General features: G+C 44.7%; 1 protein-coding gene across 2 annotated transcripts; it reads left to right on the top strand.

Annotated features, from left to right (window-relative positions):
• Positions 1–84,666: 84,666 nt before the first annotated feature.
• Positions 84,667–142,404, top strand: SLC45A3 (solute carrier family 45 member 3). Of its 2 annotated transcripts, none has more exons than XM_077295130.1 (5): positions 84,667–84,771; positions 130,856–131,288; positions 133,665–134,483; positions 134,576–134,841; positions 138,735–142,404. In XM_077295130.1, exons 2-5 carry the CDS (start codon positions 131,105–131,107, stop codon positions 139,128–139,130), a joined length of 1,665 nt encoding a protein of 554 aa, XP_077151245.1. In that variant the 5' UTR covers positions 84,667–84,771; positions 130,856–131,104; the 3' UTR covers positions 139,131–142,404. The 2 variants fall into 2 exon arrangements, with proteins under 2 accessions (XP_077151245.1, XP_077151246.1); XM_077295131.1 differs by lacking the exon at positions 84,667–84,771 and adding an exon at positions 102,149–102,214.
• Positions 142,405–144,179: the final 1,775 nt, after the last annotated feature.

Below are 144,179 nucleotides of genomic sequence, written 5' to 3'. Positions count from 1 at the left end.
CCCCAATTTCTTTGTATGTATTGTTCCTGAGAAGAGCACGCTTCCTCTTTTATGTAGCTGTGTGGACAGGTGTGTTGGTGAAAGAGTTCATTGAGCTAACGTAAGAAGTTTGCAAGCTGTATACCATGAGTTCCTTTGTGCAAGACATGGCTGCTCTGCAATATATTAACAATGTACAATGCACTCATTTGTAAGAGTCACGGGAAACGTATGTCAAATTATTATTAAAAACAGTAACACAAAAAACTGCATTATACATTATATGAACTGAGGAGAAGGCCTTATTCACACATCAGCGTTTGGAGTCGCAATTTCATCATTATTTCAGAGCCAACACAAGGAATGTCCCCAAAACACAGAATAAGAGAAACTTTCCATTATAGATCTTCTATCTATAGGTTTTACTCCTGAAGTTGGCTTACAAATACTGAGGTAAAATGCTGATAAAATACTGGCATGTGAATAAGGCCTAAAGCACCAATTTATCTCTGTAAGACCACATTCGCACATTAGTATTTGGTCAGTATTTTACATCAGTATTTGTAGGCCAAAACCAGGAGTCAAATAGTAGAAAATATATAATAGAAACACGTCACCACTTCTGTATTTTACACCCACTCCTGGCTTTGGCTTACAAATATTGTTGTGAAATACTGGCTAAATACTGAACATGTGAACATGGCCTAAAGGTCCGCCACACATCAGTTTGTCTGTTAGGGTACTGTCACACAATGGCACTTTGATCGCTACGACGGTACGATCTGTGACGTTCCAGCGATATCCATACGATATCGCTGTGTCTGACACGCAGCAGCGATCAGGGACCCTGCTGAGAATCGTACGTCGTAGCAGATCGTTTGGAACTTTCTTTCGTCGCTGGATCTCCCGCTGTCATCGCTGGATCGTTGTGTGTGACAGCGATCCAGCGATGCGTTCTCTTGTAACCAGGGTAAACATCGGGTTACTAAGCGCAGGGCCGCGCTTAGTAACCCGATGTTTACCGTGGTTACCAGCGTAAAAGTAAAAAAAAAAAAACAGTACATACTCACATTCCGGTGTCTGTCCCCCGGCGTTCTGCTTCTCTGCACTGTGAGCGCCGGCCAGCCGGAAAGCGAGCACAGCGGTGACGTCACCGCTGTGCTTTCCGGCTGGCACAGACACAGTGGAGAGAAGCAGAACGCCGGGGGACAGACACCGGAATGTGAGTATGTACTGTTTTGTTTTTTTTACTTTTACGCTGGTAACCACGGTAAACATCGGGTTACTAAGCGCGGCCCTGCGCTTAGTAACCCGATGTTTACCCTGGTTACCCGGGGCCTTCGGCATCGTTGGTCGCTGGAGAGCGGTCTGTGTGACAGCTCCCCAGCGACCACACAACCACTTACCAACGATCACGGCCAGGTCGTATCGCTGGTCGTGATCGTTGGTAAATCGTTTTGTGTGACAGTACCCTTACAAGAGCCATCTGTGATTTTCCACAGATAGCACTCATACCTATGATAGTCTATATGGTACTTCACATATCCAATCTTTTTCCTCGGGCTGAGTGGTCCACACAGAAGCACTGGGACTTGTTTGATATGGATCTGAGTGTCAAATCAAACTCTTCATTGTAAATCTACAGGTCCATGAAAAAACTGAACAGCTATTCATGTGCTGTCCATCTGTTACAGACTGTTTGATAGGAGAAGTTTGAAAAACTTCCAAAAGCTTTTTTTTCTTTTGAGAAAAACTGATTAACCCCTTAAGCCCCGAGGGTGGTTTGCACGTTAATGACCGGGCCAATTTTTACAATTCTGACCAGAGTGGGAGAGTCCCTTTATGAGGTTATAACTCTGGAACGCTTCAACAGATCTTAGCGATTCTGACATCGTTTTCTCGTGACATATTGTACTTCATGATAGTGGTAAAATTTCTTCGATATAACTTGCGTTTATTTGTGAAAAAAACAGAAATTTGGCAAAAATTTTGAAAATTTCGCAATTTTCCAACTTTGAATTTTTATGCCCTTAAATCACAGAGATATGTCACGCAAAATACTTAATAAGTAACATTTCCCATATGTCTTCTTTACATCAGCACAATTTTGGAACCATAATTTTTTTTGTTAGGGAGTTATAAGGGTTAAAAGTTGACCAGAAATGTCTCATTTTTAAAACACCATTTTTTTTTAGGGACCATATCTCATTTGAAGTCATTTTGAGGGGTCTATATGATAGCAAATACCCAAGTGTGACACCATTCTAAAAACTGCACCCCTCAAGGTGCTCAAAACCACATTCAAGAAGTTTATTAACCCTTCAGGTGTTTCACAGGAATTTTTGGAATGTTTAAATAAAAATGAACATTTAACTTTTTTCACACAAAATTTATTTCAGCTCTAATTTGTTTTATTTCACCAAGGGTAACAGGAGAAAATGGACCCCAAAAGTTATTGTACAATTTGTCCTGAGTACGCTGATGCCCCATATGTGGGGGTAAACCACTGTTTGGGCGCATGGCAGAGCTTGGAAGGAAAGGAGCGCCATTTTACTTTTCAATGCAAAATTGACTGGAATTGAGATGGGACGCCATGTTGCGTTTGGAGAGCCCCTGATGTGCGTAAACATTGAAACCCCCCACAAGTGACACCTTTTTGGAAAGTAGACCCCTAAGGAACTTATCTAGATGTGTGGTGAGCACTTTGACCCACCAAGTGCTTCACAGAAGTTTATAATGCAGAGCCGTAAAAATAAAAAATCATATTTTTTCACAAAAATGATCTTTTTGCCCCCAATTTTTTATTTTCCCAAGGGTAAGAGAAGAAATTGGACCCCAAAAATTGTTTTGCAATTTGTCCTGAGTATGCTGATACCCTACATGTGGGTGTAAAGCACTGTTTGGGCACATGGCAGAGCTCGGAAGGGAAGGAGCGCCATTTGACTTTTCAATGCAAAATTCACTGGAATTGAGATGGGACGCCATGTTGCGTTTGGAGAGCCCCTGATGTGCATAAACATTGAAACCCCCCACAAGTGACATCATTTTGGAAAGTAGACCCCTTAAGGAACTTATCTAGATGTGTGGTGAGCACTTTGACCCAACAAGTGCTTCACAGAAGTTTATAATGCAGAGCCGTAAAAATAAAAAAATCATATTTTTTCACAAAAATGATTTTTTCACCCCCAATTTTTTATTTTACCAAGGGTAAGAGAAGAAATTAGACCACAAAAGTTGTTGTGCAATTTGTCCTGAGTACGACGATACCCCATAGGTGGGGGTAAACCACTGTTTGGGCGCATAGCAGAGCCCGGAAGGGAAAAAACGCCATTTTACTTTTCAATGCAAAATTGACTGGAATTAAGATGGGACACCATGTTGCATTTGGAGAGCCCCTGATGTGCGTAAACATTGAAACCCCCCACAAGTGACACCATTTTGGAAAGTAGACCCCTTAAGGAACTTATATAGATGTGTGGTGAGCACTTTGACCCAACAAGTGCTTCACAGAAGTTTATAATGCAGAGCCGTAAAAATAAAAAATCATATTTTTTCACAAAAATTATCTTTTCGCCCCCAATTTTTTATTTTCCCAAGGGTAAGAGAAGAAATTGGACCCCAAAAATTGTTGTACAATTTGTCCTGAGTATGCTGATACCCCATATGTGGGGGTAAACGACTGTTTGGGCGCATGGCAGAGCTCGGAAGGGAAAGAGCACCGATTGACTTTTCAATGTAAAATTGACTGGAATTGAGATGGGACACCATGTCGCGTTTGGAGAGCCCCTGATGTGCCTAAACATTAAAACCCCCCACAAGTGACACCATTTTGGAAAGTAGACCCCCTAAGGAACTTATCTAGATGTGTTTTGAGAGCTTTGAACCCCCAAGTGTTTCACTACAGTTTATAACGCAGAGCCGTGAAAATAAAAATTCTTTTTTTTTCCACAAAAATGATTTTTTAGCCCCCAGTTTTGTATTTTCCCAAGGGTAACAGGAGAAATTGGACCCCAAAAGTTGTTGTCCAATTTGTACTGAGTACTCTGATACCCCATATGTGGGGGGAACCACTGTTTGGGCGCATGGCAGAGCTCGGAAGGGAAGGAGCGCCATTTGGAATGCAGACTTAGATGGATTGGTCTGCAGGCGTCACGTTGCATTTGCAGAGCCCCTGATGTACCCAAACAGTAGAAACCCCCCACAAGTGACCCCATATTGGAAACTAGACCTCCCAAGGAACTTATCTAGATGTGTTGTGAGAACTTTGAACCCCCAAGTATTTCACTACAGTTTACAACGCAGAGCCGTGAAAATAAAAAATCCTTTTTTTTCCCACAAAATGATTTTTAGCCCCCCAAATTTTTATTTTCCCAAGGATAACAAGAGAACTTGGACCCCATTGTTGTTGTCCAATTTGTCCCGAGTACGCTGATACCCCATATGTTGGGGTAAACCCCAGTTTGGGCGCACAGGAGAGCTCGGAAGGGAAGGAGCACTGTTTTACTTTTTCAATGCAGAATTGGCTGGAATTGAGATCGGACGCCATGTCGCGTTTGGAGAGCCCCTGATGTGCCTGAACAGTGGAAACTTCCCAATTCTACCTGAAACCCTAATCCAAACACACCCCTAACCCTAATCCCAACAGTAACCCTAACCACACCCCTAACCCTGACACACCCCTAACTCTAATCCCAATCCTAATCCCAACCACAAATGTAATCCAAACCCTAACCCTAACTTTAGCCCCAACCCTAACCCTAACTTTAGCCCCAACCCTAACCCTAACTTTAGCTCCAACCCTAGCCCCAACCCTAACCCTAGCCCTAACCCTAGCCCTAACCCTAACCCTAGCCTTAACCCTAACCCTAGCCCTAACCCTAGCCCTAACCCTAGCCCTAACCCTAATGGGAAAATGGAAATAAATACATTTTTTTAATTTTTTTATTTTTCGCTAACTAAGGGGGTGATGAAGGGGGGTTTGATTTACTCTTATAGCGGGTTTTTTAGCGGATTTGTATGATTGCCAGCCATCACACACTGAAAGACGCTTTTTATTGCAAAAAATATTTTTTGCGCTACCACATTTTAAGAGCTATAATTTTTCCATATTTTGGTCCACAGAGTCATGTGAGGTCTTGTTTTTTGAAGGACAAGTTGATGTTTTTATTTGTAACATTTTCAGGCACGTAACATTTTTTGATCGCTTTTTATTCCAATTTTTGTGAGGCAGAATGACAAAAAACAGCTATTCATGAATTTCTTTTGGGGGAGGCGTTTATACCGTTCCGCGTTTGGTAAAATGGATAAAGCAGTTTTATTCTTCGGGTCAGTACGATTACAGCGATACCTCATTTATATCATTTTTTTATGTTTTGGTGCTTTTATACGATAAAAACTATTTTATAGAAAAAATAATTATTTTTGCATCGCTTTATTCTGAGGACTATAACTTTTTTCTTTTTTCTTTGATGATGCTGTATGGTGGCTCGTTTTTTGCGGGACAAGATGACGTTTTCAGCGGTACCATGGTTATTTATATCCGTCTTTTTGATCGCGTGTTATCCCACTTGTTATTTGGCGGTATGATAATAAAGCTTTGTTTTTTGCCTCGGTTTTTTTTTTTTTACGGTGTTCACTGAAGGGGTTAACTAGTGGGACAGTTCTATAGGTCGGGTCGCTACGGATGCGGCGATACTAAATATGTGTACTTTTATTGTTTTTTTTATATTTACACAAAGAAATATATTTATAGGAACAATATTTTTTTTTTTTTTTCATTTTTTTGGAAAAAATTTTTTTTACACATGTGATTTTTTTTTTTTACACTATAACATTGCCCCGGGGGGAGGGGGGGGGGCATGATGTTATAGTGTAAGATCGCCGATCTGACGCTTTGCTGTGCACTGTGTCAGATCGGCGATCTGACGTGCACAGCTCCTGAAGACTTCCCGGCGCCTGGCGGTAAGAGACCCTCGGAGCAACGCGGTTACATCGCGTTGCTCCGGGGGTCTCAGGGAAGCCCGCAGGGAGCCCCCTCCCTGCGCAATGCTTCCCTATACCGCCGGAACACTGCGATCATGTTTGATCAAAAGTATATTACCTATATTGCTGGATTAGTGTAAACAACGTCTCACCAAAAAAACTAATACCATAAAAATAATTTTTATTAAACTGCTTTTTTAAAAAATGTAACCAATGACCTAAAAACAAACCACACCAAGCAATAATTAATCAACTATACTAGACAACACTCGCAGGTGGGCATGGGGGATGGGTATCCCTGTTATACCCTAATAATCCCTATCTGTACCCTACCTGTCTGCGGAGGTTGGCACCCTCTTGGACGCAATGTGGCGCCCCCGCTCCTCGGCGGCTTGCCCTTATCTCCCTAGCAAATCCCTTGTATATACACCAATAGGGGATTCACGAAAAATGCCACCACACAGGGATACAGCACACAATGACTTTTCTTGATTATAACCAAAAAAAGGGGAGTAGGACAGCAATATACAAAACCAACCAAAAAAAGTGCAGTGAATAAAACCAATCTGATATTCTGGGAGCATAAATATAGATATAAGGATATCTTGCCTACCAGGTCCCTAGAGTAATCCCTGCCTGTCAGCGGAGGTTGGCACCCTCTTGGACGCAAAATGGCGCCCCCGCTCCTCGGCGGCTCTCCCTCGTGTCCCTAAGAGTGTCCTGGGTTATAGATAATAAAAAATATACACCAGAAACTGGGCACTCATTAAGCCATCAATCTTCTACATTAAAAGTTAGAGACAACTCTCAGGGATCTCCAGCTCAAAAGTATGAAAACACAGTGAAAAAGGATATTTAAGGCTGCATAAAAAAACCACACTCATCAATACGTCACTGAAGTCCCAATTATATAGTATGCCCAGTGACTTTAACACTGAGTTTAAACCATTTGCAGCCCTACCCTGAAACCAATTGAAAATAGCATGCTTATTTCCAGTGTTATCTAAGCATGCTTTTTTTTCAGTATAATAAGTATGGGGTACTTTAATATATTCAGTAATAATACCATTTATCCTCTATATTCCTTCTCCAAAGGCATCATAACTCATCTGTTATTAGTTTTTGTATACAAAAAGTTTTATTTCGGATGTGATAAAGCGTCTTCAATGCCCCAACAACTACATCATACCCATTCCTATTAGTGGTTCAGGGTTTAATATATGTATATGCAGTACAAGCACCTATTGCATCGTGCCCTGGACACAAAGTCCGCACCGATTGCACTGTGCCCCAAACAGTTACTCAAAAACCAGCAAGACAATTTATGCCAATCATTGTTGGTCCACCTTATCTATATGCAGGTTTCACCTTCAGGTTTTTAACAGATGTATATACAAGAAAAAACACCTATTGCACTGGCCCCAGAAAAATCAATAGCCGACACAATGAAAATATCAATTCATGTCAGTCTAACTTATCTGTACTCAGGCTTCGCATCATGTTTGATCGCAGTGTGCCGGGGGTTAATGTGTCGGGGGCGGTCCGTGACCACTCCTGGCACATAGTGCCGGATGTCAGCTGCGATAGTCAGCTGACACCCGGCCGCGATTGGCCACGCTTCCCCAGTGAGCGCGGCCGATCGCATAAGACATACTATCCCGTCACTGGGAATTAAGTCCCAGGTCACCTTGACGGGATAGTACGTCATATGGGATTAAGGGGTTAAACTCTGACTAAATGCTGATGGTAAAACTATTGCAAGGCAAAAAATAAGAAAAAAAGCATTGTCGTGGGCACTGTCACTATGAAGACAAGGATAAGAAGGTGTAGAAAGCCACAAACATTTATTAAAAGACTGCACTAAGTTTCAAAATAGATCGGATTTCTTCCTTAGGCTATCATACAAAGATGTATATAAAACAGCTTATTGCCATACTTCAGGGTTCGATCTGGCAGCCTTGTGTTTGTCTGCTGGCCTCTCCAACTGCTGAGCCACTAGAGATCCAGTCCCTGTCCTGGTGTTGATTATTTGCCTTTTCGGCCTCTCTTTCTTACAGCAGGTGTTTTCCATTTGCTATTTGGGCTATCCAATTACTCTGCAGAGGCTTCTATTAAAACCTCACTGTTACCTCTTTCCCTGCCGGTGATAGCTTACATCTGCCCCGTTTAGTGGTGAAGGAGTAGTCCTTTTTTTGTGGCAGTCTGTTAGTGTCTTCTCTAGGAGTTATCTACATAGTTTGGTAGTGTGTGTATTTCAGTTTCCTCTCCCATTTGTTTGGTCGCTCCTACTGTTCCCTTGTTTTCCACTTTATTTCATTTGCATTTTTGTATGATTGCAGTTTCCTTTCATCCCAGTCTGCTAACCCTATACACTGTGTGCAGAATTATTAGGCAAGTTGTATTTTGATGACATGATACTTTTTATACATGTTGTCCTACTCCAAGCTGTTCAGGCTTGAGAGCCAACTACCAATTAAGTAAATCAGGTGATGTGCATCTCTGTAATGAGGAGGGGTGTTGTCTAATGACATCAAAACCCTAAATAAGGTGTGCTTAATTATTAGGCAACTTCCTTTCCTTTGGCAAAACAGGTTAGAAGAGAGATTTGACGGGCTCTGAAAAGTCCAAAATTGTGAGATGTCTTGCAGAGGGATGCATCAGTCTTGAAATTGCCAAACTTTTGAAGCGTGATCACCGAACAATCAAGTGCAGCGCCCCAGAGTCCTGGTCGTTGCAGTACTGTGGCTCCGCCACTAAGGGGAGCTATGGTACGTCTGATGGCACTGAAGGAGTTCACCTGACCAGGTATCACAGACACCAATACATTTCACAGCCGGGCCTCCAGGGGGAGCTAAGGGTTCTATTCATTAGGCCACTCCTCACATACTGGTAAAACTGGGGGTCAGGCAGGAAGTTAGAACAGAAAGCTGACTGGGTTGGAACCAGGCAACACCTTGTGGCAGAGGGTGTTGTGGGAGAAGATTCGGTAGGGTCCCTGTCAGGGGTGGGATCCTGACAGAGGCCTGGCAACTTGAGCGAACGTAACGGGACCGTGCCTGCTCAGCATAGCGGCGGTGCCCAAGGAGGGATTGGAAGCGAGATAGATTGTGCTGAGTGAGAAACGAGATCAAAGCAAGAAGGAGAATACCAGTAGGAGTCGTGCTGTGAGACCGAGGCAACATCCTACTGAGGCGCACAACCGGCGGCCGGAACGCCGAGGAAGTATTACTATATTCAGCTTCAGGCAATACTTCAAACCAACGGCAGGACAGTCAGTCATAGGCGGGCTGTCTCACCTAAATCACCTACGAAGACATAGGGGGCAACTTGTGGAGAGGGGCGACTCTAGGGTCCCGGAAGAGCTCCGAGCCTACCCATCATACGGGTGCCGTCCTAACCGTAACATCAGGGAGGGACGGAGGATTAGCAGAACATCATCTAATCGAGTTGTGAGGGAACTTAAGAAACAGACACAACAGTTGTGGGGACTTTCCGTAAGCACAGCAGGGAAGGACCGCAACACATAGCGCTAGCAGGAAGGCACAGATTTCCACCTGCAAGGAGAACTCTGGAGGTGTCATTGGACCGGCCGGACTTGCGCAGCCTGGTTAACCGTATTCCGGATTGAGGACCCAGAGATCTTCAGTAAAGAGGTAAAGAGACTGCAACCTGGTGTCCTCGTTATTTACTGCACCGCACCACCACCACCATCCACATCTATCATTCACTGTACGCCCCTCAGCAGGGTCACGGTCCGGGCCTAGCCACCTTGACAACCCCAGAGCAGAGACTCAGAGGCCTGGTACCGGGTACCCCTCGGCCCTGCGGCAGTGGGGGCGCTACAACTTGGCATCACGAACAGGATCTACTTAAGCCTGAAGAATCAGGTCATGTGTGCCTTGGAACTGTGATTTATTGTGCTTGGACTGTACTTTATTGCAAAGACTGTGCTGTGCCACTTGCCGCCAAAATCCGCTGCCATTACAGCGCTGAGGAGAGCGCAGGAGAAGAAGAGGGGCGTGGAGTAGGTGTGGACAAGCTGGAGAGCGCGAACGACAATGGCCGCCCAGTCTAAATATTTCTGCACTGTGAGGACGTGTCCGTCAGCAGCGGAGATCCACCTCCTGATCCTCAATGGAGGGCGGAGACCGAGAAAACGACACCGCCCACGAAGGAGAGAGCGGGAAAAAGACCAGGAAGCGACCCACGTGGAGGACGCCATGGCCAGCAGCTCTGAACCCGAAAGTGAGGTTGAAGCGGAAGTCTTCCCCAACTACCCGGATGAGCACAGCAGCCCGTTCTCCGTGGACAGCACCAAATTCCTGCAGGTCGAGATGGAGAGCTTGCTCGACCAGCTCCTTCAGCTGAATGTGAAGGCCCAGGCCCCGCACCAGGTGGCGCCGGACCGCAGTCTCCAAGCATCAGATCCGATACTGCTGCCGGGGTCCTCGCTGACATCGCCAGAGGAACCCGCCGCGGGGAAGGAGCCCGCATCGGCTGGTGAGTCCGCCGACCCTGTCCCGCCGGCCGAGGGCTCACTAGTAGGCCCCGTTGCGGCACCCCCTCCCCCTGGGACCCATAGACTTCAGCGCCTGTTGCCATGGGAGGAGCCCACGGGTATGGAACACCGCCTGAAAGCCCCACTTCGACCCACTGCTCTGCTGTGTGAAGTCCGTGCAGAGCGCACAGTGTGCCGCTGGGAGAACCCAGGGTCCAACCTTATGGGGTTCCCCGGGGTGAAGACCCAGGAGGGAGAGATGGTACAGGCCCTAAGCTGGGAGGAATACCAGGTACAGCTAGAGCAGCAATGGCAGGAGAAACAGAAAGAATATCAGGCCGGGCTAGAGGCCTACCACCAGAAAGATTTGGCAGTTAAGGATCGGGCCCGCAAGGACCCCACCGCTCACCAGGCCCCACGCAGGCAGGGTGCCGTCGTCACCTTCAGGCTCCGCGGAGGTTGGGGCTTCATCAAGGAGCCGGGCCTGTATGCAGAAGTGTTTGTTAATCGGAGGGATGTTGAATCTCACCTGAGGGATGGTCACCCGGACCGGGACCTCCACCCAGGGGATGAAGTCACCTACACCCGGCACTTTGGGGAGAAGGGATGGTTCGCGTTAAATGTCCACAAGAAGAAGCTGGTGGAACCCTCGACTAAGGTGCCGGAGAAGATCTCTCCCGTAGCCAAGGTGCCCCCTTGTGGTCGACCCACGATCACCACTGAGACCACCATGGTCACCCCAACGGGCACGATCGTGAAGACTACGACTTGCCGCGTTATAACCTCCACCGCTGTTGTGGCCGCGCAGGTGCCTCCTCAGGTGACCCGCGTGTCTACTGCCCCGGAACTGAAGACTGTGGGCACGCAGACCCCCAGCTGGGATAGCAGACCCCCTTATGCAGTACCGGGCGGTTCGCAATACCCAAAGGGGTTGCCTCCGCCGGTGCTGCCTCCTGAATGGTTCGAATAAATGTCTTAGTATTCTGAATATGTACATAGTTCTTTAAACCGTTTGTTTTCTGATTTTGCTGCTAAACCCGTTTAGGGTTAACTCTTAAAGGGATCCCTTCGTTGACCCGGGATCCCTATTGCTTTTTGGTTATTTTTCTATTTTCTTCTTTGTTATCAAGAACTGCCGCAATCATGAACAGTGCATGATACAAACTGCTTGTAAATAGTTTGCACCTTCTTAAAGGTGCTCCCTACTGGTTTTACTTAAAGAAGGACTCTTTGTGAAGATACCGCACCGGAGTCTTTGCTGAGTATGGACTGGTAGCTTGAGAAGATGTGCTACCTCATAAAGACTTGGTCCCCTCTTAAAGGGGATGTTCACTTGTTGCACTTAAAGAATGGTATTGCTTTAAGACTGATAGATAGCAATAATGTCTTGACAAAAAGAAAGTGATGATGATGCTTACATGAAAAAGTTATATGTATCCAACCAGTTGATTGTAAGAAATGATTGATAATGTTGATAGAAAAATGAGGACAGAGAGTGAACCCGTACGGGGTTAGTCAGCGAGTCCTCTTTGGAGCCATATAGGGATGGCTCAGTGATTTCAAACTGAAAGTAAATGTTATGTTCTATACTGTGTATAGTAGTTGAAAAGGCAGAAGGCCCGGGCTGAAAGGGGCGGTCCTGTAAAGAAAGGAGAGGCAGTAGGCCTGGAGCAGTTAGGACAGGCGGTCCTGCAGATTTAATGAAGGAGAATGAAAGAGAAAGAGTTAATTAATATTCCAATGTTTTATAGGTAAAGCCTTTAGTGGATAGGGAGTATGCGTCCTTAAAGGCAATGTTGACTTCTTATTCAAAAGTTTGCACTAAGTAGAATACCCGGTTGGGTAACAGGAGTTATTTATAGCCTGTCATTTATAATGTTTAACCATGTTTGTAACGTTCAAGTGTCCTCACCTCCCATAAAGGGAAGCTCTGTTCAAGCTTACTTATTGTTATTGCATTTTCAAAACTGTATGTCTTTTTGCTAACCTGTATTGTTGTTTTCTTCCCAGTCCAGGAGTACTGGATTTAGCCGGGGGGGAGTGCAGCGCCCCAGAGTCCTGGTCGTTGCAGTACTGTGGCTCCGCCACTAAGGGGAGCTATGGTACGTCTGATGGCACTGAAGGAGTTCACCTGACCAGGTATCACAGACACCAATACATTTCACAGCCGGGCCTCCAGGGGGAGCTAAGGGTTCTATTCATTAGGCCACTCCTCACATACTGGTAAAACTGGGGGTCAGGCAGGAAGTTAGAACAGAAAGCTGACTGGGTTGGAACCAGGCAACACCTTGTGGCAGAGGGTGTTGTGGGAGAAGATTCGGTAGGGTCCCTGTCAGGGGTGGGATCCTGAGAGAGGCCTGGCAACTTGAGCGAACGTAACGGGACCGTGCCTGCTCAGCATAGCGGCGGTGCCCAAGGAGGGATTGGAAGCGAGATAGATTGTGCTGAGTGAGAAACGAGATCAAAGCAAGAAGGAGAATACCAGTAGGAGTTGTGCTGTGAGACCGAGACAACATCCTACTGAGGCGCACAACCGGCGGCCGGAACGCCGAGGAAGTATTACTATATTCAGCATCAGGCAATACTTCAAACCAACGGCAGGACAGTCAGTCATAGGCGGGCTGTCTCACCTAAATCACCTACGAAGACATAGGGGGCAACTTGTGGAGAGGGGCGACTCTAGGGTCCCGGAAGAGCTCCGAGCCTACCCATCATACGGGTGCCGTCCTAACCGTAACATCAGGGAGGGACGGAGGATTAGCAGAACATCATCTAATCGAGTTGTGAGGGAACTTAAGAAACAGACACAACAGTTGTGGGGACTTTCCGTAAGCACAGCAGGGAAGGACCGCAACACATAGCGCTAGCAGGAAGGCACAGATTTCCACCTGCAAGGAGAACTCTGGAGGTGTCATTGGACCGGCCGGACTTGCGCAGCCTGGTTAACCGTATTCCGGATTGAGGACCCAGAGATCTTCAGTAAAGAGGTAAAGAGACTGCAACCTGGTGTCCTCGTTATTTACTGCACCGCACCACCACCACCATCCACATCTATCATTCACTGTACGCCCCTCAGCAGGGTCACGGTCCGGGCCTAGCCACAGTGGCAACCCCAGAGCAGAGACTCAGAGGCCCGGTACCGGGTACCCCTCGGCCCTGCGGCAGTGGGGGCGCTACACAAGCATTTCATGGCAAATAACCAACAGGATCGCAAGAAGCGTGTTGGGCAAAAAAGGCGCAAAATAACTGCCCATGAATTGAGGAAAATCAAGCGTGAAGCTGCCAAGATGCCATTTGCCACCAGTTTTGCCATATTTCAGAGCTGCAACGTTACTGGAGTAACAAAAAGCACAAGGTGTGCGATACTCAGGGACATGGCCAAGGTAAGGAAGGCTGAAAAACAACCACCTTTGAACAAGAAACATAAGATAAAACATCAAGACTGGGCCAAGAAATATCTTAAGACTGACTTTTCAAAGGTTTCATGGACTGATGAAATGAGAGTGACTCTTGAAGGGCGAGATGGATGGGCCAGAGGCTGGATCAGTAAAGGGCAGAGAGCTCCACTCCGACTCAGACACCAGCAAGGTGGAGGTGGGGTACTGGTATGGGCTGGAATCATCAAAGGTGAACTTGTGGGACCTTTTCGGGTTGAGGATGGAGTGAAGCTCAACTTCCAGACCCACTGCCAGTTTCTGGAAGACAACTTCTTCAAGCAGTGATACAGGAAGAAGTCAGTATCGTTCATTAAAAACATGATTTTCATGCAGGACAATGCTCCATCATATGCCTCCAACTACTCCACAGCGTGGCTGGCCAGTAAAGGTCTCAAAGAAGAAAAAATAATGACATGGCCCCCTTGTTCACCTGATCTGAACCCCATAGAGAACCTGTGGTCCCTCATAAAATGTGATGTGATACAGGGAGAGAAAACAGTACACCTCTCGGAACAGTGTCTGGGAGGCTGTGGTGGCTGCTGCACGCAATGTTGATCGTAAACAGATCAAGAAACTGACAGAATCTATGGATGGAAGGCTGCTGAGTGTCATCATAAAGAAAGGTGGCTATATTGGTCACTAATTTTTGGGGGGTTTGTTTTTGCATGTCAGGAATGTTTATTTCTAAATTTTGTGCAGTTATATTGGTTTACCTGGTGAAAATAAACAAGTGAGATGGGAATATATTTGGTTCTTATTAAGTTGCCTAATAATTCTGCACAGTAATAGTTACCTGCACAAACAGATATCCTCCTAAGATAGCCAAATCTAAAAAAAAACACTCCAACTTCCAAAAATATTAAGCTTTGATATTTGAGTCTTTTGGGTTGATTGAGAACATAGATGTTGATCAATAATAAAAAGAATCCTCTAAAATACAACTTGCCTAATAATTCTGCACACAGTGTATGTCCAGATTGCGCTATCTGTTTCACGTCGGTCCCATACCTCCCTGGATGGGGGAGGGAATAGTCTCCATGTGCATTCAGGATCATAGTAAGGTCGGAGACCCATGCCTCTCTACCTTCAGGAGTACCCCTTGGACAGGGATAGTGAGGGTCCCAGCTCCACGGACAGTTGCAGGCGCCATCTCCCTTACTTCAGATTTTCACATCGTAACACTTATAAAGGAAGCTGTGATTCAAGGAAATTACACATCCCACCTACTGGTGAGTATCAAAACCTGGACACACAATGGAGCAATATATAAATTGTTTATAATACTTACATTGTTAATACATTTTATTACAATGTTGTGGCATCAAAAAAAACATAATTATGGCGTTTCGATCTTTTCTTGTTGCGTCTTTTACTGATCGGATTAATTTACTTTATATTTTGATAGATCAGACATTTCGGAACTTAGCCATACCAAACATGTATTTTTATTGTTTTATTTTGAATGTGGCAAAAGGTGTTTTTTTTTTTACTTTTTTTTAAATTTTAAAACTTTTTTTATACTTGATTCAATAGAACCCTTAGAAGACTTGAAGCTGTGTTCTTCCGATCGCCTGTGCTCCACATAGCAGGGCTTCAGCCCTGCTACGTGTAGCATAAATGCTGATTGCCTATGAATGCTGGCCACTGGCTGGAGTTCATAGGAGGGTCTCAATGACAGGCATGAGGGTCTTCTGCAGAACCCCGGCTGTCACAACAAATCATCGGCGCCCCGCGATCACATGACAGGGGCGCCGATGGGCTTTTCTTGTGAAGCACATCTGGTTTGTGAGACTTAAATGCCAGATTAAAATTGACAGCAGCATTTAACACGTTAACAGCCACGGGTGGATCGCGATTCCACCAGCAGATGTTAGAGGCGCATTGCGGGGAGCCGGCTTACAGGTCTGGACTTATGATGGGTAAGCACTTTATGTAATGTAGCGCTTAATATTGGGGCAACACATAGGTGTAGTTACCATCTAGCAATATACACGTGTCACTGGGTATTACAATGTGAATGTCAGTCTGCACCTGAGTGTGATTGCCTCCGCTTCCCCATGTCATACTTTTGACCTGCTGCCTCTCCTCAGTGTACTGGCTATGTTTCCTCCTCACTGCATCCTTGATTGACTTTTTATTTAAGGTCATATATGTTTGTTTGTATGATGATTTAATAAAGGAATTTTCTTTTATTTTTGGTGGTGTTTTTCGTTTACTCCTTCCTTTTGTGTTTATAAATTGGAGCATTATACTTTGATTATTCTTTATTTTTTGGGGAGAGTTACAAACCATAATATGCTCTCGGGCCCATAAAAATATAACGTGCTGTAAGATTTTTATATAAATTTTCAAACTTTGTATTTTCATGCCCTTAAATCAGAGAGCTATGTCACACAAAACAGTTACTAAATAGCATTTTCCACATGTCTACATTACATCAGCAAAATTTTTGAAACATAATTTTTTTTGTAAGGGTTATAAGTTGACCAACAACTTCTCATTTTTTTCAACAACATTTTTAGGGACCACATTACATTTGAAGTGACTTTGAGGGGTCTATATGAGAGAAAATACCCAAAAAGTGACATCATTCTAAAAACTGCACCCCTCAAGGTGCTCAAAACCACATTCAAGTAGTTTATTAACCCTTGAGGTGCTTCACAGGAATTTTTAGAATATGGAAGAAAAAAATGAACATTTTTTCTTACAAAATTGTTACTTTAGACACAAGTTGTTTTATTTTCACAAGGGTAACAGGAGAAATTGCATTATACAGTTTGTTGAGCAATTTCTCAAGGAGTACGCAGATACCCAATATGTGGAGGAAAACTAATGTTTGGGCGCAGAGTCGGGCTTGAAAAAGAAGGAGCGTCATTTGTCTTTTTGAATGCAAAATATGCTGTAATAATTAGCGGACACCATGTCACGTTTGGAGTGCCTCTGATATGCCTAAACAGTGCAACACCTCACCTCACAAATGACATTATTTTGGAAACTAGATCCCTCAGGGAAATTATCAAGATGTGTGGTGAGCACTTTGAATCCCCAGGTGCTTCACCAACATTTATAACATTAATCCGTGAAAATAATAAAATCATATTTTTCTCCCACAAATATGTTTTTCAACCCCAATTTTTTCATTTTCATAAGGGTAACAGGAAAAAATTGCACCATATGTGGGGAAAAACTACTGTTTGCATGCAGGACAGAGCTCAGAAAGGAAAGAGTGATGTTTTGGAATGCAGATTTTGATGGAGTGGTCTGCAGGTGTCATGTCATGTTAGGAGAGCCCCTGATGTGTCTAAACAGTGGAATCCCCCCAAGTGACCCCATTTTGGAAACTAGACCCCTCAAAGAATGTATCTAGGTGTGTGGTACATCACCGAAGCTTATAACGTACAGCTGTGAAAATAAAATAAATCACACTTTTTCCACTTAAATCTTATTTTGGCCCCAAGTTTTTTTATTTTTTACAAGGCTAACAGGAGAAAATGGAACCCAAAATTTGTTGTGCAGTTTCCCCTGCACACCAATACCCAAATATGGTTGAAAACTATTTTTGTGGCACAGTGCAAAGTTCGGAAGGGAAGAAGCACCATACTGGAGTTCAGATTTTGCTGGATTGGTTTGAGGGTGCCATGTCACATTGGCAGAGCCCCTGAGGTGCCAGAACAGCAAAAAAAAAATATGAGACCCCATTTTGCAAACTACACCTCTCAATTAATTAATCCAGGGGTACAGTGGTCATATTGACACCACAGGTTGGTCATAAAATGTTATACCATTGGGCAGTGAAGAAAAAAATAGTTACATTTTTACCACCAAAAATTTGATTAGCCCCATATTTAACATTTTCACACTAGCAAAAGTGGCACCAAAATCTATCCCACAATTTCTGCAGAAGGTAGAAATACCCCATATATGGCTGTACAGTACTGCGTAAACACATGGCGAGACTCGGGAGGGATGGAGTGCAGGTTGCCTTCTGGAACACAGAATTTCCTAGAACAGTTTGCAAACTCCATATACAGAGCCCCTAAGTGCTATAAGAGCAGAATCCTTCTCAAGTGCCCCCATTTTGGAAATTATACCCCTTTGGGAATTTATTTACAGGTGTAGTGACGATTTGGATGCCATGGGTGTTTTCCACAAACAAGCAGCAGTGGATGTTACTGAGTGGAAATTGCAAACTGCCATTGTAGTGACCAGTATGTCATGCCCAGCTCATGCTTCTGGATACACGTACTCGTATGCAGGAGGGCTCTCATTGCTACAGAAATGCTAAACATGTGGACTCTAAATGTTGTTTAGGCACACTGTGGGGCCTCCTGGAATTTGGATTCGGCAGTGCAGAATTTGCAGAATTCATTTGGGGGGGGGCCAGGTGCCATGGATTGAGTTGAAGCTTTTATTGGGAATATTTGACATAACCCTAGTGCAAACACTCAGCGCAGAGCGCGGGATAAATGTGAGCTGAGCCTTACTGCGATCTCAACAGCAGGTGAAGAATTTGTTTTATTTATTTTTTACGCTGTTCCTCGTGCGATATAAATGATTAGGTAATGTTATTCTTTGGGTTGGTACGATTACAGCGATACCAGATTTACATCAGGTTTTTATGCTTTTGCATTGCCATATTTTGAGAGCTATAATTTTTCCATATTTTGGCAGGCAGAGTTATGCGATGGCTTGTTTTTTGTGGGACAAGTTGATGTTTTTATTGGTACCCTTTTCGGGCACATGACATTTTTTGGTCACTGTCTATTCCGATTTTTGCGAAGCAACATGAGCAAAAAACAGCATTTTTTTATGTTGTTCCGCGTGTGGTAAAATTGATAAGACAGTTTTATTTGTCGGGTCAGTACGATTACATCGATACCACATTTAGATTTTTTTTATATTTTGGCACTTTTACATAAAAACTATTTTATAGGAAAAATAATTACCGTATATACTCGAGTATAAGCCGACCTGAGTATAAGCCGACCCCCTTATTTTGCCACAAAAAAACTTAATGACTCGAGTATAAGCCTAGGGTGGAAAATGCAGCAGCTACCGGTAAATGTCAAAAGTAAAAATAGATACCAATAAAAGTAAAATTAATTGAGACATCAGTAGTTTAAGTGTTTTTGAATATCCATATTGAATCAGGAGCCCCATATAATGCTCCATATAGTTTATGATGGGCTCCATAAGATGCTCCATTTTAAAATATGCCCCATATAATGCTGCACAAATGTTGATTATGACCCCATAAGATGCTCCATACAGACATTTGCCCCGTATAATGCTCCACAAATGTGGTTATGGCCCCATAAGATGCTCCATACAGATAATTGCCCCATATAATGCTGCACATGGCCCCATAAGATGCTCCATAAAGATATTTGCCCCATATAATGCTGCACATGGCCCCATAAGATGCCCCATACAGATATTTGCCCCCATATCATGCTGCACATGGCCCCATATAATGCTGCACATGGCCCCATACAGATGCCCCATACAGATATTTGCCCCATATCATGCTGCACATGGCCACATAAGATGCGCCATACAGATATTTGCCCCCATATAATGCTGCACATGGCCCCATAAGATGCCCCATACAGATATTTGCCCCCATATCATGCTGCACATGGCCACATAAGATGCCCCATACAGATATTTTCCCCCATATCATGTTGCACATGGCCACATAAGATGCCCCATACAGATATTTTCCCCCCATATAATGCTGCACATGGCCACGTAAGATGCCCCATACAGATATTTGCCCACATATCATGCTGCACATGGCCACATAAGATGCCCCATACAGATATTTGCCCACATATCATGCTGCACATGGCCACATAAGATGCTCCATACAGATATTTGCCCCATATAATGCTGCACATCTAATATATAATTGCCTAGAATACTACTTCCTGCAATTTGTGCCAACTTCCGTGGCTTTGTCCGGAGCTAATGTCCGGAGATAATGTCCGGAGCTAATGTCCGGAGATAATGTCCGGAGCTAATGTCCAGAGATAATGTCCGGAGCTAATGTCCGGAGCTAATGTCCGGAGATAAGTGACGTCACCAGTGTCCTACACCCAGGCAGAGCACAGGGGCCCCAGGCAGCATATGGGGCCCCAGGCAGAGCACAGTGGCCCCAGGCAGAGCACAGGGGCCCCAGGCAGCATATGGGGCCCCAGGCAGAGCACAGGGGCCCCAGGTAGCATATGGGGCCCCAGGCAGAGCACAGTGGCCCCAGGCAGAGCACAGGGGCCCCAGGCAGAACATGGGGCCCCAGGCAGAGCACAGGGGCCCCAGGCAGAGCACAGGGGCCCCAGGCAGCATATGGGGCCCCAGGCAGAGCACAGGGGCCCCAGGCAGAGCACAGTGGCCCCAGGCAGAGCACAGGGGCCCCAGGCAGAACATGGGGCCCCAGGCAGAGCACAGGGGCCCCAGGCAGAGCACAGGGGCCCCAGGCAGCATATGGGGCCCCAGGCAGAGCACAGTGGCCCCAGGCAGAGCACAAGGGCCCCAGGCAGCATATGGGGCCCCAGGCAGAGCACAGTGGTCCCAGGCAGAGCACAGGGGCCCCAGGCAGCTTATGGGGCCCCAGGCAGAGCACAGTGGCCCCAGGCAGAACATGGGGCCCCAGGCAGAGCACAGTGGCCCCAGGCAGAGCACAGGGGCCCCAGGCAGAACATGGGGCCCCAGGCAGAGCACAGGGGCCCCAGGCAGCATATGGGGCCCCAGGCAGAGCACAGGGGCCCCAGGCAGCATATGGGGCCCCAGGCAGAGCACAGTCGCCCCAGGCAGAGCACAGGGGCCCCAGGCAGCATATGGGGCCCCAGGCAGAGCACAGTGGCCCCAGGCAGAACATGGGGCCCCAGGCAGAGCACAGGGGCCCCAGGCAGAGCACAGGGGCCCCAGGCAGCATATGGGGCCCCAGGCAGAGCACAGTGGTCCCAGGTAGAGCACAGGGGCCCCAGGCAGCCTATGGGGCCCCAGGCAGAGCACAGGGGCCCCAGGCAAATATGGGGCCCCAGGCAGAGCACAGGGGCCCCAGGCAGCATATGGGGCCCCAGGCAGAGCACAGTGGCCCCAGGCAGAGCACAGGGGCCCCAGGCAGACCATGGGGCCCCAGGCAGAGCACAGGGGCCCCAGGCAGCATATGGGGCCCCAGGCAGAGCACAGGGGCCCCAAGCAGCATATGGGGCCCCAGGCAGAGCACAGCGATATTTTGGACCACTGTGCGGTGTTTCAGACCCCCTGTGTGATGTCTGGGGCCCTGTTCTTAAGTATATTAAAGATTAAAGTAACGTATATTAAAGTATATTATAGATCAAATTTGACACGTTTATGAGCACCATTGAGTGATATACTCAAGAATGACATAATTTTTCAACATTTTATGGTTTCAAACTGTAAACACTCAGAGTTTTTTTTACTTCAACCAGAAAACCTTAACGGTTCATAAAAAACTTGACTGTTCAGGATATGATAAAAGTCATAGTATTCTGAATCTTTAACTTATAAAGATACCTTTACATGGGGTGATTATTGGTTCCAGAGAGGCTTTCGGCCGATAATCGTACACATGGCTGGTGACAGGACAATACAATATAAACGTTCAAAGGTAAACACTGATAACATTAAAATCTAATATATAATTGCCTAGAATACTACTTCCGGCAATTTGTGCCAACTTCCGTGGCTTTGTCCGGAGATAATGTCCGGAGATAAGTGACGTCACCAGCGTCCTACACCCACTCAGGGTGGACAAAGATATATGCCTTCGTGGTGCGCGGCACTTTTCTGATTGGTTGCCGCCTGCCGCGAGCGACCAATCAGAAATGTGCCGTACTGTCAAGAATTGTCAAGAGCTGGTGAGTGCAGCCATTTTTTGTTCTTTCTTACTATTATTTATTAATTGTATTATTCTTACATTTGAATAAATAAAGTATATATGGATTCTAGACTCCCGATTCTTTAGAATCGGGCTGCCATCTAGTGGCCCCATAAGATGCTCCATACAGATATTTGCCCCATATGCTGTTGCTGCGATTAAAAAAATAAAAAAATTACATACTCACCTCTCCGGCCCCCGACACTTGCTATAGTCACCTGCTCCCCGTTCCAACGCTGACCGCCGCTGTGTCTTCCCATCCTCTGCACCGACGTTCAGGAAGAGGGCGGCGCGCACTAATCGTGTCACCGCGCCCTCTGACCTGAGCGTCATTGCGGAAGACACAGCGGCGCTGACGGTGGAACGAGGAGCGGGTGAATATCGCGCACTGCCCTGTCATACTTACCTGCTCCTGGCGCCCTCGCTGCACGTCTGTTTCCCGGTGCCGCATTTTCTTCCTGTAGTGAGCGGTCACCGTTACTGCTCATTACAGTAATTAATATGCGGCTCCACCCCTATGGGAGGTGGAGCCGCAAATTCATTACTGTAATGAGCGGTAACGGTGACCGCTCACTACAGAAAGAAGCTGCAGCGCCGGGGAAGCCAGGGACCTGCAGGGACCGTGCCAGGAGCAGGTGAGTATCATTAGACAGCCCCCTGCTCTCCCTCCCCTGCCAACCCCTGGGTATGACTCGAGTATAAGCCGAGAGGGGGACTTTCAGCCCAAAAAAGTGGGCTGAAAATCTCGGCTTATACTCGAGTATATACGGTATGTTTGCTTCGCTTTATTCTGAGAGCTATAACTTTTTTATTTTTCCGCTGGTGGAGCTGTGTGGAGACTTGTTTTATGCAGACAAGATTACATTTTCAGCGATACCATTTTTATGTACATTCATCTTTTTTATCGCATTTTGTTCGGCGGTATGATGATAAAGCATCGTTTTTTTGCCTCATTTTTTTTGCAGGGAAAGGGCCAACTGCTTTAGTATTCCATCTTGTTGGTGGTCCTGAGCTGTAGCGTTGTAGGCTTGATCACCAACATGTACTTCTCTTTGGGGTATGCCTCAATTCACACTGCCCGCATTCTCCACTATATATAAGGCAGTGGCTTTCACGTTTTCACGTCCATGCGGTGATGAGACAGTGACCCAAGAAAGTTCAACTTAAATGTCTTTATTTGCCAGGGCAAACACCTCCCCCGACTATTTAACCCCCTAAATGACGAGATCATCACGAGGGCCCAATGGTGGTCATGGCAACCCCAACACTATTAACTATCTAATGCCCTTTATAGTGCAAGCTATGTTCCTATACCTGGTGGACAGACCTTCCCCATTCCCAGGGACGGCCTTCAGGCAAAGCCTAAAGGAGAACCGAACACAACACCGGCCATAGGAATATAATCAAGCCTTTTATCACATACAAGAACATGTTAAAACAGTAAGCCACATCTTACAACCTCTAGCTGCTACGACGTATTCATTGACCTTCCACCTCCCTACTCTCTCAGAAAATAGAGATGCAAAAACAGTTCTTTCTTTCTATGAATTAGTTTTTATTGTGCAAAACACAAAAAAATTATATAGATGTGGTATCGCTGTAATCGTACTGACCCAAAAGATAAAGCTGCCTTATTACTTTTACCATATGATGAGCAACATTAAAAAAAAACAATTCCTGAATTACTGTTTTTTGTTTATTGTGCCTCCCAAAAATCAGAATAGAAAGCAACCAAAAAATGTTGTACCTGAAAATGGAAATAGTACCAAAAAATGTCAACTTATCCCACAAAAAACAAGCTCTTACATGACTCATGAAATATAGAAAAATTATAACTTTCATAATATGGTGATGCAAAAACTTCTTTCTGCAAAAATAGGGTCTTTGACAATGTTAGGCCTCGTGTGGCTGAAGTGTGTCAGTAGTTGCTTCATGATGAAGGCATTGATGCTATGGACTGGCCAGCCAGTTTCCCAGGCCTGAATCCAATCGAGCACATTTGGGACATTATGTTTTGTTGCACCACAGCCTGTCCAGGAGCTGACTGATGCTTTAATACAGGTCTGGGAGGAGATCCCTGAGGAGAACATCCGCCACATCATCAGGAGCATGCCCAGGTGTTTTAGGGAGGACATACAGGCACGTGGAAGCCACACACACTACTAAGCATCATTTCCTTGTTTTGAGGCATTTCCATCGAAGTTGGATCGACCTGTAATTTGATTTTCCACTTTGATTTTGAGTATCATCCCAAATCCAGACCTCCATGGGATATTAATTTTGATTTACATTGACCATTTTGATATTTTATTGTTCTCAACGTATTCCACTATGTAATAAATAAAGATTTGCAAATGGAATATTTTATTCAGGGATATCTAGGATGTGGTATTTTAGTCTTCCATTTATTTTTTTGAAGTGTATGTAGGATAATTGTAGAGGTAGGCCTCATACACATCCTAAAAAAATTATGAAGGAGGGCATCATACACACCTTGGAAAAATTAAGAGCGAGGACAGCATGATGACCCTCTAATAATTTAGAGGGAATACCGCATGATCACTGAAGTTGACAGGATCAAGCCTTGCCGTCAGAAGATCCGAGTGATGCTGGAAAGGCTACATTAAAGATTACACCGGTTTTGTGATTGGAAATAATTGGTGGTTATCTGTTTGCTGGACATCTTGCCATCATCTGAGCCCAAGATGCCCACGGAATCAACTTAAGGGGGGAGGGAGGGATCAGTGACTGCAGCCTGCGAGACTCAGATTTGGCTCAAGTCTGTGAACCATAAAAATAAAACTGCCATTATAGAATGGATGAAAGGCCCAAATGTATCTCTTGAGTCGGAAGCCAGAAGATCCTTGTTGTGCCAGTTGTACCCTGAGTGGCCTCGAATCCAGAACTCCTTGTTGCTAGGCACAGATGGTCCAAAGTTTGTTTTGACCTTTTGTGAGAGGATGTGGCAAAAACAATGATAATCCTCAGCACTGTGCGGTATTTGTGCATGAGTTCTGACATCTATTGTCCAAATGGGACCCTGCGGAACTGACCGGAAGAGAGAGAGTTTCAGGAGGGAAAGGTTTTGATAAAGCACCGGGTCCGGTGACCTTGATAAAGCAGTTCCCTGGTATAAAAATGTTAGCATGCCAAAACGGGAGGAAATTTGGTACCAAGACAAGGGATGGTTAGGACATGTGTTGAGGATGACACTGAGGCTGGTGTGATTGGCCGCAATAGTAAGACAGAACAAGAAGGTTGGGGTGAGCCTGGAAGGAGAATCCAAGTGGCACCAGACATGTTCCAAAATCCAGACACCACCGATCAAGACCCAAAGACTAGGTCTACACTGGTCAAGATCCGGAGCCCAAACTACGGCAGTCAAGAGCCAAGGCCCAGCCCTCATTCTACCGGGGTACGAGAGACACCTGTGGTCGGTCAAACACCGAAGATCCATGGGAAATCCACACTTGAGGGTGAACATATCATTGGTGCAACCCGCACGGCCGCACAGGGGCCCAAGAGGTTAAGGGGCCCATTTCTACTTCCAAAGTAAAGCATACACACTATGTGCAAGGGCAGCCAAAAATTAGAAGGAGGTACTGCAATACACTATAGAAGAGACATAGAGGAGAGCCTCAGAACACAATTTTTCACCATTTGGAAAGAGTGGGACTCCTAGACTGTTAAAGCCAATGCACTATATGCAAGGGCTGAAAAACATTTAACCCTGTGTGGTATGCACATATATGTAAGAGGAAGTTTGAGATAGGCGTTTAAAAATTATACAGTAGGGATATCATACACACTGTCACAATTTTACCACGACAGAGAGGGGCCAGAAGACAGTGGTGTCTTATTTCATATACTTATGCGCTAATTAGAAGTACTTTACCATCATATTAAACAGTGCAGGTTTCTGCTAGCAGTGCAGGGGTTTATCTGTTCAGCTGAGAGCTCCTGGAGCTTTCCTGCTTTGATGGTTTTAACTGTTCAGTTTTGGCCACTCCCCTCTGCTATATATTCATCTCTGGTAATCAAGGATTGCCAGTGTTAGTTTCATATTGCCTCGTTCTGTAGTTGGATGATTGGTTGTTTGAGGAGGCGTTTGGAGTGTTCTTCAGAAGACTGTTGCTTGGAGATTTGTTTGTGTGCTTATCCTCATTCCCTCCTATTTGTTTTTTCCTTCTTTTACTTCCCAGTGTGCCACTCTGTTATTTGTGAGTGCATATTTGTATGGTTGGTATTTTCATTTACAGTGGGTACGGAAAGTATTCAGACCCCTTTAAATTTTTCACTCTTTGTTTCATTGCAGCCATTTGGTAAATTAAAAAAGATCATTTTTTTCTCATTAATGTACACTCTGCACCCCATCTTGACTGAAAAAAAACAAAAATGTTGTAATTTGTGCTAATTTATTACAAAAGAAAAACTGAAATATCACATGGTCATAAATATTCAGACCCTTTGCTCAGTACTGAGTAGAAGCAACCTTTTGAGCTAGTACAGCCATCTTCTTGGGAATTATGCAAGTTTTTCCACACCTGGATTTGGGGATCCTCTGCCATTCTTCCTTGCAGATCCTCTCCAGTTCTGTCAGGTTGGATGGTGAATGTTGGTGGACAGCAATTTTTAGGTCTCTCCAGAGATGCTCAATTGAGTTTAGGTCAGGGCTCTGGCTGGGCTAGTCAAGAATGGTGACAGAATTGTTCTGAAGCCACTCCTTTATTATTTTAGCTGTGTGCTTAGGATCATTGTCTTGTTGGAAGGTGAACCTGCGGCCAAGTCTGAGGTCTAGAGCACTCTGGAAGAGGTTTTCATCCAGGATATCTCTGTACTTGGCCGCATTAATGTTTCCTTCAATGACAACCAGTTGTCCTGTCCCTGCAGCTGAGAAACACCGCCATAGCATGATGCTGCCACTTCTATGTTTCACTGTTGGGATTGTATTGGGCAGGTGATGAGCAGTGCCTGGTTTTCTCCACACATACCGCTTAGAATTATCACCAAAAAGGTCTATCTTTGTCTCATTAGACCAGAGAATCTTATTTCTCATAGTCTGGGAGTTCTACATGTGTTTTTTTAGCAAACTCTATGTGGGCTTTCATATGTCTTGCACTGAGGAGAGGCTTCTGTTGGGCCACTCTGTCATAAAGGCCCGACTGGGCTACAGTGATAGTTGACTTTGTGGAACTTTCTCCCATCTCACTACTGCATCTTTGGAGCTCAGTGATCTTGGGGTTCTTCTTTACCTCTCTCACCAAGGCTCTTCTGCCATGATTGCTCAGTTTGGCTGAACAGCCAGGTTTAGGAAGACTTCTGGTGGTCCCAAACTTCTTCCATTTAAGAATTATGGAGGCCACTGTGCTTTTAGGAACCTTGAGTACTGCAGAAATTCTGTTGTAACCTTGGCCTGATCTGTGCCTTGCCACAATTCTGTCTCTGAGCTCCTTGGCCAGTTCCTTTGACCTCATGATTCTCATGTGGTCTGACATGCACTGTGAGCTGTGAGGTTTTATATAGACAGGTGTGTGCCTTTCCAAATCAAGTCTTATCAGTTTAATTAAACACATCTGGACTCCAATGAAGGAGTAGAACCATCTGAAGGAGGATCACAAGGAAATGGACAGCATGTGACTTAAATATGAGTGTCTGAGCAAAGGGTCTGAACACTTATGACCATGTGATATTTCAGTTTTTCTTTTTTTATTAAATTTGCAAACATTTCTACATTTCTGTTTTTCTTTTTCAGTCAAGATGGAGTGCAGAGTGTACATTAAAGTGAAAAAAATTACCTTTTTTGAATTTAACAAAAGACTGCAATGAAACAAAGAGTGAAAACTTTAAAAGGGTGTGAATACTTTCAGTATCCACTGTAAATGAAAATACCAACCATACAAATATGCACTCACAAATAACAGAGTGGCACACTGGGAAGTAAAAGAAGGAAAAACCAAATAGGAGAGAATCCATACAGAATAATACACTCCCCATATTCCTCCATATAGTATAATACACTCCTCAGTCCTCCATCTATATATTTATAAAGCTGAGTGTATGTGTGTGTATGTATCAAGCCACACCCACTCCACATAGCCCTATCAGTGCGTGGTAGGCAGAGGCCACATCTAGCTCCGTCGTGTCTAGAATGGAGTTGCTCCTGTGAGGCATGACATCAAGGGAAAGGGAGGAGCCTCATTGATTACACCGCTGTGCTCATAACAGGAAGTTGCTGTGCACATGTGAGGGGAAGAGAGGAGTGAGGTGAAAATAAATGGAGTGAGGTGAAAATTAGAGAAGTGAGGTGAAAATGACAGGTATGAGGGGGAAAATGAGAGGAGTGAGGGGGAAAATGAGAGGTGTGAGGTGAAAATGACAGGTATGAGGGGGAAAATGACAGGTGAGAGGGAGAAAATTACAGGTGTGAGGGGGAAAATGAGAGGTGTGAGGTGTGGCTGCAGTGTGAGGCTGTGTATAGAGAAGAGTGAGGTGCTGCAGGTGGAGGCTGTGTATAAGGCCACATTCACACATTCAGTATTTGGTCAGTATTTTGCCTCAGTATTTATAAGCCAAAACCATGAGTGGGAGACAAATACAGAAGTGATGACGTGTTTCTAATATACTTTTCCTCTGATTGTTTTACTCCAAGTTTTAGCTTACAAACACTGAGGCAAAAATACTGACCAAATAATGTGTGAACAAGGTCTAAAGGAGAAAATTGTGGTGCTGGCGAAGAAGTAGGCTGTGTATACGATACGCTTTATTGCAATTAGTGCAATTTGTCTCGGGATCAAGTGTTTCCAATTGTATATGGAAGAGGAGTGTGAGATGCTGCCAGAGGAGGCGACTATAAAGGAGAAAATCTGTGCTGCAGAAAAACGCTGTGCATAAACGAGGACCGTGAGAGGCAGGAGGAGGCTGTGTAAAAAGAAGGAGCATGAGGTGCAGGAGGAATAAGGCGCCTTAACTGCTGCCGTTAAAATTCGTATCGGCAGTTGTTAAGGGGTTAATATTGTGTTAAAAATAACCTTTTGCCTCAACAAAATGTCACCAGCTGTGTTCCGTGTACCAATGCGGGAGCGTTGCTATGTTCAACAGCAACATGTTCAAGAGTTCATCTTGAAAGTCTGTTCATCTTTGCACTGGAAGGAAAAACCAAAAATGTTGTTTAAAGGTTCTTGAATGAGTTGAAAATAAAATACTATCAATACTTGCGTAATCATTTAGTTAATTTGTGTTGCAAATCTGTAGTGTTGAATATGTGATGTGAAATGCTTTATGTGCAATATAATCATTATAATTTGTTATAACTAACCACAGTTAGTTACTATGCCCGGGAAACGCCGGGCTATTCAGCTAGTCATCATTCCTCCATATAGTATAATATACTCCTCATAGTCCTTCATATAGTATAATACACTCCTTATAGTCTTCCATATATTAAAATACTCTTCAGTCCTCCATATAGTATAATACACTGCATAATAATCCATATAGTATAATACACTCCTAGACATAGTCCTCCATATATTAAAATATACTCTTCAGTCCTCCATATAGTATAATACACTCCTCAGTCCTCCATATAGTATAATACACTCCTCATGGTCCTCCGTATAGTATAATGCACCCCATAGTCATCTATGTAGTACAATTCACTTCCCATAGTATAATGCACCTCATAATTCTTCATATAGTATAATGTATTCCCAATAGTCCTCGATACAGTATACTGTAGCCCCCATATAGTATAATGCAGCCACTCCATAGAGTAAAATGTAGCCACCCCACAGAATATAATATAGCCCTCTCACAGAGTATAATGCAGTCCCCTCATATAATATAATGTAGCTTCCTCACAGAGTATAATGCAGTAAATGCACATATGGGCATTGGTGTGCTCAGGAGAAATTGCACAACAACTTTTGATGTCCATTTTCTTCTGTTACTCTTGTGAAAGTAGTTTTTTACTTCTAAAGGAATATTTTGGTGAAAAAAAGGTTAAATGTTTATTTTTTCCTTCCACATTCCATTAATTACTGTGAAGCACCTGAAGGGTTGATAAGCTTCTTGAGTTTGGTTTTGAGCGAGCACCTTGAGGGGTGCAGTTTTTAAAGGAGTGTCTTTTGGGGGTATTTTCTGTCATATAGGTCCCTCAAAATCACTTTAAATGTGATGTGGTCAGTAAAAAAATGATTTTGTAAATTTTCAGGATTCAGGGTGAAAGGGTTCAAGAAAAACTAACAGGTTTGTGAGATCCAGAATTCTTGCTGGTTTCTAGGTGATCATATACTTATTTCATACAATACATACGTACATACAATTTTATTATGTAAAAATCATACAATATGATTTTCTGTTTTTTTTTTGTTTGTTTTTTAGATTTTGTCTCTCATAGTTGAAGTGTACCTATTAGTGTTGAGCGATACTTTCCGATATCGGAAAGTATCGGTATCGGAAAGTATCGGCCGATACCGTCAAAATATCGGATCTAATCCGATACCGATACCCGATCCCAATGCAAGTCAATGGGACGAAAATATCGGAATTAAAATAAACCCTTTATAAACTTGTAGGTTCATTCTACATGAAGGAAAACAACTAAGAATAATGTAGGATGTATTGGGGGACGTGGCGGAGACATTAAAGGCACAGAGGTTTAGCCCAATGTAATAGAATAGCAGTTTTTTTTTTTTTTTATGACGTTCGGCGGTAGAAAGATTTTGACTATGTTAATTTTTTTTTATTTAGTCAGATATTGATGTTTCACTACTTCCACGCCCTTCACCTTCTTTTTTACTTCTCCCACACTTTCTTCTTCATTATCCTCATCATCAGCTTCTTTGACATCAACTTCTTCACCTTATTCATCTTCTTCTTCATCTTCTACCTATTATTTTTTTTCTTACATTGTTCATATTCTTTTTATTTTACTATTATCTTCATCATATTCTACTTCTTCATCATATTCTTATTTGTGACAGGCATTCCCGTAGTTGTTATCTATAAAAGTTTGAAGATTACACCTTCCGTTCTGCCTGTCACAAAAGAGTTACATTTGTCCGCGTTCAGTTTGGCCTGCAGCATCAGGCTTTATCCAGGGGCACCACGAGGAGGAACGGACTCACCCCCATACACTGCTTAGTCTTCTTCTGCTTATAATTTAGATAATATTTTTTGCTCTGATATTTAGTGTTATGCTTAATGTTCTTCTGCTCTTTGTTCTGCAGCCTCTTGTTCTTCTGCTTCTCGGTCTTCCAGGTCGTCGTCGTCTCCAGGGTCGTCGTCTCCGGGGTCGTCGTCATCGGGGTGGTCTTCAGGGTCGTCGTCTCCGGGGTCGTCGTCATCGGGGTGGTCTTCGGGGTCATCGTCTCCAGGGTCGTCGTCATCACGGTGGTTGTCGTCTCTGGTGTCGTCGTCATCTTAGGGGTGGTCTTCCGGGTCATCGTGTTTAGTCTCTTGAACTTGGAAATGTAGCAGAAGGTACAAGAAGGCTGAGAAAATGCCGAGAACCAGCTGATGGAACTGGAACTCGGATGGCTACCCGAAGGTCCAAGAGCCAATGGAACTACCGAGGACCAGCTGACGTTACTGGAACCCGGTTACTAAGCAGGAGGTACCCGTGCCTGAAAGCACTACCAAGGACCACCTGACGTTGGTGGAACTCGGATACCCAGAGGGAGGCACCTAAGCCAAAGGCTCTGCCCGGAACCAGCTGACGGTACTGGAACCAGGATGGGGAGCAGAAGGTACAAGAGCAAAAGACACTGCCGAGAACCAGCTGACGGTGCTGGAACCCGGATGGGTAGCCGAAGGTCCAAGAGCCAATGGAACTACCGAAGACCAGCTGACGTTACTGGAACCCGGTTACTAAGCAGGAGGTACCCGTGCCTGAAAGCACTACCAAGGACCACCTGACGTTGGTGGAACTCGGATACCCAGAGGGAGGCACCTAAGCCAAAGGCTCTGCCCGGAACCAGCTGACGGTACTGGAACCAGGATGGGGAGCAGAAGGTACAAGAGCAAGTGTCTGCGTGGCTTTTGCAGGACACGATGCCGGCTGCACAGCAGGGGAACAGCTGGCGGTGCTGAACCCCACTGACACATTGGCTGGTGTTTTTCTCTGTGCAGCTAGCAGTACCGGGCCCCAACTGGCGGTGTTAGAGCCCGGGGTCAGCAGGAGGAGGAGATGGAGCAGAGTGTAGGCCGAAGCCTGCACTGGCGGCAGCTTTGGGTCTGTTGTGCCTGCGTGGCTGTTGCAGGACACGTTGCCGGCTGCACAGCAGGGGAACAGCTGGCGGTGCTGAACCCCACTGACACATTGGCTGGTGTTTGGCTCTGTGCAGCTAGCAGTACCGGGCCCCAACTGGCGGTGTTGGAGCCCGGGCTCTGCAGGGGGAGCAGAGTGTAGGCCGAAGCCTACTTGAACCAATTTCAAAGGTAACCTTTAACCCCCCCTCAGGGGTTACAAAGTAGAAGAGCCACAGCTTATGCAGCAGTAGTGCTGCACAAGTCAAAGGTTGCTCTTTTAATTTTGCTCCTTGCACACGCTGAATGAAACACGTATAACATTTAGCCCTTTATACAGTCAAACTGTGTTGGAGGCGCGAGTTCCCTTTGTAATGAGACGCAGCACAGATGTCAAGAATCCCACCTTGGTGCTGGGTGCAGCCTCCTGAGCGTTGTTATTTGCTGTACAGGAGTCTGCGCTGTCGTGTTATCCCCTGGCCTAGCGCTGTTAGCGCTGCCCATCTTCTGACCTCATTTAATGTCGGCCGCTGCGGTTCGCGATGACCATGAATCCCAGCCCCGCGGTGTCTTAACATTGTTAAAACACTGCGGGGCTGGGATTCATGGCCTGGCGCAGCACATATGTTCGCCTCTCGCACTCGGGTCCTTACACCCGCTGCAGACTGTGCGGCGTCAGCTGATCCCTTATCGCATGCCACGGCCATGAAGCCGCACAGTCTGAAGAAGGCGGAAGGAGATGAGGGACAGGCGAACTGATGCAGTGCTCATGCCCATCAATCACACCCTCGCAGTCCCAAGAAATAAGACACCGAGGGGCGTTGTGTGGGTTAGGGCGGCCGCAGAGGCGCAGGCAGCCAAACAATGATGCCAGAAGACGGGCAGCGCTACCAAGGGGGTTGCAGCGTGTCATTACAAAGGAAAGTCACACCCCCGGGACGGTTAAATGGTCACACAGAGGACACATTTCAGACGTGTTTTCAGTTCCACATGTGCGAGGAGAATACGTTTATGAGCCACCTTGCACACATGCAGCATTACCGCTGTACAAGGTGGCCTTAAAAACGTACAAACGCCTGGGGGAGGGGGGACAGGTTCCCTTCAATTTCAGTTCTTGTGTCTGCGTGGCTTTTGCAGGACACGATGCCGGCTGCACAGCAGGGGAACAGCTGGCGGTGCTGAACCCCACTGACACATTGGCTGGTGTTTTTCTCTGTGCAGCTAGCAGTACCGGGCCCCAACTGGCGGTGTTAGAGCCCGGGGTCAGCAGGAGGAGGAGATGGAGCAGAGTGTAGGCCGAAGCCTGCACTGGCGGCAGCTTTGGGTCTGTTGTGCCTGCGTGGCTGTTGCAGGACACGTTGCCGGCTGCACAGCAGGGGAACAGCTGGCGGTGCTGAACCCCACTGACACATTGGCTGGTGTTTGGCTCTGTGCAGCTAGCAGTACCGGGCCCCAACTGGCGGTGTTGGAGCCCGGGCTCTGCAGGGGGAGCAGAGTGTAGGCCGAAGCCTACTTGAACCAATTTCAAAGGTAACCTTTAACCCCCCCTCAGGGGTTACAAAGTAGAAGAGCCACAGCTTATGCAGCAGTAGTGCTGCACAAGTCAAAGGTTGCTCTTTTAATTTTGCTCCTTGCACACGCTGAATGAAACACGTATAACATTTAGCCCTTTATACAGTCAAACTGTGTTGGAGGCGCGAGTTCCCTTTGTAATGAGACGCAGCACAGATGTCAAGAATCCCACCTTGGTGCTGGGTGCAGCCTCCTGAGCATTGTTATTTGCTGTACAGGAGTCTGCGCTGTCGTGTTATCCCCTGGCCTAGCGCTGTTAGCGCTGCCCATCTTCTGACCTCATTTAATGTCGGCCGCTGCGGTTCGCGATGACCATGAATCCCAGCCCCGCGGTGTCTTAACATTGTTAAAACACTGCGGGGCTGGGATTCATGGCCTGGCGCAGCACATATGTTCGCCTCTCGCACTCGGGTCCTTACACCCGCTGCAGACTGTGCGGCGTCAGCTGATCCCTTATCGCATGCCACGGCCATGAAGCCGCACAGTCTGAAGAAGGCGGAAGGAGATGAGGGACAGGCGAACTGATGCAGTGCTCATGCCCATCAATCACACCCTCGCAGTCCAAATAAATAAGACACCGAGGGGCGTTGTGTGGGGCAAGGCGGCCGCAGAGGCGCACCCAGCCAAACAATGATGCCAGAAGACGGGCAGCGCTACCAAGGAGCTTGTTGCGTGTCAATACAAAGGAAAATCACACCTGAGGGACGTTTTAATGGTCGCAGAGGACTCATTTTTAGACGTGTTCACTTCAACATGGGCAAGGAGATTAAGTTTCTGAGCCACCTTGCACACATGCAGCATTACTGTCGTACAAGGTGGCTGTAAAACGTAAAAACGCCTGGGGGAGGGGGGACAGGTTTCCTTCAATTTCAGTTCTTGTGTCTGCGTGGCTGTTGCAGGACACGTTGCTGGCTACACAGCAGGGGAACAGCTGGCGGTGCTGAACCCCACTGACACATTGGCTGGTGTTTGGCTCTGTGCAGCTAGCACATCTGGGACCCAACTGGCGGTGTTAGAGCCCAGGGTCAGCAGAAGGAGGAGAGGGAGCAGAGTGTAGGCCGAAGCCTGCACTGGAGCAAGTTGAAAGGGAAACTTTAACCCCCCAACCCCAGGCGTTTGTAGCTGAAAGAGCCATCGTGTACAGCACTAATGCTGGAAAAGGTAAACTTAGCTCTTTTAATTATGGTCCTTGCACATGCTGAACCTAACACTTATAAAAAGTGTCCCCTCCTACCGTGATACCGTCCGGTAGGTGGAACTTTCCTTTGTGATGTGACGCAGCACAGCCGTCATTCTTACCCCCTTGGCGCCGTGCGCCGCCTCCTCAGCGTTGTTTGAATCAGTCCCGGAGCCTGCGCTGTTAGGTTAGCCCTTGGCCATGCACACATTTTGCGCTGCCCGTCTTCTGACATCATTTGGTGTCAGGCTGGCTGCGCCTGTGCGGCCGCGCTGGCAGAGAGCCCGCCTCGTACTGTCTTCTGATTAAATCCCACTGGGGGCCTGAGATCCATGGACATGCGCAGTGCATATCTGAACCTCCACCTCTCACTCATCTCCCTACGGCTTCTTCTGACTGTGCGGTGTCACGGCCGTGGCATGCTATTAGGGACCAGCTGACACCGCACAGTTTGAATAAGCCGTAGGGAGTTGAGTGAGAGGTGGAGGTTCAGATATGCACTGCGCATGTCCATGGATCTCAGGCCCCCAGTGGGATTTAATCAGAAGACAGTACGAGGCGGGCTCTCTGCCAGCGCGGCCGCACAGGCGCAGCCAGCCTGACACCAAATGATGTCAGAAGACAGGCAGCGCAAAATGTGTGCATGGCCAAGGACTAACCTAACAGCGCAGGCTCCGGGACTGATTCAAACAACGCTGAGGAGGCGGTGCACGGCGCCAAGGGGGTAAGAATGACGGCTGTGCTGCGTCACATCACAAAGGAAAGTTCCACCAACCGGACGGTATCACGGTAGGAGGGGACACTTTTCATAAGTGTTAGGTTCAGCATGTGCAAGGAGCACCACGAAAAGAGGCACTTTTTCCCTTTGCATCATTACTGCTGCACAAGGTGGCTCCTTCAGTAACAAACGCCTGGGGGGGGGGGGGACAGGTTCCCTTAAATTTAACTTGTTGTGCCTGCGTGGCGGTCGCAGTACACGTTGCCGGCTGCACAGCAGGGGAACAGCTGGCGGTGCTGAACCCCACTAACACATTGGCGAGGTGTTTTGCTCTGTGCGGACAGCACTTCTGGACGGCAACTAGCGTTGTTGGAGCCCAGGGACAGGTGGAGGAGGAGGAGGTAGGAGGAGGTAGGATGGATTGCCACACACACAGCAGGGGAACAGCTGACGTTACTGAACCCCAATAACAGAGGAGGGACTGTTGACTGTGCGTACAGCACTTCTGGACGGCAACTGGCGGTGTTGGAGCCCAGGGACAGGTGGAGGAGGAGGAGGTAGGAGGAGGTAGGAGGGATTGCCACACACACAGCAGGGGAACAGCTGACGTTACTGAACCCCAATAACAGAGGAGGGACTGTTGGGACTGTGCGGACAGCACTTCTGGACGGCAACTGGCGGTGTTGGAGCCCAGGGACAGGTGGAGGAGGAGGAGGTAGGAGGGATTGCCACACACACAGCAGGGGAACAGCTGACGTTACTGAACCCCAATAACAGAGGAGGGACTGTTGACTGTGCGTACAGCACTTCTGGACGGCAACTGGCGGTGTTGGAGCCCAGGGACAGGTGGAGGAGGAGGAGGTAGGAGGAGGTAGGAGGGATTGCCACACACACAGCAGGGGAACAGCTGACGTTACTGAACCCCAATAACAGAGGAGGGACTGTTGACTGTGCGTACAGCACTTCTGGACGGCAACTGGCGGTGTTGGAGCCCAGGGACAGGTGGAGGAGGAGGAGGTAGGAGGGATTGCCACACACACAGCAGGGGAACAGCTGACGTTACTGAACCCCAATAACAGAGGAGGGACTGTTGGGACTGTGCGGACAGCACTTCTGGACGGCAACTGGCAGTGTTGGAGCCCAGGGACAGGTGGAGGAGGAGGAGGTAGGAGGAGGTAGGAGGGATTGCCACACACACAGCAGGGGAACAGCTGACGTTACTGAACCCCAATAACAGAGGAGGGACTGTTGACTGTGCGTACAGCACTACTGGACGGCAACTAGCGGTGTTGGAGCCCAGGGACAGGAGGGGGAGGTGGAGGAGGTAGGAGGGATTGCCACACACACAGCTGGGGAACAGCTGACGTTACTGAACCCCAATAACAGAGGAGCGACTGTTGGGACTGTGCGGACAGCACTTCTGGACGGCAACTGGCGGTGTTGGAGCCCAGGGACAGGTGGAAAAGCAGAGGAACACAATGTAGGCCGAAGCCTGAGAAAGTCGAAAGGGAACCTTTAACCCCCTCCCAAGGCGTTTGTAGCTGAAAGAGCCAGCTTGTGCAGCACAAAAGATGCAAAAGGAAAAGGTGGCTCTTTTCATCACGCTCCTTGCAAACACAGAACTAAACACTTATAAAATGTGTCCCCTGAAACCGTGAAACCGTCCCGGAGGTGGGACTTTCCTTCGTAATATGACGCAGCACAGCCGTCATTCCTACCCCCCGGCGCCGCGCCCCGGCTCCTCAGCGTTGTTTGATTCCGTCCTGGAGCCTGCGCTGTTAAGTTATCCCTTGGCCAGGCACACTTAGCGATGCCCATCTTCTGACATCATTTGGTGTCAGGCTGGCTGCGCCTGTGCGGCCGCGCTGGACGAGAGCCCGCCTCGCAGTGTCTTCTGATTTTATCCCACTGGGGGCCTGGGATCCATGGCCATGCGCAGTGCATATCCTCGCCTCTCACTCCCCTCCCTACGGCTTCTTAAGACTGTGCGGTGTCACGACCGTGGCATGCTATTAGGGACCAGCTGACACCGAACAGTCTGAAGAAGCCATAGGGAGATGAGTGAGAGGTGGAGGTTCAGATATGCAATGCGCATGTCCATGGATCCCAGGCCCCCAGTGGGATTAAATCAGAAGACACTGCGAGGCGGGCTCTCGGCCAGCGCGGCCGCACAGGCGCAGCCATCCTGACACCAAATGATGCCAGAAGACGGGCAGCGCTAAGTGTGCCTGGCCACGGGATAACATAACAGCGCAGGCTCCGGGACGGAATCAAACAACGCTGAGGAGCCGGGGCGCAGCGCCGGGGGGGTAGGAATGACGGCTGTGCTGCGTCATATTACGAAGGAAAGTCCCACCTCCGGGACGGTTTTACGGTATCAGTGGACACATTTTATAAGTGTTAAGTTCTGCGTGTGCAAGGAGCTAAACCAAAATAGCTACCTTTTCCTTGTGCAGCATTACTGCTGCACAAGGTGGCTCTTTCAGTAACAAACGCCTTGGGGGGGGGGACAGATTCCCTTACATTTCAGTTGTTGTGTCAGCGTGGCGGTCGCATGACACATTGCCGGCTACACAGCTGGGGATCAGCTGACGTTACTGAAACCCAATAACACTGGGTCGTATGTTTTGACTGTGCAGACGGCACTTCTGAGCCTCAACTGGCGGTGTTGGAGCCCAGGAATTTAAGTTCAGGTGGTAGAAAGATGAACACAACAGGAGACCTGGATAACGTATACAGTGACCTAATTATTTAATCAGGAGGAGGAGTGGCAAATTCCTGCGAGATCCAGGCCTTGTTCATTTTCAGGAAAGTAAGCCGGTCAACGTTATCGGAGGATAGTCGCATGCGACGGTCAGTTAGTACACCACCTGCAGCACCAAAGACACGTTCCGATAATACACTGGCCGCAGGGCAAGACAGCACCTCCAATGCATACTGGCTTAGCTCTGGCCATGTATCCAGCTTTGAGACCCAAAACTTGAAAGGGGAAGAGCCGTCTGGGAGTACAGCAAGAGGGCAAGACATGTAGTCTGTCACCATCTGACGGAACCGTTGCCTCCTGCTGACTGGAGCCGTCTGTGATGGTGTAGACTTTTGTGGGGGGCACAGAAAACTGTGCCACAGTTGGGCCATACTGGTCTTGCCTTGGGCAGAGGCACTGCTTCTGCTCCCTCTTTGTGCAGAGCCTCCACCACTGCCTGGACGCACTGAGCTGCTTTGGAATGCACTAGCAGCACTTCTCTCAGTTGGAATGGAGAAGATGATGGAATTGACCAGTGTGTCTTGGTACTCCCGCATTTTTCGCTCCCGGTTCAACGGTGTGATGAGGCTTTCTACGTTGTCCCGGTAGCGAGGATCGAGGAGGGTGAACACCCAATAATCAGACATGTTGAGAATGTGGGCGATGCGGCGGTCGTTTCTCAGGCACTGCAGCATGTAATCCACCATGTGCTGCAGACTGCCAACTGCCCAAGAAACGCTGTCCCCTGCTGGAGGCGTGGTCTCTGCCCGCTCGTCATCACCCCACCCTCGCTGTACACATTGAGTACTGGACAATTCGGTAACTCCCTCCTCTGGACGGATGTCTTCCTCCTCCATTGACTCCTCCTCATCCTCCTCACAAACTGTCCCCTGCCTACGCGTTTGTGAGGAACCACGTGGCGCTGACTGTCCAGAAGATGATGGAAATGGTGAATCCTCATCCTCCACCTCTTCCACAACATCATCCCTTAGCGCTTGCAGTGATTTTTCAAGCAGGCAGATAAGGGGGACAGTCATGCTGACTAGTGCATCATCTGCACTCGCCATCCGCGTGGAATAATCAAAGGGACGCAAAACCTGGCAGACGTCATTCATAGTGGCCCACTCTGTGGTTGTGAAGTCTGTACGGCGCTGACTGCGACTTCTTTGCGCCTGAAGCAGCTGGTACTCCATTACAGCTTGCTGCTGCTCACACAACCGCTCCAACATATGTAACGTGGAATTCCACCTGGTAGGTAGGTCACATATGATGCGATGTTCCGGCAGGCGGTGTCGGCGCTGCAGAGCCGCAATGCGCGCTTTTGCCGTGCTGGAACGCCGCAAGTGAGCACACTCTAGGCGGACCTTGTGCAGCAGTGCATCAAGATCCGGATAGTCCCTCAAAAAGCTCTGCACGACCAAATTGAGCACATGTGCCAGACATGGGATGTGAGTGAGGTTGCCGAGGCCCAGAGCTGCCACCAGATTTCGGCCATTATCACACACTACCATGCCTGGCTGGAGATTCGCTGGCACAAACCACACATCGCTCTCCTGCTTGATGGCATTCCAGAGCTCCTGCGCTGTGTGGCTACGATTCCCCAAAAAAATTAATTTCAACACGGCCTGTTGACGTTTGGCCACGGCTGTGCTCATGTCGGTCGTAACAGGTACACGTTCATCACGGGTCCATGTGGAGGTGGACTGTGACGGCTCCTGCAGCGATGATTCTGAGGAACTGGTGTAAGAGGAGGAGTCAATGCGTACAGAATGGATTCCTGCAATCCTTGGAGTGGGCAGGACACGTCCTGCGCCACTCGCACGGTCTGTACCCGGCTCAACGACATTAACCCAATGGGCAGTGAGGGAAAGGTATCGCCCCTGTCCATGTTGACTGGTCCACGCATCGGTGGTGAGGTGGACCTTGCTACTGACGGCTTTCAGTAGCGCGTGTTTTATGTGTCCCTCCACATGCTTGTGCAGGGCAGGGACGGCTTGCCTGCTGAAGTAAAAGCGGCTGGGCACATTGTACTGTGGGACTGCCAATGACATCAAGTCACGGAAGCTGTCAGTCTCCACCAGCCTGAATGACAGCATTTCCAGTGAAAGAAGTTTGGCAATGCCTGCAGTCAGAGCCTGTGCTCGCGGGTGGTTTGACGAGAAAGGCCGCCTTTTCTCCCATGCCTGTACTACCGATGGCTGTAGACTGGGCTGGGAGTGTGTGGATGACTGGGAAAGTGGTGCTGCGGGTGGAATTACAGCGGGTCTCTGGACAACAGGGCCAGAGGTTCTTCCACGGCGATCCTGGGAGGAAGCCGAACCAGCTGCGTGTGAGCTAGAGGAAGAGGCAACACGAGCTGAAGAGGTGGTAGCTGCCGCTGTTGGTTGGCCTAGCTCTTCAGTGTGTTTTGCTAACTCCGCCGGGTGCCTGTTGCGCACATGTTTCCACATGTTGGAGGTATTGAGGTTGCTGACATTTCGACCTCTTTTGACTTTTTGATGACACACCTTGCATCTGACATAGCAAATGTCATCTGCAACTGTGTCAAAAAAGGACCAGGCACTGCAAGTCTTGGGAGCGCCCTTTTTGGCTTTTGGAAGAGACATGCTCCTAACGGGTGCCAAAGCGGAGGCTGCAGGATCCGCAGTCTTCCCCCTCCCTCTCCCTCTTTGGGCCGTACGGGGAATCTCTTCCTCAGAGCTGCTCCCACCACCTTCCTGTCCCTCACGCCAAGATGGGTCAAGGACCTCATCATCTACACTACCCTCTGCCCCCAACTGCTCCTCCTGGGTAGTCTCAGCAGCAGAGCACGCACCAGTAAGTGGCACCTGAGTGTCATCATCAGCTGATGCGGCCTGCGATGTGGTGACCGGAGCCACTGGCCCACCCGCCTCTTCAGAGGAAGAGAGAAAAGGCTGTTGGGCATCACTGCACCCTGCCTCTTCTTCCATTTCTCCAATGCTGCTTGGCTGGCCCCCTGTTTCCAAGCCAAGAGATTCAGAGAACAGAAGTAGAGACGGCTCCTGTCCTGGGCTCTCTGTCTGCCTGGGCAATTTGGCAGGTGGTGAAGAGACAGATGGCTGCTCTCCAGTGCTCTGTGTCTGAGAGGATGTGGCACTAATTGAAGTTGATGCATTAGCTGCCATCCATCCGACAACGGCTTCAATTTGTTCTTCACGCAGCAGCGGTGTACGGCGCTCTGACACAAAGCTGCGCATGAACGACTGTTGCCTGGTGAATGTGGGTGCTGATGAGTCACCGGTGCCCGCAGCAGGCACAGAATCCCCACGTCCCCTCCCTGCTCCGCGCCCACGCCCACGCCCACGTGCCTTACTCACTGCCTTCTTCATCTTGGTTGACTGATAAAGATAAGCAGAAAAGTACTAACGGCTTTGTGTGCTTATTCCTGAGCAACTCCTCCTAACAGGTATAAGAAACACTAATTTTCTAAAGTGTGGACTAGACTTTAATATGAGCTAATGTGGCCTACACAAATGTAAAGTGGTGTAACTGGTGTGTTTGGTGAACTTTATTATTTATTTATTTTTTTGGGGCTGAACTGACAACGGATAGAGCTGCAGTCACACGGAGACCGTGCAGACAGACGTAAACGGCGCTGCAAGGCCCAAAAACCCTCCTCTACGTTATCCTATGTAGTGTTTTTCCACAAGTTAGCTGGAGACGGGTGGAAAGACACTAATAGGAATTTTTTGAAAAAATGTGCAGCAGCCTGCACTACTTAAAACAAAATGAAAATTGATTTGGCAGTATGACGCAGTGAACAACCCTGAGCTGGAGACAACCAGGCTATGGCTGCTCACAGACTACAGGGCGAGCTGCAGTCACACGGAGACCGTGCAGACAGCCGTAAACGGCGCTGCAAGGCCCAAAAACACTCCTCTACGTTATCCTATGTAGTGTTTTTCCACAAATTAGCTGGAGACGGGTGGAAAGACACTAATAGGAATTTTTTGAAAAAATGTGCAGCAGCCTGCACTACTTAAAACAAAATGAAAATTGATTTGGCGGTATGACGCAGTGAACAACCCTGAGCTGGAGACAACCAGGCTACGGCTGCTCACAGACTACAGGGCGAGCTGCAGTCACACGGAGACCGTGCAGACAGCCGTAAACGGCGCTGCAAGGCCCAAAAACCCTCCTCTACGTTATCCTATGTAGTGTTTTTCCACAAATTAGCTGGAGACGGGTGGAAAGACACTAATAGGATTTTTTTGAATAAATTAGCAGCAGACTACACTACTTGAAAAAAAAAAAAAAAAAGAACAGTATGAGGCAATGAACCACCCTCCCTGAACTGAATACAACCAGCTATGGATGGCCTATGTGGCTGCACTCAGACTAGAGAGTGGGCTGCACTCACACACACACACACACAGACCTTGCAGATCGCTGTGAAAACAGCGCTACAAGGCAAAAGCAAGGTGAATAGTAGGTGAACACAGCGGTTGCTAAATTAGCCTTTGGAAAGCACAAAGAAGCAAATCGCTATCTCTAAACTGTCCCTCAGTCAGCAAACAGCGTCCTGTCACTAACTGAATTCACAGCAGAGTGATCGCAAAATGGCGCCAGCGACTTTTAAACTGCATCATGACATCATTTCAGCAGCCAATCACAGCCTTGCCAGTAGTTTCATGCCCTCCATGCTAAACAGGATGTGCCCACACTTGGAATCATTCTCATTGGCTGAATTTCTGCATTTTGAATCTTGGAACTTCCGATTCCGGTATCCGATACGCGGCAAGTATCGGAATCCCGGTATCGGAATTCCGATACCGCAAGTATCGGCCGATACCCGATACTTGCGGTATCGGAATGCTCAACACTAGTACCTATGATAACATTACAGATCTCATCATTCTTTGTAGTTGGAAAACTTGCAACATCAGTGTATCAAATACTTATTTTTCCCACTGTATGTAAACCTATGCCTTTATACAATAATTATGCTCCCACTGTGAGTCCCTAAACATACATTTAGCTCCCCTTTGTGCCCTCATACAATAATTATGTTCTCCTTGGCTTCTGTATAATAATAATGCCCCCAGTTTGTTCCCTCATACATATGATTATGCCACCTTACAATTATTTTACCTCTTTTTGTACCTACATACTGTGACAAAACACTCTGGGATCGCCTTTGCTGGGGTCAAAGGTCACGTGGTTTGCGCACTGAATTCTGAGGCGACAGCAGGTTTCCAAGTTGACTGACCTCAGGTCAGGTTTATTAAAGTGAAAGCAAATAGAAAAAACAAAACATAAAAATAAATCCTAGCCTGTCCGGCGCTAACTAAACAAATACGTTGCTATCTAACAACTGGGGGGGCTTCTCCCTCCCAGCTAACATTACACAGATCATGAGCACAGCTCTCACTCACGTTTGTCTCACACAGACAGGCATTCTGTGTGCCCCAGGCTGACGCTGAAAACCCCCAGCTGGTCATCCTTTATTCCTACACTTATTAACCCCTGAGTATCCTGAAAATACTGAGCGGCCTAATTCACATAGGACAAGTACCTGGGCGAGATATACCTGCCCCCGACTACCAGACCGACATGACTCTTACAATACCTACGTATTTTCTGCTTCCATAGAATTGTTATGTCCCACTTTATGACTATAAACAATAATTTTGCTCCCTTCCTTAATGTCTTGCTTTGTGTCTCCTTTACAACAATGTCCCAAATTGTTCCTTACATGCTCCAATTTTCAATTAAAAAAGCCAACAAAATAAAGTCATTCTCATCTTATCTTTGTCACGACTCCATTGTCAGGTGTCCCAGGGACCAGGGCTCCTTCCCCATCCCTATTACTAGGGGGCGTCCAAGCTCGTCCTGCTCCCTGGATTACTTCTGATCATGAAGACGCCACGTACTTTGCATTAGCTCCTGAATCCGCCCTCAGTCTGTACCCTTCCCCCACCCAGGAAAGAGGGGAGTAGTAGTGTACCGTACTACACCTAGCAGACTTAACAAGGTAATACGAACAGGTGTAATTGAAAATACCAAACTAACAAATATATTCACACATACAACAGAGGAATGTACCAGGGAGTGGAGGATGGGCTTAAACCAAAGTAGTAGAAGGGAAATATCACACACTCAAAACCAATCAACAGTTACAGATAAATCCACCAACCGCCTACTCAAATAACTGCCAACAACTTCCAAGCCATGGAGCAAAAACTACTCTGACGATGAGTGCTAGCAAGGACCCAGATTATATAGGAGCTGTGAGTGGCTAACATTGTACAACTGAGAGCCTTTATCTTTCTCAGACACTGAGCTTACACTTCTGAGGATGCCCACATTCTAGGGTCCATGGTTTGTGCACTCAGCCAACTATATTGACTTGATTGTTATTTTATTATTTATGGCTGGATTGTTATGACCTTATGATAACTTTTTGGTGTTTGTCTACATTATTCATGTATATTGCACTTCCATTATGAGTGCCTATCTTGTTATGGTATCATGTCCTAGGGTCACATAGATGTATTATTGTACATGGATGGGGGTGTTATCATTGTTGTTTTTAAATGTTTTTAATCATGTTTTTGCTTAAGGTGATGATAAAGTAGTTTTTGAAATTTTTTGTACTTCGGGTGTGCACTTATTTCAAATAAAGGACTTTATACTGGCCACAGTGATCTTGGGGTTCTTCTTTACCTCTCTCACCAAGGCTCTTCTCCCACGATTGCTCAGTTTGGCTGGACAGCCAGGTCTAGGAAGACCTCTGGTGGTCCCAAACTTCTTCCATTTAAAGATTATGGAGGCCACTCTGCTCTTAGGAACCTTGCGTACTGCAGAAATTCTGTTGTAACCTTGGCCAGATCTGTGCCTTGCCACAATTCTGTCTCTGAGCTCCTTGGCCAGTTCCTTTGACATCATGATTCCCATTTGGTCTGACATGCACTGTGAGCTGTGAGATCTTATATAGACAGGTGTGTGCCTTTCCAACTCAACTCCTATCAGTTTAATTAAACACAGCTGGACTCCAATGAAGAAGTAGAACCATCTCAAGGAGGATCACAAGGAAATGGACAGCATGTGACTTAAATATGAGTGTCTGAGCAAAGGATTTTTAAAAATTTGCAAAAAGTTCTACATTTCTGGGTTTTTTCAGAGGTGCAGAGTGTACATTAATGTGAAAAAAATGAACTTTTTTGAATTTACCAAAGGGCTGCAATGAAACAAAGAGTGAAAAATTTAAAAGGGTATGCAAGCTTTCCGTACCCACTGAATTTAATAAGTTAAATAATGCTAAACACCCTGTAGTGCCACTTAAAATGCAATAAAAGGTCCTGTGGAGAAATCGTATTATATCTTAATTACCCAGACTATTTTTAGCAAACCAAGATGAATATGCTGTTATCTATACTAAGCCTGTATTAGTGAGCTGATATTTCATATGACATAGTGTGCTCTTATCTTTGATGACTAGTGATGTTTGCTGATATGCTAATTATGCATTGTATTATGGAGCCAGTTTGCTGACTTCGAAAGCAGAGAGGGAAAAACTATGCAACTAGAGTAAAGGTACCGTCACATTAAGCGACGCTGCAGCGATAGCGACAGCAATGCCGATCGCTGCAGCGTCACTGTTTGGTCGCTGGAGAGCTGTCACACAGACCGCTCTCCAGCGACCAACGATGCCGAGGTCCCCGGGTAACCAGGGTAAGCATCGGGTTGCTAAGCGCAGGGCCGCGCTTAGTAACCCGATGTTTACCCTGGTTACCAGCGTAAAAGTTAAAAAAACAAACAGCACATACTCACCAGCGCGTCCCCCAGCCTCTGCTTCCTGACACTGACTGAGCTCCGGCCCTAACAGCACAGCGGTGACGTCACCGCTGTGCTTTCACTTTCAGTTTAGGGCCGGCGCTCAGTCAGTGTCAGGAAGCAGAGGCTGGGGGACGCGCTGGTGAGTATGTGCTGTTTGTTTTTTAACTTTTACGCTGGTAACCAGGGTAAACATCGGGTTACTAAGCGCGGCCCTGCGCTTAGTAACCCGATGTTTACCCTGGTTACCAGTGTAAAATATCGCTGGTATGGTTGCTTTTGCTGTCAAACACGGCGATACACGGCGACCTAGCGACCAAATAATGTGCAGACCTTCTAGCAGCGACCAGCAATTTCACAGCGGGATTCTGATCGCTGCTGCGTGTCAAATACAGCGATATCGCTCCCTAGGACGCTGCAACGTCACAGATCGCTGGCGACGTTGCTTAGTGTGACGGTACCTTAACTAATCAAGTAATGCTACTTGATCTAATCACCATTGTTTCCTTTATCTTGATGCTGGACTGAAGGATACTTGTTAAATCTAAAAATAGGTTACATGTCTCGGGTATAAAGAGACTCTGAGACAGAGAGACTGAGATAGAGAGACAGCCAAAGATTCTGCCAAGACATATACATCCAAAGGACCATAGACAGGTCAGCAGCCAATATCATGGCACCATCATGAGGGACACGGATCTATCATTCTACAGGAAGCCACCTAGGGGTTTTTCAGCCCCAGTTGGAAGAATACAGATCTGGTCCATTGTCCATTGCTGGACCATGGATACGTTTGGAGAAAGCCAGGATTGGGAACCACTAGTCGCCTGGCTCCATGGAGATGTTCGGATAAACCAGGTTGTAACTCTAGTGTCAACTGGACTTGTACCTTGTATGGACTCAATGGACTGTCATCTACCTCCCCCTGTGTGTGTACCATAGGTGGGGTAGCTTACCTTGGGAGCTCTGACATAACATCTGCCGTTATCCCAGTGGGTCAGCGAAAGGGTGAGACTCTGTAATGTGCACCATCCTGGGGTATTTTGCTGGGACTGTTCTAAGTGTTAGCTCTCTGTTTTGTGGTTCAATAAAGCATTGCCACACTGTTTTACCCTCACCCTGTGTTGTCTGAGTAGCGTTATAACCATTTTAAAGGGAGAGCGGGCATTAACCAAGACGATCCCTGGTCCATGCGGTGCCGGCTAGCAGATCGGGGCGCCCGCCGACCACCCGTGTCTCCACAGGTGCTAGCTTATTATATGTAGGTGGCTTGTGACATTAAATATCCACAGGACATCTGTTTTGCATTGTCATTATGATTTAAAAAGAGAAAACACAGTAGTTTGACAATAAATGGCTTCACCCAACCATTAACCATGAGTGGAGAAAAAGTTTTGGTGTTATCATTCATATTCTCTGAAAAAGGCCAAGAAAGCAAAAATTCTGCTGGGGTATGTAAACGTTTGAGCACTGTATCTATTCTAGATATCTATCTATTCTATCAGTATTAGTGATGAGGCGCAGAAAACTAAATCTCCGAGGAGCATGCTCGGGGAGACCCGAGCAAGAATGCTATTTGCTCATTACTAATCAGTATATCTATTCTATCTATTCTGACAGCTCGGGCTTTGAACTTACTATTTGTGGCTGATGAAATGTAGGCTTTCCTATGAGATGTGTGCTTAAAAATCGGATGTCATATGCATAGTCCGTGTGCCGTGCAATATTTTTCTCACACCGATTGACTTGCATTGGCGAGTGCAATCCGATTCTAGCAGACAACTGCAGCATGCTGCGATATTTTCCTCAGTCCAATTAGAGCTGAGAAAAACTTGCAGATGGGCACTGGCTCATTTACTAACATTGGTCTGAGTGCAATGTGATGTTTTCTTGCATTGCACTCAACCGATTTATAAGCCACTGTGAGCGAGCCCTTAGGAAGAGTGAACGTTGCAGAGGTTAGGTACCCAGTTGTCATTAAAGAATGCCATATCCAAATACGCCATTTATTAAGGAATAATTTTTTAAGACACTGATATTAACACCAGCGTTAATTTACTACTTAAGATGGAGTAGTATCTACTATTCCGTTCCATTCAGTCTTTCAGTGAGCTCTTGTCTTGTGGCCAGAATATTCGGTTTCAGCAACCTAGACACAATCCAGTACTTTTAATCCCCTTTAGTAAAGGAAAAGTGGAACAAGAATATACCTTTTTGTTTAAGTTTTTAAATTAAGTAAATATCCACTGCTCCAAAAAAATAAAGGAAACACTAAGGCTACTTTCACACTAGCGTCGGGCTCGGCCCGTCGCTGTGCGTCGGGCCGACGTTCCCGATGCTAGCGTTGTCTCCGCCGCAGCCCCATTTTTCCAGCGCATCCGCTGCCCCATTGTGAGGTGCGGGGAGGTGGGGGCGGAGTTCCGGCCGCGCATGCGCGGTCGGAAAAGACGTTTACAACGGAGCAAAAAACGTTGCAAGCAATGTTTTTTGCTCCCGACGGTCCGCCACTGCACGACGCATCCGTCGCATGACGGGTGCGACGTGTGGCAATCCGTCACAATGCGTCGCTTAATGTTAATCAATGGTGAAAAAACGCATCCTGCAAACACTTTTGCAGGATGCGTTTTTTCGGCAAAACGACGCATTGTGACGGAATGCAGTTAACGCTAGTGTGAAAGTAGCCTTAAACAGCAGAATATAACTCCAAGTAAATCAAACTTCTGTGAAATCAAACTGTTCACTTAGGAAGCAACATTGTTTGACAATCAATTTCACATGCTGTTGTGCAAATGGAATAGACAACAGATGGAAATTATTGGCAATTATCAAGACACACTCAATAAAGGAGTGGTTCTGCAGGTGGGGACCACAGACCACATCTCAGTACCAATGCTTTCTGGCTGATGTTTTGGTCACTTTTGAATGTTGGTTGTGCTTTCACACTCGTGGTAGCATGAGACGGACTCTACAACCCACACAAGTGGCTCAGGTAGTGCAGCTCATCCAGGATGGCACATGAATGCGAGCTGTGGCAAGAAGGTTTGCTGTGTCTGTCAGCATAGTGTCCACAGGATGGAGGTGCTACCAGGAGACAGGCCAGTACACCAGGAGATGTGGAGGGGGCCTGTTGTGAATTCTGCTCTTGAGTTCCCTCCGCTGGTTGTTGGTAGTAATGCAGTTGTCCCTGGGTTGCAATCTTGGGCAGGTGTCCCTGCTGATTGCAGCTCTGACTGGGATATTTAGGTGTGCAGGATTATTTAGCCCTTGCCAGTTGTCCATTGTTCTTGGAGGTTTTGCATCTCTGTCTGGTTCCTCCTGCCCTGCTGCTAATTCAGCAAAGTGTCTGGTTTGTTTCTACAGCACACATGCTGTGTGCTTTACAATTCAGTACTATTCAATGTTTTTTCTTGTCCAGCTTAGACTGTGTTTGGATATTTCAGTCAAGTTGGATTCGCAGGAGATGCAGATATACATTCCATGTCTTTAGTTAGATGGTGGAATTTTTGTATTATCTGCTGTGGATATTTTTAGGGTTTTAATACTGACCGCTTAGTATTCTGTCCTATCCTTTCCTATTTAGCTAGCGTGGCCTCTTTTGCTAAATCCTGATTTCTGCCTGCATGTGTCTTTCCTCTAATACTCACAGTCAATATTTGTGGGGGGCTGCCTATCCTTTGGGGTTCTGCTCTGACGCAAGATAGAATTCCCATTTCCTTCCTATAGGGGTATTTAGTCCTCCGGCTGTGTCGAGGTGTCTAGGATGTGTTAGGTACACCCCACGGCTACTTCTAGTTGCAGTGACAGTTTAGGGTTTGCGGTCAGTACAGGTTCCACCTACTCCTGAGAAAGTCTCATGCGGCTCCAAGGTCACCGGATCATAACAGTACAACTGGCCAACAATGAGTTAAATGCATCTCAGAAGAAGGGAAGAAAGAGCCATTTTTTTTTCTGTAGCCTGCTTTGTCTTTTCTTCCCTCTTTTTCTCTGGGTGGCTGAGGAGTCTTGTGCTAGCATGGATGTTCAGGGGTTAGCTTCTCGTGTAGACCAGCTTGCTGCTAGGGTACAGGGTATTTCTGATTATATTGTTCAGACTCCAGTTTTAGAGCCTAAGATTCCTACCCCTGATTTGTTTTTTGGGGATAGGTCCAAATTTTTGAGTTTTAAAAACAACTGTAAACTGTTTTTTGCTCTGAGACCTCGATCCTCTGGTGATTCCATTCAGCAGGTTAAAATTGTCATCTCCTTGCTGCGTGGTGATCCTCAGGATTGGGCATTTTCCCTGGAATCTGGGAATCCGGCCTTGCTTAATGTAGATGCCTTTTTTCAGGCTTTAGGATTATTATATGATGAACCAAATTCTGTGGATCAAGCGGAGAAGACCTTGTTGGTCCTGTCTCAGGGTCAAGAAGCGGCAGAATTGTATTGTCAGAAATTTAGAAAATGGTCTGTGTTGACTAAATGGAATGATGATGCTTTGGCGGCAATTTTCAGAAAGGGTCTTTCTGAATCCGTTAAAGATGTTATGGTGGGGTTTCCCACGCCTTTCGGTCTGAGTGATTCTATGTCTCTGGCCATTCAGATTGATCGGCGTTTGCGGGAGCGCAGAACTGTGCGCGCTGTGGCGTTGTCCTCAGAGCAGGTGCCTGAGTCAATGCAGTGTGATAGGATTCTGTCTAGAACGGAACAACAGGGATTCAGACGTCAGAATGGGTTGTGTTTTTATTGTGGCGATGCTTCTCATGTCATTTTAGTCTGCCCTATGCGTACAAAGAGGATCGCTAGTTCATTTACCATCAGTACTGTACAACCTAAATTTTTATTATCTGTGTCCTTGATCTGCTCATTATCATCATTTTCTGTCATGACGTTTGTGGATTCAGGCGCCGCCTTGAACTTAATGGACTTTGAGTTTGCCAGGCGTTGTGGTTTTCCCTTGCAGTCTTTGCAGAACCCTATTCCTTTAAGGGGCATTGATGCTACACCTTTGGCTAAAAATAAGCCCCAGTTCTGGACACAGGTGACCAAGTGCATGGTGCCAGCCCATAAGGAAGATTGTCGATTTCTGGTGTTGCGTAATTTACATGATGCTATCGTGCTGGGTTTTCCGTGGTTGCAGGCACATAATCCTGTGTTGGATTGGAAGTCTATGTCTGTGACTAGTTGGGGATGTCAGGGGGTTCATAATGATGTTCCTTTGATGTCAATCTCCTCTTCTTCCACTTCTGAAATTCCAGAGTTTTTGTCTGATTTTCAGGATGTATTCGATGAGCCCAAGTCCAGTTCCCTTCCACTGCATAGGGACTGTGATTGTGCGATTGACTTGATTCCAGGCTGTAAGTTTCCTAAGGGCCGACTTTTCAACCTGTCTGTGCCTGAACATACTGCCATGCGGAGTTATGTTAAGGAGTCTTTGGAGAAAGGACATATTCGGCCATCTTCTTCACTGTTGGGAGCAGGTTTTTTTTTTGTTGCTAAGAAGGATGGCTCCTTGAGACCCTGTATTGATTATCGCCTCTTGAATAAGATCACGGTCAAGTTTCAATACCCTTTACCTCTGCTTTCCGATTTGTTTGCTAGGATTAAGGGGGCTAGTTGGTTTACTAAGATTGACCTTCGGGGGGCATATAATCTTATTCGTATTAAGCAGGGTGATGAATGGAAAACTGCGTTTAATACGCCCGAAGGCCATTTTGAATACCTTGTCATGCCATTCGGGCTCTCTAATGCTCCATCTGTTTTTCAGTCCTTCATGCACGATATCTTCCGGACTTATCTTGATAAATTCATGATTGTATATTTGGATGACATTTTAATTTTTTCCAATGATTGGGAGTCTCATGTGAAACAGGTCAGGATGGTATTTCAGATCCTTCGTGATAATGCTTTGTTTGTGAAGGGGTCTAAGTGTCTCTTTGGAGTGCAGAAGGTTTCTTTTTTGGGCTTTATTTTTTCTCCCTCATCTATAGAGATGGATTCGGTTAAGGTTCAGGCCATTCATGATTGGATTCAACCCACATCTGTGAAGAGCCTTCAGAAATTTTTGGGCTTTGCTAATTTTTATCGCCGTTTCATTGCTAACTTCTCCAGTGTGGTTAAACCCTTGACCGATTTGACGAAGAAAGGCGCTGATATGACGAATTGGTCCTCTGTGGCTGTCTCTGCCTTTCAGGAGCTTAAACGCCGATTTACTTCTGCCCCGGTGTTGCGTCAACCAGATGTTTCTCTTCCGTTTCAGGTTGAGGTTGACGCTTCTGAGATTGGGGCAGGGGCCGTTTTGTCTCAGAGGGATCCTGTTGGTTCCTTGATGAAACCGTGTGCCTTCTTTTCCCGTAAGTTTTCGCCCGCTGAACGCAATTATGATGTCGGCAATCGGGAGTTGTTGGCTATGAAGTGGGCGTTTGAGGAGTGGCGACATTGGCTCGAGGGAGCTAAGCACCGTATTGTGGTCTTGACCGATCATAAAAATCCGATTTACCTCGAGTCTGCCAGGCGGCTGAATCCTAGACAGGCTCGATGGTCCTTGTTTTTTTCCCGTTTTGATTTCGTGGTCTTGTATCTTCCGGGTTCTAAGAATATTAAGGCTGATGCCCTCTCTAGGTGTTTTTTGCCTGATTCTCCTGAGGTCCTTGAACCGGTCGGCATTTTGAAAGAAGGGGTGGTTCTTTCTGCCATTTCCCCTGATTTACGACGGGTTCTGCAGGAATTTCAGGCTGACAAACTTGACCGCTGTCCAGTGGGGAAACTGTTTGTTCCTGATAGATGAACTAGTAGAGTGATTTCTGAGGTTCATTGTTCTGTGTTGGCTGGCCATCCTGGTATTTTTGGTACCAGAGATTTGGTTGGTAGGTCCTTTTGGTGGCCTTCTTTGTCACGTGATGTGCGTTCTTTTGTGCAGTCCTGTGGGACTTGTGCACGGGCTAAGCCTTGTTGTTCCCATGCTAGTGGGTTGCTTTTGCCTTTGCCGGTCCCTGAGAGGCCCTGGACGCATATTTCTATGGATTTTATTTCTGATCTTCCGGTTTCCCAGAAGATGTCTGTCATCTGGGTTGTTTGTGACCGGTTCTCTAAGATGGTCCATTTGGTGCCTTTGCCTAAATTGCCTTCCTCTTCTGATTTGGTTCCGTTGTTTTTTCAGCATGTGGTTCGTTTGCATGGTATTCTGGAGAATATTGTGTCCGACAGAGGGTCCCAGTTTGTTTCTCGGTTTTGGCGGGCCTTTTGTGCTAAGGTGGGCATTGATTTGTCTTTTTCTTCTGCATTTCATCCTCAGACAAATGGCCAGACCGAGCGAACTAATCAGACTTTAGAAACTTATCTGAGATGCTTTGTGTCTGCTGATCAGGATGATTGGGTGGCTTTCTTGCCATTGGCCGAGTTTGCCCTTAATAATCGGGCTAGTTCGGCTACCTTGGTTTCGCCCTTCTTTTGTAATTTTGGTTTTCATCCTCGTTTTTCTTCGGGGCAGGTTGAGCCTTCTGACTGTCCTGGTGTGGATTCTGTGGTTGACAGGTTGCAGCAGATTTGGGCTCATGTGGTGGACAATTTGGTATTGTCTCAGGAGGAGGCTCAACGTTTTGCTAACTGTCGTCGGTGTGTTGGTTCCCGGCTTCGGGTTGGGGATCTGGTCTGGTTGTCTTCCCGTCATGTTCCTATGAAGGTTTCTTCCCCTAAGTTTAAGCCTCGCTTTATTGGTCCTTATAGGATTTCTGAGATTATTAATCCGGTGTCTTTTCTATTGGCCCTTCCGGCTTCTTTTGCTATCCATAATGTCTTCCATAGATCTTTATTGCGGAAATATGTGGTGCCCGTTGTTCCCTCTGTTGATCCTCCGGCCCCTGTGTTGGTTGATGGGGAGTTGGAGTATGTGGTTGAGAAGATTTTGGATTCTCGCTTTTCGAGGCGGAGGCTTCAGTAGGTTGTTAAATGGAAGGGTTATGGCCAGGAGGATAATTCTTGGGTTTTTGCCTCTGATGTCCATGCTGCTGATTTGGTCCGTGCCTTTCATCTGGCTCGTCCTGATCGGCCTGGGGGCTCTGGTGAGGGTTCGGTGACCCCTCTTCAAGGGGGGGGGGGTACTGTTGTGAATTCTGCTCTTGGGTTCCCTCCGGTGGTTGTTGGTAGTAATGCAGTTGTCCCTGGGTTGCAATCCTGGGCAGGTGTCCCTGCTGATTGCAGCTCTGACTGGGATATTTAGGTGTGCAGGATTCTTTAGCCCTTGCCAGTTGTCCATTGTTCTTGGAGGTTTTGCATCTCTGTCTGGTTCCTCCTGCCCTGCTGCTAATTCAGCAAAGATAAGTGTCTGGTTTTGTTTCTCCAGCACACATGCTGTGTGCTTTACAATTCAGTACTATTCAATGTTTTTTCTTGTCCAGCTTAGACTGTGTTTGGATATTTCAGTCAAGTTGGATTCTCAGGAGATGCAGATATACATTCCATGTCTTTAGTTAGATGGTGGAATTTTTGTATTATCTGCTGTGGATATTTTTAGGGTTTTAACCCCTTCATGACCCAGCCTATTTTGACCTTAATGACCTGGCCGTTTTTTGCAATTCTGACCAGTGTCCCTTTATGAGGTAATAACTCAGGAACGCTTCAACGGATCCTAGCGGTTCTGAGATTGTTTTTTCGTGACATATTGGGCTTCATGTTAGTGGTAAATTTAGGTCGATAATTTCTGAGTTTATTTGTGAAAAAAATGGAAATTTGGCGAAAATTTTGAAAATTTCACAATTTTCACATTTTTATTTTTTGTCCTGTTAAACCAGAGAGTTATGTGACACAAAATAGTTAATAAATAACATTTTCCACATGTCTACTTTACATCAGCACAATTTTGGAAACAAAATTTTTTTTTGCTAGGAAGTTATAAGGGTTAAAATTTGACCAGTGATTTCTCATTTTTACAACAAAATTTACAAAACCATTTTTTTTAGGGACCACCTCACATTTGAAGTCAGTTTGAGGGTTCTATATGGCTGAAAATACCCAAAAGTGACACCATTCTAAAAACTGCACCCCTCAAGGTGCTCAAAACCACATTCAAGAAGTTTATTAACCCTTCAGGTGCTTCACAGCAGCAGAAGCAACATGGAAGGAAAAAATGAACATTTAAATTTTTAGTCACAAAAATGATCTTTTAGAAACAATTTTTTTATTTTCCCAAGGGTAAAAGGAGAAACTGGACCACGAACTTTGTCGTCCAATTTGTCCTGAGTACGCTGATACCTCATATGTGGGGGTAAACCACTGTTTGGGCTCACGGCAGGGCTCGGAAGGGAAGGAGCGCCATTTGACTTTTTGAAGGAAAAATTGGCTCCAATCTTTAGTGGACACCATGTTGCGTTTGGAGAGCCCCCGTGTGCCTAAACATTGGAGCTCCCCCACAAGTGACCCCATTTTGGAAACTAGACCCCACAAGGAACTTATCTAGAGGCATAGTGAGCACTTTAAACCCCCAGGTGCTTCACAAATTGATCTGTAAAAATGAAAAAGGACTTTTTTTTCACAAAAAAATTATTTTAGCCTCAATTTTTTCATTTTCACATGGGCAACAGGATAAATAGGATACTAAAATTTGTTGGGCAATTTCTCCTGAGTACACCTATACCTCACATGTGGGGGTAAACCACTGTTTGGGCACATGGTAAGGCTCGGAAGGGAAGGAGCGCCATTTGAATTTTTGAATGAAAAATTATCTCCATCGTTAGCGGACACCATGTCACGTTTGGAAAGCCCCTGTGTGCCTAAACATTGGAGCTCCCCCACAAGTGAGCCCATTTTGGAAACTAGATCCCCCAAGGAACTTATCTAGAAGCATAGTGAGCACTTTAAACCCTCAGGTGCTTCACAAATTGATCCATAAAAATGAAAAAGTACTTTTTTTTCACACAAAATTTTTTTTAGCCTCAATTTTTTCATTTCCACATGGGCAACAGGAGAAAATGGATCCTAAAATTTGTTGGGCAATTTCTCCTGAGTATGCCGATACCTCATATGTGGGGGTAAACCATTGTATGGGTGCACGGCAAGGCTCGAAAGGAAGGCGCGCCATTTGACTTTTTGAATGGAAAATTAGCTCCAATCGTTAGCGGACACCATGTCGCGTTTGGAGAGCCCCTGTGTGCCTAAATATTGGAGCTCCCCTACAAGTGACCCCATTTTAGAAACTAGACCCCCCAAGGAACTTATCTAGATGCATAGTGAGCACTTTAAACCCCCAGGTGCTTTACCGAAGTTTATACCGCAGAGCCGTGAAAATAAAAAATAATTTTTCTTTCCTCAAAAATGATTTTTAGCCTGGAATTTTTTATTTTCCCAAGGGTAACAGGAGAAATCGGACCCCAAATGTTGTTGTCCAGTTTGTCCTGAGTACGATGATACCCCATATGTGGGGGTAAACCACTGTTTGGGCGCACGGCAGGGCTCGGAAGGGAAGGCACGCCATTTGGCTTTTTGAATGGAAAATTAGCTCCAATCATTAGCGGACACCATGTCGCGTTTGGAGAGCCCCTGTGTGCCTAAACATTGGAGCTCCCCGACAAGTGACCCCATTTTGGAAACTAGACCTCCCAAGGAACTAATCTAGATGTGTGGTGAGCACTTTGAACCCCCAAGTGCTTCACAGAAATTTATAACGCAGAGCCATGAAAATAAAAAATAATTTTTCTTTTCTCAAAAATGATTTTTTAGCCCTCAATTGTTTATTTTCCCAAGCGTAACAGGAGAAATTTGACCCTAAAAGTTGTTGTCCAGTTTCTCCTGAGTACGCTGATACCCCATATGTAGGGGAAAACCACTGTTTGGGCACATGCCGGGGCTCGGAAGGGAAGTAGTGACGCTTTGTATTGCAGACTTTGATGGAATGGCCTGCGGGCATCATGTTACGTTTGCAGAGCCCCTGATGTGCCTAAACAGTAGAAACCCCCCACAAGTGACCCCATTTTGGAAACTAGACCCCCCATGGAACTTATCTAGATATGTGGTGAGCACTTTGAACCCCCAAGTGCTTCACAGAAGTTTACAACGCAGAGCTGTGAAAATAAAAAATCATTTTTCTTTCCTCAAAAATGATTTTTTAGCCCGCAATTTTTTATTTTCACAAGGGTAACAGGAGAAATTGGACCCCAATAGTTGTTGCCCAGTTTGTCCTGAGTATGCTGGTACCCCATATGTGGGGGTAAACCACTGTTTGGGCGCACGTCAGGGCCCGGAAGGGAGGGAGCACCATTTGACTTTTTTAACTCAAGATTGGCTGGAATCAATGGTGGCGCCATGTTGCGTTTGGAGACCCCTGATGTGCCTAAACAGTGGAAACCCCTCAATTCTAACCCCAACACACCCCTAACCCTAATGCCAACTCTAGCCATAACCCTAATCACAACCCTAACCCCAACACACCCCTAACCACAACCCTAACCCCAACACACCCCTAACCCTAATCCCAACCCTAACGCTAATCCTAACCCTAACCACAACCCTAACCCCAACACACCCCTAACCCTAACCATAACCCTAACCACAAGCCTAATCTTAACCCTATTTCCAACCCCAGCCCTAATTCCAACCCTAACTCTAATTCCAACCCTAACCCTAAGGCTATGTGCCCACGTTGCGGATTCGTGTGAGATTTTTTTCGCACCATTTTTGAAAAATCCGCAGGTAAAAGGCACTGCGTTTTACATGCAGATTTACCGCAGATTTCCAGTGTTTTTTGTGCGGATTACACCTGTGGATTGCTATTGAGGAACAGGTGTAAAACGCTGCGGAATCCACACAAAGAATTGACATGCTGCGGAAAATACAACGCAGCATTTCTGCGTGGTATTTTCCGCACCATGGGCACAGCGGATTTGGTTTTCCATAGGTTTACATGGTACTGTAAACCTGATGGAACACTGCTACGAATCTGCAGTGGCCAATCCGCTGCGGATCCGCAGCCAAATCCGCACCATGTGCACATAGCCTAATTCTAAGGGTATGTGCACACGCTGCGGAAAACGCTGCGGATCCGCAGCAGCGTTTCCGCAGCTGCGGGTCTGCAGCAGCGTTTCCGCAGCTGCGGGTCCGCAGCAGTTTCCCATGAGTTTACAGTTGAATGTAAAGCTATGGGAAACAAAAAACGCTGTGCACATGCTGCGGAAAAAACTGTGTGGAAACGCAGCGGTTTACATTCCGCAGCATGTCACTTCTTTCTGCAGATTCCGCAGCGGTTGTACAACTGTTCCAATAGAAAATGCAGTTGTAAAACCGCAGTGAAATCTGCAGAAAAACCGCAGAAAAACCGTGGTAAATCCGCGGTAAATCCGCAGCGGTTTTGCACTGCGGATTTATCAAATCCGCTGCGGAAAAATCCGCAGAGTACCAGAATACGTGTGCACATAGCCTTACCCTAGCCCTAACCCTACCCCTACCCCTAACCCTACCCCTACCCCTAACTCTACCCCTAAGTCTACCCCTAACCCTAACCCTACCCCTAACCCTAGTGGAAAAAAAAATAAAAATATTTTCTTTATTTTATTATTGTCCCTACCTATGGGGGTGATAAAGGGGGGGTCTCATTTACTATTTTTTTTATTTTGATCACTGTGATGGGTTATATCACAGTGATCAAAATGTACATTGAACGAATCTGCCGGCCGGCAGATTCGGCGAGCGCACTGCGCATGCGCCCGCCATTTTGGAAGATGGCGGCGCCCAGGGAGAAGACGGACCGACTCCGGGAGGATCGGTAAGTATGAAGGGGTGGTGGGGGGGTGAATCGGAGCACAGGGGGGTGGATCGGAGCACAGGGGGGAGCGGACACTAGGACGGGGGAGCGGACAGGCGGACGCAGGGGAGTACCGGACTGAACGGAGGACCGGGGAGCAGATCGGTGGCAGTGGGGGGGGGCAGATCAGGATTTCCAGCCATGGCCGATGATATTGCAGCATCAGCCATGGCTGGATTGCAATATTTCACCATTTTCATAGGTGAAATATTGCAAATTGCTCTGATTGGCTGTTGCACTTTCAACAGCCAATCAGAGCGATCGTAGCCACGTGGGGGCAAAGCCACCCCCCCTGGGCTAAAGTACAACTCCCCCTGTCCCTGCAGATCGGGTGAAATTGGAGTTAACCCTTTCACCCGATCTGCAGGGACGCGATCCCTCCATGACGCATACAGTGCGTCACAGGTCGGATTGGCACCGACTTTCATGACGCAGCATATGCGTCAAAGGTCGGGAAGGGGTTAATACTGACCGCTTAGTATTCTGTCCAATCCTTTCCTATTTAGCTAGCGTGGCCTCTTTTGCTAAATCCTGATTTCTGCCTGCGTGTGTCTTTCCTCTAATACTCACAGTCAATATTTGTGGGGGGCTGCCTATCCTTTGGGGTTCTGCTCTGAGGCAAGATAGAATTCCCATTTCCTTCCTATAGGGGTATTTAGTCCTCCGGCTGTGTCGAAGGTGTCTAGGATGTGTTAGGTACACCCCACGGCTACTTCTAGTTGCGGTGACAGTTTAGGGTTTGCAGTCAGTACAGGTTCCACCTACTCCTGAGAAAGTCTCATGCGGCTCCAAGGTCACTGGATCATAACAGGGGCCGTAGGAGGGCAACAACCCATCAGCAGGACCGCTACCTCAGCCTTTGTGCAAGGAGGAACAGGAGAGGAGGAGCACTGCCAGAGCCCTGCAAAATGACCTCCAGCAGGCCACAAATGTGCATGTGTCTGCACAAATGGTTAGAAACCGACTCCATGAGGATGGTCTTAGTGCCCAACGTCCACAGATGGGGGTTGTGCTCACAGCCCAACACCGTGCAGGACACTTGGCATTTGCCACAGAACACCAGGATTGGCAAATTTGCCACTGGCACCCTGTGCTCTTCACAGATGAAAGCAGGTTCACACTGAGCACATGTGACAGACGTGACAGAGTCTGGAGACGCCGTGGAGAGCGATCAGCTGCCTGCAAAATCCTTCAGCATGACCAGTTTGGCAGTGGGTCAGTAATGGTGTGGAGTGGCATTTCTTTGGAGGGCTGCACAGCTACCTCCATGTGTTCGCCAGATCCTCAGACCCCTTGTCAGACCATATGGTGGTGCGGTTGGCCCTGAGTTCCTCCTAATACAGGACAATGCCAGACCTCATGTGGCTGGAGTGTTTCATCAGTTCCTGCAAAATGAAGGCATTGAAGCTATGGACTGGCCCACCCATTCCCCAGACCTGAATCCGATTGAACACATCTGGGACATCATGTCTCGCACCATCCACCAACGTCATGTTGCACCACAGACTGTCCAGGAGTTGGCGGATGCTCTAGTCCAGGTCTGGGAATAGATCCCTCAGGAGATCATCCGCCACCTCACCAGGAGCATGCCTAGGCATTGTAGGGAGGTCATACAGGCACATGGAGGCCACACACACAACTGAACATCATTTCCTTGTCTTGAGGCATTTCCACTGAAGTTGGATCAGCCTGTAATTTAATTTTCCACTTGATTTTGAGTATCATTCCAAATCCAGACCTCCATGGGATATTCATTTTGATTTACAATGATCATTTTTATGTTTTATTTTTCTCAACACATTCCACTATGTAATGAGGAAAGATTTACAACTGGAATATTTCATTCAGTGATATCTAGGATGCAGCATTTTAGTGTTCCCTTTATTTTTTTTGAGCAGTGTATATACATACCATATATACTCGAGTATAATGAGAATTATGAAAAGTCTTCTGCAATGAACAGAAAAAATAAGTCTACAATAACCCTAGTGGCTATTGTGAAAATTGTAAGAATTTTTTTTTTCTTTTAATTCAGATTGCAATATAGTTTCAATAGTTTTAAAGTTGAATGTAGACTTAAAGAGAGTCTGTCAGCAGGTTTTTGCTACCTCAATCTACAAATAAGAACCAGAAAATCACATTGTATGATTTTTAAATAATTACGGTAAATTGCATTTGATTGCATGAAATAAGTATTTGATCACCTACCAACCAGCAGGAATTCTGGCTCTCACAGTCCTGTCACTGGTGATGACTGGTTACAGTCAGACATGCCTCAGTACCTGAATAACCTGTGTCAGCCGTTGTCCCTGCTATTTCCCCAGGACATGTCATAACTCTAGGACGGAGATATCACTCTCCGTGTCCTAAATATTTCTATAAACTATTCCTTAGTGACATATAATGACATAATTACGCTGCTATTCAAAGGGAACATTGAAGTAATCATATTAACTCTGGATTACGGTAAGTCACTTGTAATTTAATTTTAGAAAGTGGCTGGAATGTGCCGCCCATACCTGCGGACTATAACCCAATCACCAGGGAAAGCGTGTGTAGTGGCACAAGAGTGTAAACCAGTCAACAAATGGAAGTCATTGGGCAACAAGGGCTCTGCTTCTCCAATATAGAAAGGCTTTTCTGTTACACGTCCATCCAACTTGTGAAAATGAACATACAGTGGATATACAAAGTCTACACACCCCTGCTAAAAAGCAAGGTTTTTATCATGATAGGGTGTTTGCAAATCACATACTTGCGATCACGCACCCTCCTCTCCTAGCACCGGAGAATCCTCACAGTATGTGGAGCGCCCCCAAGGGCTAGGGGAACTCGGTACCGGGTCCTTCGGTTCTCAAGGGGGATATCACGGTGGCTGACCCGGTCCGTGGCCCTAGGGACATCCGTTGATAAAATGGGGGAAAGGTCTTTAAAGGGATAATGTTCGTGACGCCACCTGTGGTACTCGGTCAGGGTGACCGACGCTGCTGTGAGGGGTCTACTGGGGTGATATTATGGCAGCTACATGGTATACCTTCCCACAGGTGAAGTGTATCCCCAGGGCTTCCCAGAGTGTAGATGGTGGATGGTGTGAGGCGCAGTGAAGAACGAGGACACAAGGTTGCCTTCTCTTTACCTTTACTGAAGGCTTCAGCATCCACAGTCCAGGGCACCAGATTACAGGGCAGCCAGAGTCCGGTGGGTCTGAAGGCAAATCAAGAGTCCCTCTATCCAGGTGGAAATCAGTAGCCTTCCTTTAGCGCCTGGGTGTTGTAGTAACTCCCTGCTGAGTGTCTCGGTAAGGTCCTCACAACTGATGTTGGTGTTCTAGATGTTATGTCTCTCTCTCTCTGTCCCCCTGATGGTATGGATAGGACAAACCCGTATGACTTATGGCCTGAGGCTTTTTACAGGGACTCTAGCACACCCCAGCCCCCACAGTTGCCACCGTGCCTCCTGGGTATAGGTCGGGCAACTAATATGGAATTAGCTGTCGTGCCGGTCTCTGGAGCAAGGCTTGGAGACGATGACTCCCTCGGTGTTCCGGCTACCGGATCCTGCGCCTCAGAAAGGAGGCAGCCTTTTGCAGGGCAGAACTCCTTCTGGTTTCCTCTCCTTTTGCTATGACTTCATTTCTCACCCTCTACAATACAATTCGCTGTTCGTGTCTCTTTCTTAGGATGCTGCCGCACGTGGGGCAGGTGTTGTGAATTTGCTTTTTGCTCCCTCTAGTGGTTACTAGTTTTGTGACTCTGGTTTTTTCTGTCATTCCTTTTATCCGCACCTGGGTCGTTAGTTAGGGGTGTTGCTATATAAGCTCCCTGGACCTTCAGTTCAATGCCTGGCAACGTAGTTATCAGAGCTAGTCTGCTGTGCTCTTGTCTACTGATCCTGGTTCCAGTTATATCAGCTAAGTCTGCCTTTTGCTTTTTGCTATTTGTTTTGGTTTTGTATTTTTGTCCAGCTTGTTCCAAATCTGTATCCTGACCTTTGCTGGAAGCTCTAGGGGGCTGGTGTTCTCCCCCCGGACCGTTAGACGGTTCGGGGGTTCTTGAATTTCCAGTGTGGATTTTGATAGGGTTTTTGTTGACCATATAAGTTACCTTTCTTTATTCTGCTATCAGTAAGCGGGCCTCTCTGTGCTAAACCTGGTTCATTTCTGTGTTTGTCATTTCCTCTTACCTCACCGTTATTATTTGTGGGGGGCTTCTATCCAGCTTTGGGGTCCCCTTCTCTGGAGGCAAGAAAGGTCTTTTGTTTTCCTCTACTAGGGGTAGCTAGATTCTCCGGCTGGAGCGTGTCATCTAGAATCAACGTAGGAATGATCCCCGGCTACTTCTAGTGTTGGCGTTAGGAGTAGATATATGGTCAACCCAGTTACCACTGCCCTATGAGCTGGATTTTTGTATTCTGCAGACTTCCACGTACCTCTGAGACCCTCGCCATTGGGGTCATAACAGTTTGCCAGGCCAGTATTAAATGTTTAATGCATTGCAGAAGAGGGATTATAAGAAAGAAGATTCTGAGTTTTTTTTTTTTTTTTTTTTCTTCTTCCCCTTTACCTCAGAGTGGCTATGCTTGCTGCAGACATGAATGTCCAGACCTTGATTACAAGTGTGGACCAGCTGGCTACTCGTGTGCAGGGCATACAAGACTATGTTATCAGAAATCCTAGGTCAGAACCTAAAATACCGATTCCTGAACTGTTTTCCGGAGACAGGTTTAAGTTTAGGAATTTCATGAATAATTGTAAATTGTTTTTGTCCCTGAGACCCTGTTCATCTGGAGACTCTGCTCAGCAAGTAAAAATTGTTATTTCGTTCTTACGGGGCGACCCTCAGGATTGGGCTTTTTCGCTGGCGCCAGGAGATCCGGCATTGGCTGATATTGATGCGTTTTTTCTGGCGCTCGGTTTACTTTATGAGGAACCCAATCTTGAGATTCAGGCAGAAAAGGCCTTGCTGGCTATGTCTCAGGGGCAGGACGAGGCTGAAGTGTATTGCCAAAAATTTCGGAAATGGTCCGTGCTGACACATTGGAACGAGTGTGCACTGGCCGCTAATTTTAGAAATGGCCTTTCTGAAGCCATTAAGAATGTTATGGTGGGTTTTCCCATTCCCACAGGTCTGAATGATACTATGGCACTGGCTATTCAAATTGACCGGCGGTTGCGGGAGCGCAAAACCGCAAATTCCCTCATGGTGTTGTCTGAACAGACACCTAATTCGGTGCAATGTGATAGAAAAACCGCAAATTCCCTCATGGTGTTGTCTGAACAGACACCTGATTTAATGCAATGTGATAGAATCCTGACTAGAAATGAGCGGAAAATTCATAGACGCCGGAATGGCTTGTGCTACTACTGTGGTGATTCTACACATGTTATCTCAGCATGCTCTAAACGTATAGCTAAGGTTGTTAGTCCTGTCACCGTTGGTAATTTGCAACCTAAATTTATTCTGTCTGTAACTTTGATTTGCTCACTGTCGTCTTATCCTGTCATGGCGTTTGTAGATTCAGGTGCTGCCCTGAGTCTTATGGATCTGTCATTTGCTAAGCACTGTGGTTTTACTCTTGAACCATTAGAAAATCCTATTCCTCTTAGGGGTATTGATGCTACGCCATTGGCAGCAAATAAACCGCAGTATTGGACACAGGTTACCATGTGCATGACTCCTGAACACCGCGAGGTGATACGTTTCCTGGTTTTACATAAAATGCATGATTTGGTTGTTTTAGGGCTGCCATGGTTACAGACCCATAATCCAGTCCTGGACTGGAAGGCTATGTCAGTCTCAAGTTGGGGCTGTCGGGGTATTCATGGGGATTCCCTGCCTGTGTCTATTGCTTCTTCTACGCCTTCGGAAGTTCCGGAGTATTTGTCTGATTATCAGGATGTCTTCAGTGAGTCTGAGTCCAGTGCACTGCCTCCTCATAGGGACTGTGACTGTGCTATAGATTTGATCCCAGGCAGTAAATTTCCTAAGGGAAGACTGTTTAATCTGTCGGTACCTGAACATACCGCTATGCGTTCATATATCAAGGAGTCTCTGGAGAAAGGACATATTCGTCCGTCTTCTTCCCCTCTTGGTGCGGGATTCTTTTTTGTGGCAAAAAAGGACGGATCTTTGAGACCTTGTATTGATTATCGGCTTTTAAATAAGATCACTGTCAAATTTCAGTATCCTTTACCGCTGTTGTCTGACTTGTTTGCCCGGATTAAAGGTGCCAAGTGGTTCACCAAGATAGACCTTCGTGGTGCGTACAACCTTGTGCGCATTAAGCAAGGTGATGAATGGAAAACCGCATTCAATACGCCCGAAGGTCATTTTGAGTACTTGGTGATGCCTTTTGGGCTCTCCAATGCGCCTTCAGTTTTTCAGTCCTTTATGCATGACATTTTCCGGAAGTATCTGGATAAATTTTTGATTGTTTATCTGGATGATATTTTGGTTTTTTCTGATAATTGGGATTCGCATGTGGAGCAGGTCAGGTTGGTCTTTAAAATTTTGCGTGAAAATTCTTTGTTTGTCAAGGGCTCAAAGTGTCTCTTTGGTGTACAGAAGGTTCCCTTTTTGGGGTTCATTTTTTCCCCTTCTGCTGTGGAGATGGACCCAGTCAAGGTCCGAGCTATTCTTGATTGGACTCAGCCCTCGTCAGTTAAGAGTCTTCAGAAGTTCTTGGGTTTCGCTAACTTCTACCGTCGTTTTATCGCTAATTTTTCTAGCATTGTGAAACCTTTGACGGATATGACCAAGAAGGGCTCCGATGTAGCTAACTGGGCTCCTGCTGCCGTGGAGGCTTTCCAGGAGTTGAAACGCCGGTTTACTTCGGCGCCTGTTTTGTGCCAGCCCGATGTCTCACTTCCCTTTCAGGTTGAGGTGGATGCTTCAGAGATTGGAGCAGGGGCCGTTTTGTCGCAGAGAGGTCCTGGTTGCTCTGTTATGAAACCTTGTGCCTTTTTCTCTAGGAAGTTTTCGCCTGCCGAGCGAAATTATGATGTGGGCAATCGGGAGTTGTTGGCCATGAAATGGGCATTTGAGGAGTGGCGTCATTGGCTCGAGGGTGCTAAGCATCGTGTGGTGGTCTTGACTGATCACAAAAATCTGATGTATCTCGAGTCTGCTAAACGCCTTAATCCGAGACAGGCCCGCTGGTCATTGTTTTTCTCCCGCTTTGATTTTGTTGTCTCGTATTTACCAGGTTCAAAGAATGTGAAGGCCGATGCTCTTTCTAGGAGCTTTGTGCCTGATGCTCCTGGAGTCGCTGATCCTGTTGGTATTCTTAAAGATGGAGTTATCTTGTCAGCTATTTCTCCGGATCTGCGACGTGTGTTGCAGAGATTTCAGGCTGATAGGCCTGAGTCTTGTCCACCTGACAGACTGTTTGTCCCGGATAAGTGGACCAGCAGAGTCATTTCCGAGGTTCATTCCTCGGTGTTGGCAGGTCACCCGGGAATTTTTGGCACCAGAGATCTGGTGGCCAGGTCCTTTTGGTGGCCTTCCTTGTCAAGGGATGTGCGGTCATTTGTGCAGTCCTGTGGGACTTGTGCTCGAGCTAAGCCTTGCTGTTCTCGTGCCAGCGGTTTGCTCTTGCCCTTGCCTGTCCCGAAGAGACCTTGGACACATATCTCCATGGATTTCATTTCTGATCTTCCGCTATCTCAGGGCATGTCCGTTATCTGGGTGATATGTGATCGCTTCTCTAAGATGGTCCATTTGGTTCCTTTGCCTAAGCTGCCTTCCTCTTCCGATCTGGTTCCTGTGTTTTTCCAGAATGTGGTTCGTTTGCACGGCATCCCTGAGAATATTGTGTCAGACAGAGGATCCCAGTTCGTTTCCAGGTTCTGGCGATCCTTTTGTAGTAGGATGGGCATTGATTTGTCGTTTTCGTCTGCTTTCCATCCTCAGACTAATGGACAGACGGAGCGAACCAATCAGACTTTGGAGGCTTATTTGAGGTGTTTTGTCTCTGCTGATCAGGACGATTGGGTGACATTCTTGCCGTTGGCTGAGTTTGCCCTTAATAATCGGGCTAGTTCCGCCACCTTGGTTTCGCCTTTTTTCTGCAACTCTGGTTTCCATCCTCGCTTTTCTTCGGGTCATGTGGAGCCTTCTGACTGTCCTGGGGTGGATTCTGTGGTGGATAGGTTGCAGCGGATCTGGAATCATGTGGTGGACAACTTGAAGTTGTCACAGGAGAGGGCTCAGCGCTTTGCCAACCGCCGCCGCGGTGTGGGTCCCCGACTACGCGTTGGGGATTTGGTATGGCTTTCTTCCCGCTTTGTTCCTATGAAGGTCTCCTCTCCCAAATTTAAACCTCGTTTTATTGGGCCTTACAAGATATTGGAAATCCTTAATCCTGTATCTTTTCGTCTGGATCTTCCTGTCTCGTTTGCTATTCACAATGTATTTCATAGGTCCTTGTTGCGGCGGTACATTGTGCCTGTAGTTCCTTCTGCTGAGCCTCCTGCTCCGGTGTTGGTTGAGGGCGAGTTGGAGTATGTGGTGGAGAAGATCTTGGATTCTCGCCTCTCCAGGCGGAGGCTTCAGTACCTGGTCAAGTGGAAGGGCTATGGTCAGGAGGATAATTCCTGGGTGGTCGCCTCTGATGTTCATGCGGCCGATTTAGTTCGTGCCTTTCATGCCGCTCATCCTGATCGCCCTGGTGGTCGTGGTGAGGGTTCGGTGACCCCTCACTAAGGGGGGGGTACTGTTGTGAATTTGCTTTTTGCTCCCTCTAGTGGTTACTAGTTTTGTGACTCTGGTTTTTTCTGTCATTCCTTTTATCCGCACCTGGGTCGTTAGTTAGGGGTGTTGCTATATAAGCTCTCTGGACCTTCAGTTCAATGCCTGGCAACGTAGTTATCAGAGCTAGTCTGCTGTGCTCTTGTCTACTGATCCTGGTTCCAGTTATATCAGCTAAGTCTGCCTTTTGCTTTTTGCTATTTGTTTTGGTTTTGTATTTTTGTCCAGCTTGTTCCAAATCTGTATCCTGACCTTTGCTGGAAGCTCTAGGGGGCTGGTGTTCTCCCCCCGGACCGTTAGACGGTTCGGGGGTTCTTGAATTTCCAGTGTGGATTTTGATAGGGTTTTTGTTGACCATATAAGTTACCTTTCTTTATTCTGCTATCAGTAAGCGGGCCTCTCTGTGCTAAACCTGGTTCATTTCTGTGTTTGTCATTTCCTCTTACCTCACCGTTATTATTTGTGGGGGGCTTCTATCCAGCTTTGGGGTCCCCTTCTCTGGAGGCAAGAAAGGTCTTTTGTTTTCCTCTACTAGGGGTAGCTAGATTCTCCGGCTGGAGCGTGTCATCTAGAATCAACGTAGGAATGATCCCCGGCTACTTCTAGTGTTGGCGTTAGGAGTAGATATATGGTCAACCCAGTTACCACTAGGGTTGAGCGAAACGGGTCGATCATTTTCAAAAGTCGCCGACTTTTGGCTAAGTCGGCGTCTCATGAAACCCGATCCGACCCCTGTGCTTGTCGGCCATGCGGTACGCGACTTTCGCGCCAAAGTCGCGTTTCAATGACGCGAAAAGCGCCATTTCTCAGCCAATGAAGGTGAACGCAGAGTGTGGGCAGCGTGATGACATAGATCCTGGTCCCCACCATCTTAGAGAAGGGCATTGCAGTGATTGGCTTGCTGTCTGCGGCGTCACAGGGGCTATAAAGGGGCGTTCCCGCCGACCGCCATCTTACTGCTGCTGATCTGAGCTTAGGGACAGGTTGCTGCCGCTTCATCAGAAGCAGGGAGAGCGTTAGGCAGGGTCCACTAACCACCAAACCGCTTGTGCTGCAGCGATTTCCACTGTCCAACACCACCTTCGGTGTGCAGGAACAGTGGAAGCTATTTTTTTTTTTTTTTCCCCTCAGCGCTGTAGCTCATTGGGCTGCCCTAGAAGGCTCCGTGATAGCTGTATTGCTGTGTGTACGCCACTGTGGAAACCAACTGCTTTTTTCAAAGCACATATCCTCTTGTTCCTTCCTTTCTGCACAGCTATCTTTTTTGTTTGTCCACACTTTTTATTTAATTTGTGCATCAGTCCACTCCTATTGCTGCCTGCCATACCTGGCTTACATTACTGCAGGGAGATAGTAATTGTAGGACAGTTTTTTTTTTTTTTTTGTTTTTTTTTTGTGGGAGATTAAGATTGGCATTTCTGCTACAGTGCCATCCCTGTGTGTGCCATCTCTCACTGAGTGGGCCATAGAAAGCCTATTTATTTTTTCCGTGATTTGTGTTCTAAAATCTACCTCAACACAGAAACACTACATCAATCAGTGGGAGAAAAATATTGGCCTCAGTCAGGGCTTGTGTGCCACTGCTGTGTGTGCGCTATCTCTCATTCAGTGGGCTATAGCAAGCCTATATTTTTTTTTTTTTTTTTTTTTTAATATTATTTGGTTTCAAAAGTCTCCCTGAAAAAAAAAAAAAACCTAAAAAAACAGTGGGAGAGTAATATTGCCCTTTCAGCTTGTGTGCCAGTCTTGACTCCTGGGTGTGCCACCTCTCTCCCTCTCATTCAGTGGGCCATAGAAAGCCTATTTATTTTTTTTTTTAAATATTATTGGGTTTCTAAAGTCTCCCTGAAAAAAACAAAAAATACATAAAAAAACAGTGGGAGAGTAATATTGCCCTTTCAGCTTGTGTGCCAGTCTTGACTCCTGGGTGTGCCACCTCTCTCCCTCTCATTCAGTGGGCCATAGAAAGCCTTTTTTTTTTTTGCTTTTTTTAATATTATTTGGTTTCTAAAGTCTCCCTGAAAAAAACAAAAAAAACATAAAAAACAGTGGGAGAGTAATATTGCCCTTTCAGCTTGTGCGCCAGTCTTGACTCCTGGTTGTGCCACCTCTCTCTCTCTAATTGTGGGCCATAGAAAGCCTTTTTTTTTTTTAAAAATATTATTGGGTTTCTAAAGTCTCCCTGAAAAAACAAAAAATACATAAAAAAACAGTGGGAGAGTAATATTGCCCTTTCAGCTTGTGTGCCAGTCTTGACTCCTGGGTGTGCCACCTCTCTCCCTTTCATTCAGTGGGCCATAGAAAGCCTATTTATTTTTTCCGTGATTTGTGTTCTAAATTCTACCTCAACACAAAAACACTACATCAATCAGTGGGAGAAAAATATTGGCCTCAGTCAGGGCTTGTGTGCCACTGCTGTGTGTGCTATCTCTCATTCAGTGGGCTATAGCAAGCCTATTTTTTTTTTTTTTTTTTTTTTTTTAATATTATTTGGTTTCTAAAGTCTCCCTGAAAAAAAAAAAAAACCTAAAAAAACAGTGGGAGAGTAATATTGCCCTTTCAGCTTGTGTGCCAGTCTTGACTCCTGGGTGTGCCACCTCTCTCCCTCTCATTCAGTGGGCCATAGAAAGCCTATTTATTTTTTTTTTTAAATATTATTGGGTTTCTAAAGTCTCCCTGAAAAAACAAAAAATACATAAAAAAACAGTGGGAGAGTAATATTGCCCTTTCAGCTTGTGTGCCAGTCTTGACTCCTGGGTGTGCCACCTCTCTCCCTTTCATTCAGTGGGCCATAGAAAGCCTATTTTTTTTTTTTTTAATATTATTTGGTTTCTAATTCTCCCTGAAAAAAAAAAAAAAACCTAAAAAAACAGTGGGAGAGTAATATTGCCCTTTCAGCTTGTGTGCCAGTCTTGACTCCTGGGTGTGCCACCTCTCTCCCTCTCATTCAGTGGGCCATAGAAAGCCTATTTATTTTTTTTTTTAAATATTATTGGGTTTCTAAAGTCTCCCTGAAAAAACAAAAAAAACCTAAAAAAACAGTGGGAGAGTAATATTGCCCTTTCAGCTTGTGTGCCAGTCTTGACTCCTGGGTGTGCCACCTCTCTCCCTCTCATTCAGTGGGCCATAGAAAGCCTTTTTTTTTTTTGCTTTTTTTAATATTATTTGGTTTCTAAAGTCTCCCTGAAAAAAACAAAAAAAACATAAAAAACAGTGGGAGAGTAATATTGCCCTTTCAGCTTGTGCGCCAGTCTTGACTCCTGGTTGTGCCACCTCTCTCTCTCTAATTGTGGGCCATAGAAAGCCTTTTTTTTTTTAAAAAATATTATTGGGTTTCTAAAGTCTCCCTGAAAAAACAAAAAATACATAAAAAAACAGTGGGAGAGTAATATTGCCCTTTCAGCTTGTGTGCCAGTCTTGACTCCTGGGTGTGCCACCTCTCTCCCTTTCATTCAGTGGGCCATAGAAAGCCTATTTATTTTTTCCGTGATTTGTGTTCTAAATTCTACCTCAACACAAAAACACTACATCAATCAGTGGGAGAAAAATATTGGCCTCAGTCAGGGCTTGTGTGCCACTGCTGTGTGTGCTATCTCTCATTCAGTGGGCTATAGCAAGCCTATTTTTTTTTTTTTTTTTTTTTTTTTAATATTATTTGGTTTCTAAAGTCTCCCTGAAAAAAAAAAAAAACCTAAAAAAACAGTGGGAGAGTAATATTGCCCTTTCAGCTTGTGTGCCAGTCTTGACTCCTGGGTGTGCCACCTCTCTCCCTTTCATTCAGTGGGCCATAGAAAGCCTATTTTTTTTTTTTTTAATATTATTTGGTTTCTAATTCTCCCTGAAAAAAAAAAAAAAACCTAAAAAAACAGTGGGAGAGTAATATTGCCCTTTCAGCTTGTGTGCCAGTCTTGACTCCTGGGTGTGCCACCTCTCTCCCTCTCATTCAGTGGGCCATAGAAAGCCTATTTATTTTTTTTTTTAAATATTATTGGGTTTCTAAAGTCTCCCTGAAAAAACAAAAAAAACCTAAAAAAACAGTGGGAGAGTAATATTGCCCTTTCAGCTTGTGTGCCAGTCTTGACTCCTGGGTGTGCCACCTCTCTCCCTCTCATTCAGTGGGCCATAGAAAGCCTATTTATTTTTTTTTTTAAATATTATTGGGTTTCTAAAGTCTCCCTGAAAAAACAAAAAATACATAAAAAAACAGTGGGAGAGTAATATTGCCCTTTCAGCTTGTGTGCCAGTCTTGACTCCTGGGTGTGCCACCTCTCTCCCTCTCATTCAGTGGGCCATAGAAAGCCTTTTTTTTTTTTGGTTTTTTTAATATTATTTGGTTTCTAAAGTCTCCCTGAAAAAAACAAAAAAAACATAAAAAACAGTGGGAGAGTAATATTGCCCTTTCAGCTTGTGCGCCAGTCTTGACTCCTGGTTGTGCCACCTCTCTCTCTCTAATTGTGGGCCATAGAAAGCCTTTTTTTTTTTTTTTTTTAATATTATTTGGTTTCTAAAGTCTCCCTGAGAAAAAAAAATAAATAAATTAGGTGGGAGATTAATATTGACATTAGTGCTTGAGTGACAGTCCTGCGTGTGTGTCATCTCTGTGATTTTGTGCCACAGAAAACAGAGTGTGTAACATTGTGCCTGATTTTCCTTGTGGTCTCACCAACCTGTTAAGGGATATTGAAATCATACTGAAGTTATAGCTCACCGTGTAAGTTGTTTGATAGCAACAAATAAAGTTACTTTGGTTAAGATTTTAAAACAATGAGGAAGTCTGGTGCAAGAGGTCGTCGTGGGCGTTCATTGTCAGCTGGTAATGATGGTAGTGGTAGTGGAGCATCAGGTGGTCGTGGGGATAAAAATATTCCACCTAAGTCTGGAGCTGTGGAGCCAGTTTCGTCGTCAGGCTACACAAGGCCTCGAACGCTCTCTTTTCTGGGAGTAGGAAAACCGCTTTTAAAGGCGGAGCAGCAACAGCAAGTTTTGGCTTACATTGCAGACTCAGCCTCTAGCTCTTTTGCCTCCTCTTCCGAAACTGGTAAATGTAAAAGCAGCGCGTCGCTTGTGGATGTTCACGGTCAGGGACAAGTCGCTTCCTTGTCCTCCTCAGCAAAAACTACAACAAGAGAGAAGGATGCAGCAGGCGACACAACGGGTCACTCCATGGAGCTCTTTACACATACCGTCCCTGGCTTAGAAAGTGAAACATTTAACAGGCCATGCCCATTACAAGTATATTCTGACATGGAGTGCACTGATGCACAGCCACAGCCAGAGTACTATGCTGCTCCTTTGACTCAGACCACCACATTGCCCTCTCAGGGTACAGATCCACAATCAGACCCTGATGAGACTATGTTGCCCCGCCACGAACGCTATACCACCGACCGACACAGTGACACAGACGAAGTTGCACACGAGCTCGAAGAGGAGGTAATAGATGACCCAGTTATTGACCCCGATTGGCAGCCATTGGGGGAACAGGGTGCAGGCGGCAGTAGTTCAGAAGCGGAGGTGGAGGAGGGGCCGCAGCAGGCATCAACATCGCAACAGGTTCCATCTGCCGGGCCCGTATCTGGACCAAAACGCGTGTCAAAGCCAAAACCTGTTGGAGCACAGCGTTGCCATCCGGTTAAAGCTCAGTCTGCAATCCCTGAAAAGGGATCAGAGTCTAGGAAGAGTGCAGTCTGGCATTTTTTTAAACAACATCCAACTGATCAGCGCAAAGTCATCTGTCAAAAATGTTCAACTAGCTTAAGCAGAGGTCAGAATCTGAAAAGTCTAAATACTAGTTGCATGCATAGACACTTAACCACCATGCATTCTCAAGCCTGGACTAACTACCAAACGTCCCTCAAGGTTGTAGCACCCTCGGCCAATGAAGCTAGTCAGCAACGCAACATCCCTTCCGTCACTGTAAGGCCACCATTTTCCGCACCACCGGCAGTATCTGTGCAGGTTTCTTTGCCAGCCAAAAGCAGTCAGGGTCAGGGAATCACCAGTTTTGTAGGAGGAAATATTGCATGTAGGGCACCGGCGGAAACAATACCGTCTCCAACCGTCTCTCAGTCTGCCATGTCCACCGGCACACCCGAAAGTTCCACGATCTACAGCTCTCCAGTCCAGCTCACCCTACATGAGACTCTGGTTAGAAAAAGGAAGTACTTATCCTCGCATCCGCGTACACAGGGTTTTAACGCCCACATAGCTAGACTAATCTCGTTAGAGATGATGCCCTACCGGTTAGTTGAAAGCGAAGCTTTCAAAGCCCTGATGGAGTACGCTGAACCACGATACGAGCTACCCAGTCGACACTTTTTTTCCAGAAAAGCCATCCCAGCCCTGCACCAGCATGTTAAACAGCGCATCGTCCATGCACTCAGGCAATCTGTGAGTACAAAGGTGCACCTGACTACAGATGCATGGACCAGTAGGCATGGCCAGGGACGTTATGTGTCCATCACGGCACACTGGGTGAATGTGGTGGATGCAGGGTCCACAGGCGACATCAATTTAGGGACAGTTGTGCCTAGCCCACGGTCTAGGAAACAGTTGGCTGTAGGCGTTCGCACCCCCTCCTCCTCCTCCTCGTCCTCCTGCAGAAGCTACAGCTCTTCCACAGAACGCAGTCGGCCAACCACTCCATCGGCAGATGACACTGTTGCACACCAGTTGTCCCATTATGGGCCAGCTACTGCCAAGCGTCAGCAGGCTGTATTGGCTATGAAGTGTTTGGGCGACAACAGACACACCGCGGAAGTTCTGTCCGAGTTCTTGCAACAAGAAACGCAGTCGTGGCTGGGCACAGTAGATCTTGAGGCAGGCAAGGTAGTGAGTGATAACGGAAGGAATTTCATGGCTGCCATCTCCCTTTCCCAACTGAAACACATTCCTTGCCTGGCTCACACCTTAAACCTGGTGGTGCAGTGCTTATTGAAAACTTATCCTGGGTTCTCCGACCTGCTCCTCAAAGTGCGTGCACTTTGCTCACATATCCGACGTTCGCCTGTACACGCCAGCCGTATGCAGACCTATCAGCGGTCTTTGAACCTTCCCCAGCATCGCCTAATCATAGACGTTGCAACAAGGTGGAACTCAACACTGCACATGCTTCAGAGACTGTGCGAACAGAGGCGTGCTGTTATTTATTTGTGGGAGGATACACGGGCAGGCAGTAGGATGGCAGACATGGAGTTGTCAGGTGTGCAGTGGTCGAAGATACAAGACATGTGTCAAGTCCTTCAGTGTTTTGAGGAATGCACACGGCTGGTTAGTGCAGACAACGCCGTAATAAGCATGAGCATCCCCCTAATGCGTCTGCTGATGCAAAGTTTGACGCACATAAAGGAGCAGGCGTCTGCACCAGAGGAAGAGGGAAGCCTTGATGACAGTCAGCCATTGTCTGGTCAGGGCAGTGTACAGGACGAGGTAGCGGGCGAAGAGGAGGTGGAGGACGAGGAGGATGATGGGGATGAGTATATTTTTAATGCGGAAACTTTCACGGGGGCACAGGAAATTGGTTGCGTGTCACGGCCGGGTTCTGGTTTTTTGAGGGACACAAGTGACGTAGATTTGCCTGCAACTGCCCCTCAACCAATCACAACCGGAGATTTGACAAGTGGAACTTTGGCCCACATGGCGGATTATGCCTTACGTATCCTACAAAGGGACACACGCATTACGAAAATGATGAACGATGACGATTACTGGTTGGCCTGCCTCCTTGATCCACGCTATAAAGGCAAATTGCAAAATATTATGCCACATGAGAACTTGGAACTAATATTAGCAACCAAACAATCAACTCTTGTTGACCGTTTGCTTCAGGCATTCCCAGCACACAGCGCACGTGATCGTTCTCACACGAGCTCCAGGGGGCAGCAGACTAGGAGTGTTAGGGGTGCACACATCAGAAGTGGCGTTGGACAGAGGGGTTTTCTGACCAGGTTGTGGAGTGATTTTGCTATGACCGCAGACAGGACAGGTACTGCTGCATCAATTGAAAGTGACAGGAGACAACATTTGTCCAGTATGGTTACTAACTATTTTTCATCCCTTATCGATGTTCTCCCTCAACCGTCATTCCCATTTGATTACTGGGCCTCCAAATTAGACACCTGGCCAGAATTGGCAGAATATGCATTGCAGGAGCTTGCTTGCCCGGCAGCAAGTGTCCTATCAGAAAGAGTATTCAGTGCTGCAGGGTCAATATTAACCGAAAAAAGGACTCGTCTGGCTACCCAAAATGTTGACGATCTAACATTCATTAAAATGAACCACAACTGGATTTCAAAATCTTTTGCCCCACCTTGCCCGGCCGACACCTAGCTTTCCTATGAAAAGCTCTTGCCTGTGAATTACTTTTCTAATGTCTAATTTGCTGCTGCAGATTGTACAGCATACGACATGTTTACACCTCCCTAAATGGCCAAACTCCCCACACGGGGCCGTGGTATCGCGACTTGGCGCAAGCACCCGTGAGACTGCTGTTTGTCTGAAGAGGTGGGTGTGCTCGCTTTTGGTTGACGGCATTGCTACTGGGTCCCTCATAGTACAATGTAGTGTCTCTGGCGGTGGTGGTGCGCACCCAACGTCAGACACACCGTTGTAACATGAGTGGCCCTGGGGCGGTCCCGCCGGCCTCAAGAGAGTTCCCCCCTACCCCAGCTCAAACTGGGCTCTACTACGTGCAAAATTATGTCGCACAGCTCCACCAATCTTTAGTCTATTCGCTGACATCATTCAATGTCTGGCACTGACAATACAAATTTGTAGACATCTATGATGCAACTTAAAGTAGTCTGTGTCTGTGTCCTATATTGGCACCATTAAATAGTTACTGCCAAATTACTATGTCAGAAACACAGCAGATGAGCCCACCCCTGTACCTAAGTATGCCATCTTTTTTTTTGTTTTGGTTGTTTTGCGAGACATTAACATCTATTTATATTTTGGGAGTACTGGGACAGACACTCCTTGCACTACTCCTCCACTCAGCACCAAGCTGCCTGCCCGTGTATCCATGTAACCGCTGTAAAACTGCCATGAGCCTATTGTTTGTTATTTTAGGCCTTTGATAGCCTGTCTGCGGTCCCTACTCCTCCACTGACCACCAAGCTGCCTGCCCGTGTATCCATGTAACCGCTGTAAAACTGCCATGAGCCTATTGTTTGTTATTTTAGGCCTTTGAAGCCTTTCTGCGCTCCCTCCTTCCACTAGTCCTCCACTGACCAGACCACTGCTGCCCGTGTACCCCTGGAACCAATTTTAAAGTGCCTACAGCCAGCCCATTTTATTGTGTTAGGCCTTCGAAGCCTGTCTGCGGTCCCTCCTTCCACTAGGCCTCCACTGACCAGACCACTGCTGCCCGTGTACCCCTGGAACCAATTTTAAAGTGCCTACAGCCAGCCCATTTTATTGTGTTAGGCCTTCGAAGCCTGTCTGCGGTCCATACTTCCACTAGTCCTCCACTGACCAGACCACTGCTGCCCGTGTACCCCTGGAACCAATTTTAAAGTGCCTACAGCCAGCCCATTTTATTGTGTTAGGCCTTCGAAGCCTGTCTGCGGTCCATACTTCCACTAGGCCTCCACTGACCAGACCACTGCTGCCCGTGTACCCCTGGAACCAATTTTAAAGTGCCTACAGCCAGCCCATTTTATTGTGTTAGGCCTTCGAAGCCTGTCTGCGGTCCCTCCTTCCACTAGGCCTCCACTGACCAGACCACTGCTGCCCGTGTACCCCTGGAACCAATTTTAAAGTGCCTACAGCCAGCCCATTTTATTGTGTTAGGCCTTCGAAGCCTGTCTGCGGTCCATACTTTAAATACTCCTCCACTCAGCACCAAGCTGCCTGCCCGTGTATCCATGTAACCGCTGTAAAACTGCCATGAGCCTATTGTTTGTTATGTTAGGCCTTTGATAGCCTGTCTGCGGTCCCTACTTTAAATACTCCTCCACTCACCACCACCAAGCTGCCTGCCCGTGTATCCATGTAACCGCTGTGAAACTGCCATGAGCCTATTGTTTTTTTATGTTAGGCCTTTGATAGCCTGTCTGCGGTCCCTACTTTAAATACTCCTCCACTCACCACCACCAAGCTGCCTGCCCGTGTATCCATGTAACCGCTGTAAAACTGCCATGAGCCTATTGTTTGTTATGTTAGGCCTTTGAAGCCTTTCTGCGCTCCCTCCTTCCACTAGTCCTCCACTGACCAGACCACTGCTGCCCGTGTACCCCTGGAACCAATTTTAAAGTGCCTACAGCCAGCCCATTTTATTGTGTTAGGCCTTCGAAGCCTGTCTGCGGTCCATACTTCCACTAGTCCTCCACTGACCAGACCACTGCTGCCCGTGTACCCCTGGAACCAATTTTAAAGTGCCTACAGTCAGCCCATTTTATTGTGTTAGGCCTTCGAAGCCTGTCTGCGGTCCATACTTCCACTAGGCCTCCACTGACCAGACCACTGCTGCCCGTGTACCCCTGGAACCAATTTTAAAGTGCCTACAGCCAGCCCATTTTATTGTGTTAGGCCTTCGAAGCCTGTCTGCGGTCCATACTTCCACTAGTCCTCCACTGACCAGACCACTGCTGCCCGTGTACCCCTGGAACCAATTTTAAAGTGCCTACAGCCAGCCCATTTTATTGTGTTAGGCCTTCGAAGCCTGTCTGCGGTCCATACTTCCACTAGGCCTCCACTGACCAGACCACTGCTGCCCGTGTACCCCTGGAACCAATTTTAAAGTGCCTACAGCCAGCCCATTTTATTGTGTTAGGCCTTCGAAGCCTGTCTGCGGTCCATACTTCCACTAGGCCTCCACTGACCAGACCACTGCTGCCCGTGTACCCCTGGAACCAATTTTAAAGTGCCTACAGCCAGCCCATTTTATTGTGTTAGGCCTTCGAAGCCTGTCTGCGGTCCATACTTTAAATACTCCTCCACTCACCACCAAGCTGCCTGCCCGTGTATCCATGTAACCGCTGTAAAACTGCCATGAGCCTATTGTTTGTTATGTTAGGCCTTTGATAGCCTGTCTGCGGTCCTTACTTTAAATACTCCTCCACTCACCACCTAGCTGCCTGTGTATCCATGTAACCGATGTAAAACTGCCATGACTGCCTACTGTTTGTTATTTTAGGCCTTTGATAGCCTGTCTGCGGCCCCTACTTGCAATACTCCTCCACTGACCACAATGCTGCCTGGAGTGCCTGCCTGTGTATCCATGTAACCGATGTAAAACTGCCATGACTGCCTACTGTTTGTTATTTTAGGCCTTTGATAGCCTGTCTGCGGCCCCTACTTGCAATACTCCTCCACTGAGCACAATGCTGCCTGGAGTGCCTGCCTGTGTATCCATGTAACCGATGTAAAACTGCCATGACTGCCTACTGTTTGTTATTTTAGGCCTTTGATAGCCTGTCTGCAGCCCCTACTTGCAATACTCCTCCACTGACCACACCAATGCTGCCCGTGTACCCCTGGAACCTATTTAAAAGTTCATAGAGCCTAGTTATATATTTTATTTACTATTAATAAGGCCATGATGGACTACGCTGTACCACGCTACAAGCTAACCAGTCGACACTTCTTTTGCGAGAAAAGCCATCCCAACCCTCCACCAGCATGTAGAAGACCGCATTGTCCATGCACTCTGGCAATCTGTGAGTACAAAGGTGCACCTGACAACAGACGCATGGACCTGTAGGCATGGCCACGGAAGATTACGTGTCCATTACGGCGCAATGGGTTAATGTGGTGGATGCATGGTCCACAGGGGACAGCCTACTAAGTCTGTCTGCAGTCCCTAATTCAAATTGTCCTCCACTGTCTAAATCGGAACTTCCACCTTCTGGCTTTCGGCCTATAGTATCAGAAATTAAACTGCATTTGGCCTTCAACTTTGGTTAGGGCCTACTAACGGCTTCTGCCCCTCCCTGGTGTTGCCCTCAACTAAATAAAGCTGAGCTTCAACCTTCCGGCTCTCATTATGTGGTTTTAAAAAAAAAAATGGTGGTTAGGGCCTACTAACGGCTTCTGCCCCTCCCTGGTGTTGTCCTCAACTAAATAAAGCTGAGCTTCAACCTTCCGGCTCTCATTATATGGTTTAAAAAAAAAAAATGGTGGTTAGGGCCTACTAACGGCTTCTGCCCCTCCCTGGTGTTGTCCTCAACTAAATAAAGCTGAGCTTCAACCTTCCGGCTCTCATTAAGTGGTTTTAAAAAAAAAATGGTGGTTAGGGCCTACTAACGGCTTCTGCCCCTCCCTGGTGTTGTCCTCAACTAAATAAAGCTGAGCTTCAACCTTCCGGCTCTCATTATGTGGTTTAAAAAAAAAAAATGGTGGTTAGGGCCTACTAACGGCTTCTGCCCCTCCCTGGTGTTGTCCTCAACTAAATAAAGCTGAGCTTCAACCTTCCGGCTCTCATTAAGTGGTTTTAAAAAAAAAATGGTGGTTAGGGCCTACTAACGGCTTCTGCCCCTCCCTGGTGTTGTCCTCAACTAAATAAAGCTGAGCTTCAACCTTCCGGCTCTCATTATGTGGTTTAAAAAAAAAAAATGGTGGTTAGGGCCTACTAACGGCTTCTGCCCCTCCCTGGTGTTGTCCTCAACTAAATAAAGCTGAGCTTCAACCTTCCGGCTCTCATTAAGTGGTTTTAAAAAAAAAATGGTGGTTAGGGCCTACTAACGGCTTCTGCCCCTCCCTGGTGTTGTCCTCAACTAAATAAAGCTGAGCTTCAACCTTCCGGCTCTCATTATGTGGTTTTAAAAAAAAAAATGGTGGTTAGGGCCTACTAACGGCTTCTGCCCCTCCCTGGTGTTGTCCTCAACTAAATAAAGCTGAGCTTCAACCTTCCGGCTCTCATTAAGTGGTTTTAAAAAAAAAATGGTGGTTAGGGCCTACTAACGGCTTCTGCCCCTCCCTGGTGTTGTCCTCAACTAAATAAAGCTGAGCTTCAACCTTCCGGCTCTCATTAAGTGGTTTTAAAAAAAAAAAAAATGGTGGTTAGGGCCTACTAACGGCTTCTGCCCCTCCCTGGTGTTGTCCTCAACTAAATAAAGCTGAGCTTCAACCTTCCGGCTCTCATTAAGTGGTTTTAAAAAAAAAATGGTGGTTAGGGCCTACTAACGGCTTCTGCCCCTCCCTGGTGTTGTCCTCAACTAAATAAAGCTGAGCTTCAACCTTCCGGCTCTCATTATGTGGTTTTAAAAAAAAAAATGGTGGTTAGGGCCTACTAACGGCTTCTGCCCCTCCCTGGTGTTGTCCTCAACTAAATAAAGCTGAGCTTCAACCTTCCGGCTCTCATTAAGTGGTTTTAAAAAAAAAATGGTGGTTAGGGCCTACTAACGGCTTCTGCCCCTCCCTGGTGTTGTCCTCAACTAAATAAAGCTGAGCTTCAACCTTCCGGCTCTCATTAAGTGGTTTTAAAAAAAAAAAAAATGGTGGTTAGGGCCTACTAACGGCTTCTGCCCCTCCCTGGTGTTGTCCTCAACTAAATAAAGCTGAGCTTCAACCTTCCGGCTCTCATTAAGTGGTTTTAAAAAAAAAATGGTGGTTAGGGCCTACTAACGGCTTCTGCCCCTCCCTGGTGTTGTCCTCAACTAAATAAAGCTGAGCTTCAACCTTCCGGCTCTCATTATGTGGTTTTAAAAAAAAAAATGGTGGTTAGGGCCTACTAACGGCTTCTGCCCCTCCCTGGTGTTGTCCTCAACTAAATAAAGCTGAGCTTCAACCTTCCGGCTCTCATTAAGTGGTTTTAAAAAAAAAATGGTGGTTAGGGCCTACTAACGGCTTCTGCCCCTCCCTGGTGTTGTCCTCAACTAAATAAAGCTGAGCTTCAACCTTCCGGCTCTCATTAAGTGGTTTTAAAAAAAAAAAAAATGGTGGTTAGGGCCTACTAACGGCTTCTGCCCCTCCCTGGTGTTGTCCTCAACTAAATAAAGCTGAGCTTCAACCTTCCGGCTCTCATTAAGTGGTTTTAAAAAAAAAATGGTGGTTAGGGCCTACTAACGGCTTCTGCCCCTCCCTGGTGTTGTCCTCAACTAAATAAAGCTGAGCTTCAACCTTCCGGCTCTCATTATGTGGTTTTAAAAAAAAAAATGGTGGTTAGGGCCTACTAACGGCTTCTGCCCCTCCCTGGTGTTGTCCTCAACTAAATAAAGCTGAGCTTCAACCTTCCGGCTCTCATTAAGTGGTTTTAAAAAAAAAAAAAAATGGTGGTTTGGGCCTACTAACGGCTTCTGCCCCTCCCTGGTGTTGTCCTCAACTAAATAAAGCTGAGCTTCAACCTTCCGGCTCTCATTAAGTGGTTTTAAAAAAAAAATGGTGGTTAGGGCCTACTAACGGCTTCTGCCCCTCCCTGGTGTTGTCCTCAACTAAATAAAGCTGAGCTTCAACCTTCCGGCTCTCATTAAGTGGTTTTAAAAAAAAAATGGTGGTTAGGGCCTACTAACGGCTTCTGCCCCTCCCTGGTGTTGTCCTCAACTAAATAAAGCTGAGCTTCAACCTTCCGGCTCTCATTAAGTGGTTTTAAAAAAAAAAAAAATGGTGGTTAGGGCCTACTAACGGCTTCTGCCCCTCCCTGGTGTTGCCCTCAACTAAATAAAGCTGAGCTTCAACCTTCTGCTCCAAATTACCATTTTAAAAAATGCAATAGGCTTTTCCGGCCTACTAAAGGTGTCTGCCCCTCCCTGGTGTTGTCCTCAACTGAACAAAGCTGAGCTTCCACATTCTGGCTTTCGCCCTATACTATCAGATATTAAACTGCATTTGGCCTACTAGTGTGGTTAGGCCCTTGAAACAGTGTCTGCTGCTCTTGGGTTTGCTACTCCACTGAACAAAGCAATGCCGCCTGTTTAGTCCTGTTACCAATTTTGAACTGCATGTAGCCTACTTTATTCTTTGGCCCTATATCTGTTTCCTCCTCATCCTGCCCATTGCCCAGCCACTGCTAAATGAGTCTGCTGGTACATTGACCTAGACCACTACATTCCCCTTGTACTCTACACAGCCAGAATCTGTCCCTGCTGAAAGTAAGGTTCCCCTTCCCGCATGTTATACCACCTTACACAGGGACAAAGAGGAAGGTGCAGATGAAAGTGCAGGTTCCTTCATCAGGTGGGGGGGCATACTCGTTGGCGACGTCACTGGCACAGGGCCCCTCAGAGTACGCAAAAGTGTCGCTGCTGGTGGGAGGCGCCCCCGCCATGCAAACACACCGCCGTACTTTGAGGGGCCCTGTGCCAGTGGCAATGCGAACGAGTGGGCCCCCCCTGCTTGCTCAGGATCACAGCACTTGCAACTTTTAAATACTTACCTTTCCCTGCAACACCGCCGTGACGTAGTCCGCATTTCCTGGGCCCACGAAAAACTTGAGCCAGCCCTACTCCCCCCACAACTTTCCCCCAATTCCCTATGCCCAACTATTATTATACAGTTAATTAAGATTGGCAAGCTTCAGAAACAAGAATGGATGTTTTTGGCATTAAAATGGGCACTGTAGGTGTTTTCCTGGCCTCCACTCACTGCCGACTATGCTTCCCCATTGACTTGCATTGGGTTTCGTGTTTCGGTCGATCCCCGACTTTTAGCGATAATCGGCCGACTGCACTCGACTCGACTCTGGACAAAATCGGGTTTCCCAAAACCCTACTCGATCTTAAAAAAATGAAAGTCGCTCAACCCTAGTTACCACTGCCCTATGAGCTGGATTTTTGTATTCTGCAGACTTCCACGTACCTCTGAGACCCTCGCCATTGGGGTCATAACAGGCAGGTGCAGCTCCGTGGCCTTCTGTCTAGGCCTCTGACAGGATCCCACCCCTGTCAGGGACCAACTACCTGAGTCGAGCTCAGATAGCAGCTCACTGGGTGAAGCCCAGCTCGCTTCTGCCTCACTTCCTATCCAGACCACCAGTTTTACCTAATTGTGAAGAGTGCCCTACTAAATAGGAGCATAGCTCACCCTGGTGGACTGGAGTATGAAGTGTGTAGTGTTGTTTGTGATACCTGGTAAAGTGATCTCCTTTATTGCCTTCAGACGTAACATCACTCCCCCTGGTGGAAGAATGACATTACTGCAACGACCAGGACCCTGGGGCGCTGCATATGCATGGTGCGCAATGTGAACATTTACAAGTCTGCAGTCGCATAGAGTTTAAATTTAATTTTTCCAATTGAAAAAGTGAAAAATGAAAAAAACATATTCAGTATCACTGCATCCGCAGCAGTCCATTCTATAAAAATATGGAATTAATACACCTAAATGGTAAAAGGCGTCAACCACAGCGACTCCCAAAAAATGCAATAAAAAGCTATGAAAACCTTTGTATGTACCCCAAAATGGCAGCGATAAAAGTGATATCTCGCCATAGGAAAAAACACGCTGATGAAAACAAAAAAATGATGGATCACAGAAAATGGTGGCACAAAGACATTTTTTTAAATTAATTTGGAATTATTATTTTTTAACCACTAATATAAAAAAACCTATACGTTTGGTATCAGGATAATCGGACTGACCCAGAAACCTATATTACCAGGTCATTGTATTTAGATTGTGAGCCTCAATGGGGACAGCGATGATAATGTGTGCAACCTGTAAAGCGCTGCGGAATATGTTAGCGCTATATAAAAATAAAGATTATTATTATTATTATTGTTACCGCACAATGAACTCTGTAAAAAGGAACCTCAAAAACCAGTGGAGGAATTGCATTTTTTTTTTACATTCCATCTTTCAGTATATTATATTGTAAAATGGATAGTTCTGAGAAAGAAAAAAGTGAAGAAGAGGGATCAAAGTGCAAAAATGAAAAATGGCTGAGTCCTGCAGGGGTTAAAGATACTTTTCTGACTTTGCTGGCCATTATTCTGGACAGTTCCTGCTGGCAGAGACTGCAGCCCTCGCTGCATACAGAGAAGGTCTCTCTCCGTGCTGTGCTGTGATGAGGTGGTCCCCTGATTCCCCAGGACCACGCAGGACCACGCTCTGCCTCTGAAGTAACAGCCCCGAAGTGACGGTCACGGTCCCGTGTCACACCTCCTCCCACACAGGTCTCTGTAGTCTACCCTCCCTGCTTGGCACTGCGCATGCGCCGCACTCTGAGATTTAAAAGTGCAGCAGAGTTGGGCAGAGAAGGTGCAGAGCTGTCGCCTAGGACACGTACGGGGGGCGCAGGTACAGCCAAGGGGGCGGCCGTCAGCCAGGTGAGACATTTCATTGTAGAGTGCGCCATTCTCCGTGCCAGCCCCTCTATTGAAGCCACCACATGTCCTGAGACCCCCAACCCGCGGCAGAGGTGTCCTGTCATATCCCCCATCCTTCCCATCAGCGCCCTGTGTGACTGCTCAGCATGGTGATGTTTCTATGTGGCAGCCCCCCAGTGCCCACCCCGTATTCTCTAGTTCCCACTCTTCCTATTTTTGCTCCGCTTTTCCCCCTGATCTTCCGGAGTAAGAATTGTGACTCACATCAGATGAATACTTAGGATGCTATTTTGTCATTTTTTTTCCACCTTCTGAAACTGAACTTCCCTGTTCCCAAATTAACTCTTCCCTGTCACTGACCTCTTTCTAAGCGCATGTTAAACTGAAATATTAAATATTCATTGTTTTTTGTTTCCATATAATCTTATTGTATCGGAAATGTTAAAGAATGGATCAGATATGATTTTTTTTCACCTTTTTATTTAATTTTACCTGTGCTCCCATTTTTTGTATACGGGATATATATGGATTTTTTGCTGTAGGGGACAGAGATACAATGCGTTTTGGTCTAGTGGTATCGTATCTTTACTTTGTTTAATTTATTTAGGAATTTATGTTTATTTTTTATTGCACACTTACCCAGCTTTTGGGGCATTTTAGCAGATTTGTTTGTATTGCCAATTTTTCCTATAACTGGGTATCAGAAGTAATTCGTCCTCTTCCTCCATCCCGTGGGGAGTCGTGTCGCCCCCTGATCTGTGCATATGGGGCTCATTATCAGGAAGGCATAGAAAGTAATAAGTGGGTCCTCCATTTCTCCCAGTAGCTCTCCATCCCTGCAGGTGGGGACCCACCTAGGACACTTGGAAGTGTCATTCATGGACCTCCCAGAAGTTATAAGACATTCCAGAAGTAGTTAAAGTGAACGGTAGGTCATCAATATCAGATTAATGGGGTGTCCAACCCCTGGCACCCCCAACAATCAGCTGGTGCAGACCAGATGTAATCAGGACAGTGTTCGCTGGGTAGTGGCCATTACAAAGAACGGTGGCTCAGCTACTGTTCAGTTGAATAGGAGATAAATTGCAGTCCTCGGCAGGGACCAATACTCAGTTCACGTTATTTCTTTTTCCTGAGACCTCAGTTGCTTTGTGAAAGAATAATGTAGCTTGGTGGAAACCTGACTCATCCATTATAAGGTGCAGACGACTATAATAATCGGAGGAGTGCTATCCATTGTTCTGATGGCTAGCCTCATCCCCATGTTATTCTTTGGGGCCCAGCACATGTTCAATTTTTTTCCAGTACTGGTCCTGGAAAAAAAAAAATCACTGCATGCTTGAGTTGGATTTGATATTCAGATCACCCTTAGACGTGCAAGTCAATGAGTGCCTAGAAAACATCGGACTGCACTCGGATAACATCTGAGTGCAGTCTGATTTCCGCAGACTGACAGAATGGAGAAGATGGAGATTTAGATTTTTTTTCTCCATCTTCTCCTTGTTGGAGAGACTCGGATCACACTATGCTTAAACTCGGATCTGAGGGTGATTAGCATAATTGACCAAATTTTCTCGGATGAGAAAAATTACAGTCATCTGCACTTAGCCTAAGTCAGTGGAATAAAAGGGGAAAAAAATCAAGCTAGAAGTGTTATTTGGAGAACACAGCAGGTGTACGGCCATAATTGTAGCTCAAGAGGGGTTGTTGCAATACTACTCGAATCCTGAATGTCAAGGATGACTAAATATGTAGTGATACTGCAGTAAGGGTGCATTACTGCTTTAAGAGGCATTTTCCCAACAGTTGGAGCACTAATTACCATAATGGGGAATTCTATTATTTCATTATTTTCCATTATTTTGATGACCACTGCGATGGAAGGAAAATCATTGGAATAAACATTAAAGAGGTTAAAGGCTGAAATTGCCTTAAAAAAATTATTCCCTTGCTACTATTCCTAACACTTTTCAGGTCTCCCACTGGTCTCTACTTCTTATTCCCTCTTGACACAGGGAAAATGATTGCCAACATTGATTGGCTGCAGCGGTCAGCCACTTCACCACTGATTGGCTGTGGCAGTCCCTCCATTATCGTTGCGGCATAAAGTATATAGCCTGGTGGGAGGCTGATAACGTCTGTAGAGCAGCAGGGGGATGTTGAGGGGAGTATTGCCTCATTTATATATTTATTTATAGGGGCTTATTTTTTATTTATGCATAACAATAAAGGTCCCTTATTTTTTAACCCATTCTGTACCTTTGGGGAAAATTTTTTTTTTACCTGCCGGAAAAGAAACTAGTGTTTTGTTGTGTTGCACGTCATACCGTGCATAGATCCCTAATGCCTGGCATCGTAACTTGTAGATCAAATATCCTGTAATTCTAACTATATACCGGTAGCTAATGAATACTTCACAAGCTCGCTGTATAGTCCTTTCACTTCTTATCTCAAAGGAAATCACAATTCCTGCAGTGCGTGAAAGGCGTAATAAACAGCACATTCTTTATATTTGTATATGTGTTGCTACCTATGGAAACAGACTGGCGACCCTTGTGTCCTATTAGATGCCATCTTACTACACTCGTGAAATTGCTGCAGGCTTGTAGCACAGATAGGTCGGCCGGCAAGTAGCGATAACAGCCGCGTATGTCTCTTCACAATGCAGCCATAAACATTTTCATGGTATTTAGTGAAGATCTGAGGCTTGTTAAAGTGCCCTGAAACCACATTCTCCATGTAGCAGGCCGGTTCCTAGATACGGATGTAACATGGCGTAAGGTTGTAGCCACGGGCGAGATACTCATCTCCTGCCCCCCAACATGTTACATGAAGGTGGGGTTCCTGGCTGGGTGGTGGACCTGTCCGGTGATGGCGCTATGCCCTTGCAGGCTGCATGTAGCCGATGATGTTAGTTGGCCAAGAACTGAGGTTTGACAGTTCAATGAGGGAGACGTCCAGTCAAAAATAGACCTTTTAACTCAACAATATCTTGATGGCGAATATATACAGTCGATAGTGAACACAAAACTTGATGAGCGAATGCAGATAATCTTCACACACACTTTCAGTTCCTTCTTCTTTACTCGCGTTTCCTCTATCTTCAATGTTCCTCTCTAAGTCACCACAACCCAGCTCAGTACTACAGTCCAGTTTGTAAGAGTCCTATGTTTATTTTTCTCACTTATATAACGCCATTAGTTCCACAGCGCTTTATAGACATTATCGGCACTGTCCCCATTGGGGCTCCCAATGTTCCATGTCTTCCCCTCTAGGGAACTATATTGCCAGTATGGCCAGTACTTATCTCTTTTGTCTCTGAACTCCCTCCCAGGGCACTGTCTTCATCTTATGTACTCTGTCCCGTTTAGGCCTGTTACCTCCGTGAATTATAAACTATAGGCGGTACTGTTAAGTCTCCTGACCCTGGACCCTCTCTAATCAATCACCCTGTTCCTTCAGTCACTTCTCTTCTACTTCTCTGTTCAGAATCTTGCTGTCTCCTCTCCCCTTAGGGACACCCACGTCATTCAGCACTGTTCAAGATAGATCTCAGGTCCTTTCTCTACGCACACTAAACCCTTTCTGCTGTTCTGACAGGAAACTGTCTCTCTCCCTTCAGCGTAGCCCCTCCCACTCTGGGCTAGTCCCAACCATTAACTCTCCCTGCTGTCAAACTACACACATCATTAACTCCATTAACATATAGCACAATTCACATTACACATCATAACATCACTTGTACTTCAAGGGGGGAGATGTGGGCAATATGTTCATCTCATTACACAGACATTTCTTTTAAAATTACAATGATTATATCTATGTTGCTTTACTAATCAAGTATTATCATATGAAAATGCAGTGACCTATATAGCTTACCTCAGCAATGCATTCCACTGCTTATCTCACATCTTATATCATAGTCCAGGGCCACATCCACAGATCTGCAGGGTTCAGAGCAGTACTTTCTTTCAGTGCCAAGCTTTGACATGCTGCTGATTTTAAAGGCAATTGGCCTCCTGTTTTTGCTATGTTATCCGACAAATACATGATGTACAGTGGGGAAAAAAGTATTTAGTCAGCGACCAATTGTGCAAATTCTCCCACTTAAAAAGATGAGAGAGGCCTGTAATTGACATCATAGGTAGACCACAACTATGAGAGTCAAAATGAGAAAACAAATCCGGAAAATCACCTTGTCTGATTTGGCAAGATTTATTTTGCAAGTTATGATGGAAAATAAGTATTTGGTCATTAACAAAAGTTCATCTCAATATTTTGCTTTATATCCTTTGTTGTCAATGACAGAGGTCAAACGTTTTCTGTAAGTCTTCACAAGGTTGGCACACACTGTTGGTGGTATGTTGGCCCATTCCTCCATGCAGATCTCCCCTAGAGCAGTGATGTTTTGGGTCTGTCGCTGGGCAACACGAACTTTCAACTCCCTCCAAAGGTTTTCTATGGGGTTGAGATCAGCTCTGAGAGAGGGTTGTGAGCCACATTCAGCTCTGAGAGAGGGTCGTGAGCCATATTCAGCTCTGAGAGAGGGTCGTGAGCCATATTCAGCTCTGAGAGAGGGTCGTGAGCCATATTCAGCTCTGAGAGAGGGTCGTGAGCAGCATTCATCTTTGAGAGACGGTCGTGAGCCACATTCAGCTCTGAGAGAGGGTTGTGAGCCACATACAGCTCTGAGAGAGGGTTGTGAGCCACATACAGCTTTGAGAGAGGGTCCTAAGCCACATTCAGCTCTGAGAGAGGGTCCTAAGCCACATTCAGCTCTGAGAGAGGGTCGTGAACCACATTCAGCTCTGAAAGAGGGTCGTGAGCCCCATTCAGTTCCCGCCCCACCTCACAGTAGTGGCAGCTGAAGAAGTACCGTATATACTCGAGCATAAGCCGAGATTTTCAGCCCAAATTTTTGGGCTGAAAGTGCCCCCTCGGCTTATACTCGAGTCACGGTCGGCAGGTGAGGGGGAGAGGGCGCTGAGGCATACTTACCTGCTTCCGGGGCTCCTGGCGCTCCCCCTGCCCGTCCCACGGTCTTCGGTGCCGCAGCTCTTCCCCTGTTCAGCGGTCACATGGGACCGCTCATTAGAGAAATGAATAGGCTGCTCCACCTCCCATAGGGGCGGAGCCGCATAATTCATTTCTCTAATCAGCGGTGCCGGTGACCGCTGACAGAGGAAGAGGCTGCGGCACCGAAGACCAGCTGTCCGGGGGAAGGAGCGGGACGCCGGGAGCAGGTAAGTATTACATATTTACCTTCCCTCGTTCCACCCGCCGGGCGCCGCTCAGTCTTCGCGTCCTCTTGTTCTGACTGTTCAGGTCAGAGGGCGCGATGACGCATATAGTGTGCGCGCCGCCCTCTGCCTGATCAGTCAGTGCAGAGAGACGCCGGGACGGGACGCTGAGGAGCTGCAAGCAAGAGAGGTGAGTATGTGGTTTGTTTTTTTTATTGCAGCAGCAGCAGCAGCAATGGCACAGATTTATGTGGAGTATCTATGAGGCAACGGTGCAGAGCACTATATATAAGGCACAGCTTTATGTGGAGCATCTATGGGGCAACGGTGCAGAGCACTATATATAAGGCACAGCTTTATGTGGAGCATCTATGGGGCAACGGTGCAGAGCACTATATATAAGGCACAGCTTTATGTGGAGCATCTATGGGGCAACGGTGCAGAGCACTATATATAAGGCACAGCTTTATGTGGAGCATCTATGGGGCAACGGTGCAGAGCACTATATATAAGGCACAGCTTTATGTGGAGCATCTATGGGTTAACGGTGCAGAGCACTATATATAAGGCACAGCTTTATGTGGAGCATCTATGGGGCCATAATCAAAGGTCAAAGGTGCAGAGCATTATATATGGCACAGCTATCTATGGGGCCATAATCAAAGGTGCAGAGCATTATATATGGCACAGCTATCTATGGGGCCATAATCAAAGGTGCAGAGCATTATATATGGCACAGCTATCTATGGGGCCATAATCAAAGGTGCAGAGCATTATATATGGCACAGCTATCTATGGGGCCATAATCAAAGGTGCAGAGGTAATATATAGCACAGCTATGTATGGGGCCATAATCAAAGGTGCAGAGCATTGTATATGGCACAGCTATCTATGGGGCCATAATGAACGGTGCAGAGCATTGTATATGGCACAGCTTTCTATGGGGCCATAATGAACGGTGCAGAGCATTATATGTGGCACAGCTTTATGTCGAGCATCTATGGGGCCATAATGAACGGTATGGAGCATCTATTTTTAATTTTGAAATTCACCGGTAGCTGCTGCATTTTCCACCCTAGGCTTATACTCGAGTCAATAAGTTTTCCCAGTTTTTTGTGGCAAAATTAGGGGGCTCGGCTTATACTCGAGTATATACGGTATACCAAAATTTAGAGGTTCCCACAATACCCTATTTACTATTCTCCCATCAATCAGTCCCGCCACACCGTATCATACAGCGTCAAGCACCTCCTCTGACAGAATAAGACCAGAATATGTGCGTCCAGATCTGCTCTTCAGTGTAGGGCTACTCACGATATTCATCATTTTGAGATGTGCTCTTCATACCTGTTTGCTAGACCTGGAGCTAATGCACCAAGCTGGCAGACAGACGCAAGCCACAATTCATGGGACCGCTTGGGACCCCTGCACTAGATAATACCTGTTATGTGAAACTAAGGAATAAACTCCTTGTTGAGTGATGTGTGACACATGAAGGGATAAAGTGCATACTCCATCTGATGCTGTAACGTAAGGAGAAGAATGAAATATTATCAGTTAAAAAAAGGAACTTGTGTTCATGAAAGCAATAAAATGTGGCATGTGAAATTCTGCCTTTTATCTACAGATATTACAATGTGTGACATCACTGAAAAGGGAGAATGTAATGTTATTGGTGGACGACTGTACTCTCCCTACTTGCGGTATAAATGTCAGGGGACAGGGTTTTCTTTCACGGTAAGGACCATGTGTTATTTGGTACATGTATAACCTTGAGAGAAAGGTGGAAGACATGAAACATCTCCAACCAGAGCCGAGAATAGAAATGTAATGCTTGATGTCTACAGAGTAATCGTCATTTTAATTTTTATTTCATAAATCAGTAGTAAACATGAAAATAAGTAACTTTGTAATGTATCTTATTAGAAAAATCTGCTTCTTTCTCTGCCAGAATTGATCGGTCATTATCAAAATGCTCAATTCTGAGGTAAACTCTGTATTCAATAAAGACAGACTTTCCCATTGTGTAGATAGGAGATGGCAGTTGGTGCTGATAAGATTCTGTGTAGATGGAAGGAGGGAGTAGATACAGACAGAGGTCCTCCTCCCCCCTCCTATCTGTATAGAATCTTATCAGCACCAACTGCCATCTCTTATCTCAGTAATGGGAGAGTCCTTCTCCACTGAATACAGATTTTACCTCAGAATTGAGAATTTTTATAATGACTGATTCTGGCAGAGAAATAAGCAAATCACGTGTACTATAGATTTACTAAATAAAAATTTCAATGACTATTACACTTTAAACACGGGGAAAAGTCACCCATTCCGAATGCCTCATATAAACCTCTCTTTGGTGGACACTTCAATTTTTTAATTTTTTTACTGACATTAGTAAATGTGACCAAGTTTTTTACAAACAGTCAGCAATTTCTGGAGAGTTGGTAACCCTGTACTAGAGTTGCCTGTGCTCATAGTGTTGGGCAAAATCCGAAATGGCATCACAAAAAAACATTAGACGGGACTTATCACTAGATTTTTGCAGAAGACGCCAACACCATTGTGTTATAATGCGTCATGGTGTTCTGGCTGTAAGTACACCCATTCTTCTTTGATTGACATCCCATTAGGCAGAGCCAGGTGACTTCACATGCACAATGGGTTATTACTTAAACAGGATCTATCATCAGATGAAAAGTGACCAGTTTTTGCTCTTATTTTATTCCTGCTTCTCCCTGATTACTCTATTTTTTTAATCCAGAGATATGGACATTTTTTTCATAAAGTGCTAATTTTTGTGGTCTTACAGGAGGGCGGAGCTCACAGGATCCTCTGGGGTGTGTCTGTAAACTGCTCTGCATAATTACTTTGTAAGCCACACCCACTTTGGAAAGACCATAAAAATTAGACCTACGGTAATCAATTAGGCCCATATTTCTGGAACTGTAAGGCAGAATTTTTTAAAAAAAGAAAGAAACACGAAAACCAGTAAACTCAGGGGAGCTGTGGTAATAAAATAACAGCACTCTTTAAAAGCAGCTGTCTTTAGTGAAGGGTTGGCCATCATCAGACAATGCCTTTTAGTGGATGTCAGAATAAAGGCAGCAGATGTAAAAATAAGTAGCAATATACTCCGATACTGTAGCATCGTCAATGGGCTGATTTAGACTCGGACTATACTTTTTAGTGTTCTGTCTCTCTATAGAAGCAGAACAACCGAAAAAGACAGAGAGCCGGATCTATCACAGGGCAGATGTCAAAAGCGCTGGTCGGTACAGTCATAGTGTCTATCATTTTACCAGATCTCAAACGTACACACGAACACACGAACACAGGTTTATTACTGTATATGAAAGAAGTAGTGTTACAAAAAGGGTTGTTACACCATGTGTCTTGTTAATATTCCAATGCAAATAGACATCTGAAAATACAGGACCTAAAGCAGAGGACCACAACCTATGGGCCGGGAGCCACATGTGGCTCGCAGACCCAAGATGTATGGCTGCCGGCTGTCTGCCAGCTTGGTGGATTAGCACCAAGACTAGGAAGCCTCTATAACGAGCAGGTCTCCAGATGTAAGTAGTTGTGCACAGAAGAGCAGATCTGGATGCACATACACTGGTGGGAAAGGGTGTGATCAATATGGTAAGCTGGAGGTGAGATGATACTGCCAATTAGGGCTCACTCACACGAGCGTATACATCGGACGAGGGCTATCCAGTGTTTTATCGGATAGCACTTGGATCAATGTTATTCTATGGGGCAGTAATAATCAGCATTTTATTTCTCATACCGATTCGGCATGAGAAAATTTTGCAGCACAAATTGGATGGCACGCACCCATTCATTCAAGTCTATGGGTGCATTGAAATCATCAGACTGCACTCGGATGACAGACTACAGTCCGATTTCTGCGGCCTCACACAATGGAGTAGATGAAAAAATCCTGTGTTACGATTCACACTAAGCTGACACTCAGATCAGAGTTTGATCGGAGTGTCATTAATTCTCTAGCATAAGAGAATCTAAAACCCCAGCTGGCCTTGGAGGGGTACTTAAATGTGGATGTAATAGTGTGGAGGGAGTGCTTGAATCCAGAATACTGGATAGGGTTAAAGTTGGGACCCCTGAATATAAGTATACCGGGCTGGGAGTGAGGGGGCAGAAGGGATCGCTGTGCCTTCTGTGGGGTGCTGTTATACTGGTAATGGGGGACGCTGGATGTCACTACTGAGAGGAAGAGTGTGTGGGGGGGTGCTGAATGTGGCTGACAACCAACTCTCAGAGATATATGTGGCTCTTAGAAAGGTTGGGGACCACTGCGCTACAATAATCTTTATTATACAATATTAACTTGACATCTGCAGTGTCTAATCCTGTTATGTTTGTGCACCCATGATGTATGTATAAACCCTCTGAGGGGGGATCTCTTAAATAATTTACACCGGTCTTCTATACTGAGAAATATTCATAAAGTTTTGCTGCACTTTATATTAATGCTAAATATGACGTACAAAGAGTGGGTGAGAAAAGTTAGAGGGGTTTGCTAAAAAGCAACCAAACGGCAAGCGCTAAAATAACTAGCAGGTAACCATCCCCTGTAGGTTCGGAACTACTTATCATACACAAACTACTTATTGGACAGTCACTTTAAAAACTTTTTAGTGCGGTTCAGTCTCATTCACGAGAGTAGAGGAATAGAACCTTTGTGAGCGCTCATCACCAAGATGAATGGAAGATTAAAAATGTGAAGAACTTTGCAGCAGATTAATTTTTTTGGCAGTCAAAAAGATAATAATGTCAGGCTTACACTCCAATTCTCCACTACAAACACATTTTTTTTAAACAGTTTAATTATGCAATCCATAACAATACAATCTCCCACCCACAGATCATTGAGTCACACAGAAAGCTTGACAATTGTTGTTACAGTAACTGAAATACCGTGACATAAAAAAATACAGTGAAAACTTGTATCAGTGCAACAATGGATGTCAAATGTCTACACACCCTTACTGAAAATGGAAGTGTTAATGACATCAAGCAAAAATCAGTCAAGGTTGACATTTTGTATAGGAAAAGTAATCTGTTAAAAAAACAGGAGGCAACAAGTATTTCTTGAAAAGACAAGCCTACAGTATTTTGCTTGCATAAGTATGTGTATCTAAGGCATTGTTGCACCACATTTTGGAGTAAATGTTTAACCCCTTTACTCCCCAAGCCTGTTTTCACCTTCATGCCCTGGCCAAATATTACAAATCTGACTAGTGTCATTTTATGTGGTATTACCTCTAGAACGCTTCAACGGATTCCATTGTTTCTGAGATTATTTATTCCTGACATATTGTCCTTCATGATAGTGGCAAAGTTTCTTCATTATGACTTGCATTTGTGAAAAAAATTTAATTTGGTGAAAATTTGGGAAATGTTGTAATTTTCAAACTTTTCTTTTTTATGCCCTTAAATCAGATAGTTATGTCACAAAATTGTTTAAAGTTGACCAACGCTTTCTCATTTTTACAGTATTTTCCAAAACCATTTTTTTAGGGACAGCATCACATTTGAAGTTACTTTCAGGGGTCTATATGACGGAAAATACTCAAAAGTTACACCATTCTAAAGTGCACCCATCACGGGGTACAAAATCACATTCAAGAAGTTTATTAACCCTTCAGGTGCTTCTCAGGAACTAACGCAAGGTGGAAGGAAAAAATGAACATTTAACTTTTTTTTCACTAAAATGTTACTTTAGACCCCATGTTTGTTTATTTTCATAAGGGTAACAGGAAAATATGGACTTCAAAATTTGTAGTGAAATATCTTCTTAAACATGCCGATACCCCATATAAGGCGGAAAACCACAGTTTGGGCACTCGGCAGGTCTCAGAGGGACCCCTATTTGACTTTTTGAATGCAAAATTTGCTGGAATAATTAGCAGACACCATCGTGTTTGGAGAGCCTCTGATGTGCCTAAACATCCGCTCACCCCCCACAAGTGACCCCCATTTTGTAAACTAGACCCTTCAAGTAACTTATCTAGATGTGTGGTGAGCACTTTGAACCCACAGGTGCTTCACAGAAGTTTATAACGTAGAGCCGTGAAAATAAAAAATCTAATTTTTTCCACAAAAATGATCTTTTAGCCCCAAATTTCTTATTTTCACAAGAAAGAAAGAAATTGTACCCCAAACATTTTTGGGCAATTTCTCCTGAGTACGCTGATACCTCCATATGTGGATGAAAACTACTGTTTCGGCACATGGCAGGGCTAGGAAGGGAAGGAGCACAATTTGACTGTTTGAACTCAAAATTGACTGGAATTAAGAGCGGATACCATGTTGCGTTTGGAGAACCCCTGATGTGCCTAAACAGTGGAAACCCCCCATAATTGACCCTGTTTTGGAAACTAGACTGCTATCGGAACTTGTCTAGATGTGTGGTGACCACTTTGAACCCACATATGCTTCACATAAGTTTGTAACGTAGAGCCGTAAAAATTAAAAAATTAATTTTTTCCACAAAAAATGATCTTTTAGCCCCAAATTTCTTATTTTCACAAGGGTATCAGGTGAAATTGTACTCCAAAAGTTTTTGTGCAATTTCTCCTAAGTACGCTGATACCCCATATGTGGGGGAAAACTACTGTTTCGGCGCACGGCAGGGATAGGAAGGGAAGGAGTACAATTTGACTGTTTTTGCACAACATGATGGCAATGCACAATGCTTTCATTCTATCTGTAGGATGTACATGGCCAGCTTCTTGTACACCTTGGCTTTTCTCATGGCGCTGTACGGCTAGAGGACTTCATCAGAGAGATCAAGTCCCCCTATGTTCTTGTTGTACTCCAGTACGCAGTGTGGTTTGTGGACCTCTGTGGAGGTACCTCATACAGTGCTGAGGGTGCTGCCTTTACCTTGTATGGTGGTCAAGAAAAGAACATCCCTCTTGTCCTTGTACTTGACCACCAGCATGTTGTCCCACATTGGCCTCTGCTCTCACGCTTTCTTAGCAGTTGCCTAATTAGCGTCTTAGGGAGGCCTCTCTGATTTTTGCGGACAGTACCGCAGGCTGCTGTAGCTCGTGAAGAGAAGGACTGGAAGAGTGGGAGGCTGGTATAAAAGTTATCTATGTAGTGGTGATAACCTTGATCCAGGAGTCGGTGCACCAAATCCCACACAATTTTCCTACTGATTCCCAGGGCAGGGGGGCATTCAGGGGGTTCAATTCAGGAGTCTACTGAGGTACACTCACACAGTTTGTACAGCTTAATTCCATACCTGGCCCTCATACTGGGCAGATATTGCCAGAATTTGAGCTTCCACTTGAAATGGATTAGGGACTCATCCACGCAGATGTCCCTTTGGGGCAAGTACACCTGAGCAAACTTGTTGCTGAAGTGCTCAGTGACTGGCCAAACTTTGAAAAAGATGGTCAAAGTTGTGGTCATCTTAGGGAGGACACCCTGGATTATCATTGTAATGCAAATATCTTTGGATGGCCTCAAGACATTTACAGGTCATTGCCATGCTGAACTCTGGAGTGTTGTATAAAACAACAACACTCCAATATTGCTGAAGTTCTGGCTTGTTCGCTATCCTCATGTGAAGGACCAGGACCCAAAATATCATAGTTTCTACTTTGTATACAGGAGTCCAGTTAGAAAATGTTGAAGTGTGTGGTTTTGTGCCAGAAATTGGTTGGTGTACAAATTTGTTTGGGCCACCATGAGGTTTACAAAATCCTCAGTGAAAAAGTCCATCTTTGTAAGGCCTGTGGTGTCAAATTTGATTCCTGATTGCACCACAAAATCAGGAAACAGTAGCTCATAATCTTCGGGTGGTGAGGTCCATACGGGGTCAGTAACGGTGGGAGATGGTTCCGTTTCTGTCCTGGGGCATATGAGTGGCGGTTCAGCTTTCTTTGAGGAGGAGGAGGAAGAATAAAGGAAGGTGGGATCCTCTCCCTCACTATCAGTGTTGAAGGCAAGGAAGACGTAGTGTATGCTTCCTCCGCTGAATACCGGTTTCAGGATGTTACCGGTCCCATGAGTTGTGGCTTGCGTCTATCTGCCAACTTGGTGCATTAGCTCCAGGTCTAGCAAACAGGTATGAAGAGCACAACTCAAAATGATGAATATCGTGGGTGACCCTACACCGAAGAGCAGACCTGGACGCACCACCCCGGGATGACGACTCTATGTGGCTTCTGGTAATTTGGTGCTGGAACTTTAATGCAATCAACTCGACTGCGGTAGCGGTGCCGCATTAAAGATATGACGTGTCCATACGTCTAAGGTCATTATGTGCCAGGCTACCTGGACATAGGGATATGCCCGGTTAAAGAGTATCTGTTATTTTAATTTATATTTCATAAATCAATAGTACTCATGAAAAAAAGCTACTTTGCAATATATTTTATCTGAGGAATATGCTTCTTTCTCCTCCTGGATTGATCTTTCACTCTCAATTCATAGCTAAAATCTGTAAAATCTTTATTCAATAAAGACAGATTTTCCCATTACTGAGATAGGAGATGTCAGTTGGTGCTTTTAAAATTCGATGGGGGGAGCTTTAATAACATATATTGCAAAACTTGTTATTTTTATGTGTACTATTGATTTAGGAAAAAAAATAAAAAGACAGTAACTCTTAAACTTGATCTTAAAGCTGAGAAATAAAGTATATGATGTAAAAGATATGCAAACAAAATGTAAATGGTCAGCCAAAATAAACTTACTCTTTTGTGCTATTAATTACTTTAACAGGAGAAAGCCTGTCCAGGTGCACATGAATTGTTGTCATGGTGGTGCCTTTTAGTATGGTGGCATCTCTTAGTATGCACCTGTTTACACCTGGAATCTGTTTAGAAGTGGTAATCAGTGTTTGTTATTTGTATACATAGGCTCTCTCATCAAGCACCCCACCCATCAACCTCTGGTTGTTTTAATCATTATACGATCCTACCTACCCATATAATATAAATGTAGGTTATCAGCTCAGGAGAGGAATCACATTAGGTTAGGTTCCCAGCAAAGAGGGTCGCCCTGTTGTTGGCTGTTGGGCACACATGTATTGGCCAGCTTATGCTCTAAGTATCTTCTTTTTTTATTTTCTAGATCAGTAATGCAATATAGTGCTGCAGAGTGCAATTTGTTAGGTATATATGATGGTCGTGCTTTGAGCCTGTGCCCTATGGCAGCCACTATGGCTGCTTTTGTAATATATATGGACTTGATCTTAAATATTATTTTTTTCTAAAAGTATGAGTGTAGAAATATATCAGGCTCCATAGCCAGGTACAATATTTTGTAATCAGGAAACAACATCACTGCAAAAAATAAACCCATAATGGCATATCTAATAAGAGATATAATAGATTGTAGTGAGCAAAGTAATTCACATAGGTTCTTAGACCTGGATGATCTGTCTGAAAAAAGTGAGAAAAAGGGACAGAATGGCAGTGCTCAAAGCTACATAATGATAAAGGAAGCAAGAGAAACGGTGATGTACGTGGAGGAAGAAATGTATCTAAGATCTACCAAATTGTTGGGTTACATCTTATCAGAAAGTTTTAAACAAGACTAGAATGACTGTAAGGAAATAGCAAATAATGTCTTAAGAGAGAATCTTCTTACTCTGATACAAAAGGTTTCATTGAATGGTAAGGAAATGCCTCCATATGGACAAAGGAGCCTTTTAGCACACCTCCACATGACTGTAAGACAGATCAAGTGTTACATGAAGAACAGCATTCCTGTCCACCCCATCTTCACCTGTTCTTTCTTAAGACAAGCTCCCTGAGCACTATCAACACACTTCCGGAATACAAAGAAAACCGGTGTCTGTAGCAGTATTTTATTGGCCCGTACTACTAATAGTTGTGGTCTCGTCCTAGTTAAGGACAAGGGGACGTAATTAAACAAGGAAATCCCTAATTATATGCTTTGTAATGCTTTCTAATGCTGCAATTTAGTAAATAGTATTCTCGCATGCACAGTTGCCTGTGGACAATTATCCATACAGGTTGCTATGATAGACCTTCGGTCTGCTCCCTGGTCTTCAGGGCTTTCTATTGTAAGCAATTCTCTAATAAAGTTCCAATGGCCGCATATGTCTTACACTTATTGGTTATTTGGAGAGTTTTCATTACAGAGGATACATGTAGTAATTCAATAGTTGCTCTGTTCTATACAAATTAAAGGGGCTCTCCAGGAGCATTCTTAAAAAAGGTCATCAATATTAAATTGGTGGTGGTCCGATTCTTGGTATTCCAATGATCTTGTTGAGAGCCACAGGAGCACTAAGAGGGAGTGGTTCTACAAGCTCTCGTCCTTACAAATGGGTGAGAGAGAGCTTGCAGCTTCATTCATGGCCACTTCACAATGTATAAAGCTGGTAAATTTCTGATGCCACATGGGACCTCTTTAGTCAGCTAGTTGTACGGCACCAAAAGTTGTTTCATCCACAATATTGATTATCCAATTAATAAGTTTTTAAAGTTAACCTGTTATCAAATTCATGTTGTGGAACCCTGAGTAGCATGAATCAGGCACTGGCTATTCGATGGCAACTAAGTACAATAAGTTTTACTCTTGTATGTTGCTTTGTTGTAAACATACTTTAAAAGAATTATAATAATTTTCATATTCCACTACACTTTACGATTGTAGGCTTACAATTTATGAGGAAATAGAGGGGACACAAAAGGAAAAATATGTAATTTCCAGCCATCATTATAATAAATTGGGGCATTCAAATACCGCTGAATGAGCCGGTCTCCAGACAGTATCTGTACAAGTATTGATACAAGGTGCTATTAAGCGCATGGAAGGGAGAACAGAGAATAATTACTGTAGTTAGATTAGTGAGGTGAGGTTATAGGACAATCTAAAGAAATGTGTTTTTACGGTATGCTTGAAACTGTGGATAATGGAAATGAACCAGGTTGTCTGGGGTAGCGCATTTCAGAAAACTGGCACAGCACAAGAGAATTCCTGGAGACAGGAATGGGAGGTTTGGATCATAGAGAATGTTAGTCTTAGCTCATTAGCAGAACAGAGAGAATGGGTAGGGTGGTAGACAAAAATGGGGGAGGAGATGTAGGGTGATGCAGAATTGTGGAGAGCTTTGTGGGTAAGAGTTTATATAGGACTCTGTAGCGAATGGGCAAGCAGTACAAAGGTTGGCACAGAGTGGCAGCATCAGCATTAGCCAATCAGGGACTGTATGTCTTGGTTGACCAATCCGAAGTTATGTCTCTGGCCAGCTTCTTCCCAATCTGCTCCGGTTGACCGACAGCTCACTCCCTATTAAAATAAACAGATACCTGTCAGTCAAAGGGAAAAGATGCCCTGTCTCCCACCCCAACGCGCGTTTCAACGTTTACTTCGGGGGGAAGGGGGCGTGACTGGAAGAAGAAAACTATATGCACCTTTTTTACCTTTTTTCATTTGGTTTCATGCTTATTTAAACCTGCAATATTGTTTACATGCACTGATGCACTTTCTAGAAAATTTTCCAGCGGTCATTGCTTACATTATCTAGTTTCCACCTTATGTACACCTACTTTCTGCACTGGAGTACTTTACTAAGGATTTAACATATCAGTGTACAGCCTTAAGCAGTGTTATGAATAAATATTCAATGATATGGCTTTATTACCTAGTAAGATTTAGCAATCTATGGAACTATCTAGATTTTTTTATTATTATTATTATTATTATTATTAAACCAGGAGTGTTTACTGTGTAAAGGAAGGAAAAGGAATGTATAATCAATGTTTTTATTAATTACAAAAATTCATACGATAATTCAGCAATAATAATAAAAGGATGCCTCATGTCATGAAGACAGGCACAATTCCACTACCCACTCCTGGTTTAATATTAAAAAAAAAAAAAAATCTAGATAGTTCCATAGATTGCTTGGAAGTGTCTGATTCATGTAGCTTGTTGTTTGGGCAGCATGAATATGATGACAGTTTCCTTTTAATGATAAAATCTTAGACTCACTTAAAATCATTAACATTATCCATTTCAAATTATCTTTCAGTTCAAACAGATTGATCAGTTAATGTAAAATTGGCTTACGTATTTATTGATTTCTAAAATTCCAAGTCAGGTCTATCTGATTGCAGGAAAGAACCCACATATGCCGTAAAATGAGTCAAGGTGAAAGGTAAAAGGAAGTGAAAAGCAAAACTGTAAGTGTAAGCAATAATCCTAACTGATTCATGGGCTGAGAAGAATGCCTTTATAGATTGTATAGAACTGTGACAACTTTTATTATTCCCCTTGCCATATTCCGGCTGTCCTGCAATGGCAATTTAGTGAGCAGAATTTCTCAATTACTTCTGAATATATTTCAGGACCAAAATTACCCAACACTCATATAACCTTTATAAAAAAAAGTGACTGCTCTTTAACATCAGTATATGATGTAAAGGGTTATTCACAAGTTGTTTAATAGCTACATTTGTAAAAACAAGCAACTTTGTAATTTATCTCCTAATACAAATTCTTTTTATCCACATAACACAGGTATTTCTACTTTTAAGGCTAGGGTCACAAGTGCGTAAATTCTCTCATCTGGGAGAATTGGATCAATTATGTGAATCAGACTCTGCTCAAACTTTGATCAAAGTGTGAGCATATTGTGATCTGTTTCTCTCGGTTGCAATTACAATTCTCCATCTTCTCCATTCTGTCAGTCCGTGGAAATCTAACTGCACTCTAATGTCATCCGAGTGCAGTCCAATGTTTTCAGCAGACTTATTGACTTGCATGGGCGATCCGAATACCGGATCAAACTCTGGCATGCAGCGATTCTTTCCCTACGAGGAAAAAAATGGGCCACGTGTACGGCCTCATAGAACGACTTGGGTCGAGAGCAATCCGTCAAAACAATAGATAGCACTTGTTCAATTATTACGGTTGTCTGCACGAGACCTAATGCGCATCGGTACCTGCCATAGGTCAAGTCTATCAGCAGTGGCCGGTCTCCCAGGCAAGGAGGGCAATGCTTACAAGCTCTTTGCTAAAGTTGAGTTGATAGCTGAATCTTGCCAGCTTTAGTGCCCTTGTGCTCCTTTGATGCAGAAGAAGCAGACTGGAGAGGGCACAGTTCTGGCCTGTGACACCAGCATGCCAAAGGTCTGAACTGTCAGTCAACCAGCAGTGCACCACCCACCGGCAATCAGAAAGTCGGGATGCTGGGAGCGCTTCTGATTGTGACCTAGAGCCAATCCCAGTAATCATTGCAACTGAACATCTCTATGTTTTTGACAGGGGTTTTCCCATATTTTAAAAGGAATTTAAAGAGATTATCTAACTTATAAATGTTGTTTAAAAACAGCTTCATTTGTCATAAAACATCTTCCCCAGGGCTCCCTTTCTTTTTTTTAAATGCAGCCAACACATGAACTCTGGGGCCACTACCGACATTACTGCTCAGTGATTGGAGCCATGATACCAGTAATACGCCACGTGACAAATTCAGGCATAGATTGGCTCCAGACCTCACGTGATGGCCCATTGTATACAAAGGCGCAGAGCGCCACACGAGGCTCAGAGCTAGATCAGCCAAGGAAAGAATTGGTGGAGGCTGTTTTTTTTTGTTTTTTAATATTACCCACAGCTGTTTTCAAAAGCTATTTATCAGATGAGTAACTCTATTGAGGACAGTATAATTTGCAGATCTACTTAAGGGTAAAATCATAAGGGGCATATTTTTTGCAGACATTTCTGAGAATGACCCAGTTGTCAGAGCCAGGTCTGCTGAAAGCTACCAACATGATTCTATCACAGTCCTGTTCACATGTTGGGAATTGGGGCATAATTGTCAGAAATTGACATGCTGTTTATATTTTTTTTTATATTTTGCTTTTATTTCAGCTTTAAGAAAATATATTTTGCGTAAAACGCCCCAAAATTCTGGGTAAAAAACATCAACTCAAGGGGAATGACAGTTAAAAGAAAAAGGAGCATCAGTCTAAGCAAAACTCAGACTTTGGGCTCAGGCGTCTAATTATGTATGTACTCCTGATGAAGCTATAGAGGAGAAACGCGTAGAGATTTGGTATACTATGTATTGTGATAGGATGTATGTTTGAAAAGACTAAAGTCTTGCAAATCAATATCAGTTTGCTGTTGTAATGTATGGACAGATTTTCCATTCCTGTGATCGTATAGAAATGCTCCTGTTTGCATTAAGAAATGGATAGCGTTCAGATATGTAAAGAAGAACTAATGCCACATTCATATAAGAAAATAAACTCTTTGAATTTTCTTTCTAGTAGTCATTCTGTTGAGCAATAATACTAGAATTCTAGAGAATGAGCAGGTGAAAGCTCAGTCATTGTTGTGTAGCACACCCTGTGTGTAAATAAGACCTTCCAGGATGTTGTGTCCTTTCTCATTGTTTCTTTGGACACAGATTACTTCTCTCACCAAACTCACTTATTCTAAGTGTATAATCTTGTATTCTGTATTATTACGTTATCTTATCATAAGTCTCCACTAAATGGTGTATTTTGTGTATCCTGTATACATGGAGTAGGAATAGGAGAGTACACAAAGTAAAAGGCTTCTCTCACGCAGCTGTCATGAATACATTTTAGCATCCCGGAACATGACTGTAATACTTGGGCCATCCCTGAATCAATCGTAGATCACCATAGACGTGTTCACAAAAATGTAAGGAAAAGCCCATATTTCAGATACCTTTTCAGCATTTTGTGATGAGTATTACACCCACTGATCTATTGCAGTGCTTTGTTGTCACGGGGCTACCGCAACGGAGCGGAGCCAGAAGACCGCAGCGTCTGGCTGCTCCTACTCCGCCACTTCTCCGGTTTATTAAATGTGTTTATTTCTTCCAGCAGAACGGGGTCAATCAGCCATATCGGAAATTCCTGTGTTTAGCTGTGCTCGGTTAGCCACTCCTTTTCCCTATATAATCTGGGCTCTATTACTAATCCCGTCAGAGTTAGCTCTTGCTTCATGGCCATAGGAGAGAAGTTGGCTTGAGAAGGAGTGCTGGAGAAGTTATAAGCGACTGTTTGGTTTGTATGCTTGGTAATCCCTTATCTTTTACTGTTTTGCTTTCTTCCCCTTTCAGCACACCCTGGTGGATTCCTCTGTTATATGTGAGTGAATATTTTGTGTGTGGGGATTTTCAGTTTACCCTTGTCTTTGTTGCCCTGTTTGTCAGATTGGTGTACTGCAGAGCACAGTAGCGCCCCCGCTTTCCTAGGTGGGGGAAGGGGACAGACGAAGGGCTAACTTAGGAGATAAGGCAAGGGCAGAGGCCCCGGCATCTTTGCCATCTGAAGCATCCCGGGAACAGGGCAAACTAGGAATGGAGCCCCTGGTCCCAAGTCACTCGACAGTTGTGTTGTTAAATTGGAATATCTGATTGACACATGCACTGGTGCACATTACCATTTGGTGACAGCATTCCTGATTACATCTTTAGCTGAGTATTAACTAATATCTTCTCCTGATGAAGCTATTGTTGAGAAACGCGTCGAGTCTTAGCACTCTAATATGCCTTAAGATTCAGCATATTATGACTTTAGTACACTATTTTGAAACAGAGCAGAACAGAGTGTTGTCTGTAGTATACTGTTGTTTTTTGCATACTATTTTGGAACAGATCATATATTACCCTTACTGGAGAAAATATTTTCTTTCCCTAGATATGCTGCCTATGAAATATATTAACAAAATTGTGTGTGGATAATTATCCTAATATTACACAGGCTGGCTTGGATTTTAGCTGCACTATGTGTGGGCTCAACCTAGAGATGACCATAAATGCTATGGTCGGTCAGATGCTCATTTGGTGGCAGTTAGCTTTTTCTCTTGACGACTTTCCTAATGAGGAGTCTTACAAAGCTGCTGCCAGACATCTCTGACATCGGATTATTTCCCGACTGCCTGATCCTTCTTTTCCCTGACACCTCCCATCAGGGTAGAGTAGGGAGCCCCTATTGCATGATACTTCCTTAGTCAGTCCCACCGAAATTGGTGGGTTTGTCTGACATTGACGTAGTGTGTACGGCTAGCTTTATTCACAGCATTTTATTTTCTCTTTTCACACAGCTTGTCATCTGAATTTTTTGTATCCGGTAGTTGTGAACTTTGCTTCAGTAAACAAGTAGTGATAAGGCATAAGCAAAAAAAAAGCATTGGGTGGAGAAATCAGATTATTGTGAGGAGTGACTATTCATATAATTTGATGATTTGCCAAAATATAGTTGAATATCATGGATATAAATGTTGAGGTTAATTTACAGTAAAATATTACTTTTTTAATTTTGAAATTATTAAAAAGAAGTCCATTGTTGTTGTGCCACTGTGCCTATGGAGTGGTGTGACCTGGAGTTGGGGGAGCTTTGCCTTGCCACATGGGTCAGGTGTTGTAGAGCACTTGGGTCGTTCCTCCTGCTGGTGTGGTATCACTTCGATGGTTGTCCTTTAATAGTGGGGACTCACCAGGAGGTTTGTCGTGACGTGGCAGTGGGCTTCATATATTTTGCTCATAATGTGAACTTGGAACCTCATGTTCAGTTTTTACATTTTTGCCTAGAAGCAGTAGCTGAATGTGTAAGCTTTGGATGTGCGGTGTATGCTGGTTTGTCTACAACTATGATAGACTAGGGATTGACAAAAAGCATGCAGTTTTATTGCATTTTTTTATGGTCACCTTGTGATGTTGTTAAACTACGCTACATTATTTAAGCTGGTGAACTGTCTCTGTCTGAATCTTTATTGTGGTTTCCCTGAAGAAGAGATGCGTAGAGCCTAGAAATGCGTTGGGAATAAACTACACTCTATTTCTATTCATCTGAATCCTACTAATTCTTCACCAGCAGCGCAGCACACTCGCATTTCTCCTTTTTAGTGTATTGTTGTCTACTGTAATTACATCTTATCAGCTGCACATCAATTGTACCTGTTTAGATTCACCATGCTGTTTGTGTGCAGTGATCGAACATTTAATCATTAGTGATCTGTTCTCTTGCTCCAGTCATTGATAATATGATGTTGGTGCAACTTGTAGGAGAACCATTGTGTAAAACGCTAGATGAACGGGGTGCAGTTATTCTGGTATAAGGAGCAGTGGTGAAACTGCTGTCAGGGACCTGAGAATCAGAAAACTCCAATTGTCTGTCTCTGTAATGCAGGTGCTGTTTTTCTGGCTATGACTTGGTTACACAGCTGACAAGTGTGCAAGGTAGAGGAATGTAGAAATACCTGCTGCTCACAGGATCAGATACTACTCCCTCCCACTATAGTGTCAGGTGCCTTGTCACTTACACCCACTAACTGGCAGATGACATGCCCCGAGTCTATTCCCCTGAAGTAACTGTGCATTTGTTCAAATTGAGATAATCTATTCATGTTGTGTACAGAAGCAAGTACTGGGTCATAGCAGACATTTATTTTACTTGTGGTCCGATCACACGCTCGGCCCCAGTGTTCTGTAAAACAGTAGAGCTGCCAGTCTCCTCTGATGGCGGCTTATCTCAGGGAGAACAAAAGGACTGGCAGGCCAAATTCAATCATGTTGGATACGTCTGTCCCATAAATCATCTGTCAGGTGTAGAGTCAGGATATCGGCGGTCCGATCACACGCTCGGCCCCAGTGTTCTCTACTACAGTAGAGCTGCCAATCTTCTCTGGTGGTGGCTTATCTCAGGGAGAACAAAAGGACCGGCAGGCGAAATTCAAACTTGTTGGATATGTCTGTCCCATAAATCATCTGTCAGGTGTAGAGTCAGGATATTGGACAGTTCGATCACATTCTCAGCCCCAATGTTCTCTACTACAGTAGAGCTGCCAATCTTCTCTGGTGGCGGCTTATCTTAGGGAGAACAAAAGGACTGGCAAGCCAAATTCACACATGTTGGATACGTCTGTCCCATAAATCATCTGTCAGGTGTAGAGTCAGGATATCTGACAGTCCGATCACACGCTCGGCCCCAGTGTTCTCTACTACAGTAGAGCTGCCAATCTTCTCTGGTGGCGGCTTATCTCAGGGAGAACAAAAGGATTGGCAGGCCAAATTCAAACATGTTGGATATGTCTGTTCCATAAATCATCTGTCAGGTTTAGAGTCAGGATATCGGACGGTCCGATCACATGCTCGGCCCCAGTGTTCTCTACTACAGTAGAGCTGCCAATCTTCTCTGGTGGCGGCTTATCTTAGGGAGAACAAAAGGACTGGCAGGGCAAATTCAAACATGTTGGATACGTCTGTCCCCTAAACCATTGGTCGGGTTGAGAGTCAGGAGGCCTCCATATACATTAGACTGTCGGCTGATCTCGTTGATATTGGTGGGCTCGCTTCACATTAGTCTAACATGTATGTTCTTACAAGAAAAATCTTTAGTGGGCTTTCAACTACATTTCACCCCAAAAAAGAATGTTTTAGTTGACATCATCTGTTTTCATTAACTTCACACTAATGATATGGTACCTAGCTTTATTTTTATTTGAGAATTTCAAGTCACTTCCCCTTAATTTTCCTTATAAATTAGCAACTGCAGAAAAAATGGAACAAAGCAGGTTTGCAAAGCGTGGAGTGATTCTGCACGGCCTCTGAACCACCGTACGCATATTGTAATATACACGGAAATGTCCTTTGTACCTCTGAGAATAGTGGATGATAGGTCTATTTACAGAGAACAAGTGCACACATAGAGAACAGTAAGATTGCATGTAATACTAATAACCCCTTGATCAAGTACTCTACCCGAAAATTCCTAATAAAACTACAAAACTGGCAGACAATAGCATTTAGGGTATCTAATCCGTCTCTAGTAATGGTATTCCAAACGTGGTTGATTTTCTGCCAAATTACCAGTGTACTTAGTTATGTGCACTTTTTGTATTGACTAAATCCACCAATGAAAGCATAACCAAATATTTGCACTAGTTGTAATATATGAAAGATACATATTGATGAAGATGTGAAATGTCACATTGTTCAAAGAAAGCACCCAAGCACCAACTGATTCTTTTTAAGTGACGGTGACCACTGAAAGCAATCTTCTGATGGTATTTTTGTCTCTTTTCTATTCCTTTGCTGCATTTAATTTGTTATATGAAGTTTTTTTTATACCTGTTATTGTCTTCTGCCGTTGTCTCCTGTCTATCACATCCATTCTCCTTCTTAGCATATATTCACATTAGACATTTTCCAGTTTATTGTGTTTCCATGTTTCAACTGCTTACTACCTCCCCATCTCTGCTCTTTCATGTCCTCATATTTGCTGCAATATTTGTTTCTTTGGTTTCCTCAGACATTTAAACCCGGTGCTCCATCTCATCTTTTAAATCCCTTTTAAAGATTCTGCTTTTTTTGTGTCTTCCCTACCTTAGAAAATAAATCTGTCAGCAGATTTTTGCTACCTTATCTGAGAAAGTGTGCCAGGAACAAGTACAATAATGTCTTAATAAAACTTTAATTTTATTCAATAAATGTAAAAATGATAAACGGTACAGTTTAAGCAAAAATCCAAATAGCAGGCACAAACAGCAAAGAAAATTGGTGGGTGAGCTAATCAAAAACCCCTGACAAAGCTGTGGTGAAACACGTGTTGGGTCTCTTGGTGGGTGAGCTAATCGAAAACCCCTGATGAAGCTGTGGTGAAACATGTGTGGTGGGTGAGCTGATCGTACCTATGTATCACTGATTTTGCTGTCTGTACTGTTGTGAATTCCGTTCTTGGGCTCCATCCTGTGGTTGCGAATGGTATTTTTGGGAGTTCTGCTCTTGGGCTCCCTCTGGTGGTTTCAAGTGGAACTTAGCAGCTGCGTTCACTAATCGGTTTCCTGGCCTTGTTATTTAACTGGGCTTTTGGCTTTAGTGGATGCCAGCTGTCAATGTATTTCCTGTGGATTCAGTCCTTTCCTGGAAGTTCTCTGTTGGCCAGTCCATTTTCAGCTTAAGATAAGTCTGCTACTTTTTGGGTGTTTCCCTGCTTATGACCTTCTGTTCAGTTCAATTTATGTCTCTTTTGTCCAGCTTGTCATTATGAAATATTCCGGCTAGTTGGAAGCTCTGGGGTCGCAGATTTGCCCCTCCACACCGTGAGTCGGTGTGGTGGTTATTTTTGTAAACTCTGCGTGGACTTTTAGTTTTTATACTGACCGCACAGCAACCTATCCTATCTCTGTCTATTTAGATAGTAGTGGCCTCCTTTGCTAAAAAATCTAGTTTCATTTCTGAGTTTGTCATTTCCCTCTCCACTCACCGTCAGTATTTGTGGGGGGCTATCTTCCTTTGGGGGTTTCTCTGAGGCGAGATAGCTTTCCGTTTCCATCTTTAGGGGTAGCTAGTTCTTAGGCTGTGCAGAGGCGTCTAGGCAGAGTTAGGTACGCTCCACGGCTATTTCTAGTGTTGGTGTTAGGAGTAGGGATTGCGGTCAGTAAAGTTACCACCTCCTAAGAGCTAGTCCTATTTTTGTTTTACCCACCAGGTCATTTCAGTGCTGCTCCGTAGTGAGTCCATGATTGGTTTTGCTCACCAGGTCATCTCAGTACCGCTCCGTACCCACCAGGTCATAACACTGTACACTGGATGTAATGCCCTATTGTACTTCTCATTTATCATTATTACACTACTATTACTGATATCGTTTTTTGAAGGGGATTCACTTGACAACTCTGCTATACCGTAATAATCTGCTATACTCCAGACTATCTGTGCATGCTTAAAGGCAACATTGGATTAGCCAGTCGATATGTGATATTACCCAATGCTGATTTGTATCTGGTACACCCATATTTACATAGATTCATGAATTATGTCAATTCACCTTTTCTATTAGCTCCCCCACCTTTTTCTTTTTGGTTGTAAACTTACTCCTGTGCCATATGGGGGACTTTACTAAAAAAATAACCATGGGTCATTTGAGATTTATTTGATACCTTATCTGAGAGCATCAGGACATGACTACGGGCACTTAAAAAAACCTAGCAACCAGAGTATATTTAACCATAATTCTTTTTTTATCATATAAAATCTGAACAAAGTTAAAATAAAAACACAATGCTGCTAGGGAATATGGGGATCAACACTCAATTAAGCAAAATTATAACCTTCTATATTCTGCTTTAGTGGTTTTTAACAATCAGCATAGAATTGCAGTAATCTTTAGTATCTTTAGTACATGCAAACTACATATTTTCATATATTTATACATGAAGAGAATGACAGCCAGTTAGAAAGTGGCAAGTGCACTGTATAACAGTCAAAATTGTGACTATAAGAACACAATATAATACATGATTGATCATTATCTAGATGTTATAAAGTGACATGGGCATCAGTCTTTTAAGTTTTTTGTGTTTTTCCCACCTAGTGTGGACCCACTAGCAGGGCCGCGTTTGGCACAGGACAACCAGGCAGATGCCTAGGGCCCCCACCTACAAGGGGGCCCCTGCATCTGCAACCCCTGTATGAAGTGCCCAGAGAGTGTTCAGCAGTGAATAATGCTGTGCATTGCTTTGTAGTCTCAGAGCGTCTCTCCTAAACCCCCCTTGAGACCTCCTCAGTGCAGTGATTTACTCACTGTGGTCCCAGAGTTCTGTGCTGTTTGCTGTAGGATCAGGTTTCACAGTCACATACAGCAGCCATCAGCATAGGCTCTGACCAGTCACTGAATAACTGCTTGTAATCTGACAGGGCGACCTCCTGTCACTACTGTCTGGATGACACAAGACAGGAATATTGTCTGCTGAATCAGGGTATTTATTATATAGAAATAAATGAATTCCCACGTGAAACAATAAGGGTAAACTATACACATATATAATACAGGTGTGCATAGGAATCAGCGTTTTTGGTGCATTTTTTTTCTGCAGCCAAAGCCTGCTCTCTTGGCAGTAAAAACACTGCTTTCACAACACCCTTTTTTTAGGGTATGTGCAGAGGATCCGGAAATGGCAGCCCTTTGGATGCAGTGGTCATGTGCTGCGTCCAAAGTGCTGCCATCTTTTGAACACTGGTGATTCCGCGTGTGTTCATTGATCTGTGCGGAATCCCTGCGTCCTATACATTGCAGGGGTGAGATTTCTCTTGTGGAGACTCGCGTCTAAGCCATATAAATTGACATGCTGGGGTCTGAAGAGACGCGCCGCATGTCCGTCTCTGCGGGTGAGGTGCGGGTGTCAGTGCACGCATAGTAGAGATGGAATTTCTTGACATCCCATCCACTATTACTGTAACATCTGGCTGCTGCGGGTTGGACGCTGCACAAGTACACAGCAGCCGACCCGCAGCGTTTACTGACTGTGGGCACATACCCTTAGAGCTTTTGCTGTTTGTTTTTTACAGTATGCATTTTGTCTACAGTAAATGTTTAATAAAGTTAGTGTTATTCACAAAAAACGCAGTGAAAAACAACGTTGCAACATTTGCAGCATTTTAAAAAAAATTTCATTGCTTTCTACGGGTGGAAAAAATTGCTGAAAGCGACACGCTGCAGATTTAAAAAACGCTGCAGTTGTGAAATTCAGTCGGGAAAATAAAAGGGTGTGCAGGAGAATTCTGAACATCGCAGTTTTTGCTTGTGCTGTAAAATGCTGTAAACTTCTTATTTGCAGAAGAAAAAGCTGCAAAATTCTGCATATGAACATGGCGAAAAGCTGCTTTTCAAAGTGCCAGCAAAACATCTCCTGCATGCGCTTGTTTGTTTTCTGACTGGATTTCAGAACTGTAGTGCTTTTGAAATCTGTAGCGGTCACTTCTTTCAGTGTGTTCTCACCCGTAGAAAGCAATGAAAGGATAAAAAAGAATAAAAAAGCTGCAACGGCATTTTTCGCTGCAATATTTTAAGTGGTTTTGGTGAATTAAACGATTAGGTCTCGTTCACATGTTTAGTACTTCACATCAGTATTTGTAATGCAGAAACAGCAGTGGAACAATGAGGCTATGTGCACACGTTGCGGAATCTGCCGTGGATTTTTCCATGCAGATTCCTAAAAATCTGCAAGTAAAACGCAGAATTCCCGCGTTTTTTGTGCGGATTTCACCTGCGTTTTTACACCTGCGGATTCCTATTATGGAGCAGGTGTAAAATGCTGCGAAATCTGCACAAAGAATTGACATGCTGCAGAAAATACAACGCACCGTTTCCGCGCGGTATTTTCCGCAGCATGTGTACGGCGGATTTTGTTTTCCATACGTTTACATGGTACTGTACAGAGCATGGAAAACAGCTGCAGATCCACAGCAAAATCCGCGGCGTGTGCACATAGCCTGAGAAACATGTCACCACTAAGGTATTTCTCACCCTCCTGGTTTTGGCTGACACATACTGATGTGAAATACTGACCAAATACTGATCGTATGAACGTGGCCTTAAACATACTGTAGACAAAGCAAACATCCTCACTCCAAAAAAAGGCTGAAAAAAGTGTGAAGAACACCACAAAACAAGCTGAAAAACAGGTGCTTTGAACGCAACATTTTTACTGCTAATAGAAAAGGTTTTGGCTACTGAAGAAAATGCTGCATGTGAACATAGTCTTACTCTGAAACGCTATGTCTATCTGTGGTGTTACATAGGACTGCGTGTGATATACACTCACTGGCCACTTTATTAGGTACACCATGCTAGTAACGGGTTGGACCCCTTTTGCCTTCAGAACTGCCTCAATTCTTCGTGGCATAGATTCAACAAGGTGCTGGAAGCATTCCTCAGAGATTTTGGTCCATATTGACATGATGGCATCACACAGTTGCCGCAGATTTGTCGGCTGCACATCCCTGATGCGAATCTCCCGTTCCACCACATCCCAAAGATTTCATGTTGTTTACGCCAAATTCTGACCCTACCATCTGAATGTCGCAGCAGAAATCGAGACTCATCAGACCAAGCAACGTTTTTCCAATCTTCTACTGTCCAATTTCGATGAGCTTGTGCAAATTGTAGCCTCAGTTTCCTGTTCTTAGCTGAAAGGAGTGGTACCCGGTGTGGTCTTCTGCTGCTGTAGCCCATCTACCTCAAAGTTCGATGCACTGTGCATTCAGAGATGCTCTTAGGCCTACCTTGGTTGTAACGGGTGGCGATTTGAGTCACTGTTGCCTTTCTATCAGCTCGAACCAGTCTGCCCATTCTCCTCTGACCTCTGGCATCAACAAGGCATTTCCGCCCACAGAACTGCCGCTCACTGGATTTTTTTTCTTTTTCGGACCATTCTCTGTAAACCCTAGAGATGGTTGTGCGTGAAAATCCCAGTAGATCAGCAGTTTCTGAAATACTCAGACCAGCCCTTCTGGCACCAACAACCATGCCACGTTCAAAGGCACTCAAATCACCTTTCTTCCCCATACTGATGCTCGGTTTGAACTGCAGGAGATTGTCTTGACCATGTCTACATGCCTAAATGCACTGAGTTGCCGCCATGTGATTGGCTGATTAGAAATTAAGTGTTAACAAGAAGTTGGACAGGTGTACCTAATAAAGTGGCCAGTGAGTGTATACTAAATTATCTGTACTCAGAGAGTTATCACTGTATTATCTGTGGTGTTAAAAAAAAAATTAAGAGGGGGTTGGGGGCAACTCTTTGTCTTGGGGCTTGGGCCCCCAATCTTTTCTGACCCTAGCAACGCCCCTGCATACAGCTAATAGTGGCAGACCTGTTGGCTGATATAAGGCCCCTAAAAATGGGGGCCACAGTATGAGCACTGGCTCCAGGCCCCTCCACCAACTGTATCCGCATCCTGCTCATGTAGTGAAAATAAAATATTTGTGTGATCTTGCAATGTTATCATTTGGGGCCCCACTTTAAATTTTTGCCTTGGGCCCCACTTTGTCTAAAACCGGCCCTGCCCACTAGACTGGCATCACAGTCGAAAGCATTAAAAACCTATGCTGTCACATTTGTTCACACATTTTTATAGGTCATTGCATCAATGGGTTCCATCAGGATCCATTGTCAAAATTGATTAAGAGACCTATGTGTCAATGATCCTGTCAATAGTGTGAACTGATGTCTGCTGTTACAAGGAGATCTATGATATCCCTTTTTTTCTCTTGTTTCTGGTTATAAATGCACAGGAGACGGCATTATTCTGCCCAATGGTGGGATTGGAAATCTGCCAGAATAGCATTTATCATTAGAAAAATCTCATTTAAAGTACCACTCCTGCATTTTTACTGCAGAGCTGGAGTAGTGCTTCTAATCTAAGGTCCCTGCACTTAGTCTTATATTACCAGCCTCCATCTTCAGCTCTTCCTGACACTGCTCCAGTCCCGCGCCGCCATCTTTAGACTGCGACTTCTGACTGACCGTAAGTCAGAAGTAACTGTTACCTGTCACAAGCTCTCAGTGCAAGTCTATGGGGCTAGAATGAGGCCAGAACGAGGCTCTCATAGACTTGCATTGAAGTCACCTTCGGCTTGCTCCAGCAAACACTGGAATGATCCGGTAGGTGAAAAAACTGCTGGAGGCTGACAGGATCGGCGCGGATTTACAACGAAGACGATAGCAGGTAAGTATAAGACTGAAAACAGGGACCTTAGCATTGAAGCACCATTCCAGTAATGCAATAAAAATGCTGGAGTGGTGCTTTCATTTAAAATAAACCTGTCAGAAACTCCTACCACCACCCAAGCTATTTACAGTATATGATAGTGTAGTCATTGAAAAGTGATCCAGTCACTCCCTCCATGACCCTAAAGTGCTGGGGCAACATGAACTCACAATATAAAGTTTAGTAAACATCAGTCTGTAAGTGCTTTAGGCCATGACAATGCTCTTCCAACTACTTAATGTCATTGTCAGGATTCCTGTTGTCCTTCTACAGTTTTACCAGTAATGGCTGCTATTGTTCACCTTGATAATTATGCTGCAATTCCACTCCTTACCACTGGAGGCTGTTGTTGTTTTCTGTAATTGCCCTTTACTAAGATGGCAGATTGTGATCCTGAGGAATCTATCTTGTTTCCTGTTTTGGCCTACTTAAAGCCCCATGTATCCCTCACTCCTTGCTTGAATATTGTGTCTAGCTGTTAGCCTACTTCAAGTCTCCAGCTTCTGAACTGTCTTACTCAGACTTTCTCGTTCATCTCCGGATTGTTTCCTTAAACCCTTTGCAATCTCCGAGAACATCTATTACCACTTGATGTTCCTGCTCGTGGTCCTTCGACAGCGTCGGATTCGAGCACCTTGGGCCCACCAGAGAAAATCGTTCTTGGGGCCTACTATGTAGCTACATAGAAATAAATACAAGACCACCAATTGTATGGTAAAACACGCTAATATCATGGTATAATATAAAGTAGTACATGTCTTAATTATGTAGCAGGGGTTGGGGTAGCCCCCCTCATAGAATATAATGTATCCCCCTCATAGTATATAAAGTAGCCCCCTAATATAGTATAATGTAGCCCCCTCATAGCAAATAATGCAGTCCCACATAGAATATAATGTAGCCCCCCATAGAATATAATGCAACCAGCCTCAAAGTATAATGCAGCCCCCATAGGGTATAATGAAGCCCCCTTAGAGTATAGTGCATCCCCCTCATAAGGTATAATACAGCCCCCCATAGAAATATAATGTAGCCCCCTCATAGGGTATAATGCAGCCCCCTTCAAATAGTATAATACAGCCCCCCACAGAATATAATGTAGCCCCCTCAGAGAATAATGCAGCCCCCTCATAAGGTATAATGCAGCCCATTCTTGGAATATAATGCAGCCCCCCACAGAATATAATGTAGCCCCCTAATAGGGTATCATGCTGGCCTCCTCATAGGGTATTGTGCTGCCCCTCATAGGGTATCATGCTCACCCTCATAGGATATCATGCTGCCCCCCTCATAGGGTATTATGCTGCCCCCCTCAAAGGGTATCACGCTGCCACCTCATAGGGTATCAGACTGCCCCCTCTCATACTGTAAGTTATCATGTTGCTCACCCCATAGGGTATCATGCAGCTCCCCCCATAGGGTATCATGCAGCTCCCCCATTGGGTATCATGCAGCTCCCCCATTGGGTATCATGCAGCTCACCCCCATAGAGTATCATGCAGCTCACCCCCCATAGGGTATCATGCAGCTCACCCCCTCCATAGGGTATCATGCAGCTCACCCCCTCCATAGGGTATCATGCAGCTCACTCTCCATAGGGTATCATGCAGCTCACCCCCCATAGAGCATCATGCAGCTCATCCCCCCATAAGGTATCATGCACCTCATCCCTCCATAGGGTATCATGCAGCTCACCTCCCATTAGGGCATCATGCAGCTCACCCTCCCCATAGGGTATCATGCAGCTCACCCCCATAGGGCATCTTGCAGCTTACTCCCCCATAGGGCATCATGCAGATCACCCCCATAGGGCATCATGCAGCTCACCCTCCCATAGGGTATCATGCAGCTCACCCTCCCATTAGGGCATCATGCAGCTCACCCTCCCCATAGGGTATCATGCAGCTCACCCCCATAGGGCATCTTGCAGCTTACTCCCCCATAGGGCATCGTGCAGATCACCCCCATAGGGCATCATGCAGCTCACCCTCCCCATAGGATATCATGCAGCTCACCCCCATAGGGCATCATGCAGCTTACCCCCCCATAGGGCATCATGCAGCTCACCCTCCTCATAGGGTATCATGCAGCTCACCCCCCATAGAGCATCATGCTGCTCACCCTCCCCATAAGGCATCATGCAGCTCATCCCCCATAGGGTATCATGCAGCTTACCCCTCCATAGGGTATCATGCAGCTCACCCCCCCTTAGGGCATCATGCAGCTCACTCTCCCCATAGGGTATCATGCAGCTCACCCCCATAGGGCATCATGCAGCTTACCTCACCATAAGGCATCATGCAGCTCACCCCCCATAGGGTATCATGTAGCTCACCCACATATGGCATCATGCAGCTTACCTCCCATAGGGCATCATGCAGATCACCCCCATAGGACATCATGCAGCTCAACCCCCCAGGTTATCATGCAGCTCACCCCCCTTAGGGCATCATGCAGCTCACCCTCCCCATAGGGTATCATGTAGCTCACCCCCATATGGCATCATGCAGCTTACCCCCCATAGGGCATCATGCAGCTCACCCCCCCATAGGGCATCATGCAGCTCACCCCCCATAGGGCATCATGCAGCGCACCCTCCCCATAGGGTATAATGCAGTTCAACCTCCATAGGGTATCATGCAGCTCACCCCCCATAGGGTATCATGCAGCTCCCCCCATACAACGAGGACTCCCTGATATTAAAAAATATTAAAACACAATACTCACCTCTCCTCCTCGCTCCCACCCTGATTCCAGCAGCGGCTCTTCTCCGATGTCAGGAGCTTTGCTGCAGTCGGCCTCGCACACATCAGGTACACGATAAAGTGACATCATCGTGCACCCGCTGTGTGTCAGAGGCGAGGGGAATGATGGGAGAGGGAGCGTCATCTGACGCTTTCTCCTCCATTAACGCAGTGCTGGCGCCGGGACCTCCTGGCTTACGGTCCCATCGCGGACGTGGGGGCCCTGGTCTGCAGGCCCTGATAGCGGGCAGTGTTTAGCCGCAGCTTGCGGCAAACACTGCCCGCTATTAAAGTGAAGTGAAGTCACTCCTCTCCACGCCCATGGAGACATGGGGAAGCGTGAATATTCATTTCACTTTAGCAGCGGGAACAGGCTTAGGCTTCCTCTCACCCGCTGCTGCTCCGCTGGCACTGGGAGCCCATAGAAGCTGCGTGGCGTGCCGCTATTAGCAACACACCACTGGCTAGGGGCCCCTGGAGCAGCAGGGGCCCTAGGCAGCTGCTGGCACTGTATGCCATCAGGTGTCAGGGCCTGGGCCCACCGGAGAATCCTCCGGTTCTCCGGTGGTGCAGTACGTCCCTGTCCTCGGCCACTGATTTCCAGCAGTGCTACACCAGTACCGTAACACTCATCCTGTATTACCTGCTTCGCACCACCTTTCTCTGATTGCCAGGTCTTTGGCTGTGTGCCAGATCAAACAACCCGCAAATCAACCAAAGGCAGGGAATTCAGGATGGCAGGATGACCATGAACTGCTGGAAGTCACAGCCCAAAACACTCACTAATATTTGCATAGTGAACATCAAAATGCAATTTGTCCCTGCTGGAGGAGTATCGTTTTGGGGTCATAAGGGGATCAACTGGCTTATCTGTTATAGGCTATCTGTCAGTAGGATCAACCCTCCTAAGTCGTCTATATGGGCCCCACATGCCCTTGTTCAATATACCTGTATTCTGTGGTTTCATGGTCTCACCTATATCATATCTATTTTAGAGTGTGTTTTTTGTTTTTATTGAGAGTTTTTGCGCTTTTAATATTATTAATAAAAGTAATTTTTTAGGGGTCTAACTTCTCTATGGTTCCAATGATATTGAGTCCCTGCATCTTATCAAATATTTATGTTTTTTTCTTAATCCGAATATCTCTAGAGTTGGTTCTTAAGAATAATCTACCCCACATTACAAACTTCCATTGCTCACGCAGGAGTTTCTGGTCCATCCGGTTTATCTAGATTTTACTTCTTTGGCAACGCTGCTCCCAATCTCATATAATAGAAAGTAGATGCGCCTTTATGATGTAGGATTGTTTCATTGCTACATTAGTCATCTTGTTTGGCAACTGAAGCAGAATCCTCACTGATCATATACGGTCACTGATTTGCTATTTAACCAATTCTCTTATGTTTACTGACAATTAAAAAACAAAAACTGAAGGATCATCTTCCATAAGGTATGTGCACAACTGTTTTTTTATGTAAAAAAAGACTTTTCCAGCATTGTGTCTGTGTTCTTGCTTTAAAAAGTTTTCTTCATTATTGAGTAAAAAAAAAATCCAAACAATTCCAGTAAAAATAAGCCTTAAAAAGGCTGGAAAATGCTCATGAAAACCACCGTCAATGAAAATGTTAATGCAGCGCTCAGGAAATGACCAAAAACCACTAAAAAAGTGGGGTAAAAAACCCCGCTGGCTTTCCCCAAAGTGTTTTCCTTGTGATAAAGGTGACGGGTTCACCCGCCTGGAAAAGATGTTTTGTGGTCATACACCTATTGAGGCTTACTTGCCTTGGTGTAGATGTTGAAGCCATCCATTAAGCTTTTGTAATACGTTTTAGCAGCTTATAATATAGATTTTTTTTTAATTCGCAGTCAGCTCTGTATGAGATTTATTAGGCTAAATGCTCCAGTTTTTAGATAGAAAAAAAAATCATAAATTAAAAATGTCAAAATGTGTTACTTTTTTAGATTCTAACCCGCTGTCTTCACTTTACTAAAAAAAAGAGCAGGTCTTAGTGTTAGGGTCCACAGGTTTAGGGAGAACCTGTCATAAGATCAAAAGTGGACAGTTTTTAGTCTTTTTTATTTTTGCAGCTCCCATGGTATCCTGTTTTTTCTTTTTTATATAGAGATATAGGCCTTTTTATTCTGTGTCCAGTTCTGGGCACCACATTTTAAAAAAGACAACAAACAGGAACAAGTTCAGAGAAGAGCGACCAGAATGGCGACCGGTCTGCCAGCCATGTCCTATGAGGAACGGTTACAGGATTTAGGAATGTTTAGCTTGCAAAAAAGAAGGCTAAGAGGAGAATTAATAGCTGTCTACAAATATCTCAAGGGCGGTCACATTGTAGAAGGATCATCTTTATTCTCATTTGTACAAGGGAAGACTAGAAGCAATGGGATGAAACTGAATGGGAGCAGACACAGATTAAATATTAGAAAAAACATCTTGACAGTGAGGGTGATCAATGAGTGGAACAGGCTGCCACGAGAGGTGGTGAGTTCTCCTACAATGGAAGTCTTCATACAGAGGCTGGACAGACATCTGTCTGGGATGATTTAGTGAATCTTGCTGTGAGCAGGGGGTTGGACCAGATGACCCAGGAGGTCCCTTCTAACTCTATCATTGTATGATTCTATTCAGTGCTAATTTTTAAGGTCTTTACCAAGGAAAGACACACTCCCAAATAATCTGGGAGCCAAAACTCTTTAGCAAAGTCCATAAAAATTGGCACTAAACAAAAAAGATGATATTCCCGGAAATATATGTCGGACTAAAAGAAAAAAACAAAAAAGCAGAATACTCAGGGGAGCAGAAGAAGTAAAATTCAGACCTACTGTCTGTCTTATACCCCATTATACAATGTAGATTTTAAGGCCGTAATGGAACATATCCAGTAAGTAACAAAAAATGCCTTAAAACATTCTCCCTCTCTCATTATTCTGGCATTGGCAAATAGGCAAATATTAATAATTATGGTAATCCTATTTGATCTAAAAGGTTTATTCTGATTTCATGTCAGATATTGAGAAAAACATGCATATGTGTCTTTTTATATAGTGTATGGAAACTTCTGGTTTCAACTGTATCTAAGCCCTTTTCATATCTTAAGTACCTTGGAATTAATGGTGCTTTAAAAATAAATACTGTATATACTCGAGTATAAGCCGACCCGAGTATAAGCCGACCCCCCTAATTTGCAACAAAAAACTGGGAAAACTTATTGACTCGAGTATAAGCCTAGGGTGGAAAATGCAGCAGCTACTGGTAAATTAAAAAAAAAAAAAATAGATACCAATAAAAGTAAAATTAATTGAGACATCAGTAGGTTAAGTGTTTTTGAATATCCATATTGAATCAGGAGCCCCATATAATGCTCCATGCAGTTCTTTATGGCCCCATAGACCCTCCATACAGCATTGTGCCACATGTAATGCTGCTGCACTAAAAAAAAATGACATACTCACCTCTCGTCGCTGCTCCTCAGCGTCCCGTCTCTCCGCACTGACTGTTCAGGCAGAGGGCGGCGCGCACACTAATACGTCATCGCGCCCTCTGACCTGCACAGTCACAGCAAGAGGACGGGAAGATGGAGCGGCACCCGGCGGATGGAACGTGGACAGGTGAATATGAAATACTCACCTGCTCCTGGCGCTCCTGACGCTGTCCCTGCCTGTCCCATGGTACCGCAGCTTCTTCCTGTGATGAGCGGTCACTGGTACCACTCATTACAGTAATGAATATGCGGCTCCACCCCTATGGGAGTGGAGTCCATATTCATTACTTTAATGAGCGGTACCACGTGACCGCTGACTAGAGGAAGAGCTGCAGCGTGGGAGACCGTGGGACAGGCTGGGACAGCGTTAGGAGCGCCAGGAGCAGGTGAGTATGCGACAGTCCTTTCTCCCCCTCACCCGCCGACCCCGCCGCCGACCATGACTCGAGTATAAGCCAAGAGGGGCACTTTCAGCCCAAAAATTTGGGCTGAAAATCTCGGCTTATATTCGAGTATATACGGTAATAATAAAAAAAGAGGAAAATCTAGCACCTTTTAACCTGGTGACAGGTTGTCTTTAAAGGGAATTTGTCAGAAAGGTTTTTGCTATGTCATCTGAAGAGAGCAGGAAGTAGAGGTTAAAACACTGAATTCAATGATGTATCATGTGTCAATCTTTGGGCTGTTGCTTACTTAGACTGAAGGTTTAATCACCTGCTGATTATCATTACTGTGCCTAATTGGCATGTGCTTCCAAGTCAAATAAGTTACACAATAAGTAACGTGAATATGGATAAATAATAAGACCCAAGTTTGATATTTTATGTAGACGATCTTATCTTCAGTTAAAGGGGTTGTCCACTAGTATGACAACTCCTTCTTGAACTAAATGTTTGGCCCCGATAAAATAAAAAAACTATATTCATCTCCTGTGCCAATGCCTTTCCAGCAGTGTCAGCACTCGTGGTCCCGGGGCTCTTGCGCGGTGCTGTGACACGTGGTTGTTGGCTCTCAATCAGCACTGTCATCACTGTCTCCGCCTTTGTATGGATTGAACATGAAGATGCAGCTGATCCCTACCCTAGTATTGGACAACCCCTTTAACACCATACATTCTTATTTCTTGAAAGAAACACTCACACAGCTTCACAATATAGTAGCAAATGTACACAGCTTCAGGATCCTGCTGAGAAAGTCTTAACCAAAGCAAAGATGTATTGAGAGCTTTTTTTTTATGAACTTGAAAAATCTCAAGTAGTATACTGATGACGTACTTTTATGCTGAAAACATAGGAAGTGTAAATCTAAAACACCGTTCCGCAAACTTTGAAACAATCGTGGCTTTAATTCTTTGATAATATTTTTCTCCAAGGCTATTTGTCAAATAATGCATTGTATGCCATTTATGCTAAGAGGTTTACTTTGCGTAGTGTGAGAGTGGGAGTAATTACTATCTGAAATTAATGGACGCATTGCCATTTTGTTGCAATATGTTGTGAGATAGCGCTCCCTGAGTGCGTTCGGGGACACTCGCTTGGCAACGGGATTAAAGCACGCAGGCACGGTTTCTCACAAAAACAGTCTATTCCGGTTTATTTAGACTCATAAACCGCATCACAAACAGTTCGTTATATTCATCAATGGAACACATTAACCACCGACAGTCTCTGCCCATAACCCCCTTTATCTGGAGTTACCTTACAGGAGCTCCTGCTCCACACACTGACTCCTGTTAGTCCTGGTTCCCAGGGTACCTGCTGAACTGGGATCACCGTCCTTGTGACCAGGGCACTTCAGATAGTCCAGACCCGCAGATGGAACTGTAGCTTCCCCAACACAGTAGCCATCACAGGCTCTGCAGATATGGCCTCTCCGTGTGCTATTCAGGAAGTCCAGTTCCAGGCACTTCCAACACACAGGCCCTCAGTCCATGGCCTCACCATGTGCTTCCATGAACCCAGTCCACTCAAGGACATTCTAACACAGACCATCCAGGACTTCACATTCTGACCATTCAGGTCCATACACTCTCAACATGTGTCCCAAACTCTGGTCACATTATGTACCTGTAACCACCCCCATAGGTGGGAAGTGTGTGTGGTTAGCCAGTCCCGCCCAGCTCTCCGACTAACCCTGCAAGCTTCCCTTTAAACTATACAAATACTTGTGGGACTACAGGTCCCAGAACAATAATACTACAGGCTTACAGCGCAGACTCCCTCTGCAACACATACCGGCCATTTACAATCATGCCGGACACTGTTTCATTATCACCATTACAGATACGCCTCCATGCGTATCCTGAGGAGCACATATAGCGCCCCCTGGCTGTAACATGGGTCACTGCATCACAATGTATATAAAATTTAATAGCCATGTTGCAATCTGAAACTTGTGCTATGTAAAGTGTAGGTTGAGTATGAGAAAGTTCTGGTCACTAAGAACATTTATTTTTTTTTTAAACATTTCCTGAAAGGGAGTTTGTCACCTTCAAATTCAATGTTAATCTATATCCAGTTTCCATGCAAAAAGTATCCATACTTCGTGAAATTTTCCATGTTTTTTTCATGATACCCTCACAAACTTAAATGTATTTTATTGGGATTTTATGTGATATAGCAACACAAAGTAGCAATATTTGTGCAGTGTAAAGGAAATGATACATGGTTTTCTAAATATATATATACATTTACTACAAGTAAATAAAACTTCTGTGAAATCAAACTGTCCGCTTAGGAAGCAACTCTGTTTAACAATCAATTTCACATGCTGTTGTGCAAATGGAATAGACAACAGATGGAAATTATTGGCAATTATCAAGACACACTCAATAAAGGAGTGGTTCTGCAGGTGGGGACCACAGACCACATCTCAGTACCAATGCTTTCTGGCTGATATTTTGGTCACTTTTGAATGTTGGTTGTGTTTTCACACTTGTGGTAGCATGAGATGGACTCTACAACCCACACAAGTGGCTCAGGTAGTGCAGCTCATCCAGGATGCGTGCTGTGGCAAGAAGGTTTGCTGTGTCTGTCAGCGTAGTGTCCACAGGATGGAGGTGCTACCAGGAGACAGGCCAGTACACCAGGAGATGTGGAGGGGGCCGTAGGAGGGCAACAACCCAGCAGCAGGACCGCTACCTCAGCCTTTGTGCAAGGAGGAACAGGAGAGGAGGAGCACTGCCAGAGCCCTGCAAAATGACCTCCAGCAGGCCACAAATGTGCATGTGTCTGCACAAACGGTTAGAAACCGACTCCATAAGGATGGTATGAGTGCCCGACGTCCACAGATGGGGGTTGTGCTCACAGCCCAACACCGTGCAGGACGCTTGGCATTTGCCACAGAACACCAGGATTGGCAAATTCACCACTGGCGCCCTGTGCTCTTCACAGATGAAAGCAGGTTCACACTGAGCACATGTGACAGATGGTACAGAGTCTGGAGACGCCGTGGAGAGCGATCTGCTGCCTGCAATATCCTTCAGCATGACCGGTTTGACAGTGGGTCAGTAATGGTGTGGGGTGGCATTTTTTTGGAGGGCTGCACAGCTACCTCCATGTGCTCACCACAGGTAGCCTGACTGCCATTAGGTACCGAAATGAGATCCTCAGACCCCTTGTGAGACCATATGCTGGTTCGGTTGGCCCTGGGTTCTTCCTAATGCAGGACAATGCCAGACCTCATGTGGCTGGAGTGTGTCAGCAGTTCCTGCAAGATGAAGGCATTGAAGCTATGGACTGGCCCGCCCGTTCCCCAGACCTCAATCCGATTGAACACATCTGGGACATCATGTTGCACCATCCACCAATGTCACGTTGCACTGCAGACTATCCAGGAGTTGGCGGATGCTTTAGTCCAGGTCTGGGAGGAGATCCCTCAGGAGACCATCTGCCGCCTCATCAGGAGCATGCCCAGGTGTTGTAGGGAGGTCATACAGGCACATGGAGGCCACACACACTACTGAGCATCATTTACTTGTCTTGAGGCATTTCCACTGAAGTTGAACCAGCCTGTAATTTGATTTTTCCACTTTGATTTTCAGTATCATTCCAAATCCAGACCTCCATGGTATATTAATTTTGATTTACATTGATCACTTTTATGTTTTACTGTTCTCAAAACATTCCACTATGTAATGAATAAAGATTTGCAACTGAAATATTTCACTCAGTGATATCTAGGATGTGGTATTTTAGTGTTCCCTTCATCCCTTTATTTTTTTGAGCAGTGTATGTATGTGTGTATATATATATATATATATATATATATATATATATATATATATATATATATATATATATATATATATATATATATATATAAAATGATATATATAATGTGGAAATGGTGACATGTATTCATCTCCCTGTAGTCTGATATCCTCAAATAAAATCCTAAAATCCTGACCAATTGCCTCCAGAAGTCTCATAATTAGTAAATTGCATTCACTATTTAGTGAAGGCCTGAGAGGCTTGTTTAGGAATAAAACAGCATCATGAAAACCATGGAACACACCAGACAGGTCAGGGATAGCGTTGTGAAGAAAAGCAAAGCAGGGTTAGGTTATAAAAAAAAAAAAAATAGCCCAAGCTCTGAACATCTCACAGAGCACTGTTCAATCCATCATCCAAAAATGGAAGGAGTGTGACACAACTGCAAACCTACCAAGACACGACCATCCATCTAAACTGACATCCCAAGCATGAGAGCACTAATTAGAGAAGCAGCCAAGAAGCCCATAATCACTCTGGTGGAGCTGCAGAGATCCACAGCTCAGGTGGGAGAATCTGTCCACAGCATATTAGTTATATGCTCCACAAATCTGGCCTTTATGGAAGAGTCCCAAGAAGAAAGTCTTTTTTTAACTCAAGCCATAAAACGTCTCTTTTGCTGTTTGCCAAAAGCTATGTATGGGACAAAGCTAACACGTGGAAGAAGGTGATCTGATGAGATGAGGTCAAAGTACAAATTCTGGGCTAAATGCAAAATGCTATGTGTAGTGGAAATCGAACACTGTAAATCACCCTGAAAGCACCATCCTCACCTTCAAACATGGTGGTGGCAGCAACATGCTGTGGGGATGCTTTCCTTCTGCAGAGACAGGGAAGCTAGTCAGAGTTGATGGGAAGAAGAATGGATCTAAGTGTGGGGCAATCCAGGAGGAAAACTTGTTAGGCTGCATGTCTACGATGATGAATAGCAGCGTTTTGGACGCAGAACATTTTCACTGCATCCAAAGCGCTACATTCTACATTAGAAGCACAGTGGATGGGATTTACAGAAATTCCATGCCCACTGTGCTTTTATTTACTGCTGTGTAAATTCACCCACGGTGTAGCAGCATGTTAATTTCTGTAGCGTCTTCACTGCATGTTTTGCAGCATGTACTGACAAATAAGTGCAGCAATTAGAACGCAGCGTTTTGGACGCAGCGAAAATACGCTGCATCCAAAACGTTGCTCTTCCTGATCGTGGAGAAGTAGCCTTAGAGGCTGCAAAGGCTTAATACTGGGGTGTAGGTGCACCTTTCACCAGGACAATGACCCTACACATACTGTCAGAACTACAATGGAACAATTTAGATCAAAGCAAAGTCTTGTGTTTGAATGACCCAGCTACAGTCCAGACATAAATCTCATTGAGATCCGTGGCAAGACTTGAAAATTGCTGTTCACAGACGTTCTCCATCCAATCTGACTGAGCTAGAGCTAATTTGGAAAGATAAATGAGCAAACATTTCAGCCTCTAGATGTGCAAAGCTGGTAGAGACATGCAGTGGGTACGGAAAGTATTCAGACCCCTTTAAATTTTTCACTCTTGGTTTCATTGCAGCCATTTGTTAAATTCAAAAGAGTTGATTGTTTTCACATTAATGTACACTCTGCACCCCATCTTGACTGAAAAAAACAGAAAAGTAGAATTTTTTGCAAATTTAATAAAGAAAAACTGAAATATCACATAGTCATAAGTATTCAGACCCTTTGCTCAGACACTCATATTTAAGTCACATGCTGCCCATTTCCTTGTGATCCACCTTGAGATGGTTCTACTCCTTCATTGGAGGCACACACCTGTCTATATAAGACCTCACAGCTCACAGTGTATGTCAGACCAAATAAGAATCATGAGGTCAAAGGAACTGGCCAAGGAGCTCAGAGACTGAATTGTGGCAAGGCACAGATCTGGCCAAGGTTACAAAAGAATTTCTGCAGTACTCAAGGTTCCTAAGAGCACAGTGGCCTCCATAATCCTTAAATGGAAGAAGTTTGGGACCACGAGAAGTCTTCCTAGACCTGGCCATCCAGCCAAACTGAGCAATCGTTGGAGACGAGCCTTGGTGAGAGAGGTAAAGAAGAACCCCAAGATAACTGTGGCTGAGCTTCAGAGATGCAGTAGGGAGATGAGAGAAAGCTCCACAAAGTCAACTATCACTGCAGCCCTCCACCAGTCAGGCCTTTTTGGCAGAGTCGTCCGACGGAAGCCTCACCTCAGTGCAAGATATATGAAAGCCCACATAGAGTTTGCTAAAAAAAACACATGAAGGACTCCCAAACTATGAGAAATAAGATTCTCTGGTCTGATGAGAAGATAGACCTTTTTGATGATAATTCTAAGCGGTATGTGTGGAGAAAACCAGGCACTGCTCATCACTAGTGTTGAGCATTCCGATACCGCAAGTATCGGGTATCGGCCGATATTTGCTGTATCGGAATTCCGATACCGAGATCCGATACTTTTGTGGTATCGGGTATCGGTATCGAAACAACATTAATGTGTAAAATAAAGAATTAAAATAAAAAATATTGCTATACTCACCTCTCCGACGCAGCCTGGACCTCACCGAGGGAACCGGCAGCGTTGTTTGCTTAAAATGCGCGCTTTTCCTTCCTTCCGTGACGTCACGGCTTCTGATTGGTCGCGTGCCGGCCATGTGGCCGCGACGCGACCAATCACAGCAAGCCGTGACGTAATTTTCAGGTCCTTCTAGGCATTCAGTATTTTAAAATTACGTTCCGGCTTTGTGATTGGTCGCGTCGCGGCCAACATGGCGACGCGACCAATCACAAGCCGTGACGTCACGGGAGGCAGGAGACGCGCGCATTTTAAAATGCGCGCGTGTCCAGCCTCCCGTGACGTCACGGCTTGTGATTGGTCGCGTCGCCCATGTGACCGCAACGCGACCAATCACAAAGCCGGAACGTAATTTTAAAATACTGAAGGACCTGAAATTACATCACGGCTTTCTGTGATTGGTTGCGTCGCGGCCAACATGGCGACGCGACCAATCACAAGCCGTGACGTCACGGGAGGCAGGAGACGCGCGCATTTTAAAATGCGCGCGTCTCCTGCCTCCCGTGACGTCACGGCTTGTGATTGGTCGCGTCGCCATGTTGGCCGCGACGCGACCAATCACAAAGCCGGAACGTAATTTTAAAATACTGAATGCCTAGAAGGACCTGAAAATTACGTCACGGCTTGCTGTGATTGGTCGCGTCGCGGCCACATGGCCGGCACGCGACCAATCAGAAGCCGTGACGTCACGGAAGGAAGGAAAAGCGCGCATTTTAAGCAAACAACGCTGCCGGTTCCCTCGGAGAGGTGAGTATAGCAATATTTTTTATTTTAATTCTTTATTTTACACATTAATATGGTTCCCAGGGCCTGAAGGAGAGTTTCCTCTCCTTCAGACCCTGGGAACCATCAGGGATACCGTCCGATACTTGAGTCCCATTGACTTGTATTGGTATCGGTATTGGATTGGATCCGATACTTTGCCGGTATCGGCCGATACTTTCCGATACCGATACTTTCAAATATCGGACGGTATCGCTCAACACTACTTATCACCTGTCCAATACAATCCCAACAGTGAAACGTGGTGGCAGCATCATGCTGTGGGGGTTTTTTTTTCAGCTGCAGGCACAGGACAACTGGTTATCATTGAAGAAAACATGAATGCGGCCAAGTACAGAGATATCTTGGATGAAAACCTCTTCCAGAGTGCTCTGGACCTTAGATTTGGCCGAAGGTTCACTTTCCAACAAGACAATGACCCTAAGCACACGGTTAAAATAACAAAGGAGTGGATTCAGAACAACTCTGTGACCATTCTTGACTGGCCCAGCCAGAGCCCTGACCTAAATCCAAATTAGCATTTCTGGAGAGACCTAAAAATGGCTGTCCACCAACATTCACCATTCAACCTGGCAGAACTGGAGAGGATCTGCAAGGAAGAATGGCAGAGGATCCCCACATCCAGGTGTGAAAAACTTGTTGAGTCATTCCCAAGAAGACTCATGGCTGTACTAGCTCAAAAGGGTGCTTCTACTCAATACTGAGGAAAGGGTCTGAATACTTCTGACCATGTGATATTTCAGTTTTACGTTTTTAATAAATTTGCAAAAATTTCTACATTTCTGTTTTTTTTCAGTCAAGATGGGGTGCAGAGTATACATTGATGAGGACAAAATGAACTTTTTTGAATTTACCAAATGGCTGCAATGAAACAAAGAGTGAAAAATTTATAGGGGTCTGAATAATTTCCATACCCACTGTACATATATATAAATAAAAAAAATAGTTGTTGCACAGCGAATTTGTATTCCCCAGGTAGATGTCCACCAACTCCAGAGTGTAGGGCACCTCTTTCTAGAAGTAGAGACTCTCATGTACTCATCCTCTTCTGCAATTGTGCAACTGTGTTTTCCTCTTAGTTTTCTATCCTGGGGTGATTTTTTGTCCCTTACCTATTAAATTCTTTTGATTTTGCATTAAACCTTTACATTTTGATTATGCTGTCATACTGTATACAAATAACAATTTAAAACTATGTAACTTCCCGGAATAAATACAATTTTTGCAATTTTAGAAACAGTTGAACTATCTTTTACAACAGTGATGCATATGAAAGTTACATTTGTGTGGTTTGTACTTGCATAGACTGATAGGTGAGGAGAGGCATTATGGCCACTCTGGATATACAGTATGGAATCAGATGCGACATATTAATTCTATGTATATCAGATGTTAACATTTCATTTCTCTATCTGCAGGGGATGATATCGACATGCAGGAATCAACCTCATGGATGTCACTATGCGATCCCAACTCCAGTGCTTCACTTCACTAGCGCTTAAGATGGTAGAATGTGGAAGCGGCACAGTTAGGACCATCGATTATTACTCAGACTCTTTTAGTACAAATGGGCACCTGTCAGCCTAAACAGAGTGGCGGTCTTAGATTGCACCTCACTGTAGCCCATGTATATCATTGGGTCTTAGAATAATCAAAGTGCGGCACAAATGACACCTTTCATGATGCAGAAGGCAAGGATCAGCGAGTACCTCTACAGTCCGCATGCACAGCTCCTCCTGGTTAATTCTGTAACTTGTGGCCTTGAAATATGTCTGGCAGCAGGGGTCACCTTTGTACCACCTCTACTTCTTGAAGCTGGCGTGGAGGAAAAATTCATGACTATGGTGCTAGGTAGGTAACTATGCAAACTGGTGAGTGTAACTGGAATCATACCCTTTAATAACTGACTTACTGTATGTCCTGGCTATCTGGAATGGAAAACGCCGCTAAGTTCTCTATTTTTCAGACCTAAGTAAAGCTTTAGTTTGACATTTTAATTGCAGGAATCTGATGCAGAGTGACAAATCTGGATCATTTGCAAAAAAATGAATGAAAAGGGGTGCACTACTTATTGGTATAAAGACAATCACAGAGGGGTGCACTACCTAGTCTATGCATAGCAATAATGAACAACAAGAAAAAAAGGGTAGACTAATTACGGTATGCACAACCACAACCAATATAAAGGTAACAAAACACCTTTATTAACACCTCACAATATACATAAAAACATTTAAAACGCAGTACAAAAATCAGTACAAAAGTCACACCCCAAAACACGAGCCCCCTATGATTGCAGAATAAACATAACAAATATTGTTGTATATGTATTAAACTCCGTGTACACAAAGATACCAATCCACTTGAATTACACACATTGTCTTCTTTTGGGGTTTTTTTGCATTTACCCTAAAGGATATTTATCTTGGGTCTTAATAACAGGGATATCTAAACATCTATTTACTTGGGATACATAGGCTGTAGGTTTGGCCCGAACACAGATCACATGTAGGGTTGGTATCTTTGTGTACACGGAGTTTAATACATATACAACAATATTTGTTATGTTTATTCTGCAATCATAGGGGGGCTCGTGTTTTGGGGTGTGACTTTTGTACTGATTTTTGTACTGCGTTTTAAATGTTTTTATGTATATTGTGAGGTGTTAATAAAGGTATTTTGATACTTTTATATTGGTTGTGGTTGTGCATACCGTAATTAGTCTACCCTTTTTTCTTGTTGTTCAAATCTGGATCATGTGATCACAGGGAATTATACCCAGCCACAGTACTATAATAACACATTGGGGGAAACGTATCAAAACCGGCATTTTCTAATCTGATTTTAGTAAAGATATCTGTCAATCACTAGTGGGACCATCCACTGGACTCCCAGGCATGCAAACGCCACGGATTTCAGTAAATAAAAGTTCCCTTTAAGATGTACCACATTTATTAAGATGCATATTTTTGGCATGTCAACCTGAACGCTACTTTCTGCATTACTTTTAGTAAATCAGACTGGCCTCCTCCTGCTATGACCTGCTCACTTTATAGAAAAGTGACAGGGCTGTGGCCTAAATACAGCTTTTCGTTTTTCAAAAAAATAACGTAATAAATTGGGCCACGGCTGAACAAGTCACATTGGTTTGTAGAACAGCACTCAAATAGACACAAGTTATGTCTCAAGTGATATTTTTATTAAAGGGAATCTGTCAGCAGGTTTTTCTATGTAATTTGAAGACAGCAGGAAATAGGGGCTGAAACACAGATTTAAATTAATTGTCAGTTTTTTGGCTGTGTGTTGCGTTTTACTTACAATTAAGGTTTATCACCTGGGAATTATCACTGTTGGACTAGGTCTCACACACCTCCAGGTCTGACTCCGCCCCCTCATTTGATAAGCAGCTCACTCTCAATGGACTATGTACATAGAGAGCCTGATATTGGCGGGGTCAGCTTTCTCAGCTGTGCTACATGCTGCATCTTAGAACACTGATTGTGTCACAACTACTGCACCCAGTAAACTAAGTGATACATCATTGGATCAGGCTCACTTGCCCTATATTATGTCACGCTCAGATTAAATAGCAAAAATAACTGCTGACAGATTCCCATTAAAGCACCACTCCAGCATTTTTTAATTTTAGTGCTAGAGTGGTGTGACTGATGTAAATTCCCTGCCCCTAGTAATATACTTACCATTCACTGGAGTGGTACTTTAACATTTTTTATTTTCCAGAGCCATGCAGTTTGTGTTGAAGAAGCAGTATTTCAAGTAAAAAAAAAAAATAATAACATGTCATTAGTGAATAGAACATGGAACAATTTTTCGCTTTGGGTTCCCTGGTAGTGCACCAATTAAAGCTTCAGTGCTTCCTAGGCAGTTTGCACACCCCTTCATTAGTGTACAATCAGGGAGACCACACCGAAAATGTTTTCATGTCCTGTTTGCTAACTACATGCCTAATGAAGGGGCTTTTTTTTTTTGCCCGAAATACTACTTCTTTAACATTAATTATCATTTTTTGTATTTGGCGGTACCCATGGAGTAAAATAAGTGCAAAAACTGGCCACTTTTGATCTAGTGACAAGTCCTCTTTAAGTAATATATTTTCTTAAATAAAAGGGGTTTGTAGTTTTGAACTAGTGATATCTAGTGATATCTTTTAGATTACGTCTTGTTTTCTTAATGTCGGCATTAACAGCATTTTTCTTCTACTTCTAGGTATTGGTCCCATTCTTGGTCTCCTCGTTGTACACCTGATAGGTTCTGCCAGCGACCGTTGGAGTGGCAGATTTGGCCGTCGGCGGCCCTTCATCTGGCTTTTAAGTTTTGGAGTAATGCTGAGCCTTATTATTATTCCTTATGCCAAACATTTAGCCAGTTTGGCAGGTCACCACCAAGCCGGCTTGGAGGTGTTCTTCCTTATATTGGGTATTGGCCTGCTAGACTCCTGCGGACAGGTTTGTTTCACTCCTCTAGAAGCGCTGCTCTCTGATCTGTTCCCAGAAGGAGAAGCCTGCAGAAAAGCCTTCTCAATGTTTGCCTTAATGGTTGGAATAGGAGCATGCATTGGATACTTATTGCCTTCCATGGACTGGAGTGGCAGCTGGTTGGCACAACTGTTAGGAGGCCAAGAACAGTGCCTTTTCACACTACTACTTATTATATTTTCTGGATGTATCTTTTCCACATTCTTTGTTTCAGAAGAGGTCAGAATCAATACCGGACAGTTGGATATATGTTTAGAGCCAGTAGGAAAGAGATGGACTTGTGTAAGGACATGTCAATTTTGGTCTCTACCACACAGGGTCTGGCGCATGGCCTTGGCACTGCGAAGTACATGTGCTTTGGTATCACGATTCAGAACGTTTTGTCACAGAGTTCCTGTCACTCTTTGGCGCTTGTTTGTAGCCCAGCTGTGCTCTTGGATGAGTCTTATGACCTATATTCTCTTTTACACGGACTTCGTTGGAGAAGGACTTTATCATGGCGTGCCAATTGCAGAGCCAGGGTCTGAGGCTAGACTTCGATATGATGAAGGTCAGTTCCAGTGTGTATGTCAGATTATACGTTGATAGTATGTTATGTGTTTTCCATAAAATGCTTATTTTTCATATTACCTTCTTTCTTAGGAGTCAGGATGGGAAGCCTGGGCCTGTTCCTCCAGTCTGTGACATCAATAGTATTTTCGTTCTCCATGGATTACCTGGTGAAGAAATTTGGAACGCGACATGTTTACTTGCTAGCAGTTTCCTGCCTCCCAATCGCTGCACTAATTACTTGCTTTTCCAATAATGTAGCAATGGTCACCGCATCAGCTGCTATGACTGGCATCACATTTTCTGTTCTAGAAATTCTGCCATATACTCTTACTTCACTTTATCATCAGAACCGACAGGTAGGTTATTACACTGTTGAAGTCACTGTAGTATTTTATTGATCGGGGACAGGTGTGCTTATGTATGCAAAATTATCCATTTTTGATCCAGAAAAAAGACGATGATTTATCAGTAAGCAATCATATGCCATCCATATGGCCTTTTTTTTACATACAGTACATATAAATTTAATAAACAATTATAGACCAACTAGTTTTATACAGCTCAGACAAAAATTAAGGCTAGGTTCACATTGCGTTAGGGCAATCCGTTTAGCGCTAGCGCTAGCGGATTGCGCTAACGCAATGTTTATTTAGGGGCCGTGTTAGGGGTCGCGTTAACGTCCCCACTCTCGCAGATCCCCGATCTGCGAGAGCGGGGAACGGACCTCGGGCGCACCGCGGACGCTGCAAGCAGCGTCCGAGGCGCGTCACAGAAGAACGGCACATCACTAGCGCGAGCCGAAAAAGGCACGCGCTAGTGATGCGCTGCAGGAGAAATTGACATTACTGTCAATGGGCACGCTAACGGCCCCGTTGCACGGCGTTAATTGCGACATTTTCGCCGTGCAACGCTGTCCGTTAGCGTGCACACATTAACGCAATGTGAACCTAGCCTAAGAGACCACTGCACAGTTTTATAAAAATCAGCTTCCCTACATGTCTGACATCCATTCCATTCCAGTGTCAGTTGAATTCCAACCAGAGGACACCTCATTCTACTTAATGCGCTTCTGATTAGGTGATCACCTGAACCAAATCTTATTTAACGAGGGAAAGTATAAAAAACCCTGCTGTGGTGTTCACAATCCTCTTGCAATAGGACAAACTGGATGGCAAAACAAGTGCTAGTAATATCCCAAAAGTAATGGGAATGAAAAAATAACTTTTAACCATGCCAAAGGAGTTGAAAAGAAAAGTCTTGAGGAGTGGCATAAGGTCACCCAAAAGCAGTGTGAAAGACTGGTGGAAAGCATGCCAAGATGCATGAAAGCTCTGATTAAAAATCATGATTATTCCACAAAATATTGATTTCTGAACTCTTCCTGAGTTAAAACATTAGTATTGTTGTTTCTAAATGATTATGAACTTGTTTTCTTAGTATTATTTGAGGCCTGCAAGCACAAAATTTTTTGTTATTTTGACCATTTCTCATTTTCTGAAAATAAATTCAAAATTTATTGCTTGGAACTTCGGAGATATGTTGTCAGTAGTTTATAGAATACAAAAGCAATTTACATTTTATTCAAAAACATACCTATAAAGAGAAAAATCAGACAAACTGAACATTTTGCCATGGTCTCTTAATTTTTGCCAGAGCTGTATGTTAATAATTGCAATGGATCCATAAATAAATGGAAGGTAACCTGTATATGATCAGGTAAGTCTGATCAATGCTATAGTGCATGCCAGGGGTGTGGAGTTGGGAATCAGGGAAATTGAGGAGTCGAAGGTTTGACTTACTGACTCCAAAGCTCTGGTGCATGCTGTGATTTTTTTTTACACGCGTTCTATCGGTCTGTGTTTCAAAACTTTCTTGCTGAAGTATGATGGAGCCAGTTTTCTTACAAACGACCACATATCATCAGTTGCTTTTCCCGACCTAGGATCCATATAAACTTTTACATACAAAGTTAGGCCAAAAATGACATAAGAAGTTACAGTTCAGCTTTTTTATTGAAGTTAATTTGGTTACAAGTTGTAAGAAACTTTTACTATTTTGTTAGGTTAGGATGCAAAGTAAATTACCCAAAAATGTTTTTTTATCGCTATAGTTCAAGAGGGTAAATATCACTTTTGCTACAAAGACAATATATTTATCAGTTTTATTAAAAATTGGTCTATAAAAATAGGAAGAGTTCCTACGTAATCAGATCCAAGTGAAAGATCTATCAACAGCAACTAGTAGGAAAGTCTGTAAATGTCTATGATAAAAAGTGGGTGAAAATCTGTCCCATCAAGACATTATTTTTTAAAGCTTTCCCATCCTAATTTGTATCCTCTTAATACATTGCAATCATCATATTATATAGCACTGTGAACTTACAATTTCTCATTTTGCATTTCTACCCAGCTAATTCTTCTCTTTTCATTTAGGTCTATGACATCACTAGCTGAATCCTTCTAAGCTCTATGTACAAACAGGAGGTCAATTTTCCCTGTATGAGTCATAAGTCCCTGGCTGGTGTGAGGAATGGAGCAGCTGGGTCGGGAGTTGAAGAAGGGAATGTGTCATACGGAGACAAGAGACTTCCTGTTTCTACATAGAGCAGAGAAGAATTACGGTAGCTGGGTAGATATGTAAAATGAGCAATTGTAAGTACACAGTGCTATATAATATGATGACTGCAATAAATTAAGAGGATAAAAACTTTGATGAGAGTGCTTCTTTAATGGTGAATTCCAGGTCCTGCAGATTGAAACTTTTAGACCTTTTCTTTTCACAGTAGCATTGTGCACGCACAAGAAATACAAGCATTATGATCTCTGGAAGCCAATCCAGAGAATAAGGCGGCCATGACGCTTGTGATGCTGTGACATCTTCACAGTGTATCTCCATCCTGTGGCGTCCCAACCCATATCTGTCTCCTGCGCTACTTTCTGGCCATACGCACCACTGTGCAGTAAAAAACGGTGAAGCGGTTATAGTGCGGAACTGCCGCTTTTGCCCCTTCATTCTCAGAATCTGTGGCTATTCTAAAGATCAGCCCCTCACTGACCAGAAAGCCAGCTATGTGCCATGACATGGGGAAAGCTCTTCCCTTTAAATTTTTGTTTTCATAGAGCATAATATTATGTAGCTTGTGAGCCTTCATTAAAATGTGGTGGTGGGTGTGCATTCATTTCCAAGCTACAAGACAAAGCTTTGGTGTACAATTGTGCCACAAGCACCAGTTATCTTAGTCTTGTGTTACTTTGATGTAACCTAAAACCCATGGGAACCAGTTTTAAAGAGAATCTGGGGACAGATTCCCTGTAAGAATTTAGGTCCTTATAGCCGTGCAAGACTGGTGAAAGGGGAACTTTATTTAGTTGGCTACCTAGTATTCATGAAATTACATTCTGGGGGTATTTTTTGAGTTTTTATACTCAATCTAGTAGTGATGAGCGAGTGCGCTCTTATAAGGTGCTATCCGAGTGTCTTCGGCGCTCTTGAAAAATGTGTTCGAGTCCCTGCGGCTGCATATCTTGCGGTTGTTCGACAGCCACAAAACATGTAGGGATGACCTGTTTTTTTTGGCAATCCTTCATGTGTGACTGCTATCGAACATCCACGAGACATGTGGCCACAGAGACTCAAACATATTTTTCCAGAACACCAAAGACACTCGGTTAGCACACGGGCGTGCTCGGATAACACCTTATAAGAGCGCGCTCGCTCATCACTACTATGTAGCCAATAAGATAAATAATAACTGGTGTAAGAATCCCCTACTTCCAATAATATTATTTGATTTCATCCTCTTGTTGATAGTATTTCTTCATTTTCTTGTCTCTTTATCTATTTCCTGCCTTCTGAATGGTTCTTCTTTTCTCCTATCCTGCTTACCTTGGATGACCATCTTCTTGTGGACTACAGAAAAGGTTTCTTTTGTTCTGTAAGTTTTCCCACATCTTGCGCAGAAAGCTCAGTCATGTTACATAGGCTGGATACTTATCCCGTTTTGCTACTAGTAACGCTGAACGAATACGCCGGACACATACGGTAGTTTATGAGTAAAATGGTCCCCCATCTTCATCCTTGTCCCTTAGTGATTGACAGGCTGCTGTGCACGCAGACCACCGGGAGAGGCGGGGATGGGAGAATCTTAGGCTGATAGATCCACTTTTATATATGCTTATCTCCAATATTATACCTTTTCTTGCCATAAAGATGATTTTAATATAATCTTCAATTGTTTATTTCTTAACAGGTGTTTCTCCCAAAGTATAAGGACATGGCTGAGCATGAGACACCTGAAAAAGAGCGAAAGCCTGGATTCATCAAGGAGGCACCAAATAATAATGGGGTTCCACTGTTCTCCTCACACTCCCCATCTATGTGTATTGGTCCTTCTTGTGACAACCCAGTGATGATTGGAGAACCTACTAACCCGAACAATGGGATATGTTTGGACATAGCCATACTAGACAGTGCCTGTCTGTTGTCTCAGGTGGTCCCGTCCCTTGTTATGGGCTTCATTGTACAAATAACGCAAACAGTCACGGCTTATGTTGCGTTCGCTGGGGCTTTTGGTTTGGTAGCTATATATTTCTCCAACAAAGTTGTCTTTGACAAAAGTGAAATGGTGAAGATTACCCCTCTGTAGGGTCCTGCACATTGTAATGTTGGATAACTGGTAAATTATTTTTTCATTAAAATAAACCACTGTATTTTCCAATGTAAATTTATTCCACCAATTACACTATTTTGAAACCCGTCACTGTTTTGTTGGCTGGCATTGTTTGTTGGGATTACTTGATCTTTATTGATTTGCGGAGTTAGTTTTGGAAATGTTCTTCTCTCTACTCTTTTGTAATTTGCAATTTTTTTGTCTCAAGTACATTAACGGGAATGGGTTGCCAGGTTATTGCCACTTTATCTGAGATTAGCATAATGTAGAGACAAACACTGTGATTACGGCGGTGTGTCACTTACTGGGTTTCCTGCTGTCGTTTTGAGAACCTCCTGCTGATAAATCAGTGATTTTATCATTAAAGAACTAGTAAACCTGCTGCTATGTAGTCCTCCATATTAGTCAGCTCTGTATAACCCCGCCCCACCATTAGTTACCAGCTTTCTGCCTATGCACAGTGTCCAGAGAAAGCTGCAAATCAGTGGTGTGGGCGGAGTTATACGGAGCTCAGCACTCAGAGATCTGCAGCAGAGAAAACAGTGATTTTATCAAAACTGCAGCAAATATCCCAGTAAGTGATACATCACTTGAATACGAGTATTTATGTAATCATGCTGATCTCAGATGGTGTAGAAAAAAATCTGGTGACATATTCTCTTTCTAAGTAGCAATATTTTTCCTGATCAGTATGGACCCCATCGTTAATATGGACTACTATAAATCACTCTTGATGTATGGCTGTCATCTCTCTGGCCTAGTGGACCTTTAGGGGGCCACTCGATAAATTGACCCTTTGTGTTATAAAATAATTGAATTGCTTATTTCTGAAATGTTAAGAGTAGAATTGGTTTGAATATATTTGTACATCCTGTTTCATCAGTGATCTTTGGCATCTAGATGGGAATGCCACCTCTTACCTAGTGATATCCACAGCTCTTTTTTTGTCTGATTAGCCAGCCTGGTACGATACAAATGCTGCTAGGCAAAAAGTGAGACTCCCTCTCCCGTCCAGTGGCCGCAGTCTACTGACATGGTCGATGGAATGGGACATGGGAATCGATTCACACCAACTCTAGTTAAGACTTTCACGTCTGCAGTCGTACTCATCCACTTTTTTTTGAGTCGGCACTTCCTATCAGATTGCCGTTTCATCAGTTTATGGAGTTCTCTGCAGTGAATTATATTTTTCTAGAGCTCAAAGGGTTTGATGAAAACTTTGTGTGGCTGCCGTATTTCGTGTCCCAAAATAACAGGACTGGATAGCAACCTTTCTCAAACCTTTTCTTTGATTTGGACAAATCTATGTCCATAGTCAATACGGGTTGCATGACTGAGGAATGGAGATTTTAATCCCTTGTGACTGCAACCATAAGTGCCCAAGGCAGACTCTTCATGTGTCATGGGCTTAAAGGGAGTCTCTCTGCAGGTTTGTGCTATGTAGTCTGAGAATGGCATGGTGTAGGTAGGGGCTGAGAACCTGATGACAGTGATGCATCACTTAACAGGTTGGGTGTTGCTGTTTCAATAAATCAGTGTTTTATCAGCAGACTATCACTACAGGACTAGATGTCTCGTGCCTCCTAGTCATTCTGATCTGTGTAAGCATGCACTCACCAATCAGTTTTTAGCCTATGCGTGGTGTACACAGAAAGCTGCCAATCAGTGTTGTGGGCGGGGTTATACAGAGCTCAGCATTCGGAGATCTGCATCAGAGAAAACATGATTGTATCAAAATGCAAATATACGTATGTACAGTATGTATTAGCTGCTGTCTACAGTGTCAGCAATTATGAGGGGTCACAACAGCAGACAGACTGAAATTGCCTACAGAAAAAGTCTAAAACTGTCATTATTTATTGTAATAATATGTATACTGAAAAGTGCTAACATCCATCCACATTAGTAAAAATAATAATATAACATTTAAGAATAATTTTAAATGAAGGTGGTAAAATATATATATATATATATATATATATATATATATATATATATATATACCGAGAAACAAAAAAAATATATATATAATGAACGTTTCTGCAAACTGTTCCATGAAGAATATATGTGCAGCTTTAGTAGTTATTTATTAAGTTATGTTCCTTTCTGCCACAAGATTACCTCAAAGTAAACCTGAAGAATGTATGTACAGAACCTGTACACAATACCATTAAATTATTTCACTATATTACACAATGTGGAAAAAATGTTTGATCTATTTCCTACTGATATTTTGCTTTGTAAATGTAATACATGTGAAGGGTATTTAATGTGTTTCTATACAAGAGTTTTAAAAAGGGTACTGTATTTTTTTTTGCTTTTTTTGTGGACTACTTTGTAATTTCTGATGTACCTGGCAAAATTTTGTATCATTTACCAATCATCATTTTATTGTTAGTGATGAGGGCAAGTGGTCGTTACTGGAGTTTGCCTAGTGCTCGGATATGCAGTATCCCGGGGGCTCCAGTGACATCTTAGAGTCGCCACGGCCGCATGTTTCGCGGCTGATAGACAGCCACAAAACATGCAGGAAATGCCTGATGAAAAACACTTTTAATCCCGCATGTTTTTTTGGCTGTCTAACAGCCGCGAAACATGCGGCCGCGGCGACTAACATGTCACTGGAGCACCCACGATACTAGAACACTGGGCAACTCCAGTAATGACCACTTGCGCTCATCATTATTCATTGTACAACTATTTTAAAGTGTATGATTCACCTTTAAATGACATAGTGCAATTTACATCTAGATATAATCTACATAAAAACTTGTTTAACTCTGTGCATATTTTGCATTACTTATGGACCGGTGTTACAGCACGTATCATTTTTCCAGAGTTGAGTCCAGATCTTTTCTGGCTACTATTGGAATAATCAGACACTCCCCAATTAGCGTTGCGGAGCTCATGAAGTCGGCATGTGGTGCAGCACATTCTGGGACAGGTTTACTGTTCACTGAAATACTAAATTTCCATATTAAACTTAATAACAGACACTGAACAAGGAAGGGATGCCGTGTGATTTGAGCTCAGAGCCTTGCAGATTTGTAGCTTCTGGTTAGATTGGCAAGTATTTTATCTTTTTATGTAGATCATATCTATATATAAATAATAAATATATATTTATAGCAATAATAAATGTGAGCCTGGGGTGGTTTCCTGCTTGCACATTAATTGATCAAGACATATCTTTTAAGACCAGCTGTAATGTTAATTTGAAAGGTGAATTAAATTTTCCCTTTTGTCATTCTCTTCCAGTCTGGTCTCTTTTTTTCATCGGTCAATGGGAAAGTGCTGTCAGTACGGTGTCGGAGTGGGGTGCCAAGGGCCCACAAGTAACCGACTCCAGACCCCACTCTTCAGCTACATGGAAATATGTCACTATCCATAATCACAACGTTATATAACAATGACCTGGGTAGTGTTAAATGAATAAGATGCCGCCTTTGTCTGTTATAGTAATTCAAGTACATTGTGCCAAGTACTGCTCATATAAGAGGGTGGTGGCACAATCTTACATAAGGGCCCACCAGAGGATTCTCCTGTCGGCCAGTCCAAGCCTGAGTCAGTATATCTTTTTTGTATATGTTCTTCACTGTCTAATAGTAAAATCATTCTGCTTAAATTTTACATATTTAGTTCACATTTGTTGCATTAGTTTAGGGAATGAAACCACAATTGATGCAGCTTAGGCTTTTACAGATTTCCTGGCCATTTGGACATGGCATTTTTGATGCATTTTTGCTGCACGAGAAACCCAGATATTGGCCAGAAATATCTAGCGGAATTTACGTGCGTTTTTAATGCTGCTTTTTTTTTTCCTTTTGCTTAGCCACTTTGATCTTATTAGGGAAACAATGTGCAGTAAAAGCTTAACAAATCCGAAAAAAATCTTATAGATTTTTCGGTTACTCCACATGAAAAATGAATAAAAGATCTAATGTGTGAACAAATCTTTAATGTCTAAAGCTAGCTAAGGATTTATCCTACTGTACAACCAGGGTGCCAATAGATTTCATACTATTCCTACTTGTTGGATAGATATTTGCTTTACTAATAAACGATTTCTTCCCTTATTCACAAGAGCAATTAAATTGAAACTTTTTTTTTTTTACAATAAAGGACAACTATTTATTTATTGAAGGATTAAATTATCTAGGCAAAATTATTTGGAAAAAGAGACCAATAAGGTTTAAAGGGAACCTGTCCCCATGAAAATGCAGTTGAATCTGCAGGCATCATGTTATTGAGCAGGGGGAGCGGAGTCGATTGATATATAATTTTGTAAGAAAGGATTGAGCACGACCTGTGTTTTCATTATTTAGTCCCTTAACGAACGCCAATATGCATTAAAACAGTGGTCGTTAAGGGGCCTTATTTCCTCATCGCCATATAAAACGGCAATTGGGAATAAGGGAATAGAGCCGCCCAGTGGCCGCAATTCTCGCCAGTGTCAGCTGTACATGACAGCTGACACCCTGCGTTATCGGCTCCAGACGGTTTTTAAGCCACTCAAGGGCTGATTAACCCCTTAAATGCCGCTGTCAATCGCAACAGCGTTATTTAATTGGTTACGAGGGGGTTACAAGACCTCCTTTGTAACCATCGGACCCCCACAATGAGAATCATGGATGCCAATGGTTACCATGGCACCCTGAGGTCATGATGGCCTTAGGGTATGGTGGCCTGTGAGATCCAGCTATATAAAAATTATACATGTCCCACAGTGGGACTAAGTAAAAAAGTGAAACATTTTTACATAAAATATCTGAAAAAGTAAAAAAACTCACACAAATCACGAAAAGCCGTTTCGCCAGTTAAAATGCAGCGTTTGTGATAAAACAAAAATAAACATAAAAAGTACACATAATTGGTATCACCGCATCCGGAATGACCCATGTCGTTACATCCTTTCGCAAATCTACTGATTGCAGTGCTATACTAGACTTCATAAACCGTAGCACTACAGGTGTCATATATCTTATAGATTGTACACAATGCAGCATCCAGCACATGGGACGCACT

This window comes from Ranitomeya variabilis, chromosome 3, assembly GCF_051348905.1.
Source record: "Ranitomeya variabilis isolate aRanVar5 chromosome 3, aRanVar5.hap1, whole genome shotgun sequence".
Lineage (NCBI taxonomy): Eukaryota > Metazoa > Chordata > Amphibia > Anura > Dendrobatidae > Ranitomeya > Ranitomeya variabilis.
The sequence above is the reverse complement of the archived record's forward strand: the minus strand, read 5'-3'. Positions and strand labels throughout refer to the sequence as shown.

Bases quoted from the DNA above. Each gene is read 5' to 3' on its own strand.
- SLC45A3 (XM_077295130.1), top strand. From the start codon at position 131,105: ATGACACCTTTCATGATGCAGAAGGCAAGGATCAGCGAGTACCTCTAC. The intron at 131,289-133,664 runs GTAGGTAACTAT...TTCTACTTCTAG, and splicing joins ATTCATGACTATGGTGCTAG to GTATTGGTCCCATTCTTGGT. The intron at 134,484-134,575 runs GTCAGTTCCAGT...CTTCTTTCTTAG, and splicing joins TAGACTTCGATATGATGAAG to GAGTCAGGATGGGAAGCCTG.